The sequence below is a fragment of the Leopardus geoffroyi genome, chromosome A1 (assembly GCF_018350155.1).
Source record: "Leopardus geoffroyi isolate Oge1 chromosome A1, O.geoffroyi_Oge1_pat1.0, whole genome shotgun sequence".
In the NCBI taxonomy this organism is placed as follows: domain Eukaryota; kingdom Metazoa; phylum Chordata; class Mammalia; order Carnivora; family Felidae; genus Leopardus; species Leopardus geoffroyi.
This window is the reverse complement of record NC_059326.1, coordinates 134,860,937-135,005,115: the sequence shown is the minus strand read 5'-3', so window position 1 is coordinate 135,005,115 and position 144,179 is coordinate 134,860,937. Positions and strand designations below refer to the sequence as shown.

The window sequence follows — 144,179 nt, the reverse complement described above, 5'->3', positions numbered from 1 at the left end:
CTTATTGGCTGTGTGATCTGGGCAAGGTATTCAACTAACCATCACTTTCCCTACCTTTCACATGAGGATGAAAATGGTATGTCCCTCGTAGCGTTGTGTGGTTAAGTACGTAACCGTAAAGCACTTAGAATAATGCATGGCACGTAGCAAGTGCTCAGTTGGTGTTTGTTGATTACTACTTCCCGAGCTTCCTCAGTGTTTGTGGGGGAGACTGGGTGGGTTCAGGCACTAGAATCAATTCATGACTTAGGAACTGTAGATAATTATATGCGAGAACAGGTTGTCGTGTGGTGACAGAACAAGACCGCCAGGTAACTATTTTACGAGTAAAGTACCTTGGGTTGCAACTTAAGTTTCTTTGTCAATCAGGAAGGAGAACAAAAGCGAGGACAGACAGCACTGTAAGGAGAGCCTGGTACCTCTGATTTGCGTGTGATGAAGGTTGTCATAGTGCTGATCAGAGTGAAGTCTCTTGCCTGGGTACTTCTAAAAAGGTCAACTCTTGGATCCTGCTGATTCAGAAGCCCTGGGAATTTCTTTCTTCTCTGCGTCTCTCTCTTTATGCCTCTGTCTGTCTGTCTATATCTTTCTCTCTCTTTTAAACAAGTACCCTGGCTGATTGTTAGGCGCTTGAAAGTTTGGTCGTCATTCGTCCAAGGATTAAGAAATGGCATCTCACCAGGTTCAAAGTAGTCATGCAGCTGGGCAAAAGCAAGCCTGAGCCTTGAAGTTTGACAAAACGATCCCAATTCCTGGGCCTTCAGGACATCAATTGACCAGAAAGATAATAACAAACTGGCCCTGTGGGACATTTATTGAGTAAAGAGCATTGATCATCTTATGATCCCACCTTGCCTGATACCAGCTCTGTAGGACACCCAATGATCAAGGGACATGGGGCTTAACAATAGCTGAGTAACAATGGCTTAATCTCCTCTCAAAACTCATCCCGTTAACAACAAGAAATACAGGCAACAGCAACACTGTCATCCACATTACTAGAGCCCAAATAAAACCCTGAAACGTGAGATACGGGGACAAAAAGATGGAAACTTGGTAAATGACTTAGTAAAACAGTATAGGGTCAAAACTAAAGGTCTACAGAGGAAGAACTAAATCAAATCAATTCACCTCTAAGACTCTGGAAAGCCCTCAAAATTGGAGATACCAGGTATTATAAAAAATGGGAAAAGATTGGGTGGGAAAGGCTGAAAAAAGATGTGGGGGCTAATAACAAAATATTAGCAGAACAAACCTGTTTTTAAATAGATACATTAACCAGGAAGCTTCTTTCTCTCTCTCTCTCTCTCTCACACACACACACACACACACACACACGCACGCATACACACACGTACACACATAGTTCTTTTTTCTCGCCCTCTCAGCTCACAGGAACCACAAGCCATGTGGCCTCCTTTTTGGGATCCCCTGGATTCCAAATAGCTACCCTACCCACTTTTCCTGGAAACTATTAGAGGATGTACTGACCAAAAGAGGGTATAAGCTAAGAAGGAGGAAGACAGGCTTTTAGGAAACAGGAGATCCACACAGGAAGGAGACGAAGGGAATTCCCTGGATGATAGCATGGGGAAGTCCCTGCACAACAGCTGTGCAACAAAAACAGAGAACAGCCAGCCCAAAGCGGAGCAGGAGCACAGAGGACTCTGGGAGGAATGTCTCCAGGGAGGGGTATTGAAACTTATAGTTATCTGAGGGGTTTGGGGATATGAGAAATGGTATTGAAAGCCATGGTGCACAGCTACAGAGACACATGGAAAGATTTTGCCATTGATTAAAAAAAAAAAAAACTAAGCAAATAAAAAATTAGGTAATAATTAACTTCAGGAAACACAAAAAGTTATACAGTCTAGGGAATGTAAATAGTGTACATTATTTGGCTTAGAAGTGAATAGTCATCAAAAAAAGAAAACACTGAGTATGAATTTAACCAAAAATTATGATTATAATTATATTGAAAGAATATGAAGAGTGAAAATGCTCATTGTGAGAATTACGTAGATTTTCCAAAATTAAAAACCAAGAGATAGAATTATATGAATATCATTTAGAACTATAATAGTAAATATCCAAAGACACCCTCAGAGAGTTAAAAGTAGATGCTTGTGAGGAGTAGGACAATGAGGAGAGAGTGTGAGAGGGAGAGAGAGTTAGGAATCTGCTGCTTTTTTTCCCAAGACTCTAAACTCTAAACTTTTATTATAAACTTTCTTGAAGCAGAATACCGTAATATTAAATGTACTAATGCCAGAGAAAAACTGACGCGGTGGGGGGGGGGGGGGGGTTGGGAATTAAGTAAGATAACGCTGGTAAAGTACCTAGTACAATTCTGGCATTCAACAACACACCCTATCCACTTTTTAAGTGACTTTTTAAGTGACATTCATGTCTTACTTTGATAAGAAAAAAAAATCTTTTTACAAGCAGATGAGACACACAGAGATTCTTGACAAGGGAGTTTGGGAAAGTCTTTCTAGCCACCACGACACTTCATCCCTACTGCATCCTGATTCACTATGCCAAAAAAAAGAGACTTCATGGGTTGTGCTTCTGTGAGCTGACAGGGAAAAAGGAACGCCACGTTTGTGGACGTGCGTGTGTTTGTGGGTGAGAAAGAATGAAGCTTCCTGGTTAATGTGCCTGCTTCAAAACAGGTTTGTTTCACTAACGTGTTGTTATTAGCCTTCCTCTCCTAAGTCTTCACGTGTGTAGAAACATGCCCCCTCCTAGAGAGTAGGAAGGAGAACAGTCTGGCAACTCCCGATGAATTCGCTCAGGCCCCGGCATAGTCCTGCCGTTCGCCTGTGGTGGGCATGTGCAATTCACAGGCCTGGGACAGTGGGGTTTCGTGTGGTGCTGTCTCTCCACTTGTCTAGCTGGGGAAAATGACAAGTGAAGATTGGAGATAGGCCGAGCTCGGGGTTGTTTTCCTGACTGCTGCTAAATCAAAACAGCTAATTGGTACCTTTTGCAGCTCACTCTAGGTGCAATTGGCTGAAAATCAACCATAATAGCTGATACAGCTGGAACTTCATTTTGTTTCTCCTGGAGAGGTCTGTCTGCAGGGCTCTTATTAGGAGCAAATAGCGTCTGCTGACTCACTCTGCTCTGAAGTTTTTAAGGCCCGCACCCCCCACCCTCTTAAGGCTGTCCTCCTGGGGACCCATCACACTGCAGGTGTCTGGAGAACAGCTTCTCTTACTCACTACGCCCTGCAGAGAGGTTCATTGACGTCCATGAAATGCCACCTTTCACAAAACTCTTCTCAGCCCTGACCACTGGAACGGAGATAACTTCTCACTTCTTCCTGCCCAGGCTTGGAACTGTGGGCCCTCCTCCCTCCCCACCCCCAGCTCCTCAGCCTGGCTCCTCACCTTTCCTGCACTTATCCTTGATTTAAATGGGCCCATTCTTTTTTTTATCTCTTCAGCATTTCATGTTTAGGTTTAATATGTCCTAGCTTGTCCATGTCTTAGATTGTGAATGCCCAAGGGTCAAGGACTGAATCTCTGCAATTCTCTCCTTTGGGCAGTTGACACGGCAGGAAGGTTCTTCTGTAGCTGCTTTTGTAAACGGGGAGAAGTGCAAAACTTTGAAGCTCAAAGAGTGTTTAGAAGAGTAAGACAAAGTACCTGACTTTTGAGTAAGAGAACACGAAGACCGAGGTCAGGGACCAAGTGGCATTGTGCATTTGGGCTCTTTGCAGTGCCTCCATGCATGTTGAGAAATTCTCGTCAAATAAGGCATCAGGCCGGAGCTGCTGAACCCCTTGGGGGGACAGGTCAGGTTTGGCTACTTGCTGGCCTTCAGCAAGTCCCTCGTGTCTCTGCCCTTAGGTATCCTTCCAAAAACGTTCCAAGACCAATGGCCAGCTGTAGAGGGTGAGATCAGGTTGAGGAGTGTTTCTGAGGGCCCCTGAGCACGGAGGGTTTAAACCTCAGCAGTGTCATGATTTGGCAAGTAGGAGAGAGAGGGGAAAGAAGTGGTGATTAACTCAAAGGTCGATAGAAGTGGGGTTGCATTTGTGGCTTCAGCCAGGGAAGCTGGGACGCCAAGCCAGAGAAAGGCTGGAGGGGGCATGGGAAGTGAGGACTCCTCCTTTCTGCCATAGAAATCCAGAGCAGAAGTTCCTGATGCGCCATCGTATGTCCAGACGAGCAGTAGACACTCCCTTATAGCTCATCACCTGGAGGGGCACAAGGAGCAGCCTTCTGATCCCTGATGTCTTCGTCTTTCCATAGCTTCTGTAACAAATGACAATAAAGGTAGTTATCTCACAGTTCCGGGGGTCAGATCACAAACAGCTCTACCGTCAAGGGAGAGCTGCCTTCAGGAAAACCTGGTGGAGAACCCATTCCCTTGCCTTTTCCTGTAAAGCCATCCTGCCTCTTTGGCTTGGGACCCCGCCTGCCCATTTCTCTGACCTCTGCTTTGTCCTATCTTCTCTTTGACTGTGGTTCTTCTGACTCCCTCCCTCGTATGAGGGCCCTTGTGACACATTGCTCCTCTCCCCCAAGTCATTCACGCGAACCTTCCTATCTCAGGAGCATTAACTTAATCACACCTGGGAAGTCCCTTTTACCAAGGAAGGTAAGTATATTCAGAGGTCCTGGATGATGGAGTAGAAATCTCTATTATGTCACCACACTCCCCAGGGAAGCTCATTCTCTTCGTTAACTAATTTTTTTTTATAGTGGTAAAACCATGACCCTTTACCAATATAAAACAGACATGTCATAGATGTTATTTAACTCACTAATTAATTAAGGAGCTGGTCGCATGACACAACTGTTGCAAAGATTAATTAAAAACCCATACAATAGGGACTCCTGAGTGGCTCACTTGGTTAAGCATCTGATGCTTGATTTCAGCTCAGGTCATGATCTCATGGTTCGTGAGGTCAAGACCCACACTGGGCTCTGTGCTGACAGTGCGGAGCCTGCTTGGGATTCTCTCTCTTCCTCTCTCTCTTAGTCCCTCCCTTGCTCTCTCTCTCTTTCTCAAAATAAATAAACTTAAAAAAAAAAAAAACACAGAATATACATAGGCCCTCAGGAATCGTGAAATGAATTTAATCAATTGATATAAAATTGTCAATTTAGAACAATAATTGAGTACATCTCCTCATAATCTGCCTGTACATTCTTTCTACGAAGAAAATGGTTTGTATCACTATTTGTATTCTACAATTGACAAGAGTTGTGGTTTCGTTGAAAGGCAGAGATAACCCAGTGTACTATCCCAGATACCCAATCACCTTTTTTTGCCCATTTCCATCTTTCCCACTGTTTCCTGACACCTCCTACGACTGAAAAATTCCCTGTAATCCTCAAAGAAACATGGGGCAACCCCAGATAAGACTTGAAACACCCATGGTGTGGCATCAGCACCTCCCGCCTCCCAGCTGCATAGAACTTCTACTGTCTTCCCACCCTTCTGAAATGCCTCTGTTCTCCCCACCCTTGTGTCACTAAGCCACCTCATGGACAGGCATTTACAATGACCCAGTACACTCCTGAGCGAATGTAAAACAAACAGGACTTCAAGTATTGTAAATCAAATGCAATAAAGTTGAAAGTGTAGGCAACAGGTTTCACCCCAGTCAGAACTACCTAGAAGATTTTTTCTTTTTTCTGAGTGCAGTGCTGGGATGCAACCTTAAACCTACTGAATCAGCATTTCTGTGGGTGGGCTTGAGCCCTGATAGTCTATAAATCTCCCTGGATGATTTTCCTGTGAATTCTTATGCGAATCACTGATGTGGAGCTCTGCTAGTTAAAGTGCTGTCCGGACACCAGGGCATAAGGAACTAGAAGTTCATTAGATGTCTCTGGCCTCACCTAGACTTTCTGAATCAAACCCTACAGATTAACACACTGTTAGGTATTTTGTATGTAGGTTAAAGTTTCAAGAACACTGGTGTTGACCAATGGTTCTCAAACTTTAGCCAAGCATGAGAATCACCCAGATGGCTTATTATAACATTGATTGCTGGGTCCCGTCCCAGAATTTCCAATTTGGTAAGTCTCAGTGGGGTCCAAGGATGTGACTTTCTTACAAGTTCCTGGGGAAACACATTTCGAGAACCACTTATATAGAGCATGAAAAAGTTCTGAGGAGGCATCGCTTCTTCCAGGCAAACCACACCATGTTCTTGGCTTATCTATTCCGTTGAGCTAGTTGGTTCTCCGAGCAAATAAATGAATTCACATACCCCAAACTCTTCAGGGCGACCCTAGAAATTGTTGCAAAGCCAGGCAGGGAGATGGTCCTAAGAGCAGGAATGTACAGAATGAGTCTTGGGCAGAATTTACTCACCTTCCCCTCTAAAGTCCTTCGATGTCCGTCATTCTTTAGGTTTTCTTGGAAGTAGAAAGCCAATGTCTTCTTTCCCCTCAGGCTATAGTGTAGGAATGACTCCACTTACATTGCAGTTACCTTAGCATTTTAAAAACATTTCTTCGTTCCTTCCTTCCTTCTTTCCTTTCTTCCTTTCCTCCCTTCCTTCCTCCCTTCCTTCCTTCCGTCTGTCCTTCCTTCCTCCTTCCCCCTCTCTTCCCTCTGCTCCACTTCTCTCTTTTTCCTCTCTTTTGCTTTTTTGCCCACCAGAGAGTCCTAGTTACATCAGAATGGCTTGCAATTAACTGCCACCTTGTCCTGTGGCAATCTCTTTTAAAATTTTCCTGATCCAAACCTCTTCCCTGGGATAACAGCAGCCATAAGTCTCATTTTATAGATGTGGTGTCTACGGCTAAGTTACCTGCCCAAAGTTACTTAGCAAGTTGGTGCTAAGGCCTGGTCACTACCCACAAACGCCCCTAAGGGCTTTTCAACAAATAAGCCATCCATTCAAGCTTGCTTGCTCCAGCTGTCCTCGTGGGAGAAAATGTCACTGAGGTAAGTGGAGGAGCCTGGAGTGTAGCTTGCAGAAGTGGGCAAGGAGGAATGGGATTCTGCATGCTTCCAGGCTGGAGCCCACGGCTGCCCCTGGCGTCTGTCTAGCAGCCCCCAGGGAAGTGGAATGTTAAGGCTGAGAGTGAGTGGGGAACTCCAAAGACATGAGGGCCTGTTGGTGGGTCCCGGCCCAGTGACTGCTTTCCAGAGAGCCTGGCAATAGGTGGGTAGCCCAAGGATTTCACTGCCATCAGTCATGCGTGTTTCCTTTATCCCTTCCTTCTTCCTCACAGGGCTTACCTAAGGCCACCTTCTCAGGGTGGTTAGGAGGATAAAGGCTTTCTTCCAGCTGCCCCGGAGAGTTAAAATGTAAACGTGTCGGCCTGGTTCTCCGTTTCTTTTCCCCCTCTCGTTCATTTGGTCTGCTTGCCTTCTCTCCCCTGCTGGCTGCTTCCTCGGATCCTCCCCTTACAGGGGCCTCTCTTTTCCCCTTGGCCTGATCTAGCCCTCTTGTAATATTGTGTTGGCTCGAACAACTTTTGATAAATGCTCTGAGTAATGGCTCTTTGTATGACTCTTCCTCCTTGGTACACCTTCACTACTCCACAGAGATGTCTTCTCCATGTCATTGTTTCTTATCGATGCCACAGTCCCTGGCCACTCTCTGCATGCCAGGCACTGAGCTAAGTTTGTTTGTTTGTTTTGTTTTTTTAAATTTTTAAAAAAATTTTTACCTTTATTTATTTATTTTTGAGAGACAGAGAGAGACAGAGCACAAGCGGGGGAGGGGCAGAGAGAGGAGACACAGAATCCCAAGCAGGCTCCAGGCTCCGAGCTGTCAGTACAGAGCCCGATGCGGGGCTCGAACTCACAAACCGCGAGATCATGACCTGAACCGAAATCCGACGCTCAACCGACTGAGCCACCCAGCCACCCCCTTTGGTTTTGTTTTTAAATTTTGTTAATATCTATTTTTGAAGGAGAGAGAGAGTGTGTGAGTGAGGAGGGGCAGAGAGAGAGGAAGACACAGAATCCAAAGCAGGTTCCAGGCTCCGAGCTGTTAGCACAGAGCCCAGTGTGGGGCTCGAACCCACAAGCTGTGAGATCATGACCCGAGCCGAAGTCACATACTCAACCAACTGAGCCACCCAGGTGCCCCACTGAGCTGTTTTTTACATAGTTTTGTTTGTTTGTTTCCATTTAATTCTCCTAACACTGCATGAAACAGGTATTATTATTGAACCCATTTCACAGATGAAGAAGAAATCAGAGGGGTCACAGAGAGTTTAAGCGACAGCTTTTTAGTAAATGTGTTATGTTCCAGAATGTTGTAGCAGATTCCCATTGAGGAGGTCCTAAGGGTAGGTTACTCCCAAACTTTCATGTGGTCAGCCCCCATACTGTGAGCTTCAGGTAGAGGGATGTCAGAAAAGGAGCTATTCTGAGTTATTTGTTGGCAAGGTGAGTAGGTTATAGGGAAGGCCATACCATGTGTGGGGAACAAGCACAAGACACAGTGCCACAGGCCTCTCATCAACCCCAGATGTGTCTTGTTTAGTAAAATCCAATGGTTGAGCTATATTACTTCCAAGAATGTGTCCAACTATGAAAGCCTATAAATATACAAAAGCTTTAGAAAAGTAGAAGTCCCATTTGATCTTAGTTGCTCCCCTTTTGTGTTTGTGAACAGGGAGTCCAGCCTTCCTGTGGACTAGTAGAACAGTGAGGCATATGACCTTGAGTGACGCAGAGGGTGTGGCTGATCATTCTCTGCCTATCCAATGGCAGAAAGGAAAATTTAGCTGAAATGGTTTGCTAACACTCTACTCAACTAAATTCCTGTTTTATAGTCCTGCAGACAGGGATGCTTAAAGCTCTTACCTCTACGTGCCTTCTCTCTTTGCTATGGTCCAAACTGGGAAAACATGTTTCACATCCAAAGCCTTGAGAGCTGCCCTCTAATCAGGGATTTACAAAGTGTGAGCCCGATCCTGTGGCCAAGTGCCATTTCCTATCTCCTGGAAACTGGGTTCTTCTGGAAATGGAGGTAGCATTGGAAAGAAGCTATGATGGGGAGGATGTGGAAAAAAGAAATCATAGAAAGCATGGGGGCTTCTTCTCTACCCAAAGCTTGGCTCCAAATAGCTGGGAAGCTCTTGAACCAGGTGAGAATGGCATATTCTAATGGGAACTGTGAGCTAAGAGGAAGCAACCTGAGTCATCATCTTTCCGTCTGACTTCAAAACCTTCTCTGGAGAGAGACAAAGATGTCCAGAGGAAGACTGAGGCTAAAGAAGGAGAAGGAAAAGAGATTTAATTTGGAGATAGCATGTACATTTCCATCACCTAGCTCAGGTAGCATGGCTCCTATGCTCAGGATGCCCAGGGCAATAGGTGAATTATCTGTGATCCCAGTGAGAGGCTAGAGATCTAAGCTGGTGTCAGCTTGAACCCTACTCAGTCTAGTAGTTACGCCAATGATCCATTACTCAGGGGCAGGGAATGAAATGAAAACTCTGTTGCTACTTCCCTTACACCCCACTGGTTTAACAGAGGGCCATGGTAGAAAATATCCCAAACTAGAAGTCAGATGACCAGGGTCCTTGGCCAGGCACTATCGTGCATTAGCAATGTGATCCTGGCCATCCTGCCTCGTCTCTCTGAGCCTGTGCATGCTCATTTGTGAAGTGTAGATTGTTGTACCCATTCTTCCTACCTCGTATCAGGTGGTTATGAGGTTGAACTTGAAAGGCTGAATATTAAACACTGAGAGAATGAGTATGGTAGTGTCTTAGGATTAGTGGCTTCCAAAAAACAATAAACGTTTATTGTAGTATGTCAGAAATTTGGGGAAAGTTAAGCTGAGTGGCTCGGGTTTGAGAATTCTCAGGAATTTGCAGTCAATATAGCTTCGAGGGCTGTGTCATCTGAGGTTTGACTAGGGCTTGAGGATTTGGTTCTCAGACAGTGTCCTCACATGGCTGGCAAGTTGATGCTGGCTTTTTTTTTTTTTTTTTTTTTTTTTGACAGGAGGCCTTAGTTCTTCACCATATGGACCTCTCAGGGCTACTTGAATGTTCTCGTGACATCCAGCATGTTTCCCCCAGTGCAGACTTCCCCTGGTTACATGGGTCAGCCAGATTCAGTGTGGAAGGGACTACCTAGGACCATAAATACCAGGGGTCAAGAATCCCAGGAACCATCATAGAGGCCATTCTGTAAGCTGGCTACTGCCATTGTCATCAGCTTTATCACTGAGAATATTGCTGTAAGGTGGAACTTTTCCAGCTTACGTGTTGACTTTGGCTAAAATTCAGGCTTTCTTTCAGCACAGCATTTCTTTCTGTTCACTGAACTTATGACTCCAAAATGTATTTTTTATTTATTTATTTTTCAAAATGTATTTTTTAAAGGCCATTTCGAGAGCAGGGGCGAGTAGGGAGGCAATGCAAATGATGGGAAAGAAAAGGCAAGGAAGTATCATGGATACTTAAAAAGAGCAATGACTAAGGATTGGGTAAAGGGGCTCAGAAAAGTTTCAGGAATGCTAAGTCAATATTGTCTTTGTGAGCCTTCACTGTGCCTACCCTTGAGACAAAGCAGTAACAGAACCAACCTTAACCAATAGTTTCAAATTTCCACCCCAGCAAACCTGTGATTAGTTCTGCCAACAAAAGGCAAATGCAGGCTTGACTTCCTGTGGTGTGTCCAGCGCAGGCTCCCTAAGCGGTCAGCCATCATGGAAATGGTTGGCAAAAGTGGCCAAATCAGAAAAGAAAGCGTTAGGTTCAGCGACCTCCCTTCTGCTCTGAGAATTGCATGGTTTTTTTTTTCACAATAGTGAAATACAATCAAATCTTGACGGGGGCGCCTGGGTGGCTCAGTCAGTTAAGCATCTGACTGCGGCTCAGGTCATGATTTCACAGCTTGTGAGTTCGAGCCCCGCGTCGGGCTCTGTGCTGACAGCTCGGAGACTCGAGCCCGCTTCAGATTCTGTGTCTCCCTCTTTCTCTCTGTCCCTCCCCTGCTCACACTCTGTTTCTCTCTCTCTCAAAAAATAAGCATTAAAAAAAATTTTTTTTTAATCTTGATGGGATTTCTCAAAGGTTTCCTTTCACTTTTTGTCTCAATCAAAATTAAAAAAAATAAAATGTCAAAAAAGAATACTCCTTATATTTATAGGTATTTTTTTTAAACTTAATAAATGAATTTCACAGGTATTTATATAATACCACTAATGTGCCCGAGGCCTTTGTGAGAGTGGGGAGGGGGCACAGTGAAGAGAGAATTAAAAACACTGCCTTCAGGAAATGTACGGTGTGTGTGGGAATGACAGAGGATTAAACGAAAAGAGCTGAAAGGGACTATGAAGCCACAGGGGCAAACACCATTGACTGGCTGACCCAGGAGTCAGTCTAGTACCTTCTCCTTGCCCACCTTCCACTATAGATTAAGAAGTGAGGTACTCTCTTTCCTGGCCTCACTGGAAGCTGGGAATGTCCACATAACCCAGTCTTGGCCAAGGAGATATAAAGTCTGCTGAAGGCATTTGGGAAAGTTTCCTCTTCCTTTATAAAAGGGACCCAGTGTAAGAAGAGGGCTCATTCCTTCCTCTCCTTCCTGCCTTGAATGTGGATCTAATGGCTAATATGGAGGAGTTATCTTGTGACCATGAAGCATCAAAGATGAGGCCAAAAAAACTATATGTAAAGCATGAAAGGAACCTCAGTCATGGATGGCATTGTTGTATCACCAAACTGACCCCAACTGCCTGCCTCCAGATTTCTAGTAATATTTGTTTCATCATTTTTTTAACATGTATTCATTTTTGAGAAAGAGAAAGAGAGTGTTAGTGGGAGAGGGGCAGAGACAGGAGGAGACACAGAATCCGAAGCAAGCTCCAGGCTCTGAGCAGTCTGCCCAGAGCCCAAGACGAGGCTTGAATTCATGCACTATGAGATTATGACCAGAGCTGAAGTTGGACGCCCAACCAACTGAGCCACCCAGGCGCCCCTCTGATAATATTTATTGAAGCCACTTTTTAGGTGGCTTTTCTCATATTTGAAAATTATTCCTAACTGAAATGGAAGATAGAACTTAAGGCCAAATGAGAGTGTTAGAAAGTAAATGTAATGAAAAATCAGTGAGAAGGAGTGGAGAGTAAAGGCAGGGCTGGTTAGAGGAATCGGGGTCCACGGGGAGCACTTGGATAGGTGGAAATGTAGCTCAGGGATGAAGAATGGCATTCTAGAATGGATGCACTGAAATCTGTTTACTGTTGTCACCAAATCTGTATCTTTGAAGACGAGGTTGTTGTGAGTCCCTGTTCCCTAAGATGTGACACACGGCTAAAGACATTTCATATAATTGAAGATAATACAGGCTTCTGGTGTCTGAACACAGGCTCTGGCATGAGGTAGACATGGTTTTGGGTCCCAGCTGTATCACACACTGGCTGCATGAGTTTTTAAAATTCTATACAGCCTTGTTAAAGCTTCAGCTTCCTCATCTGTAAACTCCAGGCAAAAAAAATTAAGTAAGGTAACACAAATATGGCACATAGAGCTCAGTACAAAGCAGTCAAGACAATGAGTGGCAGTTATTATCATTACTGTGACCAGATATTATATTGTCCTTCTTTACATGCCATCATAGGGATGCTTTCCTTTTTTTTTCAATATACGAAGTTTATTGTCAAATTGGTTTCCATACAACACCCAGCGCTCATCCCAAAAGGTGCCCTCCTCAATACCCATCACCCACCCCCCCCCTCCCACCCCCCATCAACCCTCAGTTTGTTCTCAGTTTTTAAGAGTCTCTTATGCTTTGGCTCTCTTCCACTCTAACCTCTTTTTTTTTTTTTCCTTCCCCTCCCCCATGGGTTTCTGTTAAGTTTCTCAGGATCCACATAAGAGTGAAACCATATGGTATCTGTCTTTCTTTGTATGGCTTATTTCACTTAGCATCACACTCTCCAGTTCCATCCATGTTGCTACAAAGGGCCATATTTCATTCTTTCTCATTGGCACGTAGTACTCCATTGTGTATATAAACCACAATTTTTTTCTCCATTCATCAGTTGATGGACATTTAGGCTGTTTCCATCATTTGGCTATTGTTGAACGTGCTGCTATCAACATTGGGGTACAAGTGCCCCTATGCGTCAGTACTCCTGTATCCCTTGGGTAAATTCCTAGCAGTGCTATTGCTGGGTCATAGAGTAGGTCTATTTTTAATTTTTTGAGGAACCTCCACACTGTTTTCCAGAGTGGCTGCACCAATTTGCATTCCCACCAACAGTGCAAGAGGGTTCCCATTTCTCCACATCCTCTCCAGCATCTATAGTCTCCTGATTTATTCATTTTGGCCACTCTGACTGGCGTGAGGTGATATCTGAGTGTGGTTTTGATTTGTATTTCCCTGATGAGAAGCAACGTTGAGCATCTTTTCATGTGCCTGTTGGCCATCCGGATGTCTTCTTTAGAGAAGTGTCTGTTCATGTTTTCTGCCCATTTCTTCACTGGGCTATTTGTTTTTTGGATGTGGAGTTTGGTGAGCTCTTTATAGATTTTGGATACTAGCCCTTTGTCCGATATGTCATTTGCAAATATCTTTTCCCATTCTGTTGGTTGCCTTTTAGTTTTCTTGGTTGTTTCCTTTGCTGTGCAGAAGTTTTTTATCTTCGTAAGGTCCCAGTTGTTCATTTTTGCTTTTAATTCCCTTGCCTTTGGGGATGTGTCAAGTAAGAAATTGCTACGGCTGAGGTCAGAGAGGTCTTTTCCTGCTTTCTCCTCTAAGGTTTTGATGGTTTCCTGTCTCACATTCAGGTCCTTTATCCATTTTGAGTTTATTTTTGTGAATGGTGTGAGAAAGTGGTCTAGTTTCAATCTTCTGCATGTTGCTGTCCAGTTCTCCCAGCACCATTTGTTAAAGAGACTGTCTTTTTTCCATTGGATGTTCTTTCCTGCTTTGTCAAAGATTAGTTAGCCAAACGTTTGTGGGTCTAGTTCTGGGGTTTCTATTCTATTCCACTGGTCTATGTGTCTGTTTTTGTGCCAATACCATGCTGTCTTGATGATTACAGCTTTGTAGTAGAGGCTAAAGTCTGGGATTGTGATGCCTCCTGCTTTGGTCTTCTTCTTCAAAATTACTTTGACTATTCGGGGCCTTTTGTGGTTATAGGGATACTTTCTTAACCCTCTGGAACCTGAATGTTCCATCTATCAGATAAGAATGTCATCTCTCACCCTTTCAAAGTAACACCAGCATTCTTCCCAGAGCTAGAACAAATAACCCTAAAATTTGTATGGAACCAGAAAAGACCCCAAACAGCCAAAGCAATCTTGAAAAAGAAAACCAAAGCAGGAGGCATCATAATCCTGGACTTCAAGCTATACTACAAAGCTGTAATCATCAAGACAGTATGGTACTGGCATAAGAACAGACACTCAGATCAGTGGAACAGAGTAGAGAACCCAGAAATGGACCCACAAACGTATGGCCAACTAATCTTTGACAAAGCAGGAAAGACTATCCAATGCAATAAAGACAGTCTCTTCAGCAAGTGGTGCTGGGAAAACTGGAGAGCGACATGCAGAAGAATGAACACAAAAATAAACTCAAAGTGGATGAAAGACCTCAATGTAAGACAGGAAGCCATCAAAATCCTCAAGGAGAAAGCAGGCGAAAACCTCTTTGATCTTGCCCGCAGCAATTTCTTACTCAACATGTTTCCGGAGGCAAGGGAAACAAAAGCAAAAATGAACTACTGGGACCTCATCAAAATAAAAAGCTTCTGCACAGCAAAGGAAACAATCAGCAAAACTAAAAGGCAACTGACAGAATGGGAGAAGATATTTGCAAACGACATATCAGATAAAGGGTTAGTATCCAAAATCTACAAAGAACTTATCAAACTTAACGCCCAAAAAACAAACCATCCAGTGAAGAAATGGGCAAAAGACATGAATAGACACTTCTCCAAAGAAGGCATCCAGATGGCCAACCAACACATGAAAAAGTGCTCAACATCACTCATCATCAGGGAAATACAAATCAAAACCACAATGAGATACCACCTTACATCTGTCAGAATGGTTAACATTAACAACTCAGGCCACAACAAATGTTGGCGAGGATGTGAAGAGAGACGATCTCTTTTGCATTGTTGGTGGGAATGCAAGCTGGTGCAGCCACTCTGGAAAACAGTATGGAGGTTTCTCAAAAAACTAAAAATAGAACTACCCTATGACCCAGCAGTTGCACTACCAGGCATTTATCCAAGGGATACAGGTGTGCTGTTTTGAAGGGACACATGCACCCCCATGTTTATAGCAGCATTATCAACAATAACCAAAGTATGGAAAGAGCCCAAATGTCCATCGATGGATGAATGGGTAAAGAAGATGTGGTATATATATGCAATGGAGTATTACTCAGCAATCAAAAAGAATGAAATCTTGCTATTTGCAACTATGTGGATGGAACTGGAGGTTATTATGCTAAGTGAAATCAGAGAAAGACAAAAGTCATATGACTTCACTCATATGAGGACTTTAAGAGACAAAACAGATGAACATAAGGGAAGGGAAACAAAAATAATATAAAAACAGGGAGGGGGACTAAACAAAAGAGACTCATAAATATGGAGAACAAACTGAGGGTTGCTGTAGGGGTTGTGGGAGGGGGGATGGGCTAAATGGGTAAGAGGCATTAAGGAAACTACTGAAATCATTGCTTGACTATATACTAACTAATTTGGATGCATATTTTACAAAATAAAAAAATAAAGTTAAATTTAAAAAAAAGGAAGTCATCTCTCAAAGGTGCATTAAATATTCATAAAGGTCCTTGTGAAATTGTGTGAAGCAATTTTGCCTATATATAACATGAAATTTTATTTTATTTTATTTTATTTTATTAAGTCCTTTAAATACACTTTTGAGCTAAAAATCACTATGTGATTTTTTTTTTCCCCAGCAGAAGATATAAGAATTAGACAAGGAGACAAAGATCAAGACTTTAAACAATGACCTTTAGATTCAGTGAAGGTTTCAGGGTTGCTATAGTCTGAAGTAAACTGTCTTAGATATTAACAGTTTCTAAAGGAGTTTGGACCTCAAGGCATGCTCTGGAAAATTCCGGGTCATGAAGTTGTCTCTTTTAGTAAGACTTTCTTGTATTGTATCTGGTGTTCACTGTTAACAAAAGATGAAGGATATATGGGGAGATTGAGAGTAGGAAAAAGATGCCAAGTCAAGAAGAAACCTGGAAGCTGCCATCTGAATGTGCTTTTGAATTCTTGAAAACTCTCCAAGGGTTTCCAGATGACGGTTACTCAGGTAAGTGATTGAACCCTCTGAGCATTAACATGAACAAACGCATACATTTTCTCACCTCCACGCATTTCTTCCTGCTTCAAACTGGGTGCCTTTCAAAAATTTCCCCTCCTTTATCCATGGTATTTCTTAAAAGCCTGTATGACACCCCCAATCAAAATGTACTACTTTTGTTCCCCCTTAGATACTTGCTTTTCACATTTCAAAATCCCACAGGTATTCCATGCTCCCTGAAGGAAAATAAATAGATTAAAGAAGACAAGAGATAAAACACCAAAGGCAGTATCCCTCAAAGAATTGATAAATTCGGCTTCATTAAAATAAAAAACTTCTGCTCTGCAGAAGACATTATCAAGAAAATACAAAGGGAAGCCACAGACTGGGAGAAAATATTTGCAGAAGACATGTTTGATAAAGGATTATTATCTGAAATATACAAAGAACCCTTAAAACTCACCAATAAGAAAGCAACCCAACTAAGAATGAAGCCAAAAACCTTACAGACGTCTCACCAGAGGAGATATACAGATGGCAAGTGAGCATGTGAAAAGATGTCCCACGTCATATGTCATCTGGAAAATGCAAATGAAGGCAACAATGAGATGCCACTACATATCTGGTAGAAAGGCTCTTTCTGACTGCCAGCGGTTATGCTGGAGCTGACTCAAAACTCAACTTGCTGTATTTTCACTTATTTCGCAAGCTGGTTGTTCTACACGGCTGTTATTAAAAATTGAAGGATACAAACTTAAAATCAGATAAATTATATCTTAGGTAACAATTAAATCATATAAACTTATAACCAAATAAATATCCAACACTCATCACTTCCCCAATGTTTTACTATATGTTATTGTATGTGACCTTGAGGGCATTTTTCATGTGGAGTATCCATATGGTGACAATGCTCTGTATTAGTGTGCTGCTTTGCGTATCTTCCCTATTCCACATTCAGTGACATTTGGGAGAGCTGATGGTTGAACATTTTCCATCATACCCTGCTGACCTACCCTTCTAGCCTCAGTTTCTCTGAACTGGGGAGGGGTGGGATATGTTGTGGAATTCTGTTGAGGTTCGATAGCCACTTCATTCCCCGAGACACCTTTCCTTCTAACGTCTTTAATCATAGGCTGGTCAGAACCTCCTTCTACCCTATCCTGTCCTCAAAAATTTTTACCGAAATTCTTCAAAAGTTCTACGTATTGATGAAGGCTCTCTCCCCGAACCCTGCTCCCCACCACCTGTCCAAGGAAAAGACCAGAATACTTGGACTTCCAAAGATTCAGGGGTGTTATTGAGCTAAAATGTATCCTTGGCATCTATCTTTGAGAGATGAAGTAAAAAAAAAAAATAAATAAAGGTGACGTTAAAGATGAACTGGAACTAGGAAATCCCATAGGAGAATGATGAACAGAAAGTAGCTGCATGTGGAGGCGGGCTCCAAACCAGACCAAGCTGACGACTAGATAAGAGGAGGCAGTGTCTGGTTCCCCATAGCTTTGAGACCTGCCTCCGCCACAGATGTCACAAGGACCTCTTGAAAAGTTGCATTAACTTTCATTTTGCACTAACGTTTATTCCCCATGTGCCAAAAGTAATGTTAATTGGCAAAAGAGATTTACCACTGAGATTCTGGCCTGGAACAGTCTAGGGAATGAGCTGTGGTCTGCAATTTTGTTGGCCTTTCCTCTTGAAGAGCTTTGCAGATCAGCTTTTTCAGGCATGTTAAGGTGAGTGCTGCCCAAGGGTGCTAGGAAATGGACCGGTACCATGAACAGGGTTTTAGAGCCAAGCCAGAGGAACTCCTTTCTAGATGAGCACCAGGCTTCTGCCACAGTTTGAATAAGAAAGCACTGTATGGAATAGTTTTCAGACGTTTTTAAATCAAGAACATTGTGTAAGAGCTACTGTGGTTTTTACAAAGGTCCCGTAGGCAGATTCCTCTCAAGTATTATCTGGACAAGGCAGATGCTTAACTCACAATGAACTACAAGTTCCTCTTATTGGAGCATTAAGTCTATGAAACCATAGCGTGGTTCTTTTTTTGCTTGGCTGATAGGAAGCTCTGCTTTCCTTTAATTATTGGAACTTTCCTTAGACATGATTTGTTTTTATTCTTAATAACTTCTCCCTTCTCCTCCTCCTTCACTACTTGTTTTGTGTCTATTTTATGTTGGCCTTTTTTTTTTATCTTGTCATACTTGTATTTGTTATATGTTAAATGTTATAGAATATTTTTAAAGGATAATTACGTAATAGAACGGCCAATGGATCAGTGAAGTTAGTGTGTTGGATTATGAGTAATCCAATGTGGGTACCTAAGATCTAATGAAAGTAAAACAATAAAATGTTTTTTTGGAAGTCATTAAGGTTGTAAATAAATACTTTAGAAGCTAAGTAAACTCATTTTCAATGGTCTACCGTATGTCCAGCAATGCTAAGAATGATAGTAAATCGTAAGTTGTAGATACAGTTTACTGAGAATCTAATTTTATTGGATGGGGAAGTCTTACCAACAATTATAATTATTAGCTTCCATTATTAGATGCCAGCCATGTTCCAGGTGCATTCTAGACATTATCTTATTTACTCTATACCCTCGAGATTCTATTTCAGTAGGTCAGTTTTCCTATTAAATCGCTACCTACAGGCGGAACTGAGCGTTTCTAATCCAGAATAAAAGGAAAAGGTGTAACTGCATGCACTTCACGTCCGATGCCAGGCAGAAGCCAGTGAGGCCGTGACATATGCCCGTGAATGGAGGACAGCAGCCTGCCTGGAGAGAGGAAAGTATGAGGTCAGCTGATGGAACCCCAGATGGGGACATTCAATTCTGGAGGAGAACTGGGAACGAAGATAATGCCTGTGACAGCACTTAAGGAAAAAGCAAAACCACTTCACCTTAAAAGTGATTGTGCTAAGAGGCACTGTGGCCTTGCCACAAAAATAGTAGCTCTCCTGAAGGCTGGAGAGGAGTGTTAAGGGCTGAAAACCCTAGCCCCCATTGTGATATTTGGAGATGTGTTGCAGACTGAGTCTGGAGTTCTCTCTTGTCCAGCAAGAGAGCGGACACAGAATTGAATAGGGGAGTGCGGTAGGGTCCCCACCCTAAGGAGAGGAAAAAAAACCCCAAACCCTCAAGGCAACCTGGCTATATGCGTAGGTGACAACATCCCTCACAACCTTGTAACATGAGACCACTTCATCAGACTGCATGTTTATGTGTTACCATATAGGGGAGACAAAGAAATAGAAAATGTATAAAAAAATCCATGCCACATGGCGTTCAGGGCTCACTTCTTTGGGTACAAACCCAGCTGAGCCGAGCTGGCAGGAATAAAGTTGCTTCCTGGAAAGAAAAGCCTCGGTGTCACGACTCTCTGTGTAAGAATCCTGCTACAAGAGAGCCTAATGTCCAGGAGGAGACAAGAGTCCCAAACCGGGCTTTTATCTCCATATTTATTGAGCTCACAAGATGTTACCCACATGGTGAACTTGAGGAAAACAAGATCTTACACACGTGAACGTGGAGAAAAACAGACAGTAATCATTAACTTGTGTGTGTAAGAAGCAAAGGGTCGGGGTGGGGGGGTGGGAATGGAGTTTGTGATCAAGGTAGATTGGCGCCAGGTGGAGGGTAATTTCCTGCAGGTGATGTAACAAGTTACTCGTCATCCCATTATAGTATCTCGCTCGCTAACCTCAGGCGCTTTCGCCCCATGGTGGCGGCTTTCTGCCCCAAGCTTTTGTCTAACCCGTTTATGTAAGTATAAGGAATTCTTGAACCTATGTCTCCACAGAGATGGACTTTTGGGAGGTAATTAGGGTCAGAAGAAGTAGGGAGATACTCAGGTAGGTGTCCTTTATATAAAGAGACACCTCAGCTTTTGCTTCCTATACCTACGCACACACGCACGCACACACGCATGCGTGCAGGTGCAACAGGGGTCTTTAGAGCATGTAACAGACAGAGGCTGCCTGCAAGCCAGGAGAGGAGGTTTCGTCAGAAGCCTACCTTGCCAGCCTCTTGATCTTGGATTTCCCAGACTCTGGAATGGTAAGAAATACATTTCTTTATTCTCTTATTTATAAGCTACCCCAGTTATGGTGTTTTGTGATGACAGCCAGAATGAAGACAGGGAGTTTTTCTAAACTAGGTAAGGTTTCAGGTATCTCCTTTCTGAACCTTTGCCTAACTCCTCTCTCTGGCCTCCTGTAACTTACTGTTCATTCCTCTCCGCTACATTTCTTACCACGATAATAGAGTTTGCTTTCACTAGCAGCAGACTGAGATCTTTGACGACAGCCACCTGTCTTCTTGGTCATTGGGCTTCCAGAAAGCCCAGTGTCCTGAATAAAATAGGCACTCAATAAAGTTTGTCAAATAAATCGGGAAGCCCTCGTTAGACCTCTCATCCTCGGCAGTGCAAGGAAACAGATCATCACCACTGCCAGCAAAACCTATTTAAAGCCCTAAACCACGTGTTCCTGGGCCTCTCATAAGATGACAGAAAATCGGAAGTAAAGTGACCAACACATTTTCTCCAGTGTGATGAAGTTATCCATACTTTTTGGTCTGGAAAGGCTTGGACTATAAATCACTGAACCCTGAAATAAACTCGTAAATAAATTGATTCCAGTAGGTTAGTCATAGAACGTATGGTATATTTTCCAGTCAAAACCATAATTCTCGTGAGCAGTCTTGGTGATGAATGGAGCTGTCCTGTAACTTTGCTCTTAAGGTGATGACGGTTGGTAGTTGGAGGTTGATTGTCCTGTTCTCGTATTATAGGCCAGACCTCTACATGTGTCAAGCTAGGTGTATCTTTAGAATTTTTTTATTTAACAACAAGCTAAGTCTGAGGTCATGCTTCAGACAGTTGTGATTGAGTGCTACACAAAGCAGAGAGAATTTCTAAGTTTCCTTCTGGAGAGCAAATGCACGTAAGCATGTTGGTGATTACTCATTTATCCCCCTTCCCTGCAAAGCCTTAGTAGTTTTCTGGGGAGCTGATTTATGACAGCAGTATCAAGCTGGAGAGAAGAAAGTTCTCTTGTTCTTCTATCTGAAGTTTAGATGGTTATCAATTGTATCTATTTACACGTAAACGAACACACCAGGATTCTTTTACTGTTTTAGTTTTATTGAGATATAATTGACACATGGCACTGTATAAATTTAAGGTCTACAGCATGTTTTGACTTACATATATTATGAAACAATTGCCACAGTCAGTTTAGTTAACATGCATCATCTGATAAAAATACAAGAAAGGGGCGTCTGGGTGGCTCAGTCCTTTGAGCGTCTGACTCCTGATTTCAACCCAGGTCATGATCCCAGGATGGTGGGTTGGGGCCTTGCTTGAGGCTCCCCACTGAGCATGGAGCCTGGGTAGGTTTCTCTCCCACTTCCCCTTCCTCTCGCCCTCCCCCGTGTTCTCTCTCAAATATATTATATATAGATAATATATTTTTCCTTGTGATTTAATCTTAGGATTTGTTCTTAGGATTTATTCTTCTAACAACTTTGAAATATACCATACCTTGTTAACTCCAGCCATCACATTGTACATTACATCCCTAGTAATTGTTTATTTTATAACTGAAAGTTTGTAACTTTTGACTACCTCATCCAGTCATCCCCCGCCCCTTCTCTAATAACCTTTCAACAAGTGTGAGGTGATTTTGTGGTTTTGATTTGTATTTCCCTAATGACTAGAAATGTTGAACATCTTTTCACGTACCTATTGGCCATTCATAGATCTCTTTTTGGAAAAAAATGTCTATTAGGTCTTTTATACATTTTCAGTTAGATTAATGTTGTTTTGCTATTGAGTTGTGTGGGTTTTTATATATATATATTTGGATATTAACTGCTTATCAGGTATATAGTTTGTAAATCTTTTTTCCCATTTCATACTCTTTTTTCTTTTGTTGACTTTCTTTTGCTTTGCAGAAGCTTTTTAGTTTGATATAGTCCCCTTGTTTACCTTTGGTTTTGTTGCTTATGCTTCAGGGGTCATATCCAAAAACATTGCTAAGACCATGTCTTGGAGCTTTTTTCCTGTTTTCTTCTCGGTTTCTGATGGTTTTCAGTCTTAAAATTTAAATATTGAATCCATTTTGAGTTAATTTTTGAGTGATGTAAGATAGGGGTCTGGTTTCATTCTTTTACACGTGAATATCGAATTTTCCCACCACCATTTATTGAAGATACTGTCTCTTCTCCATTGAGAGTCCTTGGCTCCCTTAGGGTTCTTTGTGGGCTTTCATTTCTGTTCTATTGATCTATTTGCCTTTGTGCCAATACCATCATATTTTGATTACTGTATCTTTATAGCATAACTTGAAAGAGGAAGTGTAACATCTCCCACTTTGTTCTTTTTCAGGAGTACTTTGGCTATTCAGGGTCTTTTGTGGTTCCATATAAATTTTAGGATTGTTTTTTTCCATTCCTATAAAAATGCCTTTGGAATGTTGATAGGAATTGGATTGAATCTATACATAGCTTTTGACAGTATTAATTCTTTCAATCTATGAACACTGATACCTTTGTGTTTATTTTTATCTTCTTTGCTTTCTTTCATCAATGACTTGTAGTTTTCAGACAGTTCGTTCACCTCCTTGGTTAAGTTTATTCCTAAGTATTTTATTGTTTTTGATACTTTTGTAAATAGAATTGGTTTCCTTATTTCTTGTAAGGACAATCTGTTGTTAGTATATAGAAAAGCTGCTGAATTGTGTATGTTAATTTTATATCCTGCAATTTTACTGAAATCATTGAGGAGATAGAGCAATTTTTTGGTGGAGTCTTGAGGATTTTCTTCATGTAAAATCCTGTCATCTGCAAATGTAGGCAATCTGACTTCTTTTCCAATTCTGATGCTTTTTATTTCTTGCCTAAGTTCTCTGGCAAGGACTTCCAGTATTATGTTGAATGAAAGTGGTGAGACTGGGCATCCTTGTTTTGTTCTTGATCTTAGAGGAAGAACTTTGTACATTTCATCATTGAGTATGATGCTAGCTGTGGGTTTATCATTTATGACCTTTATTTATGTTGAGAGATACTTTGTTAAGAGTTGTTGATCATGAATGGATGTCGAATTTGGTCGAGTGCTTTTTCTGTGTCTGTTGAGATGATAAGTTTTTTTTTTTTTTGTTCTATTAATGTGTGTTTCACATCGATTGATACATATGTTGAACATTCCTTGCATCCTAGGTATAAATCCCACATTATCATGGTGAATGATCCTTTTAATTACTGCTGAATTTGGTATACTAGTATTATATTGAGAATTTTTGTGTCTATATTCATCTGAAATGTTGATTTGTAGTTGTCTTTCTTGGTAGTGGGCTTTCTAGCTTCGGTAGAAGGCTAATGCTAGCTTTATTTTTTTTTTTTAATTTTTTTTAATGTTTATTTTTGAGAGGGAAAGAGAGAGAGACAGAGTGTGATTGGGGGAGGGGCAGAGAGAGAGGGAGACACAGAATCTGAAGCAGGCTCCAGGCTCTGAGGTGTCAGCACAGAGCCCTACATGGGGCTCAAAGTGATGAACCATGAAATCATGACCTGAGCTAAAGTCAGATGCTTAAGCAACCAACTGAGCCACCCAGGTGCCCTGGCTCTTGCTGGCTTTAGAAAATGAGTTTGGGAGTGTTCCTTCCTCTTCATTTTTTTGGGAGAGTTGGAGGATTAATGTTAATTCTTTAAATAGTTGTAATATTCACTAGGGAATTTATCTGGACCTGGGCTTTTCTCTATTGGGAGATACTGATTCAGTCTCTTTACCAGTAATTTTGTTTTTTCATTTTTTTTTTTGTTTATTTTTGAGAGAGAGAGAGAGAGAGAGAGAGAGAGAGAGAGAGAGAGAGAGAGAGAATGCGTACACACAGGGGAGGGGCAGAGAGAGAGGGAAATATGGAATCCGAACAAGGCTCCAAGCTCTGAGCTGTCCTCACAGAGCCTACATGGGGCTTGAACTCGCCAACCGCGAGATCATGACCTGAGCCAAAGTCGACACTTACCTAACTGAACCAACCAGGCACCCCTATTAATAATTTGGTTTATTCAAACATTGTATTTTTTCCTGATTCAGTCTAGGTAGTTTGTATGTTTCTAAGAAATTTGACCTTTCTTTTTCTTCTAAGTTGTCAGTTTCTGCACAGAAGGTGCCCTGGATGCAAGCTGGGGGATGCTGGGGCTCCCACTGCAGAGGGTGCCCTGGCAGGTGAAGCTTACAGGGGCATAGATAGGGCATTTTGAGGCACTCTACTTGGAGGCACCCTGGCAGAGGAGCTGTAGCCAAAGCAGGCACAGGCCAGAGGTTTCTAGGTGCTTCATGAGGGGGTTGCCCTAGTGGGGCAAGCAGGCATGGGCTGTGGGGTCCTTGGGTGCTGTATACTGGGAGTGCCCTGGCACATTGTCTGGAGCTAAAGTTGTAGAGGTCTAGAGTGTTCGAGTATGCCTTGAGTCTGTGTCTTTGGCAAGATGGCTGGAGCTGTGGTGAGCACTGACCGTGGGTGTCCTGACGTACACCACCCTGGGGCCACTTTGGTGGAACAGCTGGGTCTGGTGAGCGCTAGGAGCTGGGGGCTCCTTGAGACAGTAGGCTGGGTAGGGCTTCTGAACCCTCCCCCTGTCTGTGATATTAAAGTGGAAGGGGAGTGTAAACTGTGGCATTTCCCAGTTCCACTGACCCAAAGAGAGTTTCAGCAGCTCCTCCACTGTTTGGCAGGGTTTTAGGGCTGGATCTTTTATATTCTCCTTCTTTTAAACCACGGCTTTTGGAGGAGATGAGTTCAGGATCTTCCTACCTTACCATCTTGGACTGGAATTCTCCCTTTACCATTTCTTGTAAGGCTCTTTCAGGGTGATGAACTCCTTTAACTTTTGTTTGTCCAGAAATCTCTATCTCCCCTTCAATTTTGTATGATGTTCATGGTTGCAGTTTTCCTCCTTTTAGCACTTTGAAAATATTATGGCACTCCCTCTGAGTTGCAAAGTTTCTGCTGAAAAATCAGCTAATAGCTTTATATGAATTTGCTTGTATGTAACTAATTGGTTTTCTCTTACTGCTTTTAAGATTCTCTCTTTAATTTTCGACTTGGTTTCATCTTGTTTGGAGCTCTCTGTGGTTCCTCAGTCTAGACGTCTATTTCCTCCCCCACACTGGGGATGTTTTCAGCTATTTCTTCAAATTAGAACATAAACTGAGAGTGAGAGTGAAGGGATGGATATGTATGTATGTGTGTGTGTGTGTGTGTGTATGTATATATGTATGTATATATATATGTATATATATATATATATATATACATATATATATATACATATATATATATATATATATATATATATATATATATATATATTCCAAGCTTTTTGTTGGTTACCATTTGCTTGAAATATATATTTTTGTCTCTTCACTCACAGTTTATGTTAAAATTAAAGGTTATGCTAAAGTTAAAATGTGTGTCTTGTAGACAACATCTTATTGGATCTATTTTTTAAAAATTGATTCACCTGTTTCATGTCTTTTTATTGGCAAATTTAATCCTTTTATGTTTAAAGTAATTATTGATAAGTAAGGACTTACTACTGGGGTTTTTGTTATAGTGATTGAACATTTCTATACAGTGCTTATCATGATGTGTGTACTCTTAATCTCCTTTATTATATCACCCCTCCCCCAACCTACCTCCGCTTTGGTAAACATCAGTTTCATCTCTATAGTTAAGAGTCTGTTTTTGGTTCATCTCTTTTTTCTTCATTTGTTTTGTTTCTTAAATTCCACAGATGAGTGAAACCATACAGTTTTTATCTTGCTCAGACTCATTTCACTTAGCTTTCTACTATCTAAATCTCTCCATGTTGTTGCAAATGGCAAGATTTCTTTCTTTTTTATGATTAATGTTTCGTTGTATATCTGTGTGTGTGTGCGTGTGTGTGTGTGTGTGTGTGTGTATCTATCTGTGGGCACTTGGGCTACTTGCATAATTTGGCTATTGTGAATAATACTGTAATGAACAGAGGGGTGCATCTATGGTTTTGAATTAGTGTTTTTGTATTCTTTGGGTACATATCAATTAGTGGAATTGTTGAATCATGTGGTAATTTTATTTTTAATTTTTTGAGGAACCTCCAGACCATATTCCACAGTGACTGCACCAGTTTGCATTCCCATGAAAGTGTAAGAGGTTCCTTTTTCTCCACATCCTCACCGATACTTGTTGTTTTTTTGTTTTTAGTTCAGTCATTCTGACGTGTGAGCTGATAGCTTACTGTGGTTTTGATTTGCATTTCCCTGTTGATTAGTGATATTGAACATCTTTCCATGCATCTGTTGGCCATCTGTATGTCTTCTTTGGAGGCATGGTCTTCTGTTCATTTTTAATTGGATTATTTGGTTTATTGGTGTTGAGTTGTACCAGTTCTTATATATTTTGGATGCTAATGCTTGGATGTGTCATTTGCAAATAGCTTTTCCCACTCAGTAAGTTGTCTTTGAGTTTTGTTGATTGTTTCCTTTGCAGGGGGTTTTATTTATTTATTTTTTTAATTTTTTTTATCGTTTATTTCTGAGACAGAGAGAGACAGAGCATGATCGGGGGAGGGTCAGAGAGAGGGAGACACAGAATCTGAGACAGGCTCCAGGCTCTGAGCCGTCAGCACAGAGCCCGATGCGGGGCTCAAACTCACGGACCGCGAGATCATGACCTGAGCCGAAGTTGGCCGCTTAACCGACTGAGCCACCCAGGTGCCCCGGCAGGGGGTTTTAATTTGATGTGGTCCCAATAGTGTATTTTCACTTTTGTTTCCCTTGCCTCAGGAGACATACCTAGATAAACGTGGCTGTGGCTGTGTCAGAGAAATTACTGCCTGTGCTCTCTTAGAGAATTTTTATGATTTCAGGTCTCAATTTGAGGTCCCTAATTCATTTTGAGTTTATATTTGTGTGTGGTATAAGAAAGTGGTCCAATTTCATTCTTTTGCATATAGCTGTCCAGTTTTCCCAACCCCACTGTTGAAGAGACTGCCTTGTTCTTGCTCCCATTGTATATTCTTGCCTCCTTTGTCAAAGATTAATTGATCTTATAATTTTGGGTTTATTTCTGTGCCTCTATTCTGTTCCATTGATCACTGTGTCTACTTTTGTGCCAGTGCCATACTGTTTGTATTATTATATCTTTGTAGTACCTCTAGAAATCTGAGATTGTGATACCTCCTGTTTTGTTCTTTTTCAAGATTGTTTTGGTTATTTGGGGTATTTTATGGTTCCAGACGAATTTTAGGATTGTTTTTTCTAGTTCTGTGAAAAATGTTGTTGGTGTTTTGATAGGGTTTGCATTAAATCTATAGATTGCTTTTGGTTGTTTGGACATTTTAACAATATTTCTTCTTCCAGTCTGCGAGCATGTAACATCTTTCTATTTGTGGCATCTTCAGTTCTTTTTATCAGTGTTTTTCAGTTTTCATAGTATAGGTCTTTTACCTCCTTGGTTAAGTTTCTGTATGAGTGTTGTTTCTTGTCCAATTGTATATGGGATTGTTTTCTTAATTTATTTTTCTGCTACTTTATTATTAGTGTATAGAAATTTAATGGATTTCTGTTACTGATTTTCTATCCTGCAATCTTACTGAGTTTATCAGTTCTAATAGTTTTTGTTGAAGTCTTTAGGGTTTTCTATATACAGTAGCATGTTATCTGCAAAGAGTGAACGTTTTATGTCTTCCTTAACAATTTGGAAGCCTTTTATTTCTTGTCAGCTTGCTGTGGGTAGGACTTCCAACACTATATTGAATACAAGTAGTGAGAATAGACATCCTTGTCTTCTTCCTGACCTTAAGGGAAAAGCTTTCAGTTTTTCACCATTGAGGATAATGATGGCTGTGGATTTTTCATAGATGGCCTTTATTATATTGAGGTATGTAACCTCCAAACCTGTTTCGTTGAGGGTTTGTATCATGAATGAATGTTGTACTTTGTCAAATGCTTTTTCCGCATCTATTGAAACAATCATATGGTTTTTGTTTTTTCCTTATTGATGTGATTTGTCACATTGATTGATTTGAACATATTTAGCCTCCCTTGCATTCTGGGAATGAATCCTACTAGATCGTGATAAATAGTTTCTTTAATGTATTGTTGGATTTGGTTTGCTAATATTTTATTGAAGATTTTTGCATCTATGTTCATCAGAATTATTGGCTTCTAGTTCTCTCTTTTTTTGTGGTGTCTTTATCTCATTTTGGCTTCAATGAAATAGTGGTCTCATAGAATGAATTTGGAAGCTCTCCTTCCACTTCAATTTTTAGAATAGCTTGAGAAGAATAGGTATTTACCTGTCTTTATTTATTATTACTAACTTTTTTAGAAGGGTGAGGGGACTGAGGGAGAGGAAGAGGATCCCAATTAGATTTCACGCTCAGTGCAGAGCCTGATGTGGGCTTGATCCCACAACCCTGGGCTCATGACCTGAGCTGACATCAAGAGTTGGACACTCAAAACTGACTGAGCCACCCAGGTGCCCCAATACTTAATTGTCTTTAGATATTTGGTAGAATACACCTGTGAAGACTTCTGGTCATGGACTTTGTGTGTTGGGAGTTTTTTGATTATTGATCCAATTTTATTGCTGGTAATCATTCTGTTCAAATTTTCTCTTTACTCCTGCTTAAGTTTTGGTAGGTTGCATGTTTCTAGGAATTTATCCATTTCTTCTAGGTTGTCAGTTGCATATAATTTTTCATAATATTTTCTTATAACCTTTACATTTCTGTGGTGTCAGTTGTTCTCTTCTTTGATTTCTGATTTTGAATACTCTTTATTTTTTTAATGACAATGGGTAAAGATTTATCAATTTTGTTGATCTTTTCAGAGAACATACTATTTACCATTTCTATTTTTTTTTTTAGTTCCTGTTTTTTTTTCTGCTCTAATTTTATTTCCTTTCTTCTGGTGTTGGATTTTGTTTTGTCTTTCTTTTCTAGATCCTCTAGGTATAAGGATAAGTTGTTTGAGATTATTCTTCTTGAGTAGGCCTGTATTTCTTCTTTAAACTGTTCTCTTAGACCAGCTTTTTCACTGCATCCCAGAAATAGTGGACCATTGGGTTTGCAGTTTCGTTTGTCTCCATGTATTTTTTGATGTCTTCCATGATTTTGTGATTGACCCATTTATGGTTTAGTAGCATGTTATTTAACCTCTACATATTGGTGTTCTTTCCAGGTTTTTTTCTTGTGGTTGATTTCTAGCTTCATAGCATTGTGGTCAGAAACGATGCATGGTCTGACTTCATTCTTTTTTGCTTTTGTCGAGACTTGTCTTGTGGCCTAATTTGTAATCTCTTCTGGGGAATGTTCCTTGTGTACTTGAAAAGAATATGCATTGTACCATTTCAGGATGGAATGTTCTGAATATCGGTTAGATCCATCTGGTCATTCAAAGGCACTGTTTCCTTGTTGATTTCCTGTTTAGATGATCTAAATGGATTTTCTTTTTGATGGATGTAGACTGTTAACATTCCCTACTATTACTGTATCACTATCAATTACTTTCTTTATGTTTATTATTAGCTGCTTTATGTATTTGGGTACTTCCATGTTGGGTGCATAAATGTTTACAATTGTTATATCTTCTTGTTGGATTGTTCCCTTTATGATTATATAGTGTCCTTCTTTGTCTCTTGTTACAGTCTATTTTAAACCAGTTGTGTTTGTTGTAAGTACTGTTACTTTTTTTTCTCTTCCATTTGCATGATAAATGCTTTTCCATCCCTTTACTTTCAATCTGTATGCGTTTTTAGGTCTGAAATGAATCTCTTGAAAGGAGCGTATAGATGAGTCATCTTTTTTTCTTTTTTTTTTAATCCATCCTGTTACTGCATGTCTTTTGGAGCATTTAATCCACTTATATTCAAATTAATTATTTATAAGTATGTAATTACTGGTTTTTTTGTTTCTAGTATTGTTTTTTTTGTAGTTCTTCTCTGTTCCTTTCTCATGTTTTGCTCTCTTTCTTTAGTGATATACTTGGATTTGTTTCTGTTTTTGCATATCACTCTTTTTGATTGGTTACAGTTAGATTTATGTATAACATCTGCTTAAAGCAGTCTATATTAAATTGATGGTTGCTTAAGCTTAAACCCATTCTAAAACCACCAAATTTTTACTCCTCTGTCTGCTCCATATATTAAGTATATGGTGTCATAGTTTATATGTTTTTATTTTGTGAAACCCTTGATTGATTTTGTTTTTGTAGATACAGGTAATTTTACTGTTTTTGTGCTTCCTACTTGTCTTAATCCTTCTAATGACCTTTTCTTTCCACTCAAAACTTCCCCAGTAACATTTCTTGTTGGGCTGGTTTAGGGGTCATGAATTCCTTTAAATTTTGTTTGTCTGGGAAACTTTTTCTTTCCTTCTATTCTTTTTTTTTTTTTTTTTTTTAATTTTTTCTTTTTTCAACGTTTATTTATTTTCGGGACAGAGAGAGACAGAGCATGAACGGGGGAGGGGCAGAGAGAGAGGGAAACACAGAATCAGAAACAGGCTCCAGGCTCTGAGCATTCAGCCCAGAGCCTGATGTGGGGCTCGAACTCACAGACCCCGAGATCGTGACCTGGCTGAAGTCGGACGCTTAACCGACTGCGCCACCCAGGCGCCCCTCTTTCCTTCTATTCTTAATGATAGCCTTGCTGTAAAGTGTATTCATGGTTGCAGGGTTTTGTTTGTTTTTTTTGTTTGTTTCATCAGTTTGAATATATTATGTCACTTCCTTCTGGCTTACAAAGTTTCTGCTAAAAAATCAGCTTACCACCTTCTGGGGTTTCCCTTCTATGTAACTATTTTCTTTTCCCTTATTGCTTTAAAAATTCTCTTTATCACTACTTTTTGCCGTTTTAATTACTGTGTGTTTTGGTGTAGACCTCCCTGAGTTGATTTTATTAGGGGCTCTCTGTGCATCCTCAATCCATATTTCTGCTTCCTTCTCCAAATTTGGGAAGTTTTTAGCTATTATTTCTTCAAATGAATTAAAAAAAATTTTTTTTACATTTATTTTTGAGAGACAGAATGAGACAGAGCGCAAGCAGGGTAGGTTAGAGAGAGAGGGAGACGTAGAATCTGAAGCAAGCTCCAGGCTCTGAACTGTCAGCACAGAGCCCGATGTGAGGCTTGAACCCATAAATCATGAGATCATGACCTGAGTCGAAGCGAGACGCTTAAGTGACTGAGCCACCCACGTGCCCCATCTTCAAATAAATTTTCTGCTCCTCTTTCTTTCCTCCTCCTGGGATCCCTATAATAAGAATGTTATTATGCTCGGTGGTGTCACTGAGTTCCTTTAGGCTATTTTCATTTTTCACTATTTTTTTCTCTACCCTGTGGAAGTTGATTGCCTTCCATTACTGTGTCCTCCTAGTCACTGATCCATTCTTTGGCTTTCTCTAGTTTACTCTTTCTTACATCTAGTGTATTTTTAATTTCAGTTATTGCATTCTTCATCTCTTATTGGTTCTTTGTGTTTTCTATCTGTTTGCTGAGGATCTCGCTGAGGTCCTCCACTCTGTTCTTAGGTCCAGTGAATATCTTTATGACAATCAGTATAAATTGTCTATCAGGCATATTACTAATCTCTGTCTCATTTAGCTCTCTTGCTGTGATTTTTTCCTATTTCATTTGGGGCATATTCCTCTGTCTCCTCATTTTGTCTAACTCTCTTTATCTGTTTCTATGTGTTAGAAAAGTCAGCTACATCTCCTACTTTTGAAAGTAGTGGCCTTATAAAGAAGAGTTCCTGGAATGCCCTGAAATGCAATGTCCCTAATCCCCAGAATCTGGTGCTTTAGGGGTGTCTCCTGTTTGTGTTGCATGCACTCTAATGTGGCTGAGCCACTTTTTCCTTTATTCCAGTCATACGCAACAGCCCACTTTGTTATGGGCAGGGTTTGGTTCCTTTGTTGTTAGTGGGCTAGTCTGGGGCCACATTGGCCTTGAGTTGTGTCAAATCGGCCATTTGCCAGAGATGGAGTAGCATGTTTTCCCTTGAGATGCTTTTTATTGGTAGGCAGGCCCTGCAGTCACATCAGATGCATGCCACCATTCCACTGCTGGGGCTGCATTTGGACTGGTGTGTGTGGTTTTATTCCCTTCTCCCCAGAGTAGGAGTCACTTTGTAGTGGTTTTGACCCCTGTTGGGGCTGTTTGCACCGCCAGGCTTGTGACACTGCTTTGGATGGGCTCCAGCCACGGGTGCACTGGAGGGGGGAAGGTTTGCAGGAGAACTTGGGAGCAGGGTGGCAGTGTTACCAAGGTTTGCCCAGGTCTGCTATGGGAGGGGACCTGGACCAAAACCCTGGCTGCAGGGGCCATGGCTGCAGGAGAATGGCAGTGCAGGGCACTGTTAACAAGCTAGGTTGAGAGTGCTGATGTTGCACTGGTTCCTGTAGATGTCCATGTATCTAGGCTGGGAGGTGGGGTAGAAGCTCTTTTGTTTTTGGAGAAGGCTCCCAATGATCCCTGCCCCCTCCAGCACATGCTCTCAGATTAGTTAACACACCTTCCTTTCCTACATCCCAGTTGTCAACTGTTGTTTCTATGTTGTACTTCATCAAGACTGTTTGTTGTGCTATGTCTTGAAGGGCAGGGACTCAGTTTCCTCTCACCCCTCAGCTGTCCTGGAGCCGAGACTGCAGAATTTTAAAGTTCCTTGTGTTAAGTCTGCGGATGGTAAGAAATCCTGCATGTTGGCCCCTCTAGTTTTCAAAGCCAAATGTTACAGGGATTTGTTTTCCCTATGCAGGCTCCTCGTGCCTAGGCCCCCTGGTGCAAGTGGTTTTTTTTTTTGTTTGTTTCTCTTCCCTGCATCCACAATGCCCTTTCCTTCTGTGGACAGTCTCATGGCTCTTTTTAGCTCCCGATGGTGTCTCTGCCCTTCCTACCCACTTCAATTTGGCCTCATCTCTACATGGGAGCTGTGGAGAGTCTGTTCTGCCAGTGTCCACTTTTTTTTCTAGGTTATTTACAGTGATGTGGGCATTATGTATTTGTATCCATCGGATGATATGAGCAATAGGATCTTCCTACTCTGCCATCTTCCCAGGGAGTTTCTTGTGAAATTACTACAGGTTTTTCCCAAGTTACCTTGAGGTTTACATAAAATATCTTAAAATTAACACTGCTTTATTTTAAACTAATAACAACTTCAATAGAATTCCTAAGCTTTATACTGTTAGTTCTTCCCCTCACATTTTAAGTTACTGATGTTACAGTTTACATATTTTTTTTTAATTTTGTGCAATAACAGACTTTTGTACTTAGGGTTACTTTTTTGTATTTGTTTTTTAACTTTTAAATCAGAATTATAAGTGAATTACACACAACCATTACCATATTATGGAATCTAACTTTGACTACCAGTTAGTCAATGACTAAATGACATTACCAGTAGGTTTTACACTGCTTTCTTAGATTTTTATGTGTTAAATAACATCCCTTTTTTTCCACTCAAAAAAATCCATTAGCATTTTTTTAATGTTTATCTTTGAGAGAGAGAGAGAGAGAGAGAGAGAGCCCAGCAGGGGTAGAGAGAGAGAGGGAGACCCAGAATCTGTAGTAGGCTCTGAATTTGTGCTTATAGCTCAGAGCCTGATGCAGGGCTTGAACTCACAAACTGCAAGATCATGACCTGAACCACAGTTGGACACTTAACTGATTGAGCCCCCCCGTGCCCCTAGCATTTCTTGTAAGGCAAGTCTATTGGTGTTGAATTCCTTCAGCTTTTGTTTAGGAAAGTCTTTATCCCTCCTCCATTTCTAAAGGACAGCTTTGTTAGGTACAGTCTTCTTGGTTGGCAGGTTTTTCCTTTCAATATTTTGAATATGTCATCACATTATCTCCTGTCTAGAAAAATTTCTGTTTAGAGAACTGCTGATAGACTTAATGGGGGCTCCCTTGTCATTCTTTTCCTGCTTTTAAAATTCTTTGTCTTTGACTTTTGACAATCTAATTATAATGTATCTTAATGTAACCCTATTTGGCTTCAAACTTTTTGTGGTATTTTTGCCTCTTGGATCTGAATGTTTATTTCTCTCCTTATTTTGGGAGCATTTTCAGCCATTATTCCTTTAAATATCCCTTTTGTCATTTGCCTTGTCCCTCTGTAATTCCCATGAGAGTAATGTTTCTTTGTTTTTAAAGGTTCTGTAGGCTTTCTTCACTCTTCTTGGTTCCTTTTTCTCTTGGTTCCTCTGACCGGTTAATTTCAAATGTCTTACATTTCAGATTGCTGATTATTTCTTCATAGTTGGGTCTGCTTTTGAAGCTCTTTGTTGAATTCTTCAGTTGAGTAATTATATTTTTCCACTGTAGGATTTCTGTTGGATTTTTTTTTGATGGTTTCTATTTATTTGTTGAACTTCTCACTTTGTTCATGCATTATTTTCCTAATTTCATTTAGTAGTCTACGCGTTCTTGTAATTCATTAAATTTCTTTAAGAGGATTATTGTGAATTCTTTGACAGTTCGTACATCTCCAATTCTTTAGGGTGAGTTATTAGAGTTTTATTAGTCTCCTTTGGTGGGGTCATATTTACCTAACTTTTGATGATCTTTGATTTCTTACATTTGTATCTGCACATTTGAGTGAGTGTTTTCCTCTTCCGGACTTTGCTGGTTCCCTTTGGCAAAGACAGATTTTGACAAGCCAGTTGAGTTTGGGTTCTGGAACATGGCTGCCAGTAACGTTCTTGGGCAGATGGGGTCTGGTATTAGGGTCTATTTTGGGGTGAGGCAACTGTTCAAGCTCTGAGGTCATCAGGAGGAGTGGGAGGGATGGTATGACACTGAGAACATTTGTACAGGACTGCTGTTTTGGTCCCGTGCCCAAGTTAGGCTACAGGATGGGCCCCAGAGTTGCCTGGATTTTTTGGTCAGGCTTTTCTACAGTTGGATTGGGTACTCTACTCAGAAGTTGGTGGGGCTGTGAATTGGTTTCCCTGGCCTGGCAGAGCAATAGGATCGGTCCCAGGGCCTGTTTGGCTCATTGTTTGGGGATCCAAATTAGGCAAGCATGCACACTGAATATCCTGGTCAGGCGGGGCTCTGGTGTTGTTCTATAGACATAGAAAGCCATGAGTTATGCTCTCTGTGCAAGTCCAACTGTATGCAAGGCTCTTGGATGGGTTATGCAGCCCCTGATGTGTTTTGGTAAGGTTCTCTGGTCAGGCAGGCTGAAGACTGTATACACCAGAAAGACGGTATATGAATTAGTTTTTCTGCCTAGTGCAGTGGGAGGAGGAAGTCCAAGGCCACTAAAACTCTTTGTGGTCTTGATTTAAGTTGACCTATGCCCCTCGATCCCAATCACAACCCTGACTTTGCTCTGAGGGTGATCAGCTTAACTTGCCTATCTCCTGGCTTGAATGATGCTGGATTATACAGCCTCCAGGTGTTCTCATCAGCTCTTCCTTTCAGATGGGGCTGAGGGCCATGCTCTTCAGTGGATGGGGCTATGACTTAGCCTTTCTGCCTCGGCATAGGCAGACCAGACTTCAGAGCTGGTGAGACCTCTTGTTTGAGAACTCTAATCAGGCAGACTTGCACCCTGTCAAGTACCTTGGTCAGACTACACTCCTGGCTTGGTTTTGCAGATGAGCAAAACTGCTGGTTGGGAATGACTACTTGGGCTCTACTGGTAGGAATCTGGTCTGCCAACATCCAAGTGCTGGTTGATGGAATCCCCTCCCCTTTTCTCTGTTATGATTAGATTCCCAGTGTTTACGTCCTGTAGAATCCCCTGTGATCCCTATGGGACAGAACCAGAATAGCAGCTCTCAAGAACTGCCCCCAGTGCTGCAGGGCGGGATGTCATCCCTGGGCTCTCTTTTTCCACTGGAAGACCTGTAGGCTCAGGGGAGATCTCTTGACATGCTGTGGCGCTGGCCTAGGGGAAGGGCACTGTGGTCAGAAGGTAGCTGTTCCTCTTACCCTCTACCCTCTTAGATAGAACAGTCTATCTTGTTCTCTGCGGTACTTGGGGTGCTTTAGCATTCTAGGATTCTTTCAGTGCTGTTTTGTTCATGAATAGTTGTTAGTTGTGACGGGGAGCAAAATCAGGAATGACCTATGTCCCGATCTTGGTTATGTCACTTGCTGATAATAGCATTTCACACCTGTTAGAATAGTAATCTCATTGTGATTTTGACTTATTTCCCTAATGATTGGTGATATTGACCACCTTTTCATGCGCCTTCAGTCATTCATTTGTCTTCTTAGGAAAAATTTCTATTCAGGTCCTCTGCCTATCTTTAAATTGGATTATTTGGGTTCTTTTTGCTTTTAAGTTTTATGAGTTCTTTACATATTTTGGACATTAATCCATTCCTTCTCATATACATAGATTGCAAACATTTTCTCCTATTCTGGAAAATGTCTTTTCACTTGGTTGATCGTTTCCTTTGCTATGAAGAAGCTTTTTAGTTTCACGTAGTCCCATGTTTATTTTTTACTTCGTTGCTTGTGCTTTAGATGTCCTATCCAAAAATGTATTGCCAAGACCCATGTCAGGCAACTTTTTCCTGTTTTCTTCTAGATGTTTCATGGCCTCCAGTCTTACATGTAAGTCTTTAGAAAATTCTTATTTTTAGGCAGATTTTAAGGGAGAAGTTCAGAAAAAAAGTTTTTAATGTGTTGAGACGGTGTCAGTTACAACATGACTATAGTCTTGGCACGTCCTAGAGGATTTGGTAGGCCATGTTCTCTGACTCAGTGCTTCATGCTTTGGAGAGTCGGTGTCATTTCCCCTTCACATTATTGAGAACTTAACTTCCTACTTGGAGTCACCTGAAGTGTAACCTTAAGACTTCAGGTAAATGGACCCAAATTTTGCTAATGCATTCTTGGCCACGGTCACTGGCAACACAAGGGGCCAGTTCTCAATAAACTTCAGTGATCTGCAGTCAACATTTATGTTGTGGGTTAACGGAAAACCAGGGGATTGAATAGTCTCAGTCTACTAAATCACACCACAGTCTCTGGGACTCCTTCTAGAGCATAGTTAGACTCACAACTTTATTTTACAGATAAGGAGTTAGAGGCCTACACAGGTGAACTGAGTTGACCAAGTTCCCACAGCTAATTAAAGACCGAAGACAAGACTAGATCTCCTAAACTGAAAATCAGTCTATTTTCTGTATAGACTCTATGCTATGAATGTAAATTGTATCATAAAGTAAAAATATGTTTCTGTCACTCCTTAATAATAGTAGCGGCTTCTAATGAAAATACTGGTAGTACTATTTCGACAATCAGGTGATGTTAACTAGTGATTCTCACACTTGAGTTTGCATTAAAGTCAGAGAACTGGGGCACCTGGGTGGCTCTATCGGTTAAGCGCCCGCCTTTGGCTCAGGTCATCATCTCACGGTTCCTGAGTTCAAGCTGTATGTTGGGCCCTGTGCTGACAGCTCAAAGCCTGGAGCCTGCTTTGGATTCTGTGTCTCCTTCGCTCTCTGCCCCTCCCCCACTCGCACTCTTTCTCTGTTTCTCAAAAATAAACATTGAAAAAATCCTTTTTTAAACTGGAGAACTTGTGGAAAAAGGTTGCTGGGTCTACTCTCCGTTAGTAGTTTGAGGGTGAGAACCTCGAATTTGCACTTGGGACAGGTTTCCAAGTAGTGCTGATGATAATGCTGTTGGTCAGGAACCTCTGGTCGAAAGCAAACCTTTGCCATTTCCTGCCATTCGTTACTGGTCCCTTGTGCACTGTCCACCAGTGGAAACCACATCTTCAGCGCCTCATCAGGAAGAGTGACCCGTAAACTTTTCTTTGAACTTCCTAGCATTTCCCATTGGAAGGCTGTGACAGCGTGAAGAGCTTTGGCTTGAGTCACACGGCTTAGTGCTCCACTCTGCTCTAATTGTTGCATGATCAGAGTAAATCATGTAACATGTCTACTTCAGTTTCTGATCGTAGAATGGAAAGCTTGTCTTCAAACTCACAATTGTGGAAGGATTATATGAGATGATGCATATACAGTATTGAATGGAACTTACATGGTTTATCAATCAAAGGTCAGCCAGGAAAAAAAAAATTCTAGCTGTGATAGGAAGAATTGAATGATGAGAATAGGTTACTCACATGGTGGAAGGTCTCAGAAACCAGACCGGTGGGGGTGAGAGAATCCTGAGGATTAGCAATAGCCGATAGCTGCCACCACCCCTGGGGCCAGACTAAAAATGGCAGGAGGCACTGAGGCTCTATGTAACTCAGAAGCCAGAGGCTTCTTCTGAGAGGCAGAGCATCCTCGGGCCCCTCAAACCTTGGTCGGGAGGGTTTATCTGGGAAGAGTTAGTGCCGCGGAGGACTCCGGACCTAGAAGCCAGATGACAAAAGACCCTGGGAATGTAGTTCTCTGGGATACGGAACAGAGCAGGGGAAAAGCAGGAAGGGAATCAGAGTTCCTGCCATACTCTGTTAGTCATTGTTGCCATGACTGTATTTACGTGCCCTTCTCATTTCCATTACTAGACCACGCCTCCATGTCCAGGACCCTTGCTGTGCCTACATGGTGAATGAGTGCCATATACATGCAAAGTAGCATCGCTGTAAATTCACTCAGCAATAAAAACAAATAGGAAAGGTATTGCAGATTAAGAATGGTCTGTATGTATTAACTAGATGCTACAATGAGAAACCTCACTCTGGAGTGTAGCTTTGCTCCCTAAGCCTCAGGCCACATCCCGTGTCACACTTAGCTGTGTTGAACAGTGCCTCAGGCTGTCCTTGTCCTGTGGGTGTTCAATATATGCAGACTGCAGAATAGAGACAAAACCAGCAGGCGTAACAAAGTGGGATGGATGGATGGGGAAAGAATTGAGGGACAGTGGCCATTATAGCAAGAACATGCTTTGCAATGATATCACATCACCTAGAGGTATCTTCTTTTCATCATTGAGAATATGGTGAAACTACGCCAGTAACACTAACCTATCATTCCTGTGAAGTGGTGTCTTGCGATAATGTGGTAATAGGATGAAAACGGAGGTGGGAAGCCCTGGGGACAGCAGTGACGTTTGTTAACCAGAAGAGCAAGAGAGCAATTTTAGAAACGCTTCTTAGGTGATCACTGAAACTTCAAACCATAACTTCAGTTTCAAAACAACCTTTATTCTGTTTGAAGACCTAATACAATGCATCAAAGCAACTTAAAACAAGACATAGCTCCATTGAATCTATAGCTTGAACAAAATGTCAAGGAGGCACACTCCCCCCGCCCCCCCACCCCCGTTGCCTTGTAAAGGCAAAATTACAACTGACCATGACATCCTCCCTCTCGTCAAAAGACCAACTTTATTTTAACAATGTCATATAAACAGATTTGTAAAAACATTGAACAGATCGTAGCTTTTAAAAAATACACACATATAAATGAGTTTTTTTTGTTTTGCTTTTTTTTTTTAATTTTTTTTTTCTTTTTTTTTTTTTTTTTCTTTTTTTTAATAGCAGCATCCCGGGCAGCTAATGCTATCTCATGGTGACAAGTTTAACCTTAAGTTGAATAGTGTTTCCAATGAACCCAATTCTGTTCCCTTGCTACTCATAATACTAATATTTTATACAACTAGATTTTTAAAAAATAGGAATTTGGTATTTTCAAACTTTGTCCCATGTGAGGCATTGTGCTTTAAACTGCCCCTTTCTTAAAAGGCCCTGAACTCAGATTTCAGGGTCTGTTCTCCAACTACTTGGATACCATGCATAGCAAAAGCACAGGTGTTAAAACCAGCAGAGTTTTTCTCCCATTAAGGAACATCAGTAGGACTCCCAAACACGTCACTAGTTCATAACCAGCTATATGACAAAGCAATTGATTCCCCACAGTGACAGCTCACATAAACACATTGTGACTCGACACACCGAAAATGAGGATTTCCAAGTTAAGTGAGTCATCCAGACCAGCTCCCCCAAAGGAGTAACTTTTAAAAGCAGAAAAAAAGCCAAAGAATTATGAACTTCTCACTTCACTTGCAAAGTTTTCACCTTTTTAAGACAAAGCAACTTCAAAGGAAAAAAAAAAACCAAACCACCCATACACATACACAAGAATTGTACTAGACATTTGCTTGTTATGTACTTGAACTCGACGACTGTGGATCTGTTGTGGCTGAAAGGTGTACTGGAAACAGTCCATGCACATATACATATATACATATATCAAGGGCCGTGAACTTGTCAGATGTTGCAAACACATGCTTTTTGCCTTTTCACACGGTTCTGATTTTTCTTCCGTGTGTACGATCAGGTCCCGGTGCTCCCACTTGTACAGCCCTATCCCAGCCTCTCTGCAGCTAGCTCAGCGTCTGGCTTTTATCTTTAGGATGCTACATTGGGTGGGGAGAATCAATGCATGCATAAAAGCATGTTATCAGGAATGCCTCTGCTGTATCCATTCATACTCACGAGCCACTCAGTGTTATTAGGAGAAGACTGTCTGATTGAACGCAAAGAGCCCTTCTGGTCAAACATCTATAAGGACGAATGTGGTGGGTATGCTACACGCAATTAAAAAGGCGTTTGGCAGAGATGTAACATCACAGATCTAGTGAGTTACGACATAACAGGGAATGATGAATCCTGCCTCTGCTGTTCAAAGAGAAACTTTCCTCTTGCATTTATGTTTGCGAAACGCAAAAATAAGGCAGGTGCCTGAATACCATGCCACCTCGCCAGAGTGTCGAACCAGAAACATTAACAAAACTTGGCATGAAACATTCCATCTTCAATCTTGTATTTCAGATAGTAAATGAAAATTATACCTAACAGCATACGTGGATGTGCTATCAAAAAAACCCCACCAAAATGCTAGTTGATAAACCACTCTTAATTAGTCGTCAGACTTCTGTGTGAAGGGGAAGGGTGTTTTTAAAGTTGACACTTACAGACTACACCCAGGGGGATCCTCAGTTGTGTGATGAGAGGGAGGCGGTCAGATCAGTACAGTCAAGTGTGAAGGCTGACAGTCTGGCCATAAGACTGACTATTGCTCTTGGTATGGATAGCATCATAGCATCATGTAAAGAAGAAAAAAATACATTCTACAGTTGATGAAGTCAGCGGCTAGACTGATTATTTTCAGAAGAATTTTTAAAAGGAACAACACTGAAAACCAAAACAAAACCCCCTCCCCAGTGTCAGAAAGCAAGCCGTGGCTGAACCACTCCTGGGAAAGGAAAACTGTGATTTTTTTTAAGATCCTGTTTGACCCTACCCGGAAAGGGACTGTCACACTCATCCTGTGCTGCTCCCCCCACAAACGGACAGTTTCCGTGGAACAGAATGGACTTTGCATATGTCGGTCAGGGAGAGAGACCTCTCCCTCTTGCCCAGAATTGGAAAGAACACTCTAAAACCTCTTCCTTTCCCCAGTGACGTGTAACACACACAGTGACTCTGATGAATGAGAAGCACTGTCAGGATTCCTGAAGCGGCCAGGACCTTAACGAGCTCGACACAGCCCAACGCGGTAACGGTGAGGATCCTGTTTGTTTGCTTTATGATCTCAATTGAATGGAAAGCTAGGAAAAGAACACATGGGTGGATTGAAAATAGTTTTTCAGATCATGCTTCTTCCAAAATGAAGGTTTATGGTTGCAATGGGTAGTCTAACGTTGGAGAGACACATGGTCTAAATGCAGCGATGATACCTTGAAAACAGTGGTCCAAACAAAGGCGGACACTGCCCCAGGAGGCTCCCTTTCTTCCTAAGAACTAGATGCTCTGACCTGCTCCATGGCGTTAGCGTTCCAGTAGGTCTTGTACTTGTAATTAATGTGTAATAACTCGCAGATCCAAGTGGGAAAAGAGTGAAGTAGTTACTCATTTCTCTGTAATCAGGAGAAAGTGCAAACCATCCTAGCCCTCCCTCCCCCCACCTGTACATCCCTTTGCTACCTCTCCCCCCCACCCCCACCCCAGATTCAAGAAGTTCACAATTCTTAATGAAGCACACATTACCTGGTACCGTATTTTAAGAGTTTTGAAACAACATTGTTGAACTCAGCAATACTTTGTCATATTCATATATCTTTCTCTTTTTTTTATTGAATAAAGCAGCTTTGAAGCTTATCAGGCACTGCCCAACAAAACATTTAGTCCACAAAAATCTGTTATGAACTTTTTAACCTTGGGCTAACAGCCAAGTACTCTGTACAAGAAAAAGTGTAAAATAATTCATAGTTTTAATTCTGAAGCCGTTTTTGTTTTTTTTTGTTTTTTTTTTTTTTTTTACTGGCATCCTGTACACATTTCTTCTTTAAAAAAAAAAATCACAAAATGAATATTAACAAAAAAATTAGGGACAATAATATTTTCAGGCAACAAAAATTGGGATGGGGGAAGCTTATTCTGAAGGTACATTTAAAACTGAGAACAATGAAAATTAAGAATTGCATAGCACTGTGAATTTAGTCTTCAGGAAAACAAAACAGAAGCTATTTGGTATTGATACAAATCCATCTATTTGATAGTTAGTCATCCATTGTTATGTACATATTTTATATAATGAATGTCCTTTAAAGTCCGGTTTTCCAAGCTCCATTTTTCTGTTGGTGTGGTGGTTTTTAAAGTTTAAAGGAAACACTTTCTGGCATTCAGCTACACCAGAATTTCCTCTGAACGTACGTGAGCGGACGTTCTCCCAAAACGTCTCTGGTGAGCCGAAGTGCCTTTCTGCTACATACCGTTCATTTGTTAGAAAATGAAATAATCCACAGTGCGATGTGTCTGGGTCCACCGTGCACAGCCCATACCCAGGCTGAAGCAGCCCGGCTCGAGCGTCCCCAGGCCAGGGCTCTCGAGCCCGTCCACCCTCTGGTCTACAAGGTCCCAACTCTGAGCTGGTAAAGCTTCAAAAAGCATTAACAAGCACCATGGTTAAAGGCCTCTTTGTCCCTGCACGCAGAGATTTTTGCATTTCTTTTTCTCTTTGTGTTGTGTGTCCTTGTGGCTTTAAATTAAACCAAAAAATAAAAAATAAAAAAAAATTTAAAAAAAAGGACAAGGACTCCAGAAACGTGTGGTCCTGGCACAGTGCTAGGCTGCGTATCTTCCCCTCTACTTTTTTGTCGAAAGCTCGAGTCCCATCTGAAGGCAGATGGCTGCGTTTCCTCAGCTCAATTACAGGTCAGGCTGGAGAGGAGCCCTGTGCTTTCCAGAGGCCTCGGGGTGGTTGAGCTCCAGGAGAAGGATCAGAGGACAAGTGCTTCATCGCCTCTGCTGTGCATATACCGGGTAGGCTAGTGTGACGTTGAGGGAGTCGTTGTGCTGCACGAGGGAGGTGTGTTGGTAATGTAGCACCAGCTCTTTCAGGGAGCTGTACAGGTTATAGGGCTCGGCAAAGCCGTAGCCAGTTGCCGTTTTGTTGATGACACAGTGCTTCACTTCGCCATCCACCCTGCAGAGGACAGAGAGAGAGAGAACAGGGTTTTCAGAAAAGGGTCCTCATGAAAAAGTACCCTCTGCAGGCCTTGCTCCAGGAAGGGAACACTCCCGGGGCAGCTACGGGCTTGGGCTGCTACCTCAGCTTCCCTGAGCCACTGCATTCTCATCTTGAAGGTGGCAGACGTGTCACAGGGTGACTTTGAGAAACGAGATCGGGTAGAGGACACGCGCACTACCATCACCGACGGCCCTGCCACGCGAGCAGGGCTCTACGGTTAGCACAGGCGTGAATTGCATTCTTGCAGACCAGCCTCAACTCTCTCCCTCCTGTTCAGTAGGAATATTTCTCTGGTTAAATGGAGGGAGATAGCAATTTTCAGAGCCTTTCCTTCCCAGAGGAGACTCGCTTTTCTTAACTCATATTCCCCAAACACATGGGACATAAAAGGAAAACACGCCACATGCAAGAAAGGTCTGCTCTTGGGTACACTGATCTCAAGGCCAATGACCTCTCTCCCTGGCTGTTGGGCCCTGTTCCTGGTGCAGACTTGACCTGCGGGTGGAGCTCTCGTGTGAATTCCCTCATATTCTAATGCTATTAACCTTGGGAAGTAAAACAAACCCCCCCCCCCCCCCCCCGTGTTGCTACTTCCATTTTAAAGATGAGAAGATAGAGACTGCTCATGATGAGAAGAACTAGTTGGTGAACTGAGACCCAAACCCCAGTCTTTGAACTCAACAGCAGGTTTCTATGCTTCTGCCTAGACCTGAAAAACGTTGTATCTTTTCTACTTCCTACTCTAGGTTATGGCACTGTGAGGTTCTTCGAAGCTTGGCTGGCTGAATGAATGAAACACGTCCGCAGCTGTCTGACAGGAGAGAAAGATACGTACACTACCGAGCAGGCATAGCAGCCCTGTTTACTGCTTTCCCGGACCAGGAAGGTGCCATCTCGCTTCCCCCGGAGTAGGTTTTCAGCCTTGTTTCTGTTGCTGCTGCCGACGTTCCATGTCTTCTCGTCGTGGTGCGGCAAATCCTCATCATCCTCCACCAGCGAGTATTGGCTAAGGAGGCAGGAGAGAAAGGTTTGACATGAAGCCCTGGGAGAGGTCACCTCTCCCACCGAGCCCGTCAGGCCAGCCACCGCGGCTCTGACTCAGGCGGCACTTGGCCGTGGAGCTCAGCCTTCCATGTGACCTCCCTGGACAAAGAGCCCCAGTAGTAAGACTCTTCCTCTTTGTAAGACAGGAGCTACATGTAGGCAGCTGGGCAGAGGGGAAGGTATCAAACGATCCTGTTTGTCCAGTTCAGATCAGGAAACCGACTGACTAGGAGGACTGCCAGTTTCTCATGTAATTCAAACAAAACCTAGCCTTAAGCTTTAGAGATACACTCAACAGAATTGTGTCCTTTTTTTCCTCCCGACTGTTCCAGAAACCCACTAGGGATTTTTTACAGGTTTGGGGCCTTCCTTCTAGACAGAGTCACTCAATTGCACTGTGGGTAAAAACTAACTCTGCATCCTTCACTAAACTTTCCTTTTTTGTAACATTCTGGATAATGCGACGTGGTTTACAGAAGATGTTCCAAACTCCGTGAAATTCCTCCCTTGGTGTGCAAACAAAGCAAGTCACGAGTTCTCTTACCGTGAAGACCCCCCGCCCCCCGCCAGCCCCCGGGCAGCCTCCCACCTACGGTGAGTACTCACTCTTCAGTGTTCTCATTGCCCAGCCACTCGTTCAGCTTCTTCTGCCGAACACCTTTCTGAGTCAACCACCTGGAAGACAGTTAGAAAAGGAAAATGCATTAATCATGTATCCTTGGTTTTGGCAACCGCCGGTCATTTGCTCCCAGGGTTCTGCCTCGAGGACTTACATCAAGTATTGGTCTCTTGTCTTTCTCAGCTGAATGAGGTCTGGTTTAATGCTGTTCATGCGCTTGTCAATCTCCCGATACTCAGCTGCCTGTTTCTTCAAGTCCTCCTCCAGTCGTCTTCTACTGTCCACAATTTCGCTGATGCGAGACTTCAACTTTTCATAATTATGCATAATCCTATAGGCAAGAGTAAGGCATCGGTCATGACCTGCTTCACCACAATGGTTTCCCACAGCTTATAGAAAGTCAGAAAGAATGCTTTCTCGTGCTGCCATTTTTAAAAATTATTCAAAGGGCAGAAAGCAAGATCATCTTTCAACAGTTCTGGAGGATTTGCATTATTATCTTGAGCACAGGGACAACCCTCATGGTCCACCAACCTTTGTATTTCTTTCTCATTGCCTTCCCGTTTAAATTTTTCTATGTATTCTTTGCTGTACCGTTCTTGGCTTTGGCACTGCTCTTCAAATATTTTTATGGTTTCATTAAATGCTTCAATAGCTGTTCTTTTCATCTGGATTTCCTACAACACAATGTTTAATAAGACCATGTCATACCTTTCACAGAACGGATAATTTGTTATTGTGAGACACTGCCGGGACATTTGATGGTATTCCTGTCTAGCATGGAAGGGACTGTGTTAGCAAGGAAGGCCTCTAATTCATAAAACCCATTAAAATAGTATCACAGAAGCACACATTTCCTTTGGGAATTTTCCCAGTCTATGAAAGCAGACTGCCTAACAATTTCCTATAGTTTTCATTTTAAAAGCCATTCCCCTTTATCAGCAATTTAAGGAATCAGGAATCCATGTTGCCTTCTACTCCCTCTGGTGGTTCTAGATACATCATAGCCTAGAGAAGATTACCTCACCAGGAAAACACTGCCATAAATGGAGCTTCTATACTTTTATTTTTTTTTTTATTACAGGGCATCAAAAAGTTAAATCTTCATTTTGGAGATCAGACAAGTTTGTGGAACTTTGAGTTGTTACGTCAAATCCACTTGAAACTCCCAGCGACCTCTGCAATTATCATCACGAGAACTTCTCATTCTGACACGAGCTTCATTTAAAAGGTTTATTAGAGATGCTATGAATAGTAAACAATGATCTGCAAATACATGATCTTTCCCCCCAACTTGATGAGCAAAACCTCAACTTTACTTTCTTGTTCCTAAACCAAACTGACACATGTTCGATTCTAGTAACTAAGAGTTCTGAGATTTTAATTTGATTTTAGCAAAAAAACTCACCTGGGAAGTACGGGTATAATCTTCATATAATCTATCATATTCCCGACTTTTTTCTTGAAATTGAGTGTTATATTCATGTAATTTTTTCCCTACAGCTTCAATATTATCTTCTTTGACAACTTGATCCTGGAAGAATGAGAGATGGGAAGAGAGAAAACTTCAGTTCATCAGCTATGCAGTCCAGTAACTGGCCATTCTCAAACTGTAATTTTGTGACCACAGGTATAAACTTTTTGAAATTATATTACATGCAATTCACCTGCTTCACAATGTTTTCTAAGGAATTGAAAGTGTCTTGTCTAAACATTGTAACGTGAGCATTTCAGTTTTGAATACCTGTTGGTATTTGGATACTGGATAAAGTAATTTCACGTCCAGTTTGGGATTATACTGAGCTAGGGACTCATTCCGGTAGTGGTTTATTAGTTCAACCACAGAGTTGAAGGTTAGTGGGTCAGAGAAGCCATATTTCCCATCTCGGTGAAATATTTTGATTAACTTGTTATTTCCTCCTTTCCTGTAAACACAATAAAATAAAGGGCATTATTACAATCTTCTTTAGAAATGTGTTCCAGTGTCTACTTACACACCTCAAGCGTTGCTATGTTCCCGGACTCACCTTAGTGTAAGAGTATAATCACCGTGCATTTTAGTAGATGCGTCTCGTACCAAAAAGGTCCCATCAGCTGTATCTCGAAGTTTTTCATTCACTTCTTCCCTGAAACGAAAAGGACACAGGACAAAGCTCACCTTGAGGATTTTAAAACAGGCTTCATTTTTAGAGTTTTAGCTTCACAGCAAAATTAAGCACCAACTATGTAGAGAGCCTCTATCTCCCCACCCCTTTGTTAATTGCATTTTCTGATTATATGTATTGTTTATATAGAAATGTAACAAATTTCATCTCATTACAAACTGGGAGCTGAAAGAAAAAAAAAAAAAAAACCTTTCATTACTGGTCTATCAGTGGTCCAAACACACTAATCACTCTGGCCAATGAGCTCACAAAGTCATGATCCTGAAAAGGACTCCTTCCTCCCCTTCAGGAAAAAAAAAAAAAAAAAAAAAAAGCTACGAATAAACAGGCCTTTTTCATACGTACAAGATACTAACATTAATTCTTACACTTCTGCCTAACAGAAAGCGACCCTGCACCCTCCCTTAAGGCGGTGGGCCACCTCACCCTGGTGCTTTCCTGACCTCTCTGTCAATAATGAAACTTCTCGAGTATTTAATTTCCTGTGGCATCCAGCACCCAACAGTTCCCCAGTGCTCAGGGACTTCTCTGGTCTTCTTTGGAAGACAACCAACTATGCTTCATGCTTATGTTGGAGGATATCCTAAAAATGGAACTCAGCAAGCTGGTGTGTTTCTTTCTCTAAAACCAGAGCTCTGTCTCTAGCGAAAACTCCAGAGTTTGTGGAGCCTTACCTTGAGATATCTCCCCAGTACCATTCAGCATCTTGTAAGGACATATTGTTATTCATACCGTTGTTGGCTACAGTAGTGGGTTTGGGTGGTTTAGGAGGCAATGCTGTAGATTAAAAAGAAACAAAAAGTTGTTTGCAATCCCAACTGCGGTGGAAGGTTGCAATGAGAACTAAGTTTCTTTACAATACTATGAAATACAGCAGTAATTCACAACTCCATGAAACATGATCGTTTGCTTTAAAAAAAAAAAAAAAAAGGCATCTCTCAGAGCATGGATCAAAAAGAAAAGGAAGTGAAAAAGAGAAAACGGCTTAGAGATGAACAAATAAACCCGGCTGGCCATGTGAGTGTATTTCAGAGTAAATCCTGAGTCCCGGCATTCTGCTTCTAGGCTCTAGTTATATTAAAGTTTCAGGCCTGATCAAATCCATCTAAAATAGGAAACCATGAACATATGAGCAGGAGGAATCACATGGGTTGGCTTTAATTTCCTCCTCTTATTTAATTATAAAAGACAAATTTGGTTTCTGTCCTCCACAAATGCTGTTGCTGTAAGAAAAAAGCTCATCTACAGCAATATGTTTTAAGAGGAGGAATTGGGTTTCTCTAATCTTAGTATTTCAGGCCCTCTTCTGCCAAAAGCCACTTTAAGAAACTCATCTGTGACCTAAATCTCTTTAGCATTCATGTTAATATTCTAGTGGATAGATTGTGCTCTATATGCCAAGACTGATTAAAAACCTTATCCCTCTTCCTCAATGTCAAGTGTTTCTGAATTTCTTAATTGGGAGCAGGGCTAATACGGGAAGAAAATTTGGGAAGCAAAATAAGGCTAGGATTTGTAAGTGAATTCTAAGTCGTTAAGTTTTAAAGGACAGGATTTCACGCAAAAATTATTTCAGGAGTCTATCAAGAACATTGTATAAGGACTAGGATGAAATAAGGGCAAGCCAACTCCTTTTCTCAATATAGTGTCTCAATATAAGAGTAGGCAAAGTCTCAGCGTCTGATTTAGAATAGTTTCAGGTCACCTACAACTGAGTTGTAATCACTGCTACATTCTACACGCCTTCTAAAGTACCAAGTGTTATCACTGCAAAGTACCACTGTTCCCATCCACTGTCAAAAGAGAAAAGCAGCACAAAGGACGCATCATTTTAATTAAAGGAACAGTATGAAAGATACACAACAATACAACACAAGTAGCAAAGGACCTCGATTAACAAAAGACACCAGTGAAAAACTGGAATTCAATTCATATCTATTCAAGTAAGAAAAAAAAAAAACCATTTACCAACAGACAGCCTGATCTGCTTGCTTCCACAGGCAAACGATTTAATGTCCAAGCTATGATCAAACTAATTTTTATTAAGTTACAACAAATTAATAAAAAATAGAAAACTCAAGAGGATCGGTTTACAGTAGTTGTCAACCTCCCCCCTCCCCAAAAATCCGCAAAATTAACTAGCTTTCTAAAAGAATACTGCAGTGTTACCTGGTGGATCCATTTCTATATAAAACATCAAGTCTGTGCCACAATTTATATCTGTCTTAGCATATTCTAAATCCAGGTCTTCCATATTCCAAACAGTGTTGTACATTTGTGCGAGAGTTTCCTTGGCTGAGCTCAGTTATAAGAAAAGAGTCCGGCTTTCTTTGTAATGGTGTCTTGGAATTCATTTTAAAACCTATAAGGGGCTGCACTGTAACCTATTACATCACACACCCCAGCCAATCAAGTCAGAAAAATGTCACCAGACCACTCCTGCTCCATCATTTCTCTTCTAGATCCAGTCTTAACACAATCCCAGCCTCAGGAAGAACCCACATTTCATAGAACTGCAATGTATACATGCTCATCGTTTCAAAAAGGTGTTTAATTTGACTCTTCTCCTCCAGCACTGAGTTCTCTAATTCCTTTTTTATTACTCCTTGCAGCATGGTACGCTCCGTTGTTGGCAGGTTGACAAAAGCTGATATGCTGCAGCCCGGAGCTTTTTTTTTTTTTTTTTTTTTTTTTTCCCCTAGTGCATCTGGGTTTATGGAGAGCCTGGTCATGCCTTGGTTTAAAAATCTTACAAATGCATCAGAATGGTATATTTAAGGTATATTTTACAGTCCTTAAATGCCTCCTGTATATATTAAAAGCAGAAGGGATCAAGAACTCAGGATGTTTAATTTCATTCCTGCATAACTCACTGACAACTCAGAACTTAAACACTGTTACAAACGTACCACATTAGAAAGCACAATTTAAAGAAAAATCTCCTACCAAACATACTAAAGTTAACACTAGCCGCTAGGGAATAATAATGCAACATCTCAACAGGAATGAAGATCTGCCTATTACCAGCACACATTTAATGTTACTGTCTAACAAGACTAGTCCAGGTGAGTTACGCCTTCCAAAAAGAAAGGGGCCATATATATCAAGAATGCAGAGCAGAGGTAGGGTTATGTTTGCAAACTATTTGTCACTGATAAACCCATCCTCAGACTTCTTGTGCTAATACTGCTTGAGGGGAGAGTGATGTCATCACTTTTGGTTGTTCGCCCCCCCCCCCCCCATCTCAAATGCCTTACCCTGGGGACTATTATTCCTGGTTAGCAATATTTAATGTAAAGAAATCAATTCCTCTATAAATCTATTAATTTCAGTTCTCTACAGCCATTCTGCATATAGTCTTCCCATCCTCACTAGAGCTTAATGTACATTTCCATTATAAACCACCTCTTTACATTTACATTATTATCAAGAGGTGAGGAGGAAAAGCCCCCAGCCCCAATTAGTAGCTGATTGAAAAAAACTATAGTGGGCTTGTGATCAATGCACTTATGTATGTCACATATTTGTGTGACCATTTAAAGAACACAGAACCCCTTAAAATTTATTGTTAGACCCTCTATCAAATTTAGAATCATATAAAATAGTAGAGCAAAGGCACGTCATTTCACCGAGCACTCTGCTTGAATCCTGTCTAGCTGGATTTATTGTCCCATTGATGAGGAAGGCAGTCTCAACCTATACCCTCCCGCGGACGGCCCGGGCCACTTTTCTATTCCTAAATTCAAAATCACACGCACAAAAATGGTCCAAGTGGTTGGGATATGTCTTCGACTGAGGGTCAGAAAAAATTTTTGACTTTAATAAAAACGTGTTTTCTCTCCCCCAGGAGGAGTCCCGCCAGCAGCTGTGGACAGGCTAACAGCCCAGAGGGCTACCCCATGTCTTTGGGAGCACTTGGTGCAAACCAGTCCTGCTGCTGGATCCCATGTGGCAAACCGACCAGGGGAGGAGGGGAGGGAGACAGGTGATTTTCCACGTCTCTCCAAAGCCTGGCCGGGCACCAACTTCCAGCCAAGCACTTTGTAATTACCTCCTTCCCCGTTTCCAGCCTAAAGCCCATCTTTTCCGCACACTGTGCCCCTCCAGGAAAGGGGGGAGTGTCTCCGCTAATCTCTTATCTGCCCTCCCCAGACAGCACTTCGTCTCACTGACACACCCGCAAAGACAAACTACAGAGGGGAACCTGGCACACAAGCACAAAAGCAGGGCAGCGGCGAGGGGGGTACAAGTTAAAGGCAACTTACTTTGCAGGTTATGCATGTCTGCAGTTTCCCTCGGCCAGGCCGGTCTCCGACAATGCGAACGCCGCCCCCGGCTCTCCCCGCCGCCCCCACGGTGGCGCTCACTCCGCGGCAGCGCTCCCGCCCGCCGAGCGCAGGGGCGGCGGCGGCGGCGCGGGACCCTCGGGCTCGCGCGGCGCGACACGGACGTCGGGACGGGACCGCCGCAGCAGCGCCGCTCACCGCCCGCTCCCCATGGACACAGCCACTGGCTGCCGGTGGTGCCGTACGCGGGAGGGAGAAAGCCCCGGCGCTCGCACGTCTCGCAGATAAAGATCACGGCTTCATGATTAACTTGGGCAGGTTCAAATATTTGCTGAGCTAGGGATTTCGGTTGGGGGAGGGGAGCCCAAGTCAAAGTCAAAGTTGTCATCGGCTAACAAGTGGCCACTGCCAGCCCAACTCGCTCATTTTCGCCAAGGAAATGAGAAGGCCATTGTGAGGGGACCTAAAATAGTCTCTCTAACTGGCTGCGGCAGCGCGCGGGGCTCAAGTGGCCACAGTGAAGCGAGGCACTATGCACGGCCAAACACAGGAAGTGGCTGAGCTAGTTCAGCAAAAATAGAATCAAAGCCTTGCTTGTAAAGGCCTGAACCTCTCCGAACAGCCCAGAACACCGTGCCTTGCTCGTGTCCACCTCCTCCCACACACCAGCACAGACAGCCCCGCAGGTGTAAGAGGAAAGCCCTACGGAGGAACTGAGCAGGGTACATGGTTGAAAAAAACGTTTGATCCTGGGAGGAGAGTTTGGTGGGGAAGACGTAGATCCGATACACTCCACGACCTCGTGAAGAGGAGCAGAAAAACCCCACTCTGCGAGCTACTTTTATGAAGCCAATTTCCACTCACGTTTAACTGGCCCTAGAAGTGTCTGGTATTGAAAGTTGTGTCTGCATGCAGTTCATGTGACTGCTAAATGGAGCAAAGGAGAGGGCGAGGAGCCCATGAGCCTTTCCAGAGGATGTGTCCTTTGAGAAAGTGCTAATGGACCACACTAAAATTTGACCTAAGAAAATTTTCGCTCTGCATCAGCATAGATGGATGGCTTTACTAATATCCCAAGAACCTTAACAATGGAAAATCACAGAATCACTAACTTTAAAACCAGAAAGTAATCCAAAGACCACTTCGAGGAAATCCCTCATGCTACACACACACACACACACACAAAAGATCCTGATCCAGGGGGATCGAAGGGGTTTGCACAAGATCAAAGCTCCGGGGCCACAACCTAGCCTTCTGACATTCAGTCCTAAACTCCTTTTTCTCCACCCACTGGCCCTGTCTTTACTCTGCCAGATAAAGTTAAAATTAACAAGTGAAACTTAAGTTAATGTCTTAAAGGCCACATGTGAAAAAATTCACACCTATAACAAAACTGACTTTTTCTGTTCTCTATTTTTAGCTTATTTAAAGGTTTAAAAAACAAAAACAAAAACAACACCTTCTAGTTCTCTTCGAGGCAACAAGGATCTGTCTGTAAGACCCTCAGACTCTGTACAGGAAGGGAACCCCAGGGTCATATGCAGAGAGTGCTAAAGGAAGATCTAGGTGGGGACCATAAAGTCCACGTAGGCAAGGGGTCTTTACAAACTTGCCTTTGGTGTGACTGATAAAGCATGAAAAACCTACTTGCCAGTGGGAAGAAAAGAGTCTGTAAGTGAATCTTGCAGCTCCGGCCTGCTTGATCACAGGGACATAAGGTGAGTTCAGAGAAAACCTTTGCATCCTGAGCTGCAGAATCTTGGCCTACTTTTAAAAATAGTCTCTCTAAAGCTAGAAACCTTGGAAACACCGGTCTCTTAAGCATCTGTCTAAATTTACATGATGTTCCATGTGAAAACTTCCCCAAGATTAAAATATTGACTAGTCCAACAGTATTCTGTCACAGAACACTGGCCACTGGAAAGCCTAACAGCTTTGACTTGGAGAGATTTGAAAACTCTGCTTCTAATGTCTCACGGTATGTCCAATCCTCTACCACAGAGGTTCTATTACATTACTGAAAGTGTGAGCTGAGTTTTTTCCCCCCGTTCAATTTCAGTCTTTGAAAAGTCATGGGCAAGACACATACTGCTTCTTTATTAGCTTAAAAAGGGAGCCCTCTGCTGGTAGAACAGAATCAGTAACTTCTCCTTGGGAGAAAATGATCAACTTTCTGTGTACTATATTTCATTCATCTCCCACTATGTCCAAAGTATCCCACAAACATAGGATTCACTTACAAATAACTAATAAATGGAACACACAGATGTTATAACAGCTTAGGAAATGTTTTTCACTTTCTTTAAGCCCTTTTTAAATTTTTTTAACGTGTATTTTTTAGAGAGAAAGAGAGAGAGAGAGGGAGGGAGAGGAAGGGAGGGGCAGAGAAAGAGGGAGACACAGATTCCAAAGCAGGCTCCAGGCTCTGACTTGTCACCACAGAGCCCGACGTGGGGCTGGAACCCACAAACTGTGAGATCATGACCTGAGCCTCGAAGTCGGACGCTCAACCGACTGAGCCACCAAGGTGCCCCTTCTTTAAGCCCTTTTTAAAAAAAACTTATATTTTAATGCCAACATTTATTGGAGACCCAAAGACTCAGCCACACTGGAAAACTTACACATGTAACTGAAAACTAACTTTACCTTGTGGAGTCTTCAAAACACTATGTCTTACTACTTTTCCTTTCCTCAAAGTTTTGTAAAACTCATTTCAGAGGAAAAAGAGGCCACATTTCATTTCTCAGCAGGTGAGATCTTGTCAGGAAAAATATCCTTAATCGTTAAAATACGTTTGAAAGAATAGACTGAACACTATCTCCCACGTGCACATCGCCATCAGACAGTGACTATCCCACAACCAGCTTGCACCCTGCACAACTTCTTTAAAAAAAAGTGCAGTGAGAAGGAAAAAATAAACGAACCCAAATCTTCGTTTAAGGGTTAAATGAATACCTCCCTTCATAATTTTAACTTAACACAAATTAGGACAGAAGAGCCTTTCAGTATGATGCAAATTCTTTACTCCATATCCAGTGCTCTTAATGACCCTGCACTAAGGAAAACGTCCATTTGAACTTCTAAATAAATCCAGATTTACATAGGCTACATTCTACGAAATGTATAAAAGGTGGGACCGTTGCTCAGTAGAATAAAGCACTCCTTCCCTCTCAGATGCTGTCCTTGGAGAGAAAGAGAAGACAGCACTGTGAAAACAAAAGTTGACCTTTACCCCACCAATATATACACCCTGAAATGGGTTTCTTTTTCAGAGCACAAACAAAACTTCCTATTTCATGATAAAACCTAGTATGGCTTGCCTCTCTGTTTATTCCAACTCATCTAAATATATGAAGTTTTTTCAAGGTTTCATTTCTCACCTTTGAAACAACCCTCTAATGTCAGACCACATTTTAAACCCAATAAAAAATAAATCAGAGAAAAGTAAAACTCTTTGAAAGTCATTTCCCTCTACCTTAGTGCTTGCTTTAGTCTTGGTTGAAAACCAAGCCCAGTGCATTTAAAACAAGATTTATGAATCAGGCTCTTCAGGATGAATGTTTTGCAATGCGCCAGTGGTTAAACATTAACTCTGACAGGTGTAGAAGGGGCAGGAGGGAAAAAGAGTCATTTATTTTCCACTCTGGGCTTGAGGGTGCAATATTAGACTTCAATTATGCTGCATTAATATTTCTGAATATATCCATGAAATCTGAAATATGTAAATACACTTATAATGGGTTTCATTCAAAGGCACCCTGTGTTAAATGGTCCCAATTTTACCCTAGCTGCCCTATAGAAAGCTGCTTTAGCTACCTAATTATTAGTAGGGTAAACATAACACGTAATGATTCAAGAAAACCTGCTGTTCAGCTTTAGGTATTTTTAAGACTTTTAGTAACAAAGGGAACAGCAGACTATCAAAGTTGTGAGAACTTACTCTCTGTTCCACCTTTCAAACCTTAGTTTCCCTCCAAACATAGGGAAGATCCTTGCTTCAGTTTTGCTGGATGCATTCAATGAGTGGGTGTGCCAAAGCGTGTTGAAAGTTGGTTAGTTTATCAAAACATTTTTACAAATTTTATTATGCTGTGCTTCGTTCTATGCTAGGAGGAGCTCAACAGGAGAAGCAGCCTTTGCCCTTGAGGAATGTAGCTGAGCAGATGAAAAGAACAGGAAGCACCACAGAAAAGTGAAGTTTAAGAAGACAAGGTGTTAAGGGCACAGACTATTTGAATGGGTTTACACTGCACACCCAGCAGGGAGAGACCTACTTGTGAAATGAAGTGGATGGGACTGCTGGGGGCAGGGCGGGGGGGGGCTGTGTTCAGTTGTGTGTTCTGTGCACTGCATAAGGGCATGTGGCAGGGAGAGCTGGTACTGAAATCCAGGCCCCTCTACTCACCAAGCCGCACACAGTGGAAAGGGCATCATACTAAATAAGGTACCTTCCTCCTGCCAAGCAGTGCAGCCATGGAGCAGCAAATGCCAAGGGAGAGGGTGTCTTTGGCAGATTAGCAGTGAAGCCCAGGCAGGTACCTGGAGGCCTGGCTCTGCTGGCTGGGAATGGGGGCTCAGTGGACAGAAGGGCATGACAGGACTCGGGAGCTGGGGCTGCAGAATGGGGGTGGGGGGGGGGTGCTCTGAGAGGTCCTTAAAAACCAGAGCTGGGCCACAGGAGAGATAGGCTATAGGGTGGTGAGCAGCAGTACCTATCACCTCCTTTACATCTCACAACCACCCCAAGAGAGAGGCATTATTCCCATTTCACAGACTAGAAAACAGTTTGGAATGGCTAACTTGCTTGATAGGAACTTGGCAAATGAGTAGCAAGAGCTGAGTCAAAGCAGATCTATTTGACTCACTGTTCTTACCAGTGCAAGGCGGACGGAGCGATTCTGAGTTTTAGCCCCCAAAGCTATAAAAACCGCCGTGGGGCTCCCCACTATATGGGGACCCATAGAAGCCAGTATCATCTATCTTCAGTTTCTTTCTTACTGGAAACCTCAGAGGACTTGGGACTAGACACTAAAAGCGGTCCCATTGCTCATGAAGCTTCCCAAAACCCAGGAAGCAGGTGCAGCACCAAGCAGCAGGCTGGGGTCCAGGACTAGGTCCCCCCTGCAGACCTAGCTCGGGCGCACGCTGCTTGGGTAGCACCAGGGAGAGCTCTCAACCTCTGGGGGCGCTTCAGTTTCCTACTGAGCAAATGAAGCGTTGGACTATGCCTTTGACTCTAAAATGATGCTTTCCACGACACTGTCATTGAAAACATTTACTACCTCGGGGCGCCTGGGTGGCTCGGTCGGTTAAGCGGCTGACTTCTGCTCAGGTCATGATCTCGCGGTCCGTGAGTTCAAGCCCCGCGTCGGGCTCTGTGCTGACAGCTCAGAGCCTGGAGCCTGTTTCAGATTCTGTGTCTCCCTCTCTCTGACCCTCCCCCGTTCATGCTCTGTCTCTCTCTGTCTCAAAAAAATAAATAAACGTTAAAAAAAAATGAAAAAAAACCCCAAACATTTACTACCTCTTCAAATCTGGTGTATCCAGCCATTATTTTTGTACTTTGCAACTTATTTTGATTAAACCTCTGAACCTCGTCGAACTGGAATACTATTTCCTCTTCCCCTTTTCAAACTCTAGCAATTCTTCCAAGCCCGTTTCAAGTCCTATTTTTTTCTACAAGCCTTTCCAGTCTACTCAGTTACCCTACCAAGTACCCATCACATTTCTAACATTCTTTTTATATTCAGAGTAAGCACCCTAGAGCCTAGCACTTAGATACTGTGTGCTAATGGTCTTATAGGAATTGACACATTGCCTCAGTCATCATCAGTTTTGCCTATCACCTCAAGTTTTACCAGGTAAAAACTACAAAAGATGCCTATCTATTACATGATAGCCTTGCTTCCCTGTCTCCCCCCCTAAAATCATTCAAGTACTTCGTTCTTTTTTTTTTTTTTTATGATTATTTTTATTTTTGAGAGAGAGAGTGCGAGCAAGAGAGGGCAGAGAGAGGGAGACACAGAATCCGAAGCAGGCTCCAGACTCTGAGTTGTCAGCAGAGAACCTGACGCGGGGCTCAAACTCATGAACCTCGAGATCATGACCCAAGCTGATGTTGGATGCTTAATCAACTGAGCCACCCAGGCTCCCCTCCAAGCACTTATTTCTATTCACAACAATAAAGGCAGTTCAAATGAATGATTTAAGACTGTTCAATGGAGATGCACTGGTGTTGCGTTTCCAGACCCCTCTGGTAATAGCATACGCTGGGGCAACGATGAAGGACTCAAGGAAAATGTCGGATTCCCACCAGGCCTAAGAAATCATTTCTCTAACCAAGAGTGCCCTGCCAATCATTTGCAGCAAAGCCACCCCTGAATACAAAGGTGTTTCAGGACGACGTTCTTCCTGAAGTAGGTGGTGTGTTTCCACAAGTGAGGGACACTGAAGCCTCTATTTCATTCCAAAGGGCCTACACATTCCTTACAATAGCTGAGAGATACCACACAAAGGGAAAAATAGCTCAAACTAGAGTTTAGAGATTACTTGGGTTCAATTTTCTTGAAGAGGCTGCATGAATCTTGGGATGGTCTCGGAAACATTCAGGGCAGTGTTCATCATTCAACAGCGCTGATAGAACGAACCCGCCTGGGAAACTGGCACACCACTTTCTTGGAAGAATGTACCAGGGTCTATGACACAGCAGGCGGTCCGAAGCGCGCATAACGAAAATGGATGAACGTGAATGCTTTCTTCGGTGGAATCTCGCTGAAACGGATAAGGACGTTTAACCAGCTTACACCAGACTAATTAAACTCCACCCGTGACTCTCCCAGGTATGTAGGAGATACTCTTAAGATACTCCGGTTAAATTCACTGGTGGGTATCTATCAAACCTTGTCTGGCTGTTAGCTTTCCTACCTCCCCGTGTCCAGAGGGGCGGGCATTGAGAAGAGCGGCACCACCTCTGGCCCTTTCTACAAGCGGGACTCAGCTGTCCCTCCTCTGAGACAAACGTCCACATGTACACCATGGGCCAGGAGGGAGTGGGAGAGCACAGCCCCACCTGTTGGCCCAGGGTCCTGTTTTGTTGTTACTAGTCTTCTCCATTCCCCGCCCATGTGTTTAGTCTGGGGTGGGGCCTAGTCAATAAAGGACTCAAGTGCCATGTTTCACACCTGCCCCCTGTCCCCGCATCACAGGGTAACTTTAACAACCGACCACGGACTCTTTCATACTGAGCCAAAAAGCAGCCTCTGAACACCAACAAAGAGTTCCCAAATCCATTAACAAGTGCCCTAAGTAGTTACATGAGATGAACCTTCTGGCCACCCCCTGGGCTAAAGTCCTTGGCTATTGTTGACACACTGCTCTGATGCCATTCACCTACAATTCAGAGTATCCCCACTGAACATCCTGCTTGTTGTGATCTGGAACATTTGGAACATACCACACTTGCCCTATATACTATTTCTGCTGCCTCTCTTACCTTTGGATACCATATTTTGAGCCTCCCCACAGCAGCCCTTCCAAATACTTGCCTCGTGAGTGGTTACCTACGCCATCCTTCAATCCTCACATCCTTCAATCCTTCAAGCCTAAGCCCTGCCTCTCGCAATCTGCACCATCCCACTGCGAACAACCAAGCCTGGCTATTTAACACCTATAAAAGCACAACTTAATTTCCCCTTGCTTAATTAACACTGATCAGTGGGTCCCTATGCCTGTTTATCCAGAGACAAATTTGGTAGTTTGTATGAGTTACCTATAACAAAGCGTAAATGCATGGTGTTTTATTTTAACTCTGGGCATAAATTAAGATACAAGCCACATTTCGACTGGTCCTGAAACTTCACTTACTGGACCCGAATCGTTTTGCTAAATGACCAGCTTCTGTTGGCTAACTTCTAATCAGTATATGGCAAAGGAAGGTTGTTTAGACTTTCCACAGAAGAAAAATACATCAGTTTAAATTAAATCCACTGCTAACATGGTCTACATTTCCTGCTTTGTTAAATGGCTAATTGAATGCCAGCCTGCTTTCAAAGAAGTGTCTGGCTTGCTCAAACTTGCTGCAGTGAACACCCTGGTTTCATACTGCTTGCATTATTGAAAATGTTTATTTTGACAGACATTTCTCAGCATACCTGCTTCCAAAACACACATTCCAAAATACTTGAAATTATATAGTAATTATAAATCCCCTACTTTAGAAATATTAGAAAGAAAAACAAGAATGTCAACAACTAAAACGAGCCCCGTAATTTATGCAACAACGGGAGGCATCAAAGCTGACGGGAAGGGGGAGCACTCCCAACAACCCTCATCTAAGACAGAGGTCATCTAAAATCCACAGACACTGAAATCCAGATAACATTTACCATATAGGATACCACTCAGCCATTGTGTCTCTAAATCCCAAGGCAAAACGTTATGGATCTCGTTCTATAAGAAACTTCTGTTACTCCACAGGGGTTCTAAAGCCACCATTTTTCAGGCTCTAAAAAACGAACCACGAGAAAACTTGAGAAATCCAAAAGGCATTACCTGGTGCAGGCTGTCGTTCATTCCACTCGGTCGAGATTAAAATTTCTATAACTTTTATGAGGTGTTCAGTATTCTCAGAGCTACAAAAACAGAGAGCTTGATTAGAAACCTTTTTTTCTCAACAACGAACTCATCTTCATTTCTACACATTCAAGTCAACGTGTCTGGTGTAAATGTGCCCATGAATCTGCGAGCGAGTATCTTCAGAATAAGGTTAATGATCAATCGATCCCCTTAGGACTGTCCCCATCACCCCAAAATACATGCTTCTCTCCTTTTGCCTTACCTGGCTGCTGGGAATCTGAAAAGCAGAGGGCTGAAAAGTTCAGAGAGTACTCTTGCATTCAGAAGATTCTTGCTGGAGATTTGAGAGAGCTTGAAGAAATGTTTTAGCAAATACTGAAGCGTAAGCCAATACTGATGAGGTATGTTAGGTGCCCTAATGAGCTTCTTCAACAGCTGGATATATTCTTCAGGGCTTTGTACTTCTACAGAGTTTAAAAAGAAAAAAAAAGAAAGAAAGAAGCGAAAAAGAGTAAGAGACTCTAGATCTCAGTAGCTCAACACCTAGAACGTTCTTCTGCTCTAGCTAGAGAAGAACAAGTCCTTTAAAACAAAGTCATCAGGAGCAGCAGACAGCACGTTTGTTCTCATCACAAAAGGCTTTGTAAGAAAGGAGAAATCTCAAGTCAAATGGAAATACAAGAAACTTTTGGTGTAAAAAACCACAAGAGGATGAGGGTGTGCTGGCAGAGATCTGCCCTCTATTGAGCAGCTCTCAGTGTGATTGGCTAATTCAGAGGAGCATCAGATAAGTATCACACGGTTTAACTTTGAAGGTTCTGAACCACAATTTCCTGTCCCCAGAGCACTTGAACTGAGCATTAGGCTCCTAAGCCTAAGAGCCCTCCTCTCTCAACACATTTTGTAATGGCCCCTTGAGGAAAATGGTAAGAACATCGCTAGTCAACGGTCCTAGTCCCTGGTTCCCTGAATCCCAAGATGGCACTTGGAACACTGTGGCCTTCAGTGACGTAGTGAACTTTGTTAGTACTGATAAAAGGTTAACAATTAGCCATTTCAACATGTGGACAGCCTTCCTAAGCAAACGAGAGTCTGGGTCTTCCATTGGACGCCCAGGTAAGGGAGGGAATTTGTGCCAAAGGAGAGGGTGTCAGGGAAGCGGCAGATTCCTACTAATATTTTCCAAAACAGCTCTCTTTACAGGCAGCGTTTCATAGAGTTTACATGCACATCCACATCTCACTGTATGTTCAATGAGGTTTTCAGAACAGAAAACAAACCTTGGGCTAAATAAAGCATCTCATTGTAAACGGCTACTGGAATGACAGGATTCGGTAAATCCGTAAGATAGCGTTTGAAAGCGTCTCCTAAAACTTGCACATCGATCATTTCCAAGTCCACGGAGGCGGCATCTAGGACAGAAACATTTTAAAACGCATTTCAAACATTGTATGCATCGGCAGGGCCAATTTTCTGTATGTGTGACTAAACTGTGACACATGAAAAGTAAGCAGTATGAGGACAGATGTAAAAGACTTCAGTGGTTATCAGCAGGGTTTCTCACAGGGGTTGCTCCTGGCATTTCAAACAGAACAATTTTTCTTTGTGGAAGTCCGCCCCTTAAGTTATAAGCATTTAGCATGATGGCCTCTCCCCAGGATGCCAAGGGCACAGGCCCAGACTCTGAGTTGACAACAACAGAAAAACAATGTTCCCATTATGAGCTGAATTCATATGCTGAAGCCCTAACTCCCACTATCTCAGAAGGTGTATTTCAAGATAGGGCCTTTATTTATTTATTTATTTTTTAAGTTTATTTTTATCTGTTTTGACAGAGAGCAAGCGGGGGAGGGGCAGCAAGGGGGGAGAGAGAGAATCCCAAGCAGGCTCCACAATGTCAGTGCAGAGGCCGATGAGGGGCTTGAACTCACAAACCCTGCGATCATGACCTGAGCTGAAGTTGGACACTTAGCCGACTGAGCCACCCATGTGCCTTCAGACGGGCCTTTAAAGAGGTGGTTTTGTTAAAATGAAGCCATTAGGGATGAGCCCGGGAGGGGCGGAGAGAGAGAGAGAGAGAAAGAATCCCAAACAGGCTCCACACTGTCAGTACAGAGCCTGACGCGGGGCTTGAACTTTCAAACTGCGAGATCATGTCCTGAGCTGGAGTTGGATGCTTAACTGACTGAGCCACCCAGGTGCCCCTGGTATCCTTGTAAGAAGAACAAATTTGGACGCACAGAGATGCCAGGAGTACGTGCACGGAGGGAATGTGGTGTGTGGACACAGTGAGAAGGTGGCCATCTGTACACCAGGGAGAGAGGCCTCAGAGGAAACCAAACCGGCCTTGATCTGGGACTTCTAGTCTCAAGAACAGTGAGAAGACAGGTTTGTGTCTGAAGCCACCCAGTCTGTGGAAGGTTGTCATGGAAGCCCTGGCAAACCAAAGTAGCCCCGCAAATATTTCCAAATACCTTCTGGAGGGTGCTTCTGCTCTGAGAAGAGTTCTGTCTAGGGATGGCTAATCAGAGTAAATGCTTCCTAAAACCTCCACAGGAAAGCATAAAATGCACATCCATTAAATTTCCTAAATTTTGAGTCGCTAAATACTGCATCTCACAATTAATATATATTTAGCTCAACAGAGTGTCTGAACAAACAGTAAGATATACAGAATTTTAAGTCAATCTCAAGAATAGTCATAAAAATATTTATAACATTTTTAGAACGCTCACCCCAATTCTGACAGAGTATTCTGATTAGCATATGACTCATCTAACCTGTGGGCACTGAACTAGCTCAGAACAAAGAGAAGATAAGCACATCTGTCCAGTAAATTCCTCAGCTGGAAAAGAGGTCAGGCAATTCAATAATGGGGTGATACTAACCCAAACCACTCTGAGTACTCAGGGTAGAAAAAGGTACCATGTCCAGCAGAAAGAGGGGATGCTGGGGCAGGATGGACCACAGGCATCTAGATCTGAGGAGAACCATCTAGCTGCTGCTGAAGGACTGCACACCCAGTGATGTGACGGCTACCTTGAGGAAGACTGGAGATGTGCGTGCTCAATGGGCAAAAGGTAAGCTGATGAGCAAAATGCTACATTTTTCAACAGCTTTATTAATTGTGGTGTTAAAAAGAAGTTGGAAAAGGGCGCTGCTGGAAGTGAAAATAATACTTCTGGTAATTCCAATTTTAACGGTTAGAAATGTGTGAGACATGATCAAGAACTAACATAACCTGGTGATTGAATGGATTAGGTTGTGGCCTCGGAGAGAATGAGAAGGAATCCATTCAGTCCAAGGTGTTCGAGCTGGAGGAGAAGGTGGTGTCCTGGAGAGCCATGAAGGGAGTGTGATACTATCAATCACTCCGGGTTGAAACTGAAGTTACCTAAGGTCTTTAGACACATTGTTATCATAGACCCAACGCGCCCCACTATGTAGGCAGAACTTACAAAAGAATCACGCAACACCAATGAAGCTAAGAAAATTCCATCTGGTAGAAAATGTGGTAGGGGAAATGGAGGAAAAGAATTATTAATCTCAGGAAGTGGAGAGGTAAAGGCTTATATCACTTAAGTGTCCAACAGAGAACCACCTGCGGACTTACCGCATCTCTAACAAGGGTGGCAGAGACAATATTACGTCTTTGCACAAAGGATCCACATCAGAAGGAACGCAACTACTAGAAATTGTGTGCGCATCACTCGAGAAACATTCCACAGCCTCTGTCCAATTCACAAGCTGCTGGACCCCATACCCTTCACACCCTGTACACTTCATTTACTAGGTCTCTTTGCCCAGAAAATGAAAATTACTTAATTTGCTCATCATAAAGAACGCAATACCATTTGGCGATGTGCTATAAGATAGTAAGATGTTCAGGATTCTGCAGGGCCCTCCCTCAAGGGAGGGCCACGTCTCTTCCATGACACTTCCCAGATGGTACGGTAATTAAATGTCTCCCTGCTAGACTGAGAGCACCTCAAGGTCATGGGCTGCGGCTCTTTCCTGCTCTTCCTGCTCCCCTCAGGGCCCAGCACATAGGACGTGCTTGCTCAATGTTTGGGGACTGAGCTATAAAAAGCCTTAGAGTAATGTTAATTCCCCTAAGACCTTCCTGAACACATGAGATGTATTCCAAAGAGCATTTTATAGCCTTTGAACAAAATCATCTTATTTCAAGTCTTGGGAACAGTCATTGGATAAGCTCACCTTATGTCAAATCCACTAGAGTTGATGACCCAGATTTTATTTTCTGTTACTGTAGCTTCTAAGGCTCCTTGGAGCTTCTATGATTCTGCAAATCCCCTTTTCTGCATTATAACCATCCTAACAAGCTCTTCTAAGAGCCACAGGCATCTGTCACGTGATGACTTTTGTGGTGAGCTAGGCGAGAACTACACCATCTTTGGGTCTGGGATGGGAGAGTTGACATCCCTCTGCAACCTCCCTTTTCACTGAGTCTGCTCAGGACAGGTAACTAGTAAGCTCTCTAGCATTTCAGCCTTCCTCCCAATGGAATGGAGTCCCCTTCCCAGCTCATCTCTCCCTTAACTTAGTAGTTCTCAGGTGGGGTTTTGAATTGTTGCCCCACCTGAATTCCCAAGAGATATCTGGCCATATCTGGAGACATTTTTGATTGTTACAACTTGGGGGACAACGCTACTGGCATCTAGTGAGTAGTGGACAGGTGTGCTGGGGCTAAAAAAAGCCTGATTTTTTTTTTTTAAATGTGGTATAATTAACATATAACCTTATATATGTTGTTATTAACAACAACATAATGATTTGATATTTGTTTATGTTACAAAATGATCATTCACAGGAAGTCTAATTAACATTCATCACCATAGTTACAGGGTTTTTCATGAGAACTTTTATTATTTAAAAGAATTTTTTTTAGTGTTTATTTTTGAGGAAGAGAGAGAGAAAGAGTGTGAGCAGGGGAGAGGCAGAGAGAGAGGGAGACACAAACTCCGAAGCAGGCTCCAGGCTCTGAGTTGGCAGCACAGAGCCCGATGTGGGGCTTGAATACACGAGCCAAAGTCGGATGCTTAACGGAATGAGCCACCCAGGCGTCCCTGTTAGGAGAAGTTTTAAAGAAAAGGTGTGCTTCAGGATGAGGCACCTGCCGAGGTGGTTCAGTCAGTTCAGCATCTGACTTTTAGCTCAGGTCATGATCTTCTAGTTCCTGAGTTCCAGCCCCACATCAGGCATTCTGCTATCAGCACAGAGCCCGCTTTAGATCCTGTATCTCCCTCTCTCCCCTCTCCCCATCCCCAGCTTGAGGGCACGCTCTCTCTCTCAAAAACAAATAAAAACATTAAAAAAAAGAAAAGAAAAGAGGGGCGCCTGGGTGGCACAGTCAGTTGAGCATCCGACTTCAGCTCAGGTCATGATCTCATGGTCCATGAGTTTGGGCCCAGCATCGGGCTCTGTGGTGACAGCTCAGAGCCTGGAGCCTGCTTCGGATTCTGTGTCTCCCTCTCTCTCTCTGCCCCTCCTCCACTCACGCTGTCTCTCTCTCTGCCTCTCAAAAATAAAGAAAACTAATAAAAAATGTTTTTAAAAAGAAAAGACCTGCTTCAGGTTAAGAGAAACCAAAACAATCAGGAGAAAATTCAAATGAGAACAACAAAGAAACAATTCATTGTGGGTCAATACAGTGAGAAAAAAAAAGAGTAGAGATCTTTGAGTTGGAACAATTTGGGTGTAAGTCAGAGTTCTGCCATCAGCAGTAACTAATATCACAAGGGTAATACGTAGATGAAATAAAATAACTTAGTAAGTACTAATAAAAGTGGGATGTTGTCCTTCACATCTATGCTTTTCAGACACTGGTAATTCACAAGTTTGGTTAAAAGCCATGAATTCCAGGGGCGCCTGGCTGGCTCAGTCGGTTGAGCGTCCGACTTTGGCTCAGGTCACGATCTTACAGCTCATGAGTTCAAGCCCCACGTCCGGCTCTGTGCTGACAGCTCGAAGCCTGGAGCCTGTTTCGGATTCTGGGTCTCCCTCTCTCTCTGGCCCTCCCCCACTCATGCTCTGTCTCTCTCTCTGTCAAAAATAAAATAAACATTTAAAAAAAAAAAAAGCCATGTTCTCTCTCTCTCTCTCTCTCTCTCTCTTTTTAGTGTAAGTGATTACCCTGAGTTTCCTCCAAGGTATTACAATATTTTTATGGACTGAAAAATCCTCAAGCTATAAAAAGTCCGAGGATCTACTCCTAAATTTAGATAATGTTTACGCCTTCTCTTCTCACAAATTCACTTTTATCACACAGAATCCAAAGGAAACCAGTTTTCTACCTGTGTGATTTGCTCTCAAGTGGGGCAGAAAAGCTGCCTGTCAAAACATACTGTTGACGTAATTTTGGTTAGGTATTCCATCTCAGAGGTGAGGTGAAGGTTTTTTTCTCAGCCTAGCCTGCATCATCTGTATTCAGTCACATTGAAAAGCTTAACCACTATTTCTCAAATAACTCTCATTTCATCGGTCTCTGATGTCTAAACATTTCCTGTGACTGTTGTTCAGTTTGACCAATTTTCTAACCAAAACATGTATCTCAACTTCAACCGGGTAAGGACAAAATTCACTGTTTCTTTCCCACTCTGGTCAGGCTGTAAGAAATAAAGGTACGTCTTTCACCTACAGCTTTCTGCCAGTCAGCTCGTACTGACCCAGTCTGGGGGTGAGGCAGGATTTGCAGCTGTCAGGGGACATGCCCTGCATGTGCGTGACTCTGGTTTCCATGCACAAAATAAAAATGAAAGTTTGAAAAAATTATTTTCAAACTTCAAACATCTGGGTGGTGCATTTCAAATGAAACTATTTACTGACAGAGATAGAATCTTCGTTTTTCCCAGAAACATCTTTTCTAGAAACTTTCATGAGCTGCCTCATTTGAAAGCTGCTCAACTTCAGAGTTTTTCATTTACTACATGCTCCGCACAAGTGTATGTCTCAAAGACCTTCCTCCCCAACAGGGTTTCATTCTTTCGGGTTCCCAAATCCAAATTCGGTGAAACGATGTGAGGTAGAAAATTATTTTTCTAAAAAAAATTCTGAGAGGGAATGAAGGATCGGAGGGATTCTACAAGTTGATACAGAAGATGATCTGCCAGAATGATGGCCAGTGAATTTATTCACATTTATAGTTTTATTCGGTTTGGCAAAGGAGAGAGGGAACAAAGAGTAACGCCACCACTGGTTGAATTAATTGATGTCCTTTAACCAGTGGTGTGCAGGAGCTGGCCTGCTCATCACCAACTACGCTCAATTCTTTCCAAGTTGGAGTTTAGTGATAACATGTTGGCAGCCTGAAACCGACCGCGGCGGGCATATTTACAAACCAGGCAACTAGTACAAACCAGGGTTCCCCCACCTCCCTGAGAGGGGTTTACCAGCACACCATTGAATATAACAGTATCATGATGTTACTTAATATAAACATGGTATGAAAAAGCAAATAAGCATTGGGAAGGAAGGAAGGAAGGCCAAAAAGAAAAAAAAAGGGGGGGGGGAGAGGAAAATGGAAAAGGTCAGAAGAGACATTTGTTAAATGACACAGGCTTATAAATATTTTTTAAGCTGATCCAGATGAATCAGATGTAGCCAAATGCATGGTCAGAGAAAAGATGGTGGATACGCAGAGCCAGAGAAATCCCAAGAGGGTGTTTCTCTCCTCTGCAATTCCTGCAGGGCCCAGAGGCTCTTAGCTGTGATGACAGCCAATATGCCTGCAGGCAGGCACACACACCCCAACTCAGGAGACAAACATCAAAGGTCAGCGCTGGTTTGGGCTGTTACCATAATAGGGCAGAGGTAACCGTGTGTGATTTCTGAGCTTCCTTCAAACTCAGAACGCTGCATGATCGAGTTCAAGTGTTTTTGTGTGCTTTACCTGAAACAGAAAGGTAAGAACCATGTCTCCCATTTGTCTTTCTAGCTCCATGACACTCACCACAATCAAGAAGCTGTCGTAATTCTGCTGGGTTGCTGGAGCTCTGTGTTCTGTATAAAGTTGAACATTCCAGACCTAAGACACAAAACAGACTGAGCATGCAAAACACAGCTCTCTGGAGAACCTGTGGGCCGGCTGCCAGAACGACATTCCAGTTTCCAGCTCCTATCTATTCTAGATGCGTGTACCAAATATTCTTGGAAGTTAACTCCTGCTATTAATCGTAGCTGGCACATCAATACTTTTGGTGAAGTCGTCTGGCCACGAAGGAGCAAGTTAATTATATTTATTAAATTGTGGAGAATTTAATAGTTTCCATACAGTAACTACATGTTAATATGGAGTCAGGAATCAGACCAAGGCTGTTTCCCCAGGACACAGCAACAAAGAGCTTATGTGTCTAGCACAAGTTGGCGAGAAGCTTATTTAACGAATGCCCAACGGACAAGTATAAATTGTAATACCCATGAAATAAGGACATAACAAATTAACTGATTCCCTCTATCAGTCGATTACCTTTCTTTTCAATGGCTTCCACTAGCTTCACAAGAAGAGGCGGAGCGATGTCAGGAGGGGCAAACTGCTCAGCAAGATCTGGCAGAGCCAAAGCTGCGAATGAACAGAATCCTACAATTAGATTATGTTTAGGTGGGGGCAAGCAAATGCATTAGACAACAACGAAGAAAACCGAAATACAGAACAGTTTAGTTCTACCAGCAAACTCAGGCCTGAGCAAGATGGCGCCCTGTGCTGGGCCCTGCACTTCAGAGGGCTCCTCTCTGGGCCTCTTCCAGCCGTGCCTCTTCCTGCAGTTTAAGGAGTTTTGGGGGCCCAAGGGCAAGGCCTACTTCTCTCCTGGGACACACTCAGAATACTTAGCTAGAATCAGGGAATTCCCTGCCCAATTTGCTTCTCAAGGCCTCTTCCCCAGGTCCATCCTCCCTGGGGCAGACCTCCCTGCTGGGGTGTGCCCCTGGGCCTGAGGCAGTTGGGTTGGGGGCTGGGGGCTGGGTGGGCAGGACTCAGGGTAGGATGGAATGTGGATGTGCCAGAGCCCCCGCAGTGCAGGGCAAGACTAGGTTGGGTGAGTGGTCAGCTCTCCCCAGATCACCACACTCCGTGGCAGAACTGAAACCCGAGAACTGGCCGCCTGGCCATTATGAAGCAACAACTTCATAATGTCCAGAAAGGAGGATGGACCAGCTTTTACTCAACTGTTCATTAACATGACTTAGAACTTTAAAATATTCAGACACAGGGCATTTGCAAATGATCACTGGCCACATGACATTAATTCCAAATTAAGCCCCTGTGCACTTGCTACCGAAGCCTTGGTTTGCTCACATACATTTTGGTTGGTTAGTATCTTCAGAAATGTGATGTTTTCACAAACTGTTTTTCCATGCTTTATTTATGTATTTTACCATTCCTGGTGATTCAAGAAGAAACTAACTGGATAACACACCAATAATGGCCTTGAACATTACATTAATAACTGTATTCTCACTCCAAAAATACACGAAACCATTTTAAGTAAAAATATTCATCTCATAATATACCAGAAGAGGGAGCTAAATATATTCACCTTATTTTTCTCAAACTGCAAAATACACATAAATGACAGTCTATATAAAAATACCTACAGGTGCAACCTTTTTATTAGCCTCCAACATGTAACTTTTTAGACACTTAAGGTTCATCACTGCACCCTCTTTTCTAGGAATAAATCGTTTATATAACTTAAGAAAGATTAAATATTTATAATTTTGTTTCAGGGAGATTTTAGTGGCATGATTATTATATGGCGTTTATTATGCTAAGCAAATTTCTAATGAAGCCCATCTTTCTAATACCAAGAATCATCACAGAACAAGAAACTCACAACACATAAACCAAGTAAAATTATTTTCGATGCTGCCCTCAGAGGGGGACGTATGATTTATGTCGTTTTACAAACCCTAAACCCTGCAGTGTAAGAGCCTGTTAGACTCCAATATGCCCTGGGTCAGACACATGTGGTCTTGCCACTAACCTCTACTGGCCATTTAAGTACTCGGGATAAAAGGATAAGAGCTAAATTATGGAAGAAAATCCCACAGCACCCCTGTCCAGTCAAACTTTCTGGGAATGATGGAAATGTTCTATTAGCTGTGCTCTCCGAAAAAGCAGAGACCAGCCAACTAGCCACATGTGGCTAGTGAGCACTTGAGATGTAGCCACTGCAGCTGAATAAATGAATTTTTTAAAACTGATTTAAACTGAAAAAGCTCTATGTGCTAGCGGCCACGATATTAGAGAGCAGGGTCCTGTATGTCTTGAGCACGGACGTATTTGTCAAGAGGAAATGAAAGATTCCTGAGTTGGCTTTGTGCAACTAAGACCCTACCATAAAGCCATGCCTGGGGACAGGACATCTGGCCATAGGGCTAAGCGACATCTGTACTCAGAGCACGAAAAGTCTGTCACAGCTTCCCAGGTGACTCCGTCCTACTGCAACATCACTTAAACATGTTATGGACTTCATAAAGGCAGGACAGACAGGCCACTGACCTTCTAGACCGTTACTGGGCACAGGGCTGAGTGGGAACTTCACCTCTCCTGTGTTCCCTGTACCTACCGGAGCCTATACATCACGTGGAGAACCTGCTAGGAAGAAAGATTCCCAGGTATGACCATAAACCCCCAGAACCAGAAAATCCAGGAATGGAGCTACTAATCTAGTTTGGAGTAGTACTAAGTTTTAGGACACGCTATTATGATAAGCAAATTCATGTGGGTAACCCCCTGAAAAAAACCCATCAGTGACATCCCCCAAATCTCTAAATGTTAAAATGTCAGTATATTTGAGAAGCACCGAGAATACAAATGTCTTGCAAGTTTCATGTGGTCTGTTTCATCAAAAGTATTGTAAAATAGGGGCGCCTGGGTGGCGCAATCGGTTAAGCGTCCGACTTCAGCCAGGTCACGATCTCGCGGTCTGTGAGTTCGAGCCCCGCGTCGGGCTCTGGGCTGATGGCTCAGAGCCTGGAGCCTGTTTCCGATTCTGTGTCTCCCTCTCTCTCTGCCCCTCCCCCGTTCATGCTTTGTCTCTCTCTGTCTCAAAAATAAATAAACGTTGAAAAAAAAAAATTAAAAAAAAAAAGTATTGTAAAATAAAAAACGATATACTATCAAATAAAAGAGCGTACCATTTCATTTTCTCTGATGAACTATAAACTACTTCCTTTTGCCTCAGAAAATTATCAACTCACAAAAATGTCCTCCCCCATAAATGCCTTCTATGCTGAACCAAGTGATATGTATCATCCCAACAGCATATGTAACAGAGGCAAACCTAAAGGTAGAAATGGTGTAGAGAAATATCAGTAAGAATTCACTGTAGTGTTTCTCCTTGGCCTTCTCAAACTTCTAGTTCTCACTTATTAGCACACGCCAAGATGTAAGAAGCTAAAGATTAACTAGTAAATACACAATCCCACATAGCCATAGCCATGCAACACTGCCTGGCTCTGTCCCCGCCCTCTTAAGTTACTTAGGCCCTTTTTTTTTTTAATTAAAAAAAAAATCTTTAAAGTTGGCACCTGAAAATGGAATTACTTAATAAAGGTTTATCTCCTTCCAGAATCTTATCAACACAATCATTTCTGCAGGCAAATTTGAAAGTTAAATTAACTGATAATTAAAGATTTCACCTAATTGCGATTCAAATATGCACCCGGCAGTTGTTAGATTCCTGGGTTGGCAAATACGACATATAAAAGGGTTTCCATCTATTTGTTCACTTTGGCTTGAAGAAGAAAAAAGGAAAAAAAGGAAAAACCTTCTTTCTTTAGTCCTTTCAAGGTTTCTCTGGCAAAAAAAAAAAAAAAAAAAAAAGTAGTTTGTGATCAGTATCCCGAGCTACAAAATATCATGTGTTTTGCTCATAAACTGTTACTTCAAGGTTTTGAAAAGCACCGTGATAGCCATTGGGTACCTATAACAATTCTGGAACTTTTCTCAAGGAGCACACCACAATATGAAGAACAAAACTAGACGCATATATAAGGAGTATGGGCAGTCTTCTTATAATAGAGCTAGTGAATTTCCCACTGGGTTTTTAATATTGCTAAAAGCTGTATTACTCAAATGTCTGAATCACTGATCCATTGCTGATTAAGCCTTTGCAATGGGAGTTTTAAAAGATAAATTTTATATGGAGAGACCCTATTTTTTAAATAACAATTCAAGGATTTCCTATTCTCTAGTACAATATCTGTGATTCAATCCGTTTCCCCTTAAAAATATTTAAACATAGGGGATGTGAAGTCCTACCCAAGAAGCTTTTCAAGTTCACATTTTCTCCTACGGGTAAGAGGATCAATCAACATCAAAAATCTAAAAAAGTATTCTAAAGCAAACTATTAATTATTTCAACAATCCTAAAATCAATGATTCCTCTAATTTTATTAAGTACTTAAGGTCGGTATTTCCTTTTCCATTACATTCCATTTTAAGAAATTCTAACAGGAAACTGTAATTGCGAGGCATTGCCAAATTTGGCAAGTTGTTTTCTGAAAGGTGCATAATAAAGCACCACGTTATATACAACAACAGACTAAAACATAGTGGGACTAAAAAAGAAAAAAATACAGAATATACAGATCATCTACAAAACACAAAATCACACAGCATGATCCTCATGAAGGTGATATATACATTTTTATTAGGTCTTATCATTCAGACAAATTTTTTTTAACTGAATTAGGAATGCTTTTTGGCTCTGAAGCCTGCTGTAGCCAGTGTGTTTAGTCTGAGCCAAGCCCACTCTTAAGAATCTGGGTGAATTCACAGATTCCCCTGCGATAGTCCAACACCAGTTTTTGAGTGAGTGCAATCATTTTCCATCAAAAGAAATCAGTATTAAGGAGAAAGGAGACAAGAAAGAACAGTAGAAGGGTCCAGAAGTGGTGAAGCAAGACATATATTGTTTCAGAAGAGGAATCAAGTCTTCAACACTGATACAAATACCAATGAATTAGGTGTCCCCGGTTGTAGAAAGAATTTTTTGATGACACCTCAGATGCTGCATTTTCCATTAGTTCTATTTTTCTACCTTAACCCTGGTGACAGCCAATCACATGGAACAGAAGGGAGCCTTCTTTCCAAACTCAGACCCTTCCCAAACCACTAACCCGGACAGGCCCGAACAGTCCTTGGGCACCAGTGGTGTGTGGGAGACAGTGGCATTCCTCACATTAAATGGTGCCAACACAGCTACAAAGTGCAAGATGAAACCAGCACACAGCTGCACCTTTTGGAGGCGGTCTCCATAAAAAAAGATATTTCAGAGTCAGTGCCTGGCAGGGACGAATGGAAAGTTTAAGCTGAAATTCTGGGACTCCAGAGACCGCCAAGGCCAAGTATTTCATTACTTAATGGAAGTAGCTTGGAAGTACATGAAAAACTGCCACTTACCTTTTAAAATGTCATACAAATACACAGAAAAGAAAGTATATGTGCCAGGCGTGGATCAATATTAAATCAAGATGTGTGCCGATTAACTGTTGTTGAGTCAAAACTTTATTTCTGTCTGAAGGAACTTCTCTCATTGTTTCAAACGAAAAATGTATATTCTGGTGGGCAAAATCTGAAACTTTATAAAAACTAAAAGCAAAAAACCAACATGGGTTCCTCAACTTTGGAACGCACCTGTTGAATCAGAAGTAATACAATTATGAAAAGCACACGTTTAAAGCCAAAGAGACTTGGGGTTTAATCTCGGGTATGCCACTTACTGAATGTATTCTTGGGCATGTTAATTAACTTGAACCTCAGTTTTTTCATGTGTAAAATGGGCATAATTAAGAAGGTAATAAGGATTAAATGAATAATATAAATAAACATGGTAGGCACAGTGCCTAGTATGTAGAAAGCACAAACTAATGGTTAGGTGTTATTAATTTAGAATTATTTATGTAATCTTTTTCACTACTAATAGATTTTCTATTGTAATGGCAAATTTTAAGACCAGACACTATTATAACGGAGACAGAATTTTCAATACTTTTTTTAAGGTGGCAAACTAGAAACATTTTGACAGAGTAGATATTTGCATTTTGCCTTTCTTTCACTGTAGCATATGAACAGTATCTTTTCAGGAGTCGTATCTAAAATACCACATTATTTTCAATATGTTGCACTTTCCCCCCAGAAAGTCTCCCCTATTTGAGTTATACTTCAGTTTTCTGAACATAAATGAAAAATGAAGTTGGAATGGTACTGAACTTGGGGGAAATAGGGACTTTTTTTTTTGAGGAGGGAGGAAAAAAAAGGATGGACAAAGAAAAAAGGAAGAGCAAGTCGATGCGGAAATAAATCTCCAGCCATAGCTACATTATTTTCAGAGATAACTAGTCAGGGGGAATTAAAAGACTTGTCAACACATTTAAACAGTAAGTTTGCAAATCTTTTCAGATACTCTAAACTAATTAGTCTTTAATATCTTTATCTTTTCCCACTTATCCCTTCTGCTCCACAGCTTAAAAACAAATGAAAGGGTTTGGAGTTCTCTGCCCATTTAGTTTTATTTCTAGACCACAGCCTCATATAGGAAACAAACAGCACTCAAAGATCTTATTAAACCTAAGAAGACATTACAGTTTTGCTTTGGATGGCCTTAGCTAAAAAGTCAGAGGTAAGAGATCACTGAAATGCAAGATTATACTTAATCTTTGACAGGCTAGCCTAATTAATTGTGATTGTTATCCCCTAGAGTCTGATTTAAAGATTACAATTTATAGTGTATACAAAAAATTAAAACACTGGTCAGGAGGTAAATGCGGAAGAAAGGAACTCCTGTTTTTGTACCCCTGAAAATAATTTATAAGTGAGTCACTGGGAGTTCCGGGACTAATGACTTATAAAAGAAGTTGGTCTTTTGGTCTGTTGGCTTAGAAAGATTTCACGTGAAGTGTGACTGAAAAGCCCCAAAAGGGAAGGAGAGAAAACAAAACCACATAACACACCACAAGGGGTACTGACCATTCGCTGAATACTAGGGAACATCAATTAGGAGCCATATTCCCACCAAGACATGGCATTCATTTTTTTATTCATAGCCATCCAAAGACGCAATGGTCCTTATTATCCCCACTCAAAAGACAAGGAACTTGAGCCTTAAAGAAATTGAGTCATTTGGTCAAGGTCGCAAAGCTTGTAAGCAGTGTCTTGAAGTTCAGTTTGTACCTGTTTTTCTCCCCCAGAGCCTACAAGTCCCAGTTGAGGACAGAACCCTGTGAGAAGTTTCCCAGAATTTCCATCAAGTCTCCTGAATTTAAAAGGAGACTGCGATCGTGAATGGTGTTGCATAACGCACAGATATGTAATGTTCGATCCTGCAGGCGAGGAGCCCCGATACTTGCTGGTGCGCTCAAGTAAACTTATCCTAGCAACACTAGTTTCGGCACTTCCCCCAAATAACCTAGGGGGCACCTTCTCCCTCACTAGATAATATTTTGAAATGCAGGTAATTAACACCAGAAAGAGAAAGCAAAGAGAGTCCCTTTAGTGAGGAGAGAGGCAGGAGCTCCAGGGAACCTGCAGAGGCACTCACTTCTCTCTCGTTTGTGTCTGGTAATAGATTTCACAGTCAAACATATAAAAATACCATGTTAAAAAAGCAGGGTCTTCCAATGTAGTCCGAGAAGCCCCCATCTCTCCAGAATTAAAGATCCTCTGATCAGGAGAGCACAGAAGTGAAAGAGAAACTGTAAAGATTTACATTCCTGGGGAAAGGAGAGAGCTGAAAGAAGCTTCTTGATCCAGGCTGGTCCCTCACTAACTGCACAGAAGCAGGCTGCTGGAGGTCCTAGGCGTAAGTGCCAAAGGAGGGAGGAGCTGCCACAGAGGCAAAGTCGTCCAGCCGGGTGGCACCAGCTTCCTCACAAAGCCTGGATGGAAACCAGAGGAAAGAACCACCAGACTCCATTCTAATGACGACAGAAAGAGCTGGGCTTTTTCTCTGACATTTGAAAACATACCAAAAAGTTGAAAGAATTGTACGGTGAGTGCCCACGTAGCCTCCTCCTAGATTCTACAAGCAACATTTAACTAATCTGTCGTATTACCTATTGATTCATCAATCCACCTTTTCTTTCTGGGAAGCATTTCAAAGTAGGTGGCAGAAATCAGTTGCTGTGGACTGAACTGCATGGGGCACCCTCTCCCCTCATCCGTGTGATAAAGCCTTAACTACCATGAAGACAGTATTTGGAGATGGGATTTTTGAGAATTAAGTTTAGATGAGGTCATGAGGGTGGGGCCATCATGATGGGATTAGTGTCCTTCTAAGACTCCAAAAAGCTTCCTCTTTCTCTCCCAGCCCTAGGAGAGAGTAGGAAGAGAGGCCAACTGCCTACAAGTCAGGAAATAGCCCTCACTAGAACCCAACCATGGTGGCCCCCAGAACTCAGACTTTCAGCCACCTGGACTGAGATGAACAAATAAAGGCCTCTTGTTCAAGCCATTCAGCCTATGGTATTTTGTCATAGCGGCCCAAGCTGACCAAAACATCAATACACTACACCGAAAGGAAGCAAGGAAACCTTAGGTCTAGGAAAAAAAAAAAAAAAATCAGTGGCAAAGGCTAATTCCAGAGAGTTAGTAAATATCTTCTGAGTGTCAGAATATTCACAAGGGCACATGCTTCCTAAATTTTACTGAGCATACTAAAAGCCCAATTCAGATAGATCTGCGTGGGCTTCAGGATTCTGCATATTCGACAAGCTCCCAGGTAAGGCCCATGCTGCTGGCCCTCGGAACACACTTTGAGCAGCAAGAATGAGCCCACCAGTCCCAGAGAGAAAATCCAGATCACGGTGGGAGAGCGAATCCCAACAGCTAACGTTCCATACTTGATACTTATTACCAACATGCCCTGGGCTTCAAGGGCTGGTTTTATACCAGATCCCAGGAGCCCAGCATCTAAACATGTGTCAGACAGATGACAGGACTAACTCAGAGCTTCTAGCTGTCAAATCTAATTAGAGCTGATATCATACCTAATTACACATCCAAAGAGAGACTAGCAGTAGAGGCCCTGCTGCTCTGTGTGCCTGGGCACTGCTTCGTGTGGGGAGAGGGGTCACGTGGGTCACGACTCGACAAAGTCCTGCAGTAAATTCAGTCCAAGAACTAAGAAGTACCCACCTCCCCTGACGTCCCCAAGAAAGCTTTTCCTAACTGGTCACATTCAAGAGGACTCAGGTGTTCAGATTTTGGTTGGAGGAGAGGAATAGGAAGTATTCCTACAACCACTACTATAAGCCCTACTACTGCTACTACTTCTACTACTGATAGTACTTGTGTACTTAACACTTAGTTTTGGAAATCGTGCTCAGGGCTTTGTGGGGTTTATCTCATTTGATCTGCACAACCTTGTAAAGGATTATAACCGTCCCCATTTTACAGAGGAGGAAAGTGAGGCTAAGAAAAATTAAGCACTTTTTTTGTGCCAGTAGTAAGTGGTAAAGGAATGATTTTATAGAACAAATCGACTTCAAAGCCAACAGTAACCACTCCAGGCATCTCAGGTGCCTCCTCAGGCAGACACACTGCAGAACTCCATTCTGGGGGTTACAAAGCCCTGAGCAGAGAACAAAGATGGAAAAGCACTCGTCAAGAGAAGACACGGACAGTGACAACCCCTGGTGACAAGAGGTGGCATGGGTTCAACGTGAGCTTGGGGCTGGCAGGCCAGCATCTCGCCATCACCTCTGCTCTATCAGGATTGAACCCTTGCCAGTTCACTCAGCCAGGCTAAATATTTTGAGGACAGCATTTATTAAATATTTTCTCATAAGGCTAAACTAAGCACATTCTTCCCCAAGGATGTAATGGGTTTTATTGAGCTAAATATAGTTGGCTAACATATCACTTTCGGCAAGGTACGGATGGACCATAAAGAGCCCAGCAAATAATTTACAAATACACATACGTTGTCTCAGGGGGATGCAAAAAGAAACGGATGAGCCGTCCATGGGATTGCGAAGAAAAAGAAAATAAAGCAAAAAAGAAAAGGGGCCCGGAAGTACTGGACGGAAAATTCCTTATCAACTACTGCAGAAAAATTACATAAGAACATGTCCATTTGGACAGACTAGTTCAATTAAACATATTTTTAAAAATCACTGATATATAAAACTAAGTTATCCATTTATAATAAGGCAATTGGTAACAAATTTTAACAGTAAACACAACCCTTAATAATCATGAGCAACTGGAATTAAAAAAATAAAATAAAGCAATATCCTTTCACTACCTCAAATGTGATTAATTCTGGGGGGCTAATACGTTCCCCTATCTCACAATATACTATGATCACTGGTAAACTGATTATTCACCTCTCAACTACAGAAATTCATGGACTTATGTTGGCTGTGACTTTCCTTTTAAGGGTAACAATTTTAGATGGGTCCATCTGGGCAGCAGTTGGACCATACCATTACGTTCTCAAAAAAGCCAGGACAATACATAGTCCTATATGCTACAGAGACTTATTTTTGCCAGACCCATCTACCTTGTTTTAAAGACTGTGATATACAGGAGACCCTGCAGACAGAAGCAAAATATAAAATGCGTTATCAGTTACAGAAAGAAATCGGACCATGTTCCTACAAAGATTCTCAGAAACTGAACAAAACAGATAGATGGGTAATATATGAGGAGTGGGCCTATTTTATAATTGCTTAAAACAGGGGGATTGGGGCGCCTGGGTGGCGCAGTCGGTTAAGCGTCCGACTTCAGCCAGGTCACGATCTCGCGGTCCGTGAGTTCGAGCCCCGCGTCGGGCTCTGGGCTGATGGCTCAGAGCCTGGAGCCTGTTTCCGATTCTGTGTCTCCCTCTCTCTCTGCCCCTCCCCCGTTCATGCTCTGTCTCTCTCTGTCCCAAAAATAAATAAACGTTAAAAAAAAATTAAAAAAAAAAAAAAAAAAAACAGGGGGATTAAGGGGACCACGTCAAATACACGAAGAGCAAAACAGTTAAACAAAAGAAGCGACATCAAAAATTAGGCTGGCCCCAGATACGAAACTATTCCATCAGTAATTCTAATGAACCCCTGAGGTTCTTGATAGAAAATACACTGTAACAGTCTGTAGATTTCACACTGCTGAAACTTCTCAGGCACAGTCCGCATGGTAAAGAAAATGTGGGCTGCCTATAACGGAAGTCACTGTGATGTTGTTAATGAAAAAGTACCCCTGGAAGATGGACGCCTCGGAGGGACTAGCAATCCCTGACCACAAAGGGGTGTTCCTTTCTGCATTCTGGTCTCAGAGCCACCTCTGTCCTAACCACCGTGATGACCTGTGCTCTGCTTCTCTGGGAAGCCACTTGTATCTTCCGTTGGAAGGGAAGTGATAGGGCCTGAACCATGGGACGAAGTTTTGTACATTTTGTTCTATCAGATCAGGCCTCAGTAACTTTATGAATTATAAGCTGTCAACTTTTTTTCATCTGCTATAGAATATGCTTCTTAGAAATCAGCGCTATAAATAACACAACAGATGTTTTTTGCTGGCTTCAACAGGAGCTTGGGTAATTTTTTTAAAAGGGGCTAGAAGTTAAGCGAATTAAGCCAAAAGGGTGTACTAGGTTTCCCCCTGTTGGTCACTCTTTGCATTATCCTTTTGAAGTCCCAGATTCAGTGTAGCCCATAAAATAGTTTTTGGGGCCATTTCATGTAACCTATTGAAGAAATCAGAAAGGGTTTTATAACATACTGCATCCTTTCTGTGGCTTCTTCTGTCTCAAAAAATACTATTAGGTCCTATGCTGGATTGTTACTCGATGACATCAAAACAATTGAAAAGCTACTGTGCAGCAGCAGACAGCGGGTGCAGACATGAGTTCTAGATGGCTCTATCAATAATAGGTTGGGAACTCGGAGGAAAACATTTAATAGCTCTGGGCCTTCAAGTGCCTATCAGTGAAGTGATAAGGTTTAGCTAAAGAATTCTAAAACAACTTTTGGTTCTTAAATTCTGTAGTTGGAAGACAAAAGTTGAGGTAATCATTGGGCCAACATAAAATCACTGAATTACATTTCAACATGAATTGCTTTAACAATAACTGTTCTTGGGGCATCTGGGTGGCTCGGTCAGTTAAGTGTCCAAGGTCAGCTCAGGTCACATGATCTCACAGTATGTGAGTTCAAGCCCCACATTGGGCTCCTTACTGCCAAATTGTCAGAGCAGAGCCCTCTTTGGATCCTCTGCCCCCCTCTCTCTGCCCATCCTCCACCTGTGCTCTCTCAAAAAATAAATAAATATCAAAACAATAATAATAGCTCTATTCTCTTCAGCCGTTATGTTATTGCATGGCTGGCAAAACTTCCAGAGGAAGGCTGGACTTCATGCAAAAAGTTACTTCAAGTAAGGGGAGGGAGGGGAAATAAATTAAATGAGTTAAATTAAAAGAATGGAAAAATGTCAAAATTGAATTAGATTTCATTCGGCTACCTTAACCTGTAATTTCTGACACACGATGGGGGAAATTTTTTTGAAGCAGTCTTTTCGAATGAGATACAACCTTTCACTTGGTCATTTCTCCCATTTCTAACAGAAGGACAGAAGGACAACGGACTACATGCTCTTAAATGCATCCCAAAGTCCAGACCCGCTACAAATCTAAGCATGCAGTTTCACCTAGGTGTCTATGTAGCACGATTGGGAGGGACGGGGGTAGAGACTCAGAAATTCAGAGCAACATAAAAGTCAGGCCAAGAGAAGGAAGGAGGGAGAGCGGAGGGTGAACAGTCACTGGCCTAGATACCGCTCTAGTCACTTAGCTTATTTCCATCAGTCACGCTAACAACCTTGTGAAGGACGTCAGTCTTGTTTCACATGTGGCAAAGACTGAGAGGTTAGGCAACTGCAACAAAATCACTTGGTCAGGGTTTGGCAGATCAGATACCAACAACCCACGTCTGTCTGCACCTAAGGGCAGTGCTCTTTCCACTTCAACCTTTGTTCTACAGGGAGGTATTTCTCCTGTGTTCCTTCTCCTGAGTTTCTGAATTAAGTTGCTTGTAAACGCAGCCCCTTTTAACATTTTGGCATTTCTGACCAACGCGTGCTGGGCTCTAAGAGATAGCAGGGAGGGTCCGTGCAAAAGTGGCTCATGATCTACACAGTCAGTGAGTACAAATATCCATGATAAAACACATAAAGGGGTTAATCATAAATAATGATACTCACGGGAAAGTGCTCCATTTCCTAAAACCTAGATCTCTGTAAGTTTATCCATTTCCTTCTGAGGGGATTTGGCATTCAGTCACTTGGAAAATGACATGTTCTCGAAAATGCAGTAGTAAGAAATAATCTCAAATCAAACAAGACTGGAAATAATACACCAAGGCCTGCCTTTCACATTTGAGGCTCTCGTTACCAACATGCTAATAATAATGGCTAACACTTACGATGCACTTAACATGTGCCAGGTCCTGTGCTAAATTGTTTTAATGAAATTATCGGTTTTGGGGGCAGGCTGTCTCATCCCTTCCATTTTGCAGAGGTGAACTGAGGCTCAGAGATGGTAAGTGATTTGTCCAGGCTCACATGGCTATACCAGTCAGAGCCAGGACTTAACTGACAGGGGTTATCTAGTTTAGACATAAAGGTTGCTCCCTTCCAAGGGATCTTTATTTAGTAGTGGAGTGTCCTCTCACTGAGTTCCTTTAGGGCATATAGTTTCCTTAAAGACTACATCTTTTTTTAGTCCAGCCCAGTGCACTACCCTGGCAACTGGGACTGCTAAGAGCCAGACAACAAAGTTAGAAAAAGAAGACTTCTCTAGGTAAAGAACACAGATGGAAAGCAGAAAGCTCAAGAAGGGCCACTCAGGCTCCTTGACTGACCCATTTCTGTATTTACTATATTCTTCCAATTCTAGAACATTCTACAAGATGTTGAGCATATCAGATCTACACCTACTAAATGAGGGCAGAACTTGCCAGGCAGAGGGACAACCGACCTTCTCAAACCCGTGAAAACCACAGAGTGATACCAACCATTTCCATGGTCCTGTGTTCTATCAGACGATCGTTCATTTTGAAAGAAAAGGCAAAAATACACATGAAAGGAAATCCAACGAAATTTATGGGAACAGTCACCAAGTACAATTTACCCCAGAAATGCAGAGAAAGAATGATTTTTAGGACGCTGTAATGATGGGGTCCAAATATAAGCCATATATGTAATTTAAAATCTTCTAGGGGCCACATTACCGGTAAAAATAAACGAGAGAAAATGTAATCTTTTATTTAACTCTGTTTATCCAAACTATTATCATTTTAGCATACAATGAATATAAAGGTTATTAACGAGGTATTTTACATTCTTTACCTCTTCTTTTACACTCCTCGCACATCTCGATTCAGACTGGTCACATTTCAATGGCTCAGTGTGACTGTGGCATGTGACTAGTCAATGTCTCCTGGACAGCACTGCCCTAGAAGACACAGCCTTTCGTTTTCCCTCAGCGTGCTGCCGTCTGCTGACCACAGCCGACAAAAGGTTCCATTATCAAGGAAAGGCTGCCAGAGTCCAGCTATTAAGTGAGACAATCTAAGGTCTGCTTAGGTTCACATCTTGACAGTATGATCCTCAATCATTTCATTTATAAGATTAGTGATCATTAACATGTCCAATATTAGCTACGAGACAAATGAACATGAAAGGGGTGGAAGGGCAGCCATGTCTACTGAGGATTGGAGGCAGAGGCAGAAGGAGGTGCCTGAGGGTGCCCTGCCTATTTTTAAAGCGCAGCATCTTCAAATTCAAGGCCTTGAATACAGCCATCTTTCCGAAACACGCAATTTAACCAATCTGTTCTTACAAAAACTTGGAAACTATCGCTCGACTGTGTTAACCATACAAAGCACGTTCCGGGCTTCAAACTCTTGCTACAAAGGCAGCATGGCATGGGGCTGTGGACAAGGTTGGAGCAGCTTAAGTGACATCCCGTTCTGTCAAATACCGTCTCTCCCGCGACAGGTGCTTGTGCTGTTTGCTCCCAGTCTTAAAACTTGACTCTTTCCAAGTAATGGAATGTGAAGCTTAAACCCAGCTAATAACTGACACTTCTATGGGGGGCGGGGAGGAAGGAGTTTCACAGCTCACATATCTGCTTCCCTTCTGGACCCCAGAAGAGAAACTCGTTCCTTTAAAAAGTCAAAGCTGCTATTGTTCTCCCCAAATGTAAAATGTTTCAGAAGTGGCAGAAGCTGGAAGTGGGAAGCGGTTCCCAGCTCAGATTAGATGATAACATTATAAAAAGTATAAAGGCACTGAATCAAATATCATTATTCAGGAAAGGCAACAAGAATGGAGATTGACACTGTGCTCCTCAGACCTTGGGGCTTCTTCCAGGAGGAGGCCTCAGTCTGAAGGCAGTGGGGGTCACCACGCCTGAGTTTCAAAGGCGATGTTTACAAGAGTCTGCCCTTATCAGACACTTGACATTTTGACAGAGTTTATCAAGTGAACATGGCTCTTGAGGTGTCAATTTTAATGGTTTTAGCACTTGACTATGCAGGTCAAACCTTGGTATAATGTGTTACTTGATGATGATACCCAGGAAATTGGGTCTCGGGAGGAAGTATGCGGTCTGTAACAGTGTGTCCACGCTGCCTGCATTGAACAGCTAAAAAAAGATTAATTTTAGATGCAAACCAATGTTTGAAGAAGGGGGCTCAAGATCGCCATGAGAATGTAAACTCTGGAAACTCACTCATGGAATTCATCACATACCCGCTGCACCAGCACGCAGAGGATGTGATCGGTGAATACAGGTTGTCTGAATGCACGGATAAAGGAGTCCATTACTCCCAAAATGTTCAAGAATTCTTGGTCTAAGAGAACAATTTGAAGATGAAACTTACGACAGACTATGACCCATGTGAGATTCTTAATTAAGAGATCTTACTGAGTTGAGTTAATATACATGAAAGCACAGGGGCACCTGGGTGGCTCAGTCGGTTAAGCATCTGACTTTGGCTCAGGTCATGATCTCGTGGTTTGTGGGTTCGAGCCCTCCATGGGGCTCCATCCTGGCAGCGCAGAGCTTGCTTGGGGATTCTCTCTCTCTCAAAATAAATAAATAAATGTAAAAAAAAAAAAAGTTTAATGAAAGAACAATCACTTTGGAAGTAGTGATGTTACATTCAGATGCTGTTTCTTTGCCCCTCAGTGGTTCCGTGTCTCCAGAGCACACATGTAGGGCAGGGATGTTCATTACTGCACCCTGTGCTTGGTGGCGTGCCTGACACAGGGAAGTTTTTTCATGAATGTTGGTTGGGACTCCTCTAAGTGGAATCTTTCTGGACCTTAGTTTTCTTGGATATAAGCTATATGGACTGAGTTACCATTTCTAAGATCCTTTCCAGTACTCTATGAATACTGTGAATTGAACTTGCTGTCTGAAAATAATTGAGCATCCGAGTTATATATTTCTGCCAGCAATACTGAATATAAGCCCTGACAAAATGTATCATCGAGATTTTAACACCCAGAAGTGGCAGCCCTTTCCTTACCCAGTACTTGAATATGGTATATGAATAATTCAGGGATTACTGACGAACAAAAAAGCATCAGGGGGTTGGAAAAATAAAAAAACAAAATGAAAACCCCAAATAAAAGACCATGTACACTGAATGTCTGAACATGTTAATTAATCTGTTCCACAGGAATTGTTTAACAAAGTAAAAAGAACACCGTTTTATAGGACAGATGAAAAATTATTAGCAGAACAGAATAATTCCAAGTGTAGTACATACCTTTTCCCCATCCACATGACTGTATTACTCCTTGTGGAGACTTTCCAACAGATAGTAAGCCAAAGGCATAAAGGGACCACTGGAGAATCACTAAAGATTAGCCCCATGTTAATAAGGGTCACTCCGTCATGGTTATATCTGCCTTTCAGCAGGCTCTTTGGTAGACTGGGCAAAGGGGGGTGAAATTTGTGGGAAGAGGCAGCTTCTTTCATCCAGCTGCCATATTTCATTGAGTTATGAACTCCTTTATACTTGTTCCTATTATTCAAAATGCTGAAGCGGAAAAACAACCCGAAGTAAAGGTAAGTAACTGGGCAATGGAGCTCTCACTTCTGGTTCTCCCACCTCAGACTGTGGCCCGAGCAGCATCCTACGTCCCTTATAGAACACCTCACAGCAGTGGGCAAAGAGGCCCCCATAAAGCACACTGTCGCTCCCTCTTGTGACCACGCCCCGAAGAGGAGGCCCTCTACCACAGACCCGCATAGGGGGTACCCTGACCCTGGTTTGGTGGGTCACCACACTACAACTGGCCGCGTGAATGCACGGACCTCCTTCAAGAGAGCCAGACCCAGGATCAAGTGAAGAACAGGAGACTTCTCTTGAGCATCTCCATTTTCCTTTCCCAAACCTTTTTCCCAATGGGGCAATATTCTTTCTCTATTACCTCACACCCTTACTAATCCTCCTCCCCAATCCATAAGATTGGTCAGCGCCTCATAGCCTCTCTGGTCTCCCCAGGCTCAAAAACCAGCTTCTTACAGAAGGGTCTGATCAATGATCACGGTGAAATGGGAATAACCAGCAACATTTCATGTGTTATCATTCCAGAGGTATATGGTTGATTTTAATAGGGTCTCTAGCCACATTCTTCTAATCGTAGAATTCCAGGCGTAATCTTCTCTGAAGACATACACCCACATATATGGTTCCTTAGTATTGTGCTGTAAATGAGTCATTAGAATAGGTCTCACTAAGTTCATTAAAATGCTCTGCTCAGTGGTAGATTTTGCAAACCCGAGACCAGATGATCATTTAGGACACCAACCATGCTCACTGTCTGTGCTTCAACAACAATCAACTTCATACTGCCACGATAAAATTAAGAAATATTACAATAATACCTTAAATGTCTGTAGCACTTAAAAGATTACAAAATGGTTTCATACCTTTTTTTTTTCTGACCCTCAAAATAGAGTGGAAAAAAAAAAACACACACACACACACACACACACACAAAAAACAACAACTAGTCAAAGAGAAAAGCAGAGGTGGTGACCAAGGTAGAAAAAGACACAGGTTAACAAATAAGTTCAGGCTGTTTTCATTAAAGAACAGGAAAACATCCAGTTGGGGTCATCAAAGTTGCTTTGAACCATGTCTTATTTTGAATAAACAGATACTTGATTTTAAAGATTTCTGTGAATACGCCCTTATGAATTCTGTGTCCGCCCCCCTATCCCCCACTTGCAACCAGGTGCTTCAGAAAAAAAAAAGAATAAAAACCACACCAGAAAGGCACTCGGTTACCACGCCTGCAAAGCCCATGTCTTTGTGGTTTTTAAAGATGTTATCAGCATTTTATGTGAAATGCCTTGCAGAATGAAGTCCCAAGCAATCACTGCTTCTCAGGAATTGTGCGAAGCATAAATAAAATTCCAAATGACAGAACAACACTTATGCATGTGCATATTACAATCTCTCTATTACAAGCTCTATGGGAAGAGATACCAGTTCCAGAGACGAATTGTTTCGCTATTTCACACTGACAGCCAGTGGGTTTCACTTGTGCCCTCTGATCCCCTCCCAAGAAGAGCAGTCAACTAGGATCTTAAAAGAATACCACAAAAGAAGTGAAGCCACCAATCAAAATAAAGGTAAGGTTCACTGTTTTTCCCAACACCACTGTCTTCATAAAATTACTAGCCCATTTTCCCTAAGGACCATTTTACAGAGCATGGCTTCCAGTCAACGCTTGGTCCCTAAGGCAGGCCCATGAAGAAGTAGCTAACAGGTGACATTTGGTTACCAGCCCCTTGCTGAAATAGATGGTGTGTGGCTGAATGAGAGGCTGACCAAGATAAAGATGCTATTCATGTACAGCTTGGTCAAGAATGAATCCTGCCAAAGACCCCAGAGAAGCCCTGAATTCACCATTTGTTCCCGTACAATACTAACTTCCCTTTATCAGCAAGAGAGGGTTATTTCTTCCACATGTGTGGCATGGAAAAATCTTTACCTGACAAAAATTTCGCAAGGACCAAAAAGTGAGTACTTTGCAAATTAGGGGATGAAACAATTCTCCTTAGGTAACTTTAGAAAATTAGATGCTGTTAAATTTTATTACTCATTTAAAAATCTCAGAAGTTAAGCTCTGTGAAGCCTCTGGAGCAACCCAGTGACTAACGCTGCAGGCCAATCCAGAGTTACATCCCCTGAAAGATTTCTCTCCCCAGCAATTACAGCTTCGGAGCAGCATCAAGTCCATTCATGGTACAAATTGTGGCCTGATCCATGTCAACTGGGGACAAAGGCAAGATAAGGATTTCAAGGCTACTCAGTGGAAAATTTAGGAATAAGATTCCAGAACCTCAGAAAACCTTGATTTAACTTACAATACTACTTAATTTGCCTCAAGGGGGGCGGGAGGAGAAAAGACTGTGCCCAATCAACTTCCCTGTATTATATAAAGTTTTAAGACCTAAAAAGAAACAAGATTATGGGTACAAACAATAACTAAGCACTTCCAAAGAGGGCTTCTCTTCAACCACATTGAAATTGTCAAAAGTAAGTTGCCAATGGTGACTAAGGAAAACTCATTAGTCCATTCAGGCCAGCTCCAAGAGAAGGGACTTGACTGTACAAAACGAATAAACATCTACACAGCTCACATTTAGATTTGGGATGCAGAATCATTCTTTAGTCCCCAACAAATTTCTCCTGGTCTAACTTTCCATTTGCTAACAGTGCCAGAATAGAGTTCACAGAGCTACCAGCTGACGTTTGCTCAAACATGGACTGTGCAACTGATCTGTAGAATATTCAAGCGTGCAGGCTCACATTATGACCAAATGGCAAACATTTAAAAATGACTCAAGACTCTGGAAAGGTTATAAAAATACCAAAAAAAAAAAAAAAAAAAAAAAAAAAAAAAAGAAGAAGAAAGAAAGAAAGAAAAAAAATAAAGGGATTCATGGGAAGATAAAATGTAGATATTTAATAGCTCCTGGAATGGATATAGATGGGTTTATAGTTCATTGTTTTCAGTAATTCCTCTGACTAAATAAACTTTCCACCTGCTTAGTCAAGTGCTGAGAGAATAGGACTACAGTGATGTATGTAAGAAGCATGCATTTCATTGACCATAAACGACTCTAATAAGGCAAATGTGTGCAGCTGGAATTAACCTGTATCACATTTCACCAATCTCCCATCTCCCTGTAGATATTTGCAAACACCTCTCTAAGTCCCAGCTGCTTTTAGTTAATAGCTGATGTGGAGAGCATCTTGCCAAACTTTCCAGACCATCGTTTCATGAAAAAGGAGGATTCTGAACCTTTTTTAAAATAGGGATCAGATCAATTTATTTTCAAGTCACACGTATGACCCAAAGATAAATTTAAGTTTAGCTCTTTAAAAAAAAAAAGAGTAATACTTCACATTGAATGTGCTCCTGAGGCCAGAGGAAATGTTCTTTCCTTTCCTAAAATTTCTAGCCAAGTTCTAACAAACCCAGTTTCTTCCCAAGAATATTTGTTTTCTATTTCTCCGAGTCTAGTGTAAAAGGGCTGGAACCTTTCACAAGACAGAATCATTCCATTTGCTAGCTGGCTCTTTCTCCGAGTCCAGCTCCAATCCTATGGGACACGTAAATCCTCAACTGAAATGTAGGGTAAGTGTCAAGAAACATACTTGGAAACTGGGAAACCACCGTTCAAAGCACAAACGCAAAGACAGCAGTGAAGACCCACTTTAAATTAAAACTCTAGCAAGCAGAAATACCACTAATCGTTAATTCTTTAGCCAAAAAATAAAACACATTCAAGGAAAAAGTATGCAAATTATTACTAATGGGGGAAGAGTAATGCAGATTAATCATTAGTATTGCTTGGAAGGAGAGACAAGGTAAATAAATTTACATTTAGGCTGACTTAAGCCGGACACATAGCTCATTTCTCTCATTAAATACTGTGTCAGGCAGTATCTGGGGTAAAACACAAAACTGGGAGCAACAAAAAGGAAGAGAAGGCAGGAGGAGGCAGCTTTCACAGCTACTGTGCTGTGCAGGCAGCTGCCACTGGATGGCAGTGGGGTGTCACACAGGTAGGTTGCTAAGTGCTGGGATGGGTCACTCAACACTCCAGGTTCTGCGCCGGTAACTCAAAGCCTCGGGAAATAAAAAGAAGCTCCTCTCCACAAACAAGGTTGGGGACTTCTGGCTTCCGGGTCTGCAAACCCTCATTCTGATCATCACCAAGTGCCTTGAAAAACACCAATTTACTGTCAGAGTATGGCAGGGAGGACTGAAATAAATTAAATTCTAATTCTAAATAACATCTAGGATTCTGAAATTCGGAGAACGAACACACACTCCACACATACACTCCCTCCGGTTTACTATTGAAACATCATCATCCCAAGCCCAGGACAGCAAATTGAAACCACATTTTATTCTACTTTTTCTTGTTAGCTTGATGGCTTCACCACACTTTTAAATGCTACACACTCTCCTCCCTCTCCCTTGGCATTTGATCTTTTTTTTTTTTTTTTTTTTTTTTTTTGGTGAAATCAGTAATCTCACCAGTGACAAGCTTTGCTTTCACTGAGTACATCTGCCAACTTAAACAGCATCTCCTACGGCAACGGGATAATGAAAGACACATGTAGGTACTTGCCCATCATTAGACACCAACTCCTCAAGTCGGCCTGAAATTGGGCCTGTAATTCTGTTGATCGTTGGGCTCAGGACAGCTGTAAAGAGTGGTCTAAGATGGTCTGGATCTGAGTCTCAGCCGCGAGTGAAAGATGCAAGCAGCCGACCTTTCTCATCTGTGCGGGACTCACCGTGAGGCAAGTCCCAGCCCTTGGGTTCAATGGGGGAGATGTGAAGGATTGCTCAACACTTGGCAAATGGTGAGGTCTCAAGACATTAAATCGTGAATTCTGCCTCATTCCTGCTAGTTGAACTGCAGGCAGTGTTTTCAAGCCCAAACTTATGATCCAACCAGAACATCTCCAAGGTCGGCCATTCCTTCCGCACACAGCCAAGGCTCCACCAGCTCCCAACCAGGGCGGGGCCTGCAGACCTAATCTAAGTCCTTCCACGGAGGACACCCAGTTCACTCCTTTCTCCCTCTCTCTCCACAGTGTCCACTGGGCACTTTCCTCTATGGATACTGACAGATTCTATTATAAAACCTACAAAGTCTGAAGAATGGACTAACAAAAAAGCTGGAAGATTTGAAAGAAAGGACCTGGAGTTCTAGTTCACAAGAAAACCTTCCCATTTTCTGCAGCTGGGTCCACCAGCAGGAATCAGTGGCTGATTAATCCAGGCCTACAGGCACCCACCCCCCCTCCCGCCTTTCTGCATCCCCCAACCCCAACCTGGAGACTGACTTAAGCCCCTTTTTATGCACTTCCTTTGGGAGTCCATCAGTGGCTCACAAATATCGGGCCCCCTTACTTCTACTCAACAAGTAAAAACCTAGAGGGCCATTGGGCCTCATAAAGACATGCTCATTATTCAAATTATTACTTTTTTTTTTTATCATAACAGTACATTGAAAAACTGACTCAGGAACCGATGACATCTTTCATCTTCTAAACCAAGAATCTCTGAGTCATCTTATGCACAGCACGGCAATGAGAGATGTGTTGCAAAGGTTCTATGAAGAATACACTTCCCCTCTACATTAAATAGCTATCTTAAAATCAAATCTAGAATGCCGGAATTTTAACTTCCATAAGGACAAAGGCAACGTTAGACAACAGGACCACTGTATGACCTACTTAAAAGAAGCTCTTTGGCAAAAAATAGATAAAATAAAAAGTAAATCCAATGGTAGTTTAAATGGAATCCTTATCTGAAAGCAATAGTGGTAACCCATGGCATGTGACTAGGTTCTGAAGATAAATCTTTAATAGCTAAGAGTTGATTATTGTGTCAGGAAATTAATCATTTCCCTCACTTCCCTCCTCCCTTGGGGAGTCCCAAGGCAACAAGCTGTTGGAGCACCAGGTTAATTTTAGTAATATGCATATAAGGTAATCACATATACACGTTTGATTTAAAAGGGCCTTTTAGGATATGAATTAGGTTTCCTTTAGCTCAGTGGCTCTGGTAAGCACATTTTAAAAATGAGTGACTAACTTCCAAAACTCCAAGAGAGTCAATTCAAACTCCCAGAGCAGCACAGAAGTCTGGGGATACGGAAGATCTAACAAAACTTTCCTAGCATGGCTAAATATCAACACAGGAAGTCTCCAACTTATATAGGGATTAGGTTTCCAAAGCTCATTTCTGAGTTGATGGTGCAAAACTCAGAACGCAGGAATATCATAAAGGGTGGTCAGGTCCCCAGATCAGACCGCCCAAGTCTATTTCACAGAAGTTATTTTGAATAACTACACTGGTGATGACTACAAATGGGCTTATTTCAGTGACATTATGGGCAATAAAAATTTTAGTATGTAAATATGGAAACCTACGGCACTTAAGATAATTTCTGTATCTAAGTATGTCAAGACCCATGGGAGTAACCCAATCCACTTCCCTTTGCAAATGATGTCAGAGCCAAGGGGGCAGGCGGAGCAGTGGGAAATACAAGGGCTAGGAGGAAGGGAACACAGGAGGTATGGCGATGCAAGGAGAGCAACAAGGGGTGGGGGTGGGGGGTTCCCCTCGCCTTCCTATCCTCTGCTGGGGCCTGTCACTGAGATCCCAGACCCTGTGGGAGGTACCCACTTCTCTCCTCCTGCTCCAGACAATCTGAGGAGGGGGCAACACAGCCCCAGCAACCTGAGAAAGGGCAGTGATGCAAAAGGAGGAGGGCGCGCGGTAAGGGTGAAGAAAGGTGCCTTGTCCTGTTTCCAAGGTACACTGTTGCTCACCCGGCTGCAACCGGAGCTCAGCTCACACACTCTGCTTCCCTCCACCAGGGTTTGAGCTTCACAGATAGCAGTGAAGATACCATATTCACTATGTTGACCCCCACATCCAGCCCAGTTAAGTGGCATACAGTAAGAATGTAACAAATGACTGTGAGTAGGGGTGCCCAAGGAACTGCTTCCAAATCTCCAGGGCAACAACGTCAGGACACTGGCCTATTCACCCATGTATTGACTCACAAGTACTCTATCGACTGCCTTCCATGTGGAATGTTCAAATAATGGCTCAGCTGAGGAAGGATCTGTGTTAACTTTTCTTCCTAGGAATTCCCATTCAGAGTACTTGAAATGCTTGGTAAGTGACACCTATAAACACCTATTAAAACGTAGCTTTATGGGAGGTTAAATCATTCTTGTGCTAGCCCAGCAACAGGAGCTACACAGGGCAGCAGTATTCCCAGAATGGTCTGTTGAACTAACCGATGTCATTTGGGGGGGGGGGGGGGGGACAAAACGGTTTAGTTATGAAATCCAACTGCCCAGTACAATATTCTGAAGTGAGAAGGTACATAATCTGTCTGGGCAGCATTTAAAAGGCCCAATGTGTCTGCTTTTATGGAAACACACTACAAAAAGACCAAGGAGAGATACCACAATACAGTTGATGGATGAGAGTAGAATTTAAAAGGGGAGAAGAGCTGGGTAGTTGAAAAAAGCAGAAATTGAAGAGAGAGCCAAGTTTCACATGCACCTAATTCTACTCTTCTTTAATGTTATGAATAAAACCAACCAGAACAGGAAAATGACTCTGAATTTTAAATAGTGAGTAAGCATATATTCCTTTTCCTAAGGAAGGGACAAAAATAGAAGAGAAAGAAGGTATCATTACTGGTAAATGGGCAGGTCTTTGCAGAAGGAAATGACACAGACTGATTATAACAATGCACTTCAACTTTCCTACATAAAATGCTCATGATTTAAAACTTCTGACAACGTTCACAAAGCTACCTTTCCTCCTCTATCTCAACTCTTCAAATTACACCGCGGGCACCAGGTACGAGCCTCCTGCAGACAGCCACAAAAATCTGCTGGAAAATATAAATATATTTTACTTACCTCAGAAAGCATTTCTTGATTTATTATGGACTCAGTCCGACCACTCTTGTGTTTGGTTTTTGCTTTTATCGTGCCTACTCATTTAAATTCACCAATATGTTGCTTTATAACAGTTTATATATTTTCTTTTCACACATATATAGGTGTACTATATAAAAATTAAAGCAAATAACATATGGTTCTCCCCACCTTCCTTATATTACCTCTTCTTTTAGCTGATAGAGTACTAAGTTCCCAGGGCAAAATCGGGGGAGGGTTGCCGAAACAATTAATTTGGGGAATATGTAATGCCACCAAAGGGTATTAAATAATTATTTGGGAAGTAGCTAACATCAAAAGGCTTAAAATTCCAAATATGAGTAGACATGTGAGCAAAAAATAAGGACACAACACAGGGAGAGCAGTGGCTTTATTCCTAAGTTTGGTAGGATATATATCAACACATACATACACACACACAGTCACAAATAAAACACTAATTTATGTAGGTGTTAATTTTCTCAAGATTTGAATGAAGCGTGTTTAGATATTTGGGATACGGAGGAAAGGTGGATTTAAGATGATACAGCATTAACAATAAAAAAAACTCTACTGCACTACCGTTTTATATTTGTATCCAAGTATTCTTAATAACTGAATTTATGTAACAATCTTAATAGTGGGGAATGATTTATTAAAAACATTTTCCAGAGACGCCTGGGCAGCTCAACGGGTTAAGCGTCCAACTTCGGCTCAGGTCATGATCCCATGGTTTGTGAGTTTGAGCCCCACATTGGGCTCTTTGCTGATAGCTCAGAGTTTGGAGCCTGCTTCAAGTTCTGTGCCTCCCTCTCTCTCTGCCCCTCCCCTGCTCATGGTCTATTTCTCTCTCTTTCTCTCTCAAAAATGAATAAACATTAAAAAAAAACAAAAAAAAAACAAAAAAAAAAACATGTTCCAAGTTTGTAGACATTTGAGACTTTTCAAAAAAAAAATCACCTTTTATTATTTTATTATTATTATTATGACTATTATTATTATTATCAATGCACCTTTAAGATGTTCAAAGACTATGGGGAGATGGCATCACTCAGGGCAGTGCTCTCTGTCTAGTGTTCATGATCTAGAAAAACAGATCCTGGCACCAAGGCACAGAAGGCCAATGTCTCCAAGCCCATCCCATTTTGGTTGGACAGGAAATGATGGATTTCAAAGGTTGGAGTGAAGCAAAGACCAAATTAACAATAAAGTTAGAAAAATGTTTTCAAAATCAAACCTCCAACATTTGTCTAATTAAACATGCATGTATCCATTAATAGTCCATTAAAGTGGAATTCTGACCATCTCTAAACTATGCTTTTAGAAAGGGATCATGAGAGCAGCACACCTCCTCTCCATCAATATCTACTATGATTTAATGAGACAGGGTATGAAAAAAAGAAAGCACAGAGTAAGAATTCCTCATCAAATCACACGTTTTCAAATATCTCAGCTAAAAGCACCATCAAAGTAATTCCATTCTGATCACACCCACTATCTGTTAGATGGGCAAACATCTTTTAGTTTTACTTCTTTTTTTAACCAATAGGTGGCAATCTTTATTGCCAAGACTATTTAAGCAAAACCTTCAGTGTAGAAAGATTGTTTTTCCTCCCTCCTGTCAAGACTCAGAACGTCATTTACCAATGAGCTATCTAATAAATGATTTTTAATCATAAAGGCGAAATAGTTGTGATTTATTACATTACTGTAATTTTGGCTTGGTAAGAAAAAAAAAAAAAAAAAGACGATGACCTGATGAGTTTTTCAATTAAGAAACATACCAAACAGAGGGAGCAAAATGACACTTTTTTCCTGGGTATGGTTTTGACAGTGTTATTACACCAAAGGAAGGCAGATAGTAAGTACAGAATACACCCAAATGGTATATAGGTCATGAAGATGCATAATGTAAAAAGAATACAGGAATTGACCAGAGTACATCTTCCAGGGGACCAGACTTGTTAGGCACACATGAAGACACTGTTGTAAGGAAGAGAGCACTATGCCAGCACACAGGTGTTCGGCGAAAGCACTGCCCCTTTCCTTGGAAGCAAAGACAAGGTTCAAGAATGAGTCTCAGAAAACTGGTCAGTGCCACAGCCAGGGCTGTGTAGCTTCTGTCATTTCTGCTGTCATTTAACCCCATTTCTTCTTGGGATAGCCACAAAGAAGATACAAAAGAATCGTTTCATAAATTTCCAGATGTCTAAATCGGCTCGAGGTCCTTATTTCCTGTGGCTAAACAATTCCAATTCTTCTCATTCCCTTCAGATCTAAACACATCACTTAATTTCAAGAACTTCTTTTGTGTGCGTGCCAAACGCGTTTTTAAAATTTTTGAATGGTGTCGAGTTGCTGATTTTTGCCAAATACTAGGTTTTTAATACTCTAATTTTTTAGGGGCTTGGTTGTGACCACGATGCCTCACCAAAATCCTCTGCTTGGCGGAGTGTCATTAAATTCTATTTTACAGATGAGAAAACCAAAGTGAAGTATGTTACCATCTTTACGACACACGGCAAATTAGTCTCAGTAATTAGGACTAACGGTTGGCCAAGGGCATTGTTCAAAGCCCAGCCTGTTCATAAGTGTTCTAACATAAGCAAGAACAATGAAAAATGACGTTGAACAAAAAAGTGCAATGGTTGCTTCGGTGAGCCTACAACATTAGTAACAAACTCCTTCTCCTATACATCTTCCAAATGCCCACAAACACCCAAACTTACAGGACATTCCAAACTCAACCAGCTTGAAATCAATGAAGAAAGAAAGCATATTTATCGGAAGTCCTAAACTTTCCCACAGGTGCAACCACTGTTAAACAGATCCACTTACAGTACAATAATTATGAAATAGGAATTTGCTCATGTACAAAAGTAGTTCACAATCTTCCTCAAAACAGGAGGCAGCCTCTTTGGAATAGGACACAAAGAGTGTTAGAAAGACCCATCGCATATTGTGTGCTAGGTTCTTTTAGGATGCTGAAATGTATTTCTTCCTTTTGAAGACAGCAGCTGAGACTCAGAGAACCAACCCGAAGTGAGTGATTTGGATGCCTGATTTAATCCGGCAATTAACTGTGAGTCACTTCACCCCTGGTTTGTCTCTTCAATAACAAAAATAATTCCTCATGCCAAACGGATGCAGGGAAGTTGATTAAACTATACACTGCTTTGGGTTTCTTTTTTTTTTTTTTTTTAATTTTTTTTTTTTTCAACGTTTATTTATTTTGGGGACAGAGAGAGACAGAGCATGAACGGGGGAGGGGCAGAGAGAGAGGGAGACACAGAATCGGAAACAGGCTCCAGGCTCTGAGCCATCAGCCCAGAGCCCGACGCGGGGCTCGAACTCACGGACTGCGAGATCGTGACCTGGCTGAAGTCGGATGCTTAACCGACTGCGCCACCCAGGCGCCCCGGCTTTGGGTTTCTTTAGAAATTGTCTATAAAACCCTTGGGATGTGCTAGTCAACAAAACATTACACAACTGGAAATGAGGTTCAGTTAAAGCTGTTATTTCTTACCTCTAGTCCCACTGACTGCCACATGAGATCTGAGTTCAAAGAGGTACGTTTTTCTAAGGCCTAGGCTGTCTTACGACTAGTATTAGAAAACAAAGGGAGAAAACTTGGAATGAAGATGGATCTGACCAGTCAACTATTCGGTGAACGGCGGCATTAATACATTCTGCCTGACCTACAATTATGGTTACAGCAAATACTCTTCACCCCACCGCAGAAATTTAACTTGGTGCTCGATATGAAATATGCAGTCAAAAGACAAGTTTTCACAAGGGCCACTGAGTGAGCTTAATAATCCAATTAAAAGAAATACATCCTCAAGTCTTTAATTAAGACCCATTTAGGTAAGAAACTTTCAACGCGTGCTTTCGGCTAAGTCCCACTGAATGAAAGAACAGAATTTCCTCCTCCCCTTAGTCCTGCATCCAATGCAAATGCACTCCGTGCGACTGTGTTTCAGGCTCAGATTCTTGTTTTTCTTGTACCTAACTAGAAGAAAAAAATCAAGTCAAATTCTTTCAATTTTAAAAGGTTTCTATGTATAAATAAAAGATCACCAAGGATCAGTGATTAACAGAATTTCGGTTTGCTCCTGATAAAGCTTTGGTTTGCATATACGCATCTGTCAAATCCGCAGGAATGTCATCTTAGTAAAGATATAATTAATGCAGCCACACAACACTCCAAATTAATGCTTTAATTTAAACTACAGCTGTTTAATCTTCTCATTGGAAGAGACCAGAATAACTAATGCTCGATTCTAGAGGAGCAGGAAGTAAACAAGAGTAAAAGGAAACTGAAGTTACTCAATTGTCCATGAAGCTTAAGGAACCATTTTATGCAGTTTCAATTAAATAGTCCCTTGTCACTCTGGTCCACGTGACTGGTGAATGGCAGATGTCTCGGAATCTGAATCCCAAAGCTAACTTGTCTCTGCCCCTGAGCCACCAAAGTTAACTAAGCACTTGCTTTATGTTTACAGTCCTGGGCCGGGACCTAGGCCCCAGGTAGCTTCTTTTTGTTTAGCCAACTACATTGCCTCAAAAGACAAAGAAAGGCCGCGACTGGACACCTGTGTCTTCCACAGCTGTTCACCCATATTCTCTTCCGTGAACATTTTGAGGAGGAAAGAAAGGTAGGACCATTGGTACAAATTCCCAGTGGGGCCCCCAGGCTACCTCTCTCCTCCACTGTGAAGGGACATCAGTGACGTGTGTAGACAAGTTTGCAACAAACTAGGGGGCCTCCGGAATCCAGGCTGAAATGGTTTATTGAGCTACAGCTGTGAGAGAACAGAACTTGGAGCTTCCTAACTCCGCCCTCTTTCAATTCACTGAAACTTCCTTTGAAAAATGTTCTAGGTTATGACCTCCACATAGATGATTCTTCCCAGAGATGAATTTTCTCTGAGGGAAATCCTCTCAGCTAGTCAGAGACTGTAAGAGAGGACACGTTTTTTAAAACAGGAAACACAACATCAAAACCTTTCTAAGTTTTATGTGTCTGATCATAGCAGCAAACAAATCTTTTCTTCATCAAAATTTAACCGAGAGCCCAGGTTTTACATGCCTATGAAAGGTTCAAAAATAACGATTCTTCTGATACCAAGAACAGAAACACAAGTGTGTTTCAAATAACACAGAGGCAAAGGCCTCAAAATGGGCCTTCCTCTTTCATCGTGGCCTTTTGTAAAAATTGCGACAGTGCACCAGTGGGAATTCTGGCAGGAAAAAAGTCCCATCAGAGACTGGCTTTTTGTTTTCAGAAAAAAAAAAAAAAAAAAAAAAAAAAAACATGCTTATGCTGAAAATTCTTGCTTTTTCCATTATGTGGTGTCTGGGGGAGGGTGGGAAGAGGAAGGCTTCTTTCTATATCTGTAGAGCACTGTAATTTAAAATGAGTCATGTAAAACATAAATGAAAATGTTAACCTCTCAGACGGGGGTTAGCAAATTATATTCCTGCTTAGATCCATTTTTTCTCTGGCTAGCTTGACTAATCCCAAGCCAGGGGCTTGCCCTATAGACATACTCCAACGTACCTAGAAAACTGAGGGTTAAGTCTGAAAAATGGCAGGCTTGAGGAGGAGGCCTCAAGGCCTTAAGGATCGAGAAATCCTTGGCCACAGCTCAGCCTTGGGCTATCCCTACACTACCCCTCAGCCCCAGATCCCTCCCATTTCACGGCAGTGAATTTTCCCAAACAGGTATAGAGAGGAGACCCTGACTCCTATGAGGGGTGGAATTATTTGTCTTTGTGTCACCTCCCGCTTAACCTCTCTCTCCTGGACCGGTCCTGGGAAAGCATCTGCGTGTCTGTCTACCCACAGAAGACTTCTCTTTCTGGGCATGCCCCTGCCTCAAATCCATCTTGACGGTTTAACAGGATCACCCAGCATCGAAAACTTTTCTTCTGCCTTCATACATCACGAATGGGACAGGAACCCAAATGTGACTGCTGTGCTCTCTGAGCAAGACTCAACATGGGGTCACGTGGAGAAGTGTGGATGCCTGATCCCCTGTCCAGCCTCACCTGCTCTTAGTCAGCGCTGCTCTCTTCTTGAAGATTAAACTTTTACTAAGTCAAGCAATTAAAGCACCAACATTCTTCTAGATTGTAATTGCTATAAACGAGTCCAGGTCTAGGTTCAAACACTGATAACGTTCTAATAGCACAATACTTTCACCTGGATGGAATGAGGTCATTGCTTTAACTTGCAGTATTTCAGAGTCTTCCCTCTTTATTGTAAGAAAACTTTTAAAGAAATTGATGATTTTGTACGAAGAGTCTCAACTAAGTCTCCGGTTTGATATACGGTTCACGTACATGATCTTGATGGAAACAAGATACTGGCTAATCAAGCATTTTTTTAAAAGACTTTTTTTTAACATTTATTTTTGAGAGACAGACACAGCGTGAGTGGGGGAGGGGCAAAGAGACAGGGAGACACAGCATCCGAAGCAGGCTCCAGGCTCCAAGCTGTCAGCACAGAGCCCGACGCGGGCCTGGAACTCACGAACAGCGAGACCATGACCTGAGCCGAAGCTGGACACCCAACCGACTGAGCCACCCAGGCGCCACTAATCAAGCATTTTTAATACCTAGATCTTGAAGATTTTTAAATTAGTTCGAGGGTAACTGAAAATGACAAAGGATTATAGAGATGCGAGACCCTATCTAAAGAGTCCAACACATAGGCCACTTCTTCCTAATATTCACTTAATATTCGCTTCCAGAATCAGTGATAGGTTTGATATGACATAGCCTCTGGGTAAGTTAATGCTGCTGGAGGTTCCTTTCTTTATCCGTTCCACTTTGAGGGTGGGAAACAGTGTGATGTTGGAAAGCACACGGAAGTCAGAGTCGGTATGCAAATCCCAGCTCTCTACTATTTACTAGTGTTTGCTTCTGGGCATGATTCTTTCTCTAAGCCTCAACCTGAAAAGTGCAATAAGTGAGATAATGTGGGCAGTGCACACAGCATGGGTGCCTGGCTCAAAAGAAGGGCTCAACGCATGCCAGCAAACTTTAAGAATCATGGTGAAGAAATTTCAAACTTTTCATCCCAGGGGTAAAACATTTCATCTTACACGTGTTTAAGAAAAAGGCAGAAACCAGATGCAACAAACTAAAAAGGGTAATATGAAAAAATTGCAAAGGCAACCTTTTTAGCAAATCAAAAATTCATGTCATCATTTAGTGACATGCCTGTAAATGAAAGGTCCTGAATAAGGCAACAAAATTAATCAGAGCCTACAATACGTGTGCCTAAAACATTAAATATCAACTCAGTGAGATAGATTTCTGGGAAAAGGCTAAACCAATCAGTAATGATCTCTTCAACTTCTATAAGCAAAGGATTTTTGCCTTCCTTTGGTTGCTGTAAGTATTAACTCCCAGCCTCTTCATTTCCTTCTCTTAGCAAATTATACATTAAATGTGAGACAACATAATTTGGAGATTACAAACTACATTTGCTGGGATATAAAATTTGAAACGTTTCAAAATGTGAACTAAACATAACATCTGAGGCTGGCTAAAGATGGTCCCCTAGAGATTACTTGAATCAAGAGATTCTTAAGCAAAAGCTTCAGTTATATTTCAAACGTGTTCTAGAAAATGGATTGCATGGGGGATACCTGTGAGGTGGGAGGGACAGTGTTTTGTATTTTGGGACAAAAAGATGATTGTAAAACTGTCCCCATCCTTCTTTTTCAGAGTATATGAAAGGCAACTAGTCCTACAGCCAGACCGTAACTAACACTACCCCCGCACCTCCAAAATGTTTTTTCACCCTTAGAGCTAAAAATACTCAAATTACTAACTAAAGGATGGAACAGCGAAGTTGGAATTCGCCAAAAAGCAGCTAAGGGGATAAAACAGTTATGTGATTAGACAAATTCCCTTATTCGACCATGCTGCCATTGGATAGGCAGAGGTCTTGGGGTCTGCTACACAGGCTCTGGAAGCCAACACGAGTAAACATTCGGTGCATCTTATGAAACTTGTCCTGAATGCGGGCCACAGTTAGACGATTCCATTCGCAGAAGAGTTGGATCGATGTGGTCTGACAGGAAACGGAGTTTCAACCTAAACAACCATGAATTTTATGCTCCAATGTTTAAACTTCCTCTCAATGTTAAAGCTGACCGGGTTTCTCAAGTTTCCCTTCTGGGGAAGATTAGACCACAAATGACAGTTACAATATAACCGTACATGTAACTACAAGCATCTGATGGCTAGGGGAGTAGCAGGCTACAACTAACTTTCAATCCTTTCAAGCCGATTTTAGTGAAATTAGCAAACTCAATCACAAAGGAATATTTGCATGATTGAATCAACAGCGCCTTGTCTGTTTTGCCTTATACACTATGCCATCAGACATGTTTATATATAGCATTATATACACTGTTCGATATATGTTACCCCACTTTATAAATATATAATGTCATATATATGTAATAAACATTTTGAGAGGCGCTAGTCAAGTGAGTGCGAACTTAAAAGTTAATATTTTAACCATTTACATCCCACAGATTCCAACACGACTTTAATGGCCTCCTCCCAGCCTCCTGTTCTGATGAGGTTCTTCTGCCGAAAGGGAGAGTAACTCACACAACTGCTTCATTGTCTTTAGTTTTTCTTGGGTCTGTTTCCTGCAAGTGGAAAAACCTGGTTGTTCAACTCATCGCCTGATACCAGGTCACGTCATCATGTCACAGGTCCCTGGCAAGCCAGGGGATCATCTTTGGCTCAGGGATGCCCTCCTGGCCGATGGGCTGTGTCCAGGAATGTAGCCTCGTCACAGAGCACAGACATCCCGCCCGAGGGGCCTTCGGCAGTATGGTAGAGTTGCTTCAGCACAGTGGGGCACCAGGCGGACGGTCTGGGGTCAAATCCCAACTCCTCCACTAGCTGTGTGAGCTTGGGCTATCATTTAATTCAACTTTAATTTCTTTTCCTTTACAACAGGTATAATAATAAGGCCAATGTCCCAGAATTCCTATGAAAAGTAACAATTTAACGTAGTAAAATGTTATTAGCACAGCACCTGACGCAGAACTAGCATTTGCTGAACACACAAATATACGTACGTATAAATCCACACTTCTAAATTTGTGTGTGTATACACAGGTACCTATGTATGCTTATACATGTATTTCCTTAAATTTTTCACACAAGGTAAGTATCTTCCCCACGGCAATAATATTTTCACACTGTCTCTGTAGTCTGCGTTTGGGAACATGCACTTTATTTCTAGGTATTTGGAAAATACACCCCTGACAGTTTTATCCTTTGGGTAACTGTTCTTCCAGGTAATCAACCTCTGCCTTTCTCATTACAAAGTTTAAATGAAGAGCAACGATTAGGTCCTCCCATGTGAGACGAGAAGTTTCGTGTATGTTTCTGAGCTCTTGCTGACAGGATAAAGAGTGTCTGTCAATTGCCTTTCCATGTGAAATACAAGGAAGCAACACCCTAAATTCTCAAGCTGCCATCTTTGTCCTCAAAACTCTACTGACAGCAAACTACAATCTTTTGGCACGTACGGCGACAAAGGAGAAGGAAGCCTGGTACTTAACTAGATATTTTGACTAGAGGCTTTAATATTTTTACATGTAAAACTTTTTTTTTTTTTTTTTTTGGCCAAAATGTATCCAGAAGAGGCCTTCCACTGATTTCATACCAACAATGTGGAGAACACTTTCAAATGTGCACACATGCATGCAAGGTTATTTTTATTATGTTGTTCTTTTTCGCTTGATGGGATTTCCTGTTTATCAGCACCTGCAATTCTCATGTTATATCTCCTTTCTATGCATCCATCATCTTTTCCCTCATTTTTCTTTTTCTTTGGATGCCAGAAGAGCTGTATCTGCATTTCTTCTTTACAACACTAAATTTCTTTTCAAGTGCGTTAATTCTACTCCTAATGGTCTCCCATATGGATTTTAATGTACTATCACATTTTTAATTTCTTTACGATCACTTTTTATGGTTTCACTTCCATTTCATCCATCCCATCGTTTTTTGTTATTTTTTTCAACTCATGAACATCTAACTGCTTTCTGCCCCTCTTTCATCAGGGCCGTGTCATTCTGAAGCAATAAATCATTGCTGGAGGTCTGTTCTTTCTTCCAGTCTTCTATTTGATCTCCCCTTTCCTTTATGGGGCAACCTTGTTGATCAGGCTAAGCTATGTTTCTCCTGTTTCGTGATCACGAAGCAAGGAGAAATCTACCCAGGCCTGGTGTTTACTCTGAGCTACTCCTGATCCACTGGGCGCTGGCTTCAGAACTGGAGTCGCCTGTCCGGTTGAGATGAACAGTTCCCAGGCCAATTCCCAGTGTGGTTTTCGTTCCAATGTCATTTCCCTGGCCTGAAAGAAAACCTTCTTTTGCCTTCACTGCCTGGCTTCCTGAGGTGCTGAATGATGGAGAACTCGATCAGAGTGCTCAAACCCTCAGTCAACGCAGGTCTTTCTAACTCTTCCCCACCTTGGGCACTTTACTTTTGTGGAGGGACAATGGCAGGATGTTAACAGTAATACCCCTGTCCCAAGATCCCAGCTTCGCCCCATTCTTTGCGGAGCTAGGACCTCTCCCACTACATAAGAAAGTACCTTCGGGTGACATGAGAAAGAGGACGGGAAGGGCACTCTAGGGACAGATGCGTGAGCTCCTTGTGAATTACAGGTGGGGGGTGGGGGGGAGAACATGGCCCCACCCAGCTATTTACAGGAGCCCAGGACTTACTCTCTGCTTTGAAACCCAGTTCTGTTTAGTTTACAGTAGCCCTTTCTCATTTTTATAAAACTCCAAGTGCTTTTCTTAGAAACTCTAAAGAGAAGTCTCAAGAGGCTGTGTCCGGACCACCTGGCAGACACACCTTTGTAAATCAGGAAACTTGCAAATGTTTTCAAGTATAAAGACATGAGTCCAAATAAAAGCATCCAAGAAGTTTTGCGGGCACTCATTGCCTCGGAGAGACTATCTCTATGCAAGATCACATGGTCCTTTTAAACACCCAGAAATAGGGGAACCCGGGTGGCTCGGTCGGTTAAGCGTCCGACTTTGGCTCAGGTCACGATCTCGCGGTCCGTGAGTCCGAGCCCCGTGTCGGGCTCTGTGCTGACAGCTCAGAGCCTGGAGCCTGTTTCAGATTCTGTGTCTCCCTCTCTCTGACCCTCCCCTGTTCATGCTCTGTCTCTCTCTGTCTCAAAAATAAATAAACGTTAAAAAATAAAAATAAAAAAAAAAAATAAACACCCAGAAATAAAATTCACCTGTGCCTTTCACGTGCTCTCACCTACCCTCCTGTCCTTGGGATTCTGGAAACAGAAACACAATGTTTATGTGAGAAACTTGGCGGGGACTGACTGACTTTCCTGAGAAATAAAGCTTGACATTCAAAGGAATTCAGTCATTAGCCAGACTTTAAAATGGCGTTTACTGCTAACTGTGACACAACTTAGGTTTAAGACTTCAGATTCATTTGAGTCCACTTGGAATTTCCTGTACTTCTGGATTTCAAGCAGCCAGCATCCATATGCCAAAACACCTAATTCTTATGCTGGACACACTCAGCTTTTTGGCTTTTAAACAGGTAATAACCAGCCTGTGCTCCATTTCAATCAAAATGATATAATTGTATGTGAGAAAGAAGAAAATTTCAAATTCAGGTAAACACCTGAAACAGATATAAACTTCTTCCAAAATAACAGATAGGGAAGTGAAACCATTTAACCATGGCACATAACTTTGGACTATCTGATCAAGGTTTATTTCTTCCCCCATGAAAACTGCATATACACACATAGATCCAAAACTTTGTCTTGGTTCCCTGGCCTCATCAGTCTCCTTGTGATGCAACCCTTGAATGTATTTAACAGACATAAGAAAATGCTGTGAGTTGTATGTAAAACAAAGGTAATTTGTTGTGTGGCTGTATGAATGTAACAGTCAGTGAAACTTAACTGATAAAACAAACATAATTGAAGACCACCCAAAAAGCTGCAACTATCTGGTTTCTTCAGTTACCGATAACTTCACAAAAGGACTGCTGACCCAGAACCACACAGGGGCTTGCTGGAGTGTTTCTGAACCGTCTGAACGCTCCTTCCATGGAGCCCCCTCCTTTCTAAATATTTGCACAGTCCCTTGAGCTTTACCTTCTTAATCGGGAAAATAATGGTCATAATGCAATCTGTGCAGGGTGGATATAAGAATCAAATGAAAAATATCTCTGACATGTCTAGCAAAACGTCTGGCAAACAGTAAGTCTGCAAACTTTTCAGGTACTTTTTTTGATAACAAAGTCTTGATGATATTTGTTAATTTAAAGTACATTTTGAAAAAGGCATTTTCCACATTTAAATACAACCATGGGGAAAGTGTGGTACAATGACAATAATATATACTTTTGATATGTCCTAACCAAATGCACTAAATCTCACTCCTTGGTACTCAGTAGATACTCAATATTATTTAGCAATAAAGTCTTTTTGCTCTAACCTTTCTGAATCTTTCTCCTTCAAAAAATAGGAAATTTATTTTTTGGCTACCTAAAAAAGCAAGTCAGCAATGTTGTGAAATACTTTCAAATTATAAAGTAATGATACAAATATTCAACTATGTTTCTACCATTAGGACACAGGGATGGAAAGATCTATTTCAAATGAACTGTTCACTGATAAAGATGCAACATTCTTAAACATTAAAAATTATTTTAAAAAATAGGATAAAAATAAACCCAGGGGTGTTGAATGCGGATTCACAATAGATGATCTTACTCACAACTTTAAGTAATTTTGAAAAACGAATTTTCCAAGAACCAACAGCAAGTGGGAACCGGTGCAAGGGCTCCTCGCTTTGGCAATGGGACCATGTGCCGAGTCTGAGTTGTGGCACCATATGGCAGCTTCCTTCCTCAGGATAAAGCTTGTAGGATGAGGACGACCCCAACAATCTGGCTGACTTTACAATGCAGCCTTGCCCAACGCCTGTGCTCATGTGTTGCCTCTTGGGCACATATTCTAATACTTCCATCACATAAATTTGAAGAGCTCTGAAGAAACAAATCTTTCTAATTGGAATAGACAAATGTTAACACCATCACCCCCTCTACCTGCCTTGGAAAACTTAACAAAAAACCCACTAGACAAATACTTAAGAACTCTGAGCGCCTATCATGTCAACACATTGAATTACACCACACAGACACAGCGCAAGGGAGGCATTCCATGAGTGTCTCTTAATTCACTCATGAACTACAATATGTCACAATGGGAGTCATAAACTAATTTAGATGTCAGCCATTCCTCAGTGACCACCAACAGAGGGAAAGCGTAAGTTCTCACACTGGTGAAATATATCTTAAGATCATACCTGCACAGTTTTGCAAAAATCAAAACAAAAACAAAAACAAAAAAACCCTTGGTATCAATGTGGCACTTTCATTAGCAATAATCCCATCTGATTTCCTGGCCCAACCTCCATATCAGATCTTGCAGGGAGGTCACGCGAGCACATGTGCCCAATCATCCCAGCTTGGGTTTCCATCCAAGTCCCTTCGCCTTTTACCCTTCTTCTGGATTCTGGGCTGAAGTACTAATGAATGACTACTAGTGACAACTTAAGTTTTCTGGGTTTTGTTTCTCCAGCAATTCTTATGAGTAGGAATGGAGAAAGTTTTACTGACCAAGTGTCAGTATGAGGTTAAAGCAAAAATACAGCCAAAACTCAGAAGAGACAGTATCTACTTTTTTTTTTTTTAACATTTATTTGTTTGTGAGAGAGAGAGAGAGAGAGAGAGAGACAGAGTTTGAGTGGGGGAGGAGCAGAGAGAGAGAGAGATGGACACCGAATCTGAAGCAGGGTCCAGGTTCTGAGCTGTCAGCACAGAGCCCCAAGGGAGGCTCGGACTCACAGATCGGGAGATCATGACTTGAGCCAAGTTGGAAGCTCAACTGACTGAGCCACCCAGGTACCCAGAGACAGTATCTACTTCTTATTTTTACAACTAGACATTAGGATGGGGAGGGGCTCAGGAGGAGAAGGAGGAGGAGGAGGAGGAGGAGGAGGAGGAGGAGGAGGAAGAAGAAGAAGAAGAGGAAGAAGAAGAAGAAAGTGAGGGAGGAAGAGGGGGGAGGAGGAAGAGGGGAGGAGGAGGGGGAGGATGGAGAGGAGGAGGGAGGAGGAAGAAGAAGGGAGGGAGGGAGGGAAAGAGAGAGGGAGGGAGAGAGAGAGGGAGGGAGGGGGAGGAGCAGGAGGGGGAGGAGAGGGAGGAGGAGGAGGGAGGAGGAGGGATGAGGAGGAGGAAGAAGAAGAAGGGAGGGAGGGAGGGAGAGAGAGGGAGGAGGAGGGGGAGGAGGAGGAGGAGGAGGAGGAGGAGGAGGAGGAAGAGGAGGAAGAAGAAGAAGAAGAAGAAGAAGAAGAAGAAAGTGAGGGAGGGTGAGGGGGGAGGAGGAGGAGGGGAGGAGGAGGGGGAGGATGGAGAGGAGGAGGGAGGAGGAAGAAGAAGGGAGGGAGGGAGGGAGGGAAAGAGAGAGGGAGGGAGAGAGAGAGGGAGGGAGGAGGGAGGAGGAGGAGGGATGAGGAGGAGGAAGAAGAAGGGAGGGAGGGAGGGAGAGAGAGGGAGGGGGAGGAGGAGGAGGAGGAGGGGGGAGGAGGAGGAGGAGGGAGGGGGAGGAGGAGGAAGGGAAGGAGGAGGAGGAAGGGAAGGAGGAGGATAAGGGCAGGAAGAGGAAGAAGGATTAAGGAATTTAGAGGAAGCAAAGTAGAGTGGAATTTCTGACTCTAATAATGTATCATAGAGATTTATATTTCACTTATACCAACATCTTTACTATCTTGGATATCACATTTGATCATCAAATTACCAACAGTCTCCTACAATACAGTGTAATAAATTCACAGTCAGAACTTCAGTATGCCTCAAACTGTGACGGGATAGATGAATCCATAGGCACCGCATAATACAAGCTATCAACTGAAAATAGATGAACAGATGAATGCAAATACCTCCAAGCAAGAAGTATCCAGAAAAGGTATTCCTGAAACTGACAGCCATGCTTTCGATGGCAGAAAGCCACTGGGACAAAGTTGTGCATACATAATTAAACAGGAAGATCTGCTGCTTGTTTTTGTTTTCAAGTGCAAAGTTCTATTTTATCAGAACATTTTAACAATGTAGAGTGCATGGAATTATCATAGTAAAAACAAAATACTGTGGTCGTTTATAGAAATTAGTAAGTAAGAATAACACATTTATAAAGTATTCTGACAGTTATCTTGTTAAACTTGACATTTTAGAGATTATACCCAAGAAATGAAAATAAAGCCAACTTCTAGTGCACCTTGACCTTCTCTATTTAGATTAGTTTCAATGAAAGCCTAAGAACTGTTTTGGTACTCAATGCTATAAAACTGACCAAGACCTCGAAACATTAGATACAATCCATCATGCAATTATGCTTCTCGTTTCCAGCTATCACACCAAGTTATTTTTCCCCCTACCTCAGCCTTCAAACCAATTTTGTGTCATTCCTCATGGAAATGTGTTTGCAACGAAGATACACATACAAACAACAGTCAGCTGTACTGCTAACATCTGTTTTACAAAGAAAAACATGGATATGTGTATGGCATCACATATTTGCTATTCTTTCTTGCCAGAGATACAAAATTCTCCCCTTTCTGGATGCTACTTAGCACATGCAAGGCACCATTTGTTGTTAAACTTAGTAATTTTAATTATTTTCTCAAACCCTGACTTTGGGAAGAAGTACTTATTAATCAGCATTTCTCCTGTCTTCGACAAAGATGCGTTCACCTAGAAACCAGAAAGATAGACCTCAAAGTTATCAAAGAATCTACTGACGACTACATGCAAAAGGAAACATTTTCGCAAGACAGAGTTCTATTTTTATGATAAAGAAAATTTCATTAGAGCATCACCATTAGCTGGGTGGCTAGGACACAGAAGAGGCTCACTCCACTTGACAAAGATCCTGTTTGAGGCAGAGGTGTGGAGGCTTTGTTTAGGTTGTACAGATAGGGACACTGGACGTTTTACCCATGTTGGAAAAAAGAGCACATAATGAAATGTCGATAGCCAGAACCCTTGAGGAAATCATCTGAACATATATCTCACCTAAGAAAGTATCACTTCCGTACCAAAGCTCTGTGATTCTACATGACACAGGTCATGGTAACACGGCAGAAATCTTTTCCTCAAATAATGTCTTATCTGTAACCTTGAACTTAACTGTCCTGGAAAAGAGAAAACAGAGCCCTTCTGGTCAAATAAGAGACTGGAGGAAAGAGGGAGGAATGTCTTCCTCTCTGTGTGGGGGTACCAAGGGATGCTCCCTACTCATCTGCCATCAGGGTTTGCCTAGAGTTCCGAACACGGCCAGCCAGCTCCCAGCAGAACTTTTCTGGTAAAAAGCAGCCAAGGTGAGAAGCTTTTCTCTGTCAATTTTCTTCTCAAGGATATGGAAATTGTTCATTGGGATTACTCTCCTTTCTCTTCACATTTCTGGGGAGACAAATAACTAACTTTCAAATTCGCGGGAAAAATGTCTTAAAAGTCAAGAATCTAGCAAAAAAGAACAGCAGTGCTGACACTCAAGAGGGGAGAACTATAATATGTAACTTAACACAGGAGTAATATATTCTGGGATCGTAAGAGAAGTGGTCAGGCACATCTGATCTTATCAGAAATAATTAGCACATTTGTTTTCTCCGGACCTAGTCTCCAATCAATTCTATTGATGATATCCTTTGGAAATGTATTCATTTCATACTAAAACACAGAGGTCAAACACTTAAATTTTTATACCTGGCTAAAAATCTCTAGCATGCTGACTAAACTTTCCAGTTGGTCAGAAGTCAGAGGCAGAACTCTACAGCCTTCACCTTCAAATACCCTCTAACCAGCCTTGCTTTCTCACACAAGCAGCATGGACAAAGCCGGGTGGGCAGTCAGCACCAAAAGTCGGATGTCTTACCCCATCATTCAGGGGACATCAGCAGGACGATGCTCTGACCTCACAGCCAAGTCTCACTTAAGTAGGAAAAAAGGTGCAGAAAGTTACGACAAGGTCTAATCGCAACTGAAACAGAGTTCATAAAGGCAGGGCTTTGTGAAGCAAAGCCGATTGCTTTCACGGGTACTATCTGGGGGAGTAACAACAGTAAGTTATGACCACGAGTCTCAGCAAAGGTGTGCAACTTGGGATCAGGTCGCTATCTTCTGTGACCTCCGTACAGTATAGTCAATTTATGTGATTTATTACAGCCTTGACAACCACGGAGGGGCACTCAAATGCTGAGTGTGATAAATGTAAAAATAACATGGCTGGGGGAACCTTGAAAGCAAAGACAAGTTAGAAGCTTTTTGCCTTTTCTGTTTAGAAAGAGTTTTGATCAAAATTTAAAATCGGTCTTACCAAATGTATGCTTCATGTTTTATATGTGGAACCAGCTGGCCCCTGGGACTCACGGTCAGGGTCCGCAATGGGGGTGGTAAGGGGTGTGTAGATGGGGGACAGAGGTGGGTACAAACTCGGACCCCTAAGTGACCTCGAAAGTGAGCAGATTCCAATGTTTGTTCTATTCAAACTAACACGGTCACTAGTTTGTAGAGTAGACTAGATTCTAGTTTGTCCCTAGGATCTCACTAGTCTAAATATTCTACGTGACCGTGACTTTATCATTAAAGAATCGCAAAATGCGGTTTCAAGAAATAGCCCCGCGGCACGGTTTACTTACGTAAGAAAGGAATACGTTTTCATTCCTCTATCCCTACATCTCCACCTCCACCATTTCTTGGTGTACAAAGAAGTGGGGACCATGGCTGGATGGGGCTGTGTGTTCAGGAATGGAATGCCAGTATCTGAAGAGCCTAACGCAGAAGGAGCCAGTGGAGTCTTTCAACAGCATGGTGCCCTCAAGGACCACGTGACACCCATTTTGCACACCCTTCACCTGTTCGCAAGGGAGTTGTCTCCGAAGGTCAAACAGGGCTTGACTGCGTTGTGGGCAAGTGTAATGGGACACTCTCGTTGGCAATTTGAGCCCCCACGCAAAGGGAAGCAGGTGAAAGCAGGGGAGAGGGAATAAAATCTGTGCCTGAAGACACTTGCTGCTTTTGACACATGTTCTCATCACTTTGCTTAAGTGGCTGACAGTACCCACTATCAGCTTAACACACTTCCCACTAGCAGAACTACCTATCCCAAGCCCTGGAGTATTAAATAACAGCTTTGGAGACACGGCATGCAACGGTCACGGCCAAGGCTGCAAGGTTCCTCAGATGTGAATGGTGTGAAAGAACAAAGAAACTGTGATTTCTAAAAACAGGATGGGCTGTCACCGCCTTGTGTGCCTGTGTAGAACATACAAAGCACATGGCTCCTTCCAAGTCACCTGGGATGTGAAACAGCTAGATGATGAACCTTGGAAGCAAGCCTTTATCCACTTACTGAGAACCTACTGCCCTGTTCTAGATGCTTGGGATAATGGAGGGACAACCAAGACCCTCGCCCTCATGGAGCCGACAGTCTACCAGAGGGAACAGATGATAAAATATCAACATGGTAAGTAAATGCTTTGTGAAAGCAGAGGGGCATGTCGCCACGTGAAGTAAGGACAGCAGAGCCAGCCTCCATGAGATGTGAGCCAAGAGCTGACAGTAGGTCACCCAAGAGCTGCCCAAGCGGAGGGAAGGAAGCAGAGTCCTGAGGTAGGAGGAGGAAGGCCAGGGTATCAGAAGGCATGCTATCCCTCTCAAATCTAGATGCCGATTTTCATCACTACTTTGTGGCACAAAACAGGGATGCAATTCATGGTGAATGAATGACTCGAAGGCCAATCAACACAACAATGTGCAATTCACACATTTAATTCAATCCACGGGTTGGGCTTCCTCAGACACTGTACGAAAAATGTACTGGTGGAAGGTTTATCAGATTTTCAAAGGAATTTCAAAAGCTAACCTTCACACCTTTATTTCCAGGAACATTCACGAAAAGTGGAAACGTGGGTTCTATTATGTAAGAAGGAATCCCTCACACAAAGTCTACTTTGGGCCGAAGCTCAATGACAACTTTCTTTTAAGAAGAGACAGGGCACCTGGGTGGCTCAGTCAGTTAGGCATCCGACTCTTGATCTCGACTCAGGTCATGGGATCGAGCTCTGACTGGACAGCACAGACCTCTCTTGGGATTCTCTCTCTCTCTGTCCCTTCTTCACTTGCATGCACAAGCTTGCTCATACTCTCCCTCTCAAAATAAATAAACTTTAAAAAAAATTTTTTAAAGGGTGCCAGGGTGGCTCAGTCAGTAAGCATCCAACTTCAGCTAAGGTCATCATCTCAGGGTTTGTGGGCTCAAGCCCCACATTGGGTTCTATGCTGACAGCTCAGAGCCTGGAGTCTGCTTCAGGTTCTGTGACTCCCTCTCTCTCTGCTCCTCCCCTGCTTGCACTCTCTCTCTCTCTCACCCCCAAAAAAGGAAAAGAAAAAGAAAAAGAGATAAAAATAAAAATAAACATTAAAAAAATAAAAAGAGAGTACGTTGCAAGAGCAGGAGACAAGAACCACACAATTAGTAGGCAGGCAGGCGTGAGCACCTTCTATCTATCCCATTCCCATTACGGGGTGTGCCAACTCCCCATGGCACACTACCTCAACAGGAGGACTGCATTTGATCCTTAGACCTCAGGGGTAACCTTCAAAATAAAATAAAGACAGTCAAACACGAAAAACAGGTTAAATCAAGTTAGGAGAGGGGAATAAAAGGAAAAAAGGGCTAAAGAATTCAATGACAGCAAGAAAAGAACTATCCTCTCTGTCTGTCCCACAATCTGTCACTGCAGAGCCTTCCAAGTAAACATACACGTGGGCAAAAAGAAAGTGAATCCCATAGTTGTCCTTACAACTTTCCTTGTCAATGTGACATGCAACTACTAGGAGCTACTGAATTCTCACTTCATAGCAGTCATATGTAAACGAGACTAGAAGGTTACATTTCTGGAAAATCTACAGTTTAGTACCAAAGCCCCCTCACAATCTCCCATTTCAACTGCCTATTCAATCTTTCAGTTACTCCTAATGAGTCATTTATATTTAGGCGAGCTCTTTCTAATATCTGAATGCACAATGTCATGGTTTCTTTCTTAAATTCTGCTAAAAATTTCATTTAGTCCACTTTCCATGTAGTAAAAAGAAAAAAGGAAAAGCTGTTAAAAATCTCTATTGTCACCGCATCAGATGAGAAAGCAAGCATTATAAAATAGGTTAGGACTTAAAAAGAGAAAATCACTTTGCTTATAATGAAAAGTTATACCTAATGGCAGTTTTCAAATGCAATTTTGCTTAGAAATTATTTTTACAAAATCTTGTGTCACTAATCTCAACACGGTATCCCTTTTTCCACCTTTTAAATTATCTTCTCTGGTAATCCAACACAGATACTTGTAGGATTCTATAATCTTTTGTATTCTGGGACAAATTAAGTAATTTTTCCTTTTGAATTTTTTTTAACTCAAAAAACAAATTAAAAATATGTAGTTTGGTGGGGGGGGGGGGGAACCCAATTGCATGTATACTTTCTATCTGCTAAATGAAACACAATGGTTGACAAAACCGTATATACATATGCAGAGTCAATGTTTTATGTTTTTGTTGCACAAAAAATTAACTTTTGCTTTGGAACTGTATAGTAGAAGACATTATCTGAACATGATTTATAAAGTACGGTATAATGTTCATCAAACAAGTATCCCTGTTGGGTCAGGCAGGGGAGGAAAGAGCACATCCCTTCAGGTATCTCTAGGCAGTTACCCTTGACTTTTAAAAATATTCCCTATCCTATTGCTACCCAATGCTAAAAAGCAGCTATTTATCCTTGCATTCTGCTCCTTTATTCTTGTTACCTCATTCATATGTGCTAGAATAAGCCAACGTTCAAGAAGGCATGATAGTATCAGAATCCCTTCCAGAAAGACACTGTAATGCCACAGGCAGTTTTACTCAACATGCAACCACAGCAAATGGGCCCACCTGTTTTAAACATACCTTGCCAAACCCTTCTCAGTCTGAGGAAAAAAAAAAAAAAATTATGTAGGGGAAAGAAAAAAAAAAAAAAGAACAAAAAGCTTGAAATTTACCGATGAAGAAATGAGTATTTAACAAAGGTGATAACAGCAAAACGGAGCAAAGGGCTGGTCTTTGTGTGAAAACGAACAGAAGAAAAATCTTAAACGACCAGCTGTGCACAAAGCTAGAATGTGGACCATCTCCAGTATCAAGGAGTGGTTTTTGAATCAAGGTGGTTTCCATTTAAGAAAAGTATTCAGTAAGTTTTTTCTTCTCATGAGGGCTAAGCACCGTAGAGGCATTAATGCTACAAATGACATTGCGGATGAAGGAAGGGAACTCCCTCTACATCTAGACTGAGTACAGGATTAGGTTTCAGCTGCAGCCACAGTGTTTCTGGAGAGGAAACCCAGAGGTAGATACCAGGTTATAAAAACAATGGTTTCTTCTCTCCTGAGTTCTGGGGTCACTTTATTACTTTCTACATTTCTCCATACCAATCAAATTAACGTTACATCTACTGACGTTAGACTTACCCTCTTCTTTCCTTAAAGGATTATTTATATGTATTATGAGCAATTAAAGAATAAGGATGCAAGAGATGTTTAATTCAATGGCAACTATAAAAACAGGGTTTCAAGACACTGACCAAGTTCTCATACACCGTCTCCGTCTTTTGACAACTCCCTACCCCACAAACACAAATTTCCAGTCTTGTAATGGTTGACCCAGTTTTTATGTACCATATATAAATTGAGGTAAGGCTGTCAAAGTAAGTTTCTGCTCAGAGCACACTACGGTCCGACGCAAATTGTAGGCTTTTCTTTAAAAAAAAAAAAGGGGAGGGGGAGCGGGGGTGCACCACGAAACAATCGCTCATTAACACTGACCTTGTTGTTGCTCACTGTCTGCTTCAGCTTTTGAAGAACCTGGTGCAACAGGAAGGGGTCGAGGTGGTCGGGGCTTTGGTGTGGGAGGCGAGATTTTTTTCCTTCCAATATATTCAACGTAAGTTCCTGGAAAGTCCCCTCTTTCCCCCGTGGTTTCATTATAACCATTTAACCAGCCAATTTCTTCAGGCCTGGCTTCCTGTCCGTCACTGAATCCAAGAGCTACTAAAGACCCTTTATTCACAGTCAATACATCGCCCAAGTGCAAGTCAATATCTTCTTCTCGTTCTTTTTTGTAATCATACAGCGCCCGGTACTGGTAGCCCTCGGCACTCATGGTTGCAAACCTGTCACCATGCAACAGACGTCTCGTTACACACTGCAGTCTGATTTTACGTTTCTATGGAAAGCGAATTCAGAGAGTATGTTAAGATTCCTAATATGTGTCCAGCAGAGGACAAAGGACAACTCTCCAAAGGTTTAAGAGGAGAGGTGACTGGATGTCCGGCTGTCCATCTGTCCTCCATCAATGGTGTGACTGAAGACAGAGTGCCACTTCCTCTGCGGCCCGCAGTCCTCCCACTGGCTTCCTTTTCAGCAACTCATCAACACTTGGCCTCCAGGCTGACTCTCACAGCGAGGCCCAATCCTTTCTGACACTCTTGTCACACTGTCCATCTGGCGTCTGATTTTACTGTTGCACTCCACACGCGAGCTTCACCTAGCAAAGGAAAAACAAGGCTTATGAATGAACATCACACTTTGCCATCTGTGTGAATTTGAATTTCTACTTCCATTCAACAAGTATTTAATCAATTTGGCATACATACACAGGCCGTTGTGCTATTGCTCAACATGATACATACAACAAAGATTAGTAAGAACACCAGGCAGGGGTGGGAGGTGTGCTGGCATGTGGCAGCGTCTCAGAGATAAGAAGGGTAAACAAGGAACCAGAACACTAGGTCAGTACCCTAAGACAGGCAGAGACTAAGTGCTATTGGGTTCGATGAGGGAGGGACCACATCTAACTGCAGGGATCTGAAGACAGAATGGAATGTGTAGCATGATCTTAGGTACAGATGTGACTAAGCAAATGTCATATTCTGGGAAGAGCTAGAACAGGCAGTCCAATCCATCTGAAGCCAAAGAGGGAACACTGGATCTGGATTAGGAAGATAGGTAGGGGTTATATGACATGATGCATGCCTGCACTGAGTTTGTGAGTCATGTGGTCCAATTTAGGACGCCACTGAAAATGCGTGGAGAGAGGGGAGCAGCAAGGTCAGAGATGCATTTAAAGAATCTCAATCCAGTAACAGCGACTAGGACAGATTGGCATAGGGATAGAAGAGGTGAGGAAAGGTGTCAACCGTGTGCTGCAGTGGTCTGGGCAAAAGGGTCCTGAGGGCATGAACCAAGGTGGCAGCAGAAGGTATGGAAAGGAGAAGAATGAAGTAACAGACGCTGCCGAAGAAGCCTGAGTGGATGCGGCGATGCTCAAATGTGGGTCAGGACAGCAGTAAAAGGCCTGAACCTGAGTTCGTTAAAAGAATTTAGCCACGGGTATCAGGCAAAGGGAAGCCAAGAGGACTGACAGGCTTACAGATGCAAGGACGGTGGGAGGCAGGGGAAAACCTGGTCTGGGACTCTAAGACAGGGAACATGCTACAGATCTGGTGATCAGCTGCAAATAAGGCAAGCCTAAACTCAGTGGAATGGAGGAACTCACAAGGAAAAATATTAAAGGTTAAAAAATGATGCAAGGATCAAACACTGGGGTTCGCTGAACACACCTGAAAAAGCAAAGTCAAGCTTTGGACACAAACCCTATGTGCGGGAAATAATAAATTAGAGGGTTTTGGTGGGAAAAGCGAATCCCTGAGACCAAATCCCACAGGGGCCTCCAGCAGGGAGGAAAGTGAGGCAGGGCCAGGTAACCTGGGCTCTGCCCATCACCGCATCATCACTGGCTTTTGAGAAGGCAGACCTCAGTCTAGAGGTATTGAGGATACTAACTAGAATTTGAGGAGTTAAGGAACTGAAGAGAAAGCAGAGATGGTTGTGGGAGATCACCCTGGAAAGACAGCCCCAGGGTCGGGGAAAACGAGCAGTTGCAAGCTTTTCTCTTTTTTTTAACATAGTGGAGGCAGAGGGATTCCAGACTCTCGAGAGGGAAAGTCAGCAAGGGGCCTGCCTGCCAATAGAACAGGGTGTCCATGTACACGCTTTGCACCCTAGTTGTTTCTCAACACCATCTTTATTACAAAGAGTAAAAGCAACCTAAAGGTTTCAGTTAAGCTGGCCAAGTCACAAAGCCATCCGCGACAGCCACAGAATATCAGTGTTCTATATCAAAGACAGCTTGATACGTTTTAACGAGTGGGGCCACTTTAGATGTTTAGTATTAAAGGAACTCATCGGCGTATGCATCTTAAGAAGTAAGATCTAATCGCAGACGGTAATGTTGGCATTCAGAAGCATAAAGCATTCAACTTTACACGGTTATAGAGCCTCTTAGCCATAGTACAATAACACTCTTAGGAGAGTTAAAATTAAAAGAACTAAAAAACAAACAATGGAAACCTTTGCAGAGTAAGAATATTAATTTGAGATAGATATTCTACTTTGTGTTTCAGTCATCGGATTAAAAAAAAATTAAAGCAACCAGCAGGGTGTAGGAGAAAAATAAACTATATTATGTTTGAAGACAACCTCTCCTTTTGATAGATCCAGGATCAAATTAAATATTCACTGCAGAAATTCACACAAAAATGTAGAACTAGCAAATTTCGTTTTTAGTACTAATGTACTCTGTACAAATGAGACACAGAACTCTAAAGAACATGAAAATTTACATATCCCTAAATGCCTGGAAACCAGGCAACATGCCTAAGAATAATTTAATTCCTCCAAATCTGCCTTGAAATTTTTGTTAGCTTTTCCTGGCAATGTAGGTCTTTATGGAAAAAAAAAAAAAAAAAAAAAAAACATCTTCAACTAGTAGGTTGGAGAGATCTTCCCACCAGCTGCTGCCTATGGCTTCCTCTATTTCAACAACCCAGTGGGCCAGTTTGGTGAGATTCTTCACAGAATGGCGAGTATTTTATGCTCCCTCTCTTCCTCCTTTTCTCTCTCCCTCCCGCCCTGTCTCTCTTAATCACTCTCTCCCCCACACAGCCCTCAGCAGCCACCAGGCCCCCCATCACAACACACCTCTGTAGATATGCGTGTTCCTCAACAGCGGAGGCCACACTACGAGGCTCCACGTGTGGTCAAGGTTTTGCAAACCTGAAAATTATACTAATGTTGGCCTGAGGCTAAATCTGTGCAAAGAGGAAAAAAACCCTGAGGAACTTGATGACCTCAAGAAGGCCAGACCTGAGAGTTAGCAATTCCCACCCAGGTGCCAGAGACCCATATATCTCTACAAATTCCCGTCCCTCAATGTTTGTAAGGAGAACGTGACTTTCCCTGTTAGAAGAATCCTGCGCAGAATTCTGGGCTCTCATTGGATTTAAAAAAAAAAAAAAAAAACACCAAAAAACAAAAAACAAAAACAACAAAAAGCCACATCTTCTATGACGCTAAGATTATAAGAACACACCATTCCTGTCTTCTGGGACTCAACAATGCCAAGGCCACGAAGATCAATCAAAACAATTCAAGGTTGGCCAAGATTCAGTGCCAACAAAGTGGTTGGAGAGCAACCTTGTAAGAGAAGAGGGAGAGCTGACTAGTCATGTGGGTGGGGACTGGATAGTGTCCTGTCCCTATCCTGTCTTGGCCAGGGAGAAGAGGCAGGCTCTTCTACCCTGCTGCACAATACACAATTTCTCCCGATGGCCATCCCATTTCAATGACGGTCACTGTCATATTGGTCATCACGGGCATCATCTAACACTACTGGAAGCTGTATGTATGCTAATCTATCCAATCTTTTTCCTCTTCCTCCTTATCTAATACTTACTGGGAGCTCTGTGTGTATTAACTCATTCAATCACAATCATCTAATGCTTAATGGGATCTATACGCGCCCCAGCATGTTGGGTCAATACTCAGCATAACCCTGAGGTAGCACTATCAATATTCTCATTTTGCAGAGGAGGAAACTGAGATAACAAAGAATTTAGTACCTTGGCCATGGTAACACTGATCAACTGATGGGAGGAATCACAAGTCACCTTCAAGTACTTTAGCTCCAGGTCTACCACTTTTAACACCACGAAAACCTGCTGCCCAAATTCAACTTGCTTTGGTGACAAAAGACAGCCCTGGTGGGTCCATGGGGTCAATGATGCAGATTCCTTGCCTGCATACTCTGGCCCCCCAGATTAACCTTGAATGTCTGCTTTCTATTTACTCTCTGTGACAGTGGCCCTACTGATAGTGTCTGTGGCTCTTTCACAAACACACCTGCCAAAAAAAGCCACTACAACCTGGCAGCAGTCCCATCAAGTTCAGGACCCAGCATCTTAGACAATGCAAATTTTCTTCCAAAGAGACTTCAGTAAAATGCATCCTTGCCAAAGAAGTCTATAAACTATGAATAAAAGAATACTGGGCACATCACTTCTGGAAGGCTGCCCACTTCTGGAATCCTGCCCACTTCTGCTCTAAGAGCTTCAACTACTGCCACCTGTACCCCTCTTGGCATCTATGTCCCCTACCGCTGTCCCAGGCCCCTGACTACACAATTTCTAACAACTCAGCTCCTCCTGAGGGGGGATATGGGAAACATTAAACCATAGTCACAAGAGCTATCATATCTTGACAACTGGCAAGTTTTTTGTTTTTCGTTTTTCCCTTACCTTCGAATTCTCCCCAGGACTGCAGAAAACTCAGCAGCCTGAGGCACCGGCATTGCCTGTGTAACATAACCCTCCTAAGATCAATTTGGAGCCCAAACTACCCAGATTGACCGGATACATGTTGCCAAGATTCACAAGATTATGGCTCTAATCTCCTTGGCTATGTTCACCTGTCCAATGAACTATTTCCACCTAGCTCCAACATAATTGTTAACATAGTCAAGGTTTTATATGTGAAAAATATCTACCATCCATAAATTAACGTTTTCAAATAAGTAATGCAGTTTTCTAATCTGGGCTCTAAGCTACTGCACATGTAAATTACTGTAAAAGGTATAAAGAAATCCCATCAACAAATAACAAGCTTACTCATATAACATCACATGTAATAGTTCAAAATTTCTTTAACAGTAATTATTGTGCTCCAGTCTTTCAATCTTTTCAAAGATTGCCTGTCACACCATTTATCAGAAGTGTATTTTCTCTCTTTGCTAAGATACTGATCTATTCTTATTCTGTGCCTCAAAATAAAGTTGTGTCTGATGTCTGACAATCAGCAATCCATGACTTCTTAATGTTCAAATGCCTCAATGTAAATTTTCAATTTAACACTCTAACCTGCAGGCACTCTGGCAGAGAACCAAACAAAATTCTTTGCAAAGTGCTCTGACTTTGTGTTGACTTACTCCCCTTTTACAAAGGACGAGGATTTAGCAAACTTAATGGGAGGAAGGAATATAAGATATTTTAAAATCACTTCAAATAAATCAAGAATATACTCTAATCATACAATTCTATCCTGTGGTTAAATTAGCAGTTTGGCACTGGGTCCCAGCACACATTGGATGTTCAACTCAGATGCAAAGGCCATGGAGTGTTCATGGACCCCGACTCCCACTTCCCTACATTCCATTTCTCTGTCCTCCCGGTGCTAGGTCTGAGTCTAGGGCAAGCTCCCAACCTAAATTAAGAAATTATTTAAAAAGCTTTCCACCTTTCAAGTATAGTGTTCTGGAAATCATAAAAATCAAAGTCAGAGCAAAGTTAAATTGAACCTAAATCAATAGTCATCAAACAGCCCCATTCATTTTCAAACCAACCAGAACGTGCTGATGGTTGCAACCCTCAGGGCTGAGTCCCTACTGTGGGCAAGCAGGGTGTTTAGATGAAGACTCCTGCCTGCAAGCCCGTTTGGCACCCAAGGAGCAGTGAGGCTAGGAGGGGTACAGGACAGCACAGGGGTACTAGGTGAAATAACCAGGAGGCAGGACTCTGCAGAAAACCAAGTGATGACACAGAGCCGGAGCACCTGAGGAGGGGCAGAGAACAGAGACCCAGGTCCAGCTGGAGTCATCACCAGGAGGCTGGCAGAAAGATGCCGATGCTCCTCCAGCAGGTTCTGAGGGGCCTCAGAAACATATGCCATCACCCGGGGAAAGGCCAGGGGGGTGACTATTCTGGTTCTCTGCTTCATCACGGTGAACAGGTACTGAGGAAAAGGCCATGGAACGAAGAGGACTAAGGAAGATGATCTGGACTGGCTCCTCTTGTGAAAATGCAGCGCTATTTTGCAAAAGTCTTAGCAAGAAGATTAGTATAAGTACTGAGCTTCAGACGCGGGCAGCTGTCCCCATCACTGTCTGGATTTTTAACCTTGGGCAAGTTACTCAGATCTCTCCGTGGCACAATTTTATCATCTATGAGGCAGATACAATAAGCAAACCTGCACCTTACAGGGTTACTAGGACGATTAAATGAAATTACATCTATAAAGTGCTAAGCTCTGTGCTGGATAATTGGAGCTTAATACAATTAACACCAACGTAGTGTTTACTATGGATCAGGCACAGCTCTTAAGAGTTTCGTATATACCAACTCATTTAACCCTTACAACTTCCTAGATACAATTTGTATCCCCATTTTACTGATGAGAAAACAAGCACAGAAAACTTAGATAATCTGCTTGACGTTACATAGCTAGTAAACTGTGGCTATGTTATCACTGATATCATTATTATTATGGCTACTAGTATTCAACATCCCTTACTTCCAATTATACACTTCCTACCTGAAAGAGGAAAATTTGCTAGGAATTTGTGTATGTGTGTGTGTGTGTGTGTGTGTGTGTGTGTGTGTTGCCTCTAAATGCTTGCAAACCCTTGTAAATGCATCCTGAAGTTAGCCAAAATAAAAGTCTGCTGTCTCCTTAACTTCTTTTCAGACGGACACATAAAGGCAGCAGGTGGACTTTGCCCACCTAGTTCTCTCCCCGCCTGAGGGAGAGGGTGGTTCTGGAGAGACCAGGGAGGGGCCAAGACTTCTCCAACAGGATATGGTGATCTAGCTGCCCTCAAAGAGAAAAGATGACAGGCACTAACACAGTCCTCCAGGGACTAAAGGGAGCTTCGTCCTTAGGTTGCAGCCCTCACTCCTCCCAGGGTCTGGACCACCGGGGTCCAGCCAGGGAGGGGAGGGGCAAGGCATGCCTGCCCAGGGACCTCGCTTTATTAACTCACTCTGCACAGTGCTGGAGTCTTCTCACACTTTGCCCAAACTCCTGTGATTTCAGTACTTTCTGGGGTGATCCTTAACCTGAAAACTATTTTCACTACAGGTGCCTGTGGGTATGTATTTTATTTACTTTAAGGAGGACAATGCTGGGAAGATAAAATCTCCAAAGATGTTTTTATAGAAGGATTTTTTTCTTCAGCAAAAGCTATGCTAAGCTCATTGTACCCTTTCAAAAAAAAAACAAAAAGAAAAACAAAAAAAAACCCTAACATAAGCCAAACAGACAAGTTTATGAGTAATTATGTAGTCTATTTTTCAGCTCATTTGGCATAATGTACATGAAATGGCCTTTAATTGCCATTCTTTTAGGCAAGTAATTCCAATAAGAGCGTTGGCAGAAGCATAACAAGAAATCACATTAGGATATAGGTGGAAGAGACAGAGAAAAAAAGCAATAAATAATACCGATATTTTAAAAATTACTTACAACCTAAGTCTTTTATTAATAGTTGTTACACAATTTATATTGTGCCTTCTAAGGCAAAAAGCTAAATTGATAAGCCATTCCCTCCACTGATAAGCAACCTCATTTTCTAAGAGCTTTACTAAGAGGCTCCATTCTCTTGCCTTCTCTGGCAAATCCCTGTGTCCTCCAAAACAGGGAGATCTGTGGGGAGCCTATTTAAAATGTATAACGTACAGAAAAAAACACTTCTCATTTTCTTCTGCATGGTGTACGCCCCACAGGTGAGAGAATTAAAAGCAAAACTCTAAATGCAACCATTATCTCAGCTTTCTATGATCTAACCTAACCATTAAATCACTTTCTTTGAATCTGCTCCTTCACCATCACTTTATGCAATAAAATGCATTTTGAAAATCACAAAATGCAAACACAATAAAAGGTGAACTGAAATTGTTCCTGTTTTAATGAGCATATGGACAATCTTTCAGAGTGGATGCCTTTTTAGAACCTGATCCCTGAACTATCTAAGAAAAAAAGGAGATTTTGACCAACACACCAATTTAAAAATCACACGGCATTCACGGAAGAATTTAATTAAAGGTATGGTCACACGTTTAACAACACAAGATTTGGGTAGGTAGGTGGTGTATCTTTGCATTGAAGATACAAAACCCTTCAGAAATCAGCTTAGATACAATTGGCATTTCCAGAAGATAAACGCATACTACCAGAATCACTACCAACAACCAAAATATGTGGTAACTGTAACTTATTGTACCACTTCATTCCTCCAAACCAACTTTATGCTGTGGGGATTTCATGATCTTAATAAATTAAACAAAAAATAGCTAAGAAAAGACAATATAATTAACCAATGGGAAGGGAAGTGCTTTTTCACACTATCAGCATCATACGTGAGAAAAGACACAGTGATAACATCATTTTACAAAAGCAGATAAAACAGCAGATAGCCAGTGTGCACCAGAGTTCTGTTATGCAACTGACAAGAACAGGTCCCAAAACAAGATGGAAGTTAGAAAGCAAATGCACATAGCACTTTGAAAGCCAGTTTGAGATACACAGAACTTCCTTCCAATCATAAAAACCCGTACATTGTTATGGAAAAGTATGACTACTACCTGCCTACAACTAGCATATAAAAGCTGAAGAGGCCAGCAGTGACCTAACCCAACAATTCTGTAAAGCAGGTAGGTCTCCTCCACTGACCTTTCCAGTTTAAGCCTTGATTCTGAACCAAACACACATTCTAGAACTTTACAGGGACCCCCCCCCCAAAAAAAAAGAATTACTCTTAAGGTATTTTCTTTGTAACAACCAAAAAACACTTGCTTCCCAAAGTTTAAGCAACTTTTGTTTCTAAGAAGCTATCCTCTGAGTTTTAACTGTTAATTTCAAGAAAGGTGAACTGTATTAAGGAACTGTGGGGGGGGGGGGGTGCTTTTATTTTTCTTTTTTAAGATTAATATTTGCGGCCTTCTGTGCAGAATTCTCCAAATTCCAATTATTTGCACCCTGAAGATCCTTTATTCTGAGAGCATACCTCAGAAATAAACATGTCTACTCTGATCTTTTCTAGCTTACCTACCCATCTTTAAAGTGGAAAACGCAACCCAAGCTAATGAAACATTAAAATGCAATTCCACATAAATGCCTAGGTCAATAAGCTTGGTGAAAGTCCCGCCTAACAACTAAAACTTGAACCTCCTTACGCTGAAATGACAATATTAGGCTGCACTCAAAACCCGGAACTGTTTTATCCAGTCGTACTTCGTTCGCACTGAATGACAAAGAGAAAAAGAACAGAACAGGAAAAGAAAAAAAGAAAAAAAACCAACCCCGTACCGCTTCCAAAGTCAACCCTCCCCCTCCCCCCCCCCAAATAAAGAGTAAACTCATACTCAGACACCAACAGGGCTGCAGCTCCACCAGGGATTAACGGTGGAAGGGAGACCTTTTCCATGTTAACAGCACTCAGGGAAGCCTAAGAATTTCCCCAAATCCAGTTCACACACATTCTGCATTCAACATGTAACAGCCATTCCACTCACACCCTTCTAGTTCATGCTCCAATTCAGGTTACCAAAGTATGTATCGGTACTGGAGTGCCTGGCCTGAGCTTTCCAGTTCTCTTTGTCTTGCGATCTGCGGGGCAGTTTCTGCTCTTGGGAAGTGAGTGTTAGAGCAGCGGTTGCCAGATAATTCCCCCACGATATTTTAGCTCGGGCTTGCCACACTCTCTTGCTCTCCCTAGCCGGCTCCATATTGCTGGGCAGGTCCCTCCACTCTCGCTCCGCGCTACAAAAAGCTGGATTTCCGGGCTGTTGGAGGACCCGGTTAAATATGCCTCCAACAACCTGTCCAGGCCCGGCCGGCACTAAACGCCGTTAGGGCCCCAGCGACCAGCCGCCCCGAGGCGCACTTCCCCCACCCCGGAAGAGGAGGAAGACAAACTTCGGAGGGCGGGGGCTCGGGGCGAGCTCCGGGGACCACCGCCGCCCCACCCGCTCGGGGGAAGGGCCCGAGCAGCTACCCTGGCTGCAGCCGAAGGACGCGGGGGAAGGCTTCGCTCCTTCCCGCTAACTCAAAGGCAACGGTTTGGGCGCTCTGTGAAGGACCCCGGAAAACTGCAAGGCGACAGCAAGGACCCTCAGAAGTGTGCGGTAACGGAGGGGTGGAGACCAGCCCGAGATCGCCTGCAACTCAGGGGACGAATGCGCCCGGCGGCGTGCAGCTAGAGCCAGCTCGGAAGAGGACCGGGGAAACGGGAGCTCTGAGGCAGCCGGGAGCACGCAAAACGCTGGCCATGAGCCGGAGATGCCGGCGGCCAGCCCGCTCTCCCCCGGCTCTGCTCTGCAGGAGAAGCGGCTGCTGGTGACAGGAAGAGAACGGCGGCAGCCGCGCGCGCACGCACTGCCTCCCCCTCCCGGGCACACACACCCGGACCCGCTGCCGCCGCCTACCTCCCCTGCCGGCCGGCTTCCTTCCTCTGCGGGGCCCAGGCTGCAGCGGCGGCCTCCGACGCGCCTCCGACCCGGCCTCGACCCGCCCGCCGTTCCCGATTCGAGCGCGGCGCCTCCAACCCGCTAGCCCGCAGCCCTCGTCGCGGACGCCGCTTCCTCCAACTCCGCTCCAGCTGCTCGCGACTCCTCTCCGTCAGCCAGCAGCTCCAGCGCCCGGCGCCGGCCCCGCCTCCGGCCCGGCCCAGCGCGCCCCGCCCCCGAGCCCGCGCCAACCAGCGCTCACGTCTCCGCCCCTCTCCCCTGGCGCCGCGCCCTCGGCCGCCGCCACTCACCGTGCCGGCCCTGGAGCTGGGCGGCCGGAGGGGCGGAGCTCCGGCTCTGCGGACCCTTCCTGCCGCCGGGCCGGCCTTCCGCCCCCGGCCGCGGGGATGCCCCGGGCGGCTGGGCCCCGCGCTAGGTCCGCGGCGGAGCGCTCTGGATCTGCTCCAGGCCGCGGCACAGCCAGCTGCCGGTGTCTCCGGGACCAGAGGCGGTGGGGCCGGGAGAGGTGGGGGATGATTTCAGACGTAACAGGCTGCGTCTCTAATCGGAGGGTCTGGAGCCGATCCCTATCCTCCTTCGAGCCCCTAGCGCCGCAGCGGAGTGCCAAGGGCGGGGAGGATTCGGATTCCTGGGCTCGCCAAGGCGGGGAGGCCCTGCAATTCCCGGCCTCGCCAGCACAGCCTCGGGAGTGGGCGGAAAAACCACGCTATCCGCGTGGCGTCCCGGGGTGAAGGAAGGGTGAAGGGGTGAGCCGGAGAGGCTAGCGCCCGCAAGCTGCCACGAGCTCCAGCAGCCTGGCACCGCCGCCGCTGGGAGCCAGGCGGGCCCGCGACTGGGGAAGAGAGTTTTATGAAGAGGGCGCACGCTAACTGATCCCTTCCAGCCTTGACATGACGGAGCAAATGTAGGTCGCTCTGGCGGACCACGGCCCCTCGGGTAGGGAGTGGAGGCTCACATGAAATTATACTGTCTCTTAAATGTTAGTTTTCAAATGCAGATTTTTCCACTAAGAATCATTACTTAGTTGCTGAAGAAAAATCTGATGTCGGTTCAGACCTTCCCAGGACGGGTGAGATGGAATGCCAGCAACTTGTGTTCTGCTCTTCACTATTAAACCGTGGAGGAGTCCGCTTTTTAAACATCTATTCGCAGATCCCTCTTTTCAGCAGTTTTGAGATCTGCACGCGCCCAGCCTGCTTGCCCTAAAGCCCTTTTACAGCTCTTTGCCAATTCCCTTGCAAGGATTTTCCTTTTTTTTTTCTTTCTTTTTTTTTTTTTTTTTTTTACCATCACTTAAGACTTGTGTCAAACTTTGAATTTGGTGGTTTAGTCCTTGGGTGTTGGAAGTAGAGGACATCCTGAAATTGATTGAGTATCCTCAGAAAATAAAATCATTTTGAAAGGTGACTCACACTCTAATGGAAAGAGTTTCTTCTATTTTAGATTTCAGGTACTGACCTATTGTTCCAACATGTCTCTTAAAGTGGAGATAGAGAAGTAGAGAACTACCTACATGTTTAAGAATCCACTTTACCAAAACTTTACCAAGCGATATCCTTTCCACCTACTCTATGAAATGATGGGCTTCATCTATTGTTTGCCTGAGCTTGGTAAACGAAATGAGGTGTCTCAGCCTGGAGTAGAATTACCTTGACCCAGTCCAATAAACTGAGCTCTAAGTACTGTGATATTTGCACTATTTCCTTTAGGCTTGGGTCTGAAGAAACCTTACCAGCCACCCTCTCCTTTTGTACACGATGAGTTCCTTGAAAGGGACTCACATACTGTTACGATGGGGTTCTAGTCCCTCAAACCTAAAAAAGCATGAAACCCTTAAATTGAGCTTCCTCGTTTTTAGGTGGTCTTTAGCAATTTATGTTGTATATTCTTTCATTTTTTTCCATCCTATGGAACACACAGCATTAAGTCCCACGGGAGGAAAATAATGCTTTTCTTCGATAAGCTGAATAATTTCAGTCTGGGTTTCCTCTGTGTTGATACCTGCCCCCCATAGCACTAACATTAGCTTTTTTATTTTCATTTTCCATTGATGTCTATGAAATAACAAAAGGCAACAAAACAGTAGTAATCAAACTTAAAAATAAACCTTTTTCCTAAATAAAATCTTACCTGGACTCCAGAAATGTAACTGTTACAAGAAGCCTTGTGGTGAGGTCAAGGGAACCTCTAGGCCTTTGGACAAGGTTATTATCTCCTGGGGATGGGTTGGAAATGCAAATTCTCTGTCCTTACTGCATCACAAATGCTGGGGGGTGGAGCCTACCAATCTGTTTAAATAAGCCTTCCAAGTCTTCCGTGCACACTAGGGGTTGAGAGCCTTTGCCCTAGGCCTAGGGCAGCTGGGAACACAGACGGAAAACCACTGCACTGAAATGCTCAAATGGGCACAGAAACACCACTGTTCAATCAGGAGCAGCCAAACTGTTGGCTGCCAGGTGGTGCCACTACTGAGGCGCTCAAAATGTCAGAAGATGTACAGTTTCCCAAAGGAAGATGGGTATGATGTGCACAACTGGTGATGGTCAAGGGGGTTTGGAAGTCAGACCTAACAGAGACAAGGACCCGCAGCACCCTGAAAGGCTTTCAGTGGCCACAGCAAGCCACTTTGGGTAAGAAGTGTCCTCCCCAAAGAAGACTGGTCGGATATCCTCATTGGCCCCCATCACTCCAACTACTGCAGTGATGTGAATGCTAGAACACAATTCCTTTAGACTCAAAACCCAATGATATGGTTTAGAGTTCAAACAACAACACAAGTACAAATGCCTTAGAGCCTTACTTCGCGAAGAGAGGTGCACAGACCAGCAGCATTGGCACCATCTAGGAGCTGGTTAGATACGCAGCGTCCTGGGCCCCATCCCAGGCCTCTTGAATCACAGTCTGCGTTTTTTTTTTTTTTTTTTTAATTTTTTTTTTTTTTTTCAACGTTTATTTATTTTTGGGACAGAGAGAGACAGAGCATGAACGGGGGAGGGGCAGAGAGAGAGGGAGACACAGAATCGGAAACAGGCTCCAGGCTCTGAGCCATCAGCCCAGAGCCTGACGCGGGGCTCGAACTCACGGACCGCGAGATCGTGACCTGGCTGAAGTCGGACGCTTAACCGACTGCGCCACCCAGGCGCCCCCACAGTCTGCGTTTTAACGAAATCCCCAGGTGACTGATGTGCAATTTAAAGTTTGCAATGTTCCGTCTTAGCAGGGGTCCTCAGTTTTGGCTATGGCACTTGTCATTGGCTGGGGAGCTTATAAAAATCCCAGTGCCTGGTCAGCAGCCCAGAGAGATTATATCAAAACTTCTGTGGGTAGAACAGAGGCATCCGTGGCCTCTATAGGTCCTCACGTGTCTCCACTGTGAAGCCAGGGTTAAGAACCACTGCTCTGGGGGATCCAGGTAGGAAAGGTACCATCAGGAAGGCCAGCTGGGAGAGACTGGAGCACAAATGGCTGGTCTTACAAGAAGCAGCTGGTACTAGCATTTAGCTGATCGTCACCACATGGGAATATGAGCCCAAATTTACCAAACCTTCCAATTTTCAGAGAGGAGCTGGAAACCCAGACTTTTATGGGCCATTTCTCAATGACTAAATGCTGGCAATTAATTCAACATTTTTTGAAACCTGGGTTAGGCCACATAAGTGTGATGATCACTGGTCGATGGTTTTATGATGCTTTACATCATAAAATTAAGTGGACCTCAACAACAACAAAAAAGGGCACCCAAGAGGACAACTAGCTTGTTGGCATCTCAAATTGCTGGTCTAAAGGCCTCTGTATTTCCAATCTTCTGTTCTCCATGGCACCAAACACTGCAGGCATCCAATAGCTGAGAGATGGTAATGGGTGAGAAACAAGCACCACCAAACACTAAGGAGTTTTGCCTAATAATTTTATTTTTCCTCTTTCCTGCCCTGATAATGGAAATTCGGGGGGGGGGAGGGGGCAATCAGTCCCTGTATTACTTAGCTTAAGATTTTTCACTTTTGAGAATGACTAGGTTAAACACAGGTTAAGGGAAACAAGAAAAAAATGGCTGGAATGCTTCTTAGCAGAGTGAAAATTCTTAAGGCCACCAATACTGTACTTCTCGGTCTGGTGTTTCTGAGCCTGAACAAGCTGTTAACCATGTTGATGTCCTACAAAGAGTGACGACTTTCCGAGTGTACCCCAGAGAACGTGTCGGATCATAATCGCTCATACATACCCTGAGTTCTCTGCTCTCAATCTATTCTCTGGACATCCCTGTCTAATCTTATAGTGTCTGAATCCTCATCAACTGTTGAGGATAAGACTCGACAAATCAACCAGTATGAGATACAAGTGAATAAGCCACCTGTGCAGTAGTTTTCAGCCACATTCTACCCAATGGCTGCCCTCAAAGTCCCTTGAAATAAGAAGCTGTACTTCAAAAAGTTACAACACAGTAACCTCAGTTGAGGTGATAAAATGTGAAACATAGAAGCAAATGTTTGTGTAGCTATTTTCTTGAATGCAAGGGCCACGTTTTATTTTGGGGTAACTCCAGCAGCTCATGGACTTACTGGTACAGAGAGGGTACTCAGTAAGGGAGAAAAGCCTGGAAGTTGAAAGGAAACTCAATATAAATTCTTAGATTTGTGACCTTTAGAGCAATCGTGTGCAGGCACTCTCCAGAAAGGGCCTCTGAGAGTCGGAAGAAGTCAAGCCAGATTCGGGGACAGAGCAACAGGGCCACCAGGATGCCAGTCTACAACTGGTGCTAAAACATCAGCAGGCATGGGGCAACTGGAAAACCACGTCCACGGAAAAATGAACTTGGGTGCTGATATCCCACCATATAAAAAATTGCCTGGAGGGGCGCCTGGGTGGCGCAGTCGGTTAAGCGTCCGACTTCAGCCAGGTCACGATCTCGCGGTCCGGGAGTTTGAGCCCCGCGTCGGGCTCTGGGCTGATGGCTCAGAGCCTGGAGCCTGTTTCCGATTCTGTGTCTCCCTCTCTCTCTGCCCCTCCCCCGTTCATGCTCTGTCTCTCTCTGTCCCAAAAAGAATAAATAAACGTTGAAAAAATTAAAAAATAAATAAATAAATAAATAAAAAATTGCCTGGAAATGAATCATAGACCTAAACATCTAAGAGCAGCCACTACAAAACTCCTAAAAGAAAATATAGGTTTAGAAGAAAAGATTTCTTAAAAATTAGGACACAGCTATGAAAGAAAAAAAATCAAAATCAAACTGAACCTCATCAAAACTGCAAAGTTTTGTTCTTCAAATGACACGGTTGTGAAAATAAGAAGCCACATCTTGGGAAACACATTTGCTGTTAAACATATATCCAACGAAGGACTTGTATTAGAATACACTAGGAGGGGCGCCTCGGTGGCTCAGTTGGTTAAGCGTCCAACTCTTGATTTCGGCTCAGGTCATGATCTCACGGTTTGTGAGTTCAAGCCCCACGTTGGGCTCTGCACTGACAGCATGGAGCCTGCTTGGGATTCTCTGTCTCCCTCTCACTCTGCCCCTCCCCCACTCACAATCAATCTCTCTCTCTCTCTCTCTCAAAAGTAAAATAAATAAACATTTAAGGAAATCTCACAACACGGTAACAAAAAAGCAAACAAACAACAGCTTTTAAAAATGAACAAAAGCAGGGTGCCTGGGTGAGTCAGTCAGTTAAGCATCCGACTCTTAGTTTCAGCTCAGGTCATGATCTCAGGGTTCATGAGTTCAATCCCCGTAACAGGCTCTGTGCTGACAGTGCAGAGCCTGCTTGGGATCCTCCCTCCTTCTGTCTGCCCCTCCCCTGCTCATGCTCTCTTTCGTGCTCAAAAATAAATAAAATAAAGATTTTTAAAAAATGGACAGAAGAGGGGCACCTGGGTGGCTCAGTTGGTTAAGCATCTGACTTCAGCTCAGGTCATGATCTCACAGTTCGTGGGTTTGAGCCCCACAATGGGCTCTGTGCTGACAGCTCAGAGCCTGGAGCTGCTTCAGATTCTGTGTCTCCCTCTCTCACTGCCCCTCCCCCACTCAGCTCTGCCACTCTCAAAAATAAAAACACTAAAAAAAATTTTTTTTAATGGACAAAAGATTTAAACACTTTACCAAAGAAGATATGTGCATGGCAAATAAACTCATGTATAGAAGCTAAACATCTTTAATTATTAGAGAAATACAAATTAAAACCACAGTGAGAAGGGACTCAAATAGAAACTTGCATGCCAATGTTCACAACAGCATTGTTCATAATAGCCAAAAGCTGGAAACAGCCAAGTGTTCAGCAATTAATGAATGGAGGTACAAAAATGGTAAATCCAGGGGCACCTGGGTGGCTCAGTCATTTAAGCAACTGACTTTGGCTCAGGTCATGATCTCACGGTCTGTGGGTTCGAGCTCAGCATCAGGCTCTGTACTGTCATAACAACTTGGAGCCTGGAACCTGCTTCAGATTCTGTGTCTCCCTCCCTCTCTGTCCCTCCCTGGCTCATGCTCTGTCTCTCTTCCTCTCTCTCAAAAAATAACATTAAAAAAAAAATCTTTTACCAAGCTTACAGGACACTTAGCCTTCAGCTGTCTGAGCTAACATCACATTCCAGGTTTGCCTCTTAGAAACTAAAACTTAATCACCTTGTTTAGACTTGGGTGATACAAGATTTTCTGCATCACCATTTACAGACTCTCTCTCTCTCTCTCTCTCTCTCACACACACACACACATACACACACACACACACACACACACACACACTGCTACATCATGTGTTAACTGTTAATTCTGATTTCTTTCTCAGAGGATCACCTTTTCCCAACCTTCTGGAGCCACCTTACTCCAATACAAGCAACCCACTTAGATCCATAAGCATGTGTCAGTTGAGCTAAGAAAACAATTCTGAAACATTCTACCATCAATTTTTTTATTTGAAAATGAGCTTGCATTTGAAAAGTGCCAAGTGTAAATACAATAAGAAGCAAGCAAATAAACTATATTTCTTGGTGATTGAAATAACTGGAAATTTAACCCATATTGATTATATTCCACACCCAAGTTTGGAGCCCTGGCACAAATTGTTAGGGTGCTGTTACAGCTGTCTGGGTAAAAGGATTTGCTTAAATATGCTCATGTTGGCCCTGCCAGCATAAAAATTAAGGGCAAAGTCACACCGACAGATAATGAGCCCTTTATCAAGGAAACTGTGTTGGACAATCTCGCTGCTCAGAAAGAATTTTTCAAAAGAAACCCTAGCCTTTGTTCCCTCCACTGGAGGAGATCCAGAACTGTCAGAGCTTCTGACGGAACCTAGCCGGAGTATTCAGACAGCCTCGGAGAATAAAGGAAACACATTACCCTCAGCCTCCCCAATCTAGCTCCAATCACACAGCCTTTTCTCTGGGTCTTGCCAAGCTGTGTATGCAAAGGAAACACTTTAGATCAGGTAAGGCTGTCTTCTGACAGTACCCATTTTTCTAAAATTGGTTAGAGTCGTATTTTAACACTCAAAATCCTTGGTGGGTGGTTGTATCATAATGCTAACAAGCACTTCCTTTCTCCAGTTATGAATAAAATGCATCCTGAAGGAACGACTACTCATACTTTAGGATGTTTTGCAGTGTATCGGTTTCTTTAAGCACTCATGTCTTCTGTTTTCTGCTTTAAGGGAGCTGTGTTTACGATGGCTTTTGTATTGGATTTCAATGTTTCAAGAGGGCTTGCACCAAAAAAAAAAAAAAAAAAAAAAGAGGGCTTGCACATGAACTGTTCTGTGAAATGCACTGGCTCTGGGTTGTGGGTACAGCACGTGTCGTGACTGCCATCTTACAGATGGACAGACAGACTGAGAAAGGCTTTGTGATTTGACCCGGTCCCATCCATGATGAGCACCAGAACCAAATCTCCAATGGGGCCCTTTTGCCTCGAGGCAGCCCCTGCTGCCTCACTGTTCACTGATACCTTCCTGCTTTCCTGTCACGGTGCCCCTTATCCTGAATTTGTGATGTGCTACTTCAAGCCAACTTTCAGCCTAACCATTGTGATTATCAACTAATCTATTGGTGACCACCGATCACAGAGAAACTCTGACGATTTGGGCTCATCAATAGAGAATTTCAGACCTTTGGGACCTCCCTGGTCTCTCTCTTTGGGGAATCCTGAATTAGAAAGCTGCCTAGTGCCTTATGCCTGTAGCTTACCTCTCCCATTTTCAGATAAGGACACTGAGTCCTAGAGAGGTTAGATAACTGTCTCTGCGTTACCAATGTAGTTGATGCTCCAAGTCACCAGCTACTGAGTGACAGACAGCATCATGACAAGTACCTAAGCCTCCTCCAGTCGACCACACTGTTGTAGCTTGTGGTCTCACTGGCACCATCCAGGTTTAGCTGGGGCCTGGTAAATACTGGCCAAATGTAACAGGTACTGTGGAGTTACTAAAGAAAAGATTTACGACTTTTATGCATGCTTGTGGGTCTGTCAACAATGCCCTTGTAAAAGATTACTAAACTCGTGCATAATTGAGGCACCCTGCCACTTGAAAAACAGGGGAAACTATGCAGGCTGATGATGCAGTCTAAGGCAAAACAACCTGAAATTGCTAAAAAATAATTGACCGCGCAGTTCTGTGGCGAAGGAGCTGGCAATTCCGGCTATTTTTGTTTGTTTGTTTTTAATCGTGGAATGCAAAGGGAGAAAAGAATACAGGTCTGTTCCCAAGCCATTTCCCTCACAACGAATGTCAGCACACACAACGACACCCGTGCCCGCCAATACCTCCTTGTTACAATCCACGTTGGACCCCATTAAAAGTGTATCCTAATGTTCTCATTCGGGGGAATGTTCCCTCACCAGTCCCTGCATGATACTAACAAACTAGTGGTACTAAATGTGAAAAACTCACTCTCTTCCCTAACACGAGGCTCAGCCCTTTGACAGAGGTGGTTATGCCACGCTTTTTTCTTATTCGTTCTTTCTTGGAAGGGGGTTCAGAAGCCTCCGGGCTTACCAACAGGCTACCATGCGGAAAGCTACAGGACGATTTACGTTTTGCATTCAAAGCCTATCACGCAAGTGAGGGCTAGAGCCGCAAGTTTGAGGCAGGCTAAATCGATGTGCTTTTGCTCTGGTAAGAAGCTTTGAATAGATCTATGACTGTCCACCAGTGGAAACTTCATGAACAGGAAAGTTTCCTTACAAGGATATGTCTTTACTCACCTGGCATTGAGCGGCTCTTGCCCCATTACCACCTCCCTGCAGAAGAGGCCGCTGGGCCAAGCTCATTGACAGGAAAATACGGTGCCGAAACACAAAATGAAGCTGACGAGGGGGAGAATAATATAGTTAACGGCACTTATTATAAAGTGAGCACTGGTTCAAGTGCTTTACACATCTGAACGCATTTAGTCACCACCGCCACCCTATGAGGTACCTGTAGTATCATTTCTCTCATTTTACAGATGAGGTAACTGTGGCCTGAAAAGGTTGGGTAGGTGGCAGAGCTGAGCTTTGAACTCAAGCAACTTGGTTCCAGACTGCATTGCTAAAGCAGGGGTGTGAAAACTACACCTGCAGGCCAATTCCAGCCATCAGCTATTTTTGTAAATAAGTTCTCTTGTCGATGGCTGTTTTCACACTACCATGGCAGCGTCAGTGGTTGTGACAGGGACTATACGGCCCACAAGGCCTGAAATATTTACTCTCTGGCTCTTGATAAAAAAAAAAGTGGGCTGACCTTTGCTCTGAATTATACCTGGGGAAGAAGAAAAGACTGTCCATCTCACACCTTTTAAAGATACAAATACATCTGAAGGCTGTTGTTATAGAGGCTAACAATTTAATATCTGGAAGGCAGTGTAGCATCGAATTCTTTCCTATGTGTTTTAAAGATGAGAAAATGGAAGTCTGGGACATGACGAAATTAGCCCTAGGTTACACGGAGCGGTAACAGCAGAAAAAGGTCTACAATCTGAATCCCCACCACACAGTTCTGCTGCGTTTGAGGTAACACCTCAACTACCAGTTAACCCCTTAGCAGAAATCAGGTGAAAATGAGTGGAGAACAAGAATTATAGGTACCGTCCAGCAGATAGAGAAGGACGTTAAAGGTAAGTATAGAGGGTCCAAAAGGAGGAAAACACAGACCTTGCTGATGAGAACAAGGGCACCCAAAGCAAACTGTACCCACTTCACAAACTTGTCAAGAGCCAGTCCCAGCCTGCCTGGACTCCCAGCCCCTGACTCCTCTCTCAACTAACGGAGATTGTCTACTGGACACTCTAGATTCGTTTATAAACATTATTAACCATGTTATTTCTTTAGCCCTAACTAGATTATACATTTATGTCTTGAGGGAAATTCCAAAGGTCATGACCTCACAAAGTATAGAGTCTGCAAAGAAGGCCACACCCTGCGAAGTCAGAATGGAAATACCAGCCGGATTATTTCCTAGTGGGTTTTCAATACCCATCCATGAGATAGCTCCTGGAAGATCTTTATTTATGATCACTTTCATCACCAGTAATGTGCACAGCCCTCATCTTATCTTGGAGCTTCAAAAGAATACACTGTCAAAACCAGCTTCTGCATGACTTCTCTTCTAGCAAGTTCTCCTCCATCTCTTAGGAAACAAAGTACATATTTTCCCAAACGCAACTGAAATCTGAATCGTGCTACTTCTATTTGGGCTTTGGGGAGTCTCAATGTTAATCAGATACTAAGGAGAATCAAAGGAGCTAGGATTTGTTATGTAATTTTTCCACCTAAAGAAATGCAAATGATATTTAAAATCAGTGTAACATCAGAGCTAGTAGTGCACGGCTTTGGTGAATCAGCTGGAAAACTTCCTAGTCCAAATAATATACAAATACAAGTCTCCTAGCATTCCTCCCTAGCCAATATAAGGTTTTAGAAATTTTGGAGACTTCAGATTCCATAGTAACAGCAGTCTAGAAAGACGGGATACTTTATAAAATTATCAACCTGCTTAGAATTGTTTTCAGTTAGAGCTTGTGGTTTGCACGTTTTAATTTACTCAACTGGGATGTCATGGCAAACCTGTGCTTTTCCAGGACTTGCAACCCTAGTCCTACCACAATTACCGAGGACTATCACTGAGAGCATCCAGTGCAGCCAGAGTTAAGTGGGGTAAATGAATCAATGTGGGCTGATCATAACCTTTCCTTCAGATCCTACTTCCTGGTCACAGGTAATTGGTCCGGAGCAGGATACCTGGCCCATTTGAGCCAATGAGTTCCTTCCTCAGGATTCTGGAGTTTGTAATGACAGTCAGGATAGCCTCCCTTGAAGTCTGAGCTCAGAAGCTCTGTAAACCTATCAGAAGCTATCAGCTGCCAGTTCTTATATGTTGACAGCAGAAGTGATGGAAGCTGGTTTGTGAGGAGACAGAAGAAGAAAGGACAAAGCAGATAGGCAGAGAGCCAGAACTGAGGAGAGATACCATAAAGTCATGAGTTCATGATTTTAATTTTTCTTGGAACCTGGCTGCAAATTTATCTTGGTATTCCAAGTGATACTTTTATAGCCCTACAATAAAATGTTCTTTTAATTTAAGCTTCTTGGAGTGAGGTTTCTGTCATTCGGCACCAAACATCTCAAGGGATCTGCAACATGAAAAATGTTAATGAGAAGATGGAAAGGAGACAACTTTGCTAGGAAAATGTGTGTATTTAGTAGGAAGGCTTATTTATGCGTCAGTAAGCTTCTTCAAGTTACCATCCAAGGCAGATCAATCAAGCCAATGACTTGAATTTAGTGTTTAGTAGTTTTCTGTTGTTGTTGTTATTGTTGGTTTCAATACATAATAAATAGCAAGGATTTGTGGGTGACACCTTGAAGGCCTAGAGAAAGGAGAAGTAAAGCACAAGATGAAATGAAGGCCGACTCCACCTGCCAAAACTGAAGCCCGGCCATCACTCTAACCACGTCTGGTTCTGGTCCTTGCTGCTATCCCAACAAATAGCACGGTTATGCAGCCTGCTGTATAGGCAGAACCCTGTTAACCCGCCTCTCTCTTTTCCCCTACACTGAGTCCATGATTTCAGCACTCCCCAACCCCAGAGGTTTAAACAAACAGAAATCTCTCATATTTACCCATCTCTTTTCATCTCTATGGTTGCTACCCTACCCCCCCACCACCCCCCACCCCAAACTTGCACCATTCAGCAGTCACTGAACTAGTCTCCCTTCTGAGGGGAGACCTAGCTTTGCAAACTCCAGAGTTCTGGCCACAGGATGATTTCTGCAATGTAAATCTGATGATGGCCTTCACTTCCCCCTAAACACACAGAGTACACACCTTCTCTTTTAAACATCTTGTGGCTTCCCAGGGCCGGAGGGTCATGATTTCCCATCAAATCATCTGGAAGCTTTGAAAACAAAAAAATGAAACACAAAGCAAAAAAAAAAAAAAAAAAAAACCTGATGCCTGGGTCTCCGTTCCAGTTCGGATTTAATTTTCTGGAGTGGGATTCTCTTACCAGTGTTTCTAAAATGCTCCCCAGGTTTTTCTGATGAGCAGCCAGCGTTGCAAAAAATGTGTAGGTATACAGGCTGACATCCTTAATGTGGGCGGTGCAGTCTCGTCCCTGCATACTCTTCTTCCCTCTTCCTATACCACATCCCCGTCCTGTGTCCTCCAGTCACGCTGGCCTTCTTTCAGTTCCTCAAAATCACCACGCTCCTTCCTGCCCGGGTGTAGGGACTCTGAGCAGGTTCTTGGGACACAGTCTCCATTTTCTCCAGACCTGCACTTTGTACCACACCTCCCCAGGGAAGGCTGCCTGGGCCTCCTTATTAGGTCAACTCCCCGCTCTGGACTCGTGAAACACTTCTTTTACAGCACCAGTCACAGTGTAGCTTTATAGGATGTGTCATTCTGTGCATAATGTTCGTTTCCCCCAGGAGACTATCAACTCCGTGCGGGCAGGGGCCACGTTAGCTTTGCTCACCACTGCGTCTGCAGTCCCCAGCCTCTACCCGGAAGAGAAGGCCTTCTTTATGTGGGCATAAGGACCAAGGAAGAGAAGGGTGACAGTTCCTGAGAGCAGGCTGTGGAAATGAAAATCCTACACACAGATTTTTTTTGTGACAAAGGTAGCAGCAACTTCAAAGGGAAACCCAAGTCCTGAGTGGAAAGGACGGGACTATATGCCAAGGGGCATGTGGTTGATGACGGGTTGGAGGATGGGGAGGGTGGGGTGTGAAAAAGTCTCAGGACAGGAGGTCTGGAGGAGAAGCCTCTGACCCTTCCATGTCTGGTCTTCCAGTTTATTTCTCTAAACTTCTGCTGCTCAAGCAGCATGGCCTGAAAACAGAAAAGAACATATGCCCAGCAGTCCTGTGGGGTCACTGGAGTGGACTGCAGGCTTGTTTGGGTGGCAGACAGACAAATCACCCAACTGGACATCTAGTTTGGTGGTTAGACTTGAAGCAGACTCCCCAGTTTCAAATTCCTGTAGGGAGCTCTGCTGTGTAACCTTAGAACAAGTCACTTACGTTCTCTATGCTTCTGTGTCCAGACTGTAGCACAGGGACCCTAACAGAACGTACCTCACAGCAGGTATAGAAGATTTTATAATCTCTTTAGCCTGGTAGTTACAAATGTAATGGATTCTAGCTAATACAATCACAAATTCCAGCTCACAACCCTTCTTCAGCCATTGTTTTCATAATTTTATTGTTACTCTAAGAACTCTATGAGGTTCCCTATTTTTGCTTCTGGTGGCAGATGTGCAGTAGATGGCCTGGTAGTTCCATGTCCTTAGCCGCTGTGGCACACAGCCTCCACCCTGCAAGCCCAACTTTGTACTATCAAGTGAGAAAAAGCTACCGGTTTCTGAATAAAACCTAAGGGCGGCACACGTATGATTTCTGAATTTTCAATACGTCATAATCACGCTAGTCACATGGAATAGGGAGGAATGATGGTTCATTTTACGTGTCAGCTGGACTGGGCCATGGGGTCCCATCCAATCAGTGAGGACCTGACCAGAACAAAAAGGCTGACTCTCCCACCAGTAAGAGGGAATTTCCTCCTGCCTGACCACCCTGAGCTGAGATGCTATCTTTTTCCTGCTTTGGACTCAAACTAAAAACGCTGGCCCTTCCTGAGTCTCAAGCGTGCTGGCTTTTGGACTGGAACAAGACTATTTGCTCCTGTTCTCAGGCGTTTGGACTCAGATTGGAACTAAACCATCAGCTCTCCTCGGGTCTCCAACTTGTCAACAGCAAATCTTGGGATTTGTCAGCCTCCAATATCACATGAGCGAATTCCTTATAATAAATGTTTTTCCATATGTGTATGTGTGTGTGTGTGTGTGTTTATTCTATTTGTTCTCTGGAGATCCCTGACCAAAGAGAAAGAACTTAGGAGAAAGCCTTTTCTGCCTTAGTAAATTTGGGAGGCCAAATGCATGACTTTTTTTCTTGCTAACTAATATTCAGAGGATTTAACACAAATACTCAGCATTGTGAACATGAGTCACTCACTATTCAGTGCGGTGGGAAACAAAAGGGGAATTAACATGTATGAAGTACTCCTTATAAGCTAGTTGCTTCCACAAATAGCACTTTGATGAATTAAAGCAGTATCTACTGACCTAAGAAATTAGCTTAAGAAAAGGTCCCAGACATTAGTTCTATGATTTGTCTTTCCCAATAAATATGGAATTTACTAAATTGGAAAAGCCTCTTACACAGCCCAGACACAGGCTAAGGCAACAGCCTTCTCTTGCTTAAGGAAACTATAGAAACTTCAAAGGAGAAGGTGTGATTTCTTTCCTTGTTAAGTAACTGAATGGTAGTGTTAAAAATGCCATTCTTTCTGACAAACTGCATCTTTGTGATGCAGAAGAGGTGGCTTGATATTCAGCCTTCAAGACCCACAACAGCTAGGATTACTGTTTTAGCATATCACAGTACCACATGTGGTCACCCCCTGAACATACAATAGGACCCTGTCCCAGATTTAGGCAGGCTCAGGGACATCTCCATTTCCTCACAGGCCTTTTGTAAACCACAGGAAGCCTTCCAGACTCAGCAATGCCCCTGATGTAAAACTACAAGATTTTGGTGGAAGACATGAGAAAAGGTTCAGAAAATTAGTTTTTTGACCTGTATCTGAAGAGAGCCACTTGGGAGTCTTATGGCTGGCGCCATCTTTCTGAGATTTTCCGTGTCTGCCCAATGGAGCGGGTAGAAAGGACAAGAAGGACACAGTGTCTCACTGACCTCAGCCTCATATATAAAAAGACCTGAACCTCACTGACCCTGCAATTTTTGATACAGTCATAACTGAACAGTGACCGGCAAAAATGTTTTATAATGGAAAAGATGCAATGGCTAGACTTTTACAAATAGAGACTCTACCTCTATTGTTTAGTTTAAGTCACTTAACTTCTCAGTGCCTCAGCTGTAAAACCGGAGTGGGGTGAGGAGGGCTGGGAAGGTGTGGGGGAGGGTGGGACCACATGATTTCTCAGACTCCCTGACCTTTAAAAATCCACGTTTTTCTGTTATCTCCATATTAGAGTGGTGTTATTGGCATGCTAACCCTTTTAACTTAACAAAGGTAAGAATTTGTTGGCCACAAAGTACCTTCTTCATTTGGATGGTAGGGTTCTGAGCTAGTCAACCCTCTGTTTAGTTTAACAAACATTGTGGAGTATCTGCTAGAACAGAGAACCATGCTACCTTCTGGATGTACAAAATGAACTCACAAACTTGTGGGGTCTTAAGGAGGATCCAGATTACTGGTCGAAGATAATATACACTAAACTGTTATTCTTAAAGAGAAACACAAAACCACACGTAGGGCAGTTTAGGAATGTCTGTGCTATTCCTTCTACAAAGGGGGTCAATTTTAGCAAGTCATTTGTAATCAACTGAGTCTTGCTGCAGTCATGTTCTGTCATGTCAGAGGCTAGGGTGGAAAAGGCTTCTGCCTGGTTCTTTTGGGACAATCATTGTGGCAGGAGCCATTTACCAGGGGGCAAGTCTGACTACCCTGAGGCCGCCACGCTAATGGAAGTGCTCTGTTACCTACCACTGCTGAGGTCCCATGGGACTCTTCAACTGTGGGGCTGTGAGAAAGCTCCGGGGAGCCTCCGATGACAGCAGCCTCGGTAGTATCTGACCTGCCCACACTGAGCTCTTCCTGAATTTCCAGCCCACAAGACGGTGAGCAGAATAAAGTGGTGTTTGCTGCTCTTGGTTTGGGGTAATTTGTTATGCAGCGAGAGTAACCAGAACATTTATCCTCACCAAAGTTACTCTCGAGATAATTAATCCAAAATCACGGTTACCACAGAAACACTTATATTACAATAAACTTTTCCAGTGGATATACAGTCCATGCTTCCAGAGAGAAAGAACAATGGCATATGCCACCTAAAACCTTCACGAGTGGAGTCATGCAATGTTCTAAAACACCTTTTTTTTTTTTTTTTTTTTTTTAAAGTATAGCCTTGAAAAGTAGCCTGTTTGCTCAAACTAGGAACGCATGCACGGAACATTATATTCTAAAAAAACAAAAATTTAAGAAATTTGAAACCAAGATGACCCTTTATTGTCCTTTTTTTTTTTTTTTTTTTTTTTTTTTGTAAAACCGAGATGACCCTTGAAATAACAACTACAGTTGTACTATTTCACATTATCAGTGCTCCTCAGGACAACTGAATTTTTTGTTTTTGTTTGAAAAAAAAAAAAAGTCACTCTGAGTCTTTATTTACTCTAACCACAGTGAAACACATTCTGGCCTGGTGATCAGAGGAAAAATACAGAAAGATAAGAATAGACTCCCTGCCTCCCACCCTTCCAGCTATATTTCATGGCGCACAATCCTCCCATCAGGAATTCGCAGGCATTTTCAACACCATCAAGATTCAAGTACTCTAACTCAGGGGGGAGTGAAGCATGAGCCATTTCCTAAAAATGAGAGCTTCATGACTTTGACAGACCTGAAGCCTGTCGGAGGATGCAGCTTTCAGTCACTGCAGAAAATAGCTCCATTTCAACAGGTGACAATTTAAGGCCCCACCAAGTGGAGCAGCTAGCGGCTGACCTTGCCTCTTCATTTAGGTTTCTCTATTTGCAAAGTTGCAATTATACTCCTGACCCATCTTAACAGACACTTTGTCAGCTGGGGGAGGGGGGAGAATGCAAACAGGTTTTAAAAAAAATCCTGAGAATTAAAGACACTAAGTCAGCTTTGCCAATATAGTAGCTTTGAGAATAAACTTTTTTTTTCACCCTGGCCATGTGTGCCTGTGCTACTGCCTCCCTTTTGTCATCTGAATTTTAACATATTCACTCTAAAGGTACAATAAGGACAGGTGTGAGGATAGGGGGAGGTGTCAGCAAATAAACATAAAACTGGAGGTCTTTTTGTGTTTGAAACTAATGAATAGAACAAGTGGGGAGACCTCTATTTTCATGGTTGCATATCACCACAGGTGATATGTCAAGTCCCGTGTGAAAAAAATACAAACGACAACCCAGAAAATAAGGGGTTATCTACATAAACAAATTCACAGTAAGGTGCTCTTTTATCTTATTTATTTAGTTATTTAAAAAAAAATTTTAATGTTTATTTTTTTTTGGGGGGGGAGCCGGCAGAGAGAGAAGGAGACAGAATCTGAAGCAGGCTCCAGGCTCTGAGCTGTCAGCACAGAGCCCGAAGCAGGACTCGAACTTATAAACCGAGAGATCATGACCTGAGCTGAAGTCAGATACTTAACCAACTGAGCCACCCAGACGGCCCGGTAAGTTTCTCCTTTAAATTTTTTTTTTTAACGTTTATTTATTATTGAGAGATAGACACACAGCATGAGCAGGGGAGGAGCCGAGAGAGACGGGGAGACACAGAATGTGAAGCAGGCTCC

General features: G+C 42.6%; 1 protein-coding gene and 1 long non-coding RNA gene across 8 annotated transcripts; one reads left to right on the top strand and one right to left on the bottom strand.

Moving 5' to 3' along the window:
- Window positions 1–39,400: 39,400 nt before the first annotated feature.
- PIK3R1 (phosphoinositide-3-kinase regulatory subunit 1) lies at window positions 39,401–126,367 on the bottom strand. Of its 4 annotated transcripts, none has more exons than XM_045495128.1 (16): window positions 126,255–126,367; window positions 115,486–116,206; window positions 68,925–69,017; window positions 68,409–68,483; window positions 61,720–61,851; window positions 60,702–60,903; window positions 60,416–60,495; window positions 48,254–48,356; window positions 47,442–47,540; window positions 47,159–47,339; window positions 46,823–46,948; window positions 45,949–46,091; window positions 45,569–45,745; window positions 45,402–45,470; window positions 44,587–44,757; window positions 39,401–43,706 (listed from the first exon to the last, which is right to left on the bottom strand). In XM_045495128.1, the coding sequence occupies exons 2-16, from the start codon at window positions 115,820–115,822 to the stop codon at window positions 43,517–43,519; spliced, it is 2,178 nt and encodes a 725-aa protein (XP_045351084.1). In that variant the 5' UTR covers window positions 115,823–116,206; window positions 126,255–126,367; the 3' UTR covers window positions 39,401–43,516. The 4 variants fall into 4 exon arrangements, with proteins under 4 accessions (XP_045351084.1, XP_045351092.1, XP_045351099.1 ...); XM_045495136.1 differs by lacking the exon at window positions 126,255–126,367 and adding an exon at window positions 125,375–125,653; XM_045495143.1 differs by lacking the exons at window positions 60,416–60,495; window positions 60,702–60,903; window positions 61,720–61,851; ... (2 more) ...; window positions 115,486–116,206; window positions 126,255–126,367 and adding an exon at window positions 51,845–52,498.
- LOC123606600 lies at window positions 44,615–47,150 on the top strand. Of its 4 annotated transcripts, none has more exons than XR_006716381.1 (4): window positions 44,615–44,778; window positions 45,272–45,389; window positions 46,499–46,645; window positions 46,918–47,150. It is a non-coding gene; the product is annotated as an uncharacterized LOC123606600 (long non-coding RNA). The 4 variants fall into 4 exon arrangements; XR_006716377.1 differs by having other exon boundaries at window positions 44,764–44,914; XR_006716385.1 differs by having other exon boundaries at window positions 44,764–44,932.
- Window positions 126,368–144,179: the final 17,812 nt, after the last annotated feature.

Coding starts and splice junctions, on each gene's coding strand:
- PIK3R1 (XM_045495128.1), bottom strand. CDS start 115,822: ATGAGTGCCGAGGGCTACCAGTACCGGGCGCTGTATGATTACAAAAAA. Junction 69,018..115,485: donor AGACAGTGAGCAACAACAAG/GTCAGTGTTAAT, acceptor GTTCATTCGCAG/CTTTGGCTCTGCCAGATCTT. Junction 61,852..68,408: donor ACGACAGCTTCTTGATTGTG/GTGAGTGTCATG, acceptor TTTCTGTCCTAG/ATGCCGCCTCCGTGGACTTG.